We start from the raw sequence: 107,763 nt of genomic DNA, 5'->3' as shown, positions 1-107,763 counted from the left end.
TAGCCTTTGAATTAAAAATTTTAATCTCCTGGATGGAAATATTTTATGCTATATTTTAAAACAACTTTCTTTCCCGTATGTGTGTTGAATAGACTAAGTTATTCTGTAACATTTCTTTTATTTATTAAAGTAGGCGTGACTAACTGTTCGCCCCGCCCTCGGTCAAATCCTTGGTACAATCCAAATCAGTTCACACATCGGTTTTGGGTCCATAACGAATCGGGCTTAGAAAAAGAAGTTTCGTTTCTCAGTTCAGTGAGTCGATAACTGCTTGGCCCGATTCAACTGTAATGGAAAGTATTGTTCAACCGTTTCATTCAAGAGATCCAAATCACGTTTAACCGTTTGATATGATCCGACTCTTCTGAAGAATGATTCATTCACAAATCGGACACGGCAAGTTGTCAGACTTTTCATATCGATCAGTGCGCGTACTAGTGTCTGACCTTACAGTTCACATACTGAGCATTGGGACTCCAGTGTAAGCGCATTTACACCGCCTCTGTGCTTTAAAATGTCTTCTTTCCTCCCCACTTTAGCCCACCAAGCACAAAAGTGAAACTCCGCCTATGCCTATGAAGACCCAGTGGATGGTGTGTGTTTATGGTGTGTGTTTTTGGACGGGGATGTTTGGGACACAAGTAACCGTCAGCGGGACCGACGCCGACTCCCGTTTCCAACTGTAAACACGTGGATAGATCAGCTGTTTTACACTGGAGCTTCACAACCAGAGCTTGTCTGGGCGCGTGATACAGTTTGAGAGCGCGCCTGGTTGATTTCAAGGGGATTAAAGTTTTTTTTTACTACCTCAGAATGAGTGACCTAGAGGAAGACTTTGCCAAGATTTTAATGCTCAAGGAGGAGAGGATACGAGATTTGGAAAGGCGCTTGTTGGAGCGAGAAGAGGAAATCCACGAGCTGAAGAGAAAGCTGCACAAATGTCAGTCTGTTTTACCGAGCGCGCAGATCGGACCGCGAACGCACCGCGCGCAGGGAATATCAGCGGAACCGCAAACGCACCAGGATTTATCAAACCAAAGCTTTAGGAGAGTTGCCAAATCGGACAGGTGAGATGATTTCACACATGCAACTAATGCTTGATGGTTTTACACATGGTTTGGGTCATGACTTTTAATAGTTAACACTTTGTTGGCGTTATTTGATTTGATTCCATCAGTGCATCATTAAAGAGTATTTGAGGTTGAGGATTCAGGACATGAATGAAGAAAGTCATGATGACAGAGCATCTTTGTGAAGCTATAGAGAAGAGATAGAGAAGAGGTGGGGGAGATAGAGTGTATCATTGATCTAAACCATCATCATCATCATCAGATCCCAGAGGGCTCTGAGCACAGGAAGCTTCGTGCATTATCGGCTTTTAGGGTTTGAACGTGTAGCGCCCAAGAGCCTGTCTGAGGATATTTAATACGCCATTAGAAAGTGCTTTGTTTGACCATATGCTTCCCCTCCCATCAGCCCTATCCATCTGATTCTTTGAGCATCTTTGTGTAAGATTTAGCCGAACTTTCTAAGGATGGCGAGATATTATTCAGAAGTTTAGGACTTTGTGACTTAGTGCTTTTGGCTTTTCATGATTTGATTTTATAAATTGAAATTACAATATTTTAAATGATCTCAAATATGCTTACAACTATCTTTTTTTTTTTTTTGGCTTAATCTTGAATGCATAGTATTTGCATATAATTATCCAGCGAATTTGCATGAGTCAAATCCCACCATTTGGAAATCCGTAAGCTTTCCCATTACAAATACTTTGGGTTGAATCAGCTCAAAAGACCGTTTGGAAAACGGATCAGCATCACCTTACATTTGATTTGCATGCAGCGAAGCCCACAAGAGGGCAGAAGCTCTTCTGTTGTTGTTTTCCCCCTTCACTTTAAGGGCCATCACATCACTAATAACCTATAATAATAACAAACCTAATAGTTTTTATAATTGCATTTTTGGGATTTCACTGTATGTGCATTTATGTGTTTGTGACCGTGTGAAGTTACTATGAAAACAGATGCGCTGGCCTAATCACTTCTACCTTAATGATTTCATTATGGAAGAAGCAGAGGGATAAAAGCTGTTTGTAGCTTAATGAGCACTGAGACCATATGCTGATAAACAAACTTTGCCTTATGATGCATCATCTGACCCTCGATTTTTAATTAATGATGGCAATTACAATACTACTTTTAGCAACTTGTCAGTAATAGAGAAGTGCTCTAATGCAGTTCCTTATGGTCCACAATACTGTATGTTATCAATATAAGAAAAACAGCATAACAATTTATAGTTAACACAGACAATTAACAGTTACAGTTAATGACATTTCTCTGAATTGAAATTATGCTTAATGTGTATTTTCAGAGCAGAATTCAGTGTTATTTATAGTGTTAAAGGGCCCCTATTATGCTATTTTAAAGGGTGGGGTAGGCAATTTTTTTCATAATCACTTTTTCTGTTTTACTGGTTGAAACTCTTCCCATCCTGATAGCAATCAATAATAGAAGTGGTCTAAATATTTAAACATGTACATATTTCTTCTGTGGAAGACTCAGGACCAAAAACATTTTCGTCCAATCTTTGCATTCGGCCCGATGTCCTACCTGCCTTTCAACATATGTATTTCCATACCTCCGCGCACCTGCTCACACAGACATCACACATCATCAGTGCGCTCTGTAATGCTATGCAAAGTTGTAGACAGACAGTCACTGATCGCCGCAAACAAACAGCAGCCCCCTTTTACAGTTCATCCTGAACCAAAACAACGAGCTTATGCAGTGTTCACGCAATGTTGTAACTGTAATTACAAGATAGCAACCCGTGATGTTCTACCTGGAGCTGTTCACGTCCTCAGACTCAGATTTATGTTTCTATGTCAACTTAATCAACAGCGAAATGAAACTGCCGCAGTTAGGTGGTACAAGTTGTTTAGATTCATTATTATAGTAGTGTTATGTGCTTTAAAGGCACACTATGCAGGATTTGTACCTTAATATAACAGCTTTGAAATCATTTAGATGGTAAACAAAGTCGTATAGGGCGAATCATCCCGAAAGCGGAGCGGGGCGGGGCGGGGCGGAGAAACCAGCAATGCAAGTTTGAGAGGTGGCGTCCTGACAAACCTCGCAAGAATCACGACTTGCTTTACGGCACAACGTCACATACATCAACAACATATGAGCAGTCTCTATGGGAGACACTAGCACGCATTTCAGACGTGAATCATGGCAGTGTCGACGAAGAAAACGCGGTCGGAAGAGTCAAAGAAAAGAAAAACGACGGCTCTGCGTGAGTGCTATTTACGACAATAACGTTAAATACAAGTACTCCACAGCGACTCTAGGGGTCGCTGTTTGAGAAAAATGGAAACTGCATAGTGTGCCTTTAAAACATGAGGTAATTTCACGCCGTCCATGTGTTTTTAAGAAGGTTTGTCTTTGAAGAGCGCTCTGAAGGGAGGATGGGATCTCATGCTTTCAAAGCTAGCTCGTTATTGCTAGCCTACCTGAAATTGCCTACCCTACCTTTAAAAGTTCCTAATTTTGTTTTAAAGGTCTCCTACAATAGGTTTACATGCATCCAAGGTCAAAAACACTTTAATTTTCTCATAACCATCTCATTTCTCATATACACATCACCACATTTCTCAAAGAGTCTGAAAATGGTTAATTCAAAGATTCAGTCTCTCTAAACCCCTACTTTCCGCAAACCTTCTCTGCTCTGATTGGTCAGAAGTTTAATCCATTCTGTTGTGATTGGTCTACCGCTTAAAGCGCGTCGAAAAACAAAACGCCTATTACCATATCTGAATTTCAGCTCCGTGAGCTTCCTCAGCACTTGATACACAGTGATACAAACAGTAACAATGCCATCGGTTCTTCTGCAACAATTCCAGCACGAGTCCTCACCCTTTTGAAGTGCATGTAAAGTGGATTTGCAGCACTGAAACGTTTTCTTGACTAATGTCGACAACACAAACTCTTCCAGTCTAAGCTACAACTATAGTGTTTGAGGACGAGGCAAAGTAGAAGTTGTTTGCAAGTAGCCAATGAAAACCATAGGCTGGCATTATGCAAATCTGTTACATTGTTACTTAAGTTTGTAACAGGAAGTCAGACTGGAATTGCTGACAACTTGTTTCAGCAGTTCAGAATCGATTCTTTCTTTTAGGAGACAATAACTTTAGGCTATTTGTCGTGGACTTTTATCTTTAAAACGTTGCAGACCTTTTTCATTCACCAACAGCTATATTACAAGAAAGGTAATATTTTAAAGTAATTGTTTTGAAATTGGACATCATTTTACCATTTCACTTTAATATCTTGATATCTACTTAAAATTTTGACAAAACTTGGTTAGACATATTTTCTAGCAGTCCATATAAAGTATATATATATATATGAAGAGTTCAGATGCAAAAGCCTCTAAGTGCCATCTGAAATTTTCTTTTAGTATGATCATTTTTATCAAGCTCATATATTTAAGTTCAATAATTTCTCTAACCCTAACATTTTTAACGTTTCATAAAACAATGTTTAGTTGTCTCCTCAAGATTTGAGCTGGAATTATCGTTAATAGTGAGATCTCGGTGTCATCTAAAAAAACTAGCTGGTACACTTGTAAGGGTCCCAAAGAGACAAAATGGCGGCAGATGTGAGTCTGTGGCAGAAAAGAGCAGCCACACTAGTCATGTTACAACAGATCCTCTTTCCATCGATCCACAAAGGAAGAACCCTGCAGGAAGAGTTTATTAAGGTGAAATTTAAAGCCTGTTTTTCTGGGAGAGGTCCTTTCAAGGGCAGTGACAGTGAGAAAGAGATGAAGGGACAAAAATGAGTGGCAGAAAGAAGTATTCCTCATTTGTTATTTTTAGATATTCTTTAGATTTAATTGTTCTTTGTGTGCTATTTTTGACTACAATAACTATCCAAAGAATGGTAGACATCTGGGTGCTGTTGTGGGCCCTTGGGATCTTTTGTCAAGCGGTTTCAGTTTCAGATACCAAAGATGAGGGCTTGTTTAACTCATATTTGTCTGCTCACACTGCCTTTGGTGTCTCTTTAAAGGGATAGTTCACCCAAAAATTTAAATTCTGTCAACATTTACTCACTCTCAAGTTTTTTCAAACCTGTATGAATTTCTTTCTTCTGTTGAACACAAAAGAAGATATTTTGAAGAATAAGCAAACAGTTGATTGACTTCCATACTATTTTTTTACCCATACTATGGAAGTCAATGGGATCCTTCAACTGTTTGGTTACCCATATTATTCAAAATATATTATTTTGTGTTCAACACAAGAAAGAAATTAGCATACAGGTTTGGATACAACTTGAGAGTGAGTAAATCATTTTTGGGTGAACTAGCCTATCCCTTTAAGTTCTATCCGCAACATTTTTAATGTACTCTGCTGTTTTGTTCATTTGTGAATATAAAGCCTATGCAAACAGATAATTTTGCTTAGACTGGGCTCTGAAGTTTAACACCTCTCACAATAAGCATAATTTGCCATCACATCACTTCATTGTTCCTGTGTGTCTTTCATAGTCTGACACCAGAGGGCGCCCTATGTCCTTTATAAACTCAAACATTATGCATCTCTACTAGCTCTTCAAAGTTGAGGTGAGTCAAGCTATTTAAGCAATGCCAGTAACTATGAATAGAGGTGACTGGGGCTATGTCCCACATTTTATTCCAGTGAATATTTCTCAGGTTAAGTTTAAATGCGAAGGCACTGTCTGTTTAGACACATTCCACAAATCTTGGCAATTGATCATTTCCAGTGAGTGTTTTTCCAAGAATAAGACAGTTCATTTAACATGTAAATGTCCCAGTAGAGGAGAATGTAATCACATTAGCTGGGGTTGTCACAACAGAAACCTGCCCTAATTAAACACACCTGCTCCAGCTAATCAAGCCATATAGGCTTATATGCAAACTACAGGTGTGTGTTGGAACTAAATTATGCACTGTTTACAGGGCCCTCCAAGAGGACTTTTGTAACTAGGGCTCTTAAACAAGGTGTCTCTGGTGGTAACCATTCTTTGGCCAATATAAATTTGTATCAACTCATTATGTTAAATGAAAACATAAAACACGTGACAACTTGCCTGATCTTGTCCTGAGAATCAGATACGTTTTTTTTCTTTCTCTTCATAGCCTATATGCATTGATTTATAGCCTAAATGTGTTGATTTTTGCAATAATGTTTGCTAATATGTTTTTTATGTATTCACTTTTTCAACCAACAGTTATGGAATTTTAGCTTGGAATTTCTATGACTTCATTGAGCTCATATCTGCTGGTTTTCCAAGAGCATGATCCACGATTCGAAAATAATTCTAAAAAACATGTTGATTCTAAAAAAAAAAAAAAAGAAAGGCTAAAATAGTTTTTTTTATTTATTTTTTTTTTTTTTTACCAAAAGGCAAAACCGCTGCCAGGAAAAACAAAACAAAACAACCTTTAGCAGCTATTTAATTACAACTTCAGCTAACCCTGGTGTTCTCTGTGTTTGGGTCTCACAAATTTCTAAACTTATATCAGCTGTACAGAGCTGAACATCAATACTGACTGTCTAAGAATCCCGCGCTCCTCTGTGACGCGCGCGAGCGTTCTGTGCACTCTCGTGCTCAACTCATTTATCACGTCACTGCCCACGAGCGACGCGCGCTCCGCTCACACGGCTACGCTTCTTACAGTGCTGAGGATTTGTGCGGCTCTGTTGTATTGAGCGCTGATTATTTCCCTTTTCCTTTTTTTTTTTTTTTTTTTGTACACGGAAACACTGAGATACTTTCCCCCCACAGGTTCTTCTCGTTTTGTAGTTGTAGCCTAGTTCCTTTCAGAGTTGATTAGAAGCTGGTTTAGTGCTCAGTGTTTCTTTCCTCTCAGTAAAGTTACTAAAAGTGCTGTGCTGTTCGGTTTTATTCGGTTCTGTTCGGTTTTATTTGGTTCAGAAGGGATGATGATGGGGACTTTACGCGACCTCCAATACGCGCTTCAGGAGAAAATTGAAGAACTGAGACAGAGAGATGCTCTCATTGACGAACTGGAGCTCGAACTGGACCAGAAAGACGAACTGATTCAGAAACTGCAGAACGAACTGGATAAGTACCGCTCCGTAATTCGCCCGGCGACCCAACAGGTCCAGGGCCGCTCGGAGCTTCAGGAGCATCAGCGCACCAAACGACAGGCGATCAGCGCCGAACCAGCCAACGTCCAGCAGCTGAGTCACGTGACTCTGCCCAACGTCCCCAAGAGTGCCAAGTAGGTTAATTTGATCATTAAAAAAATCATTCAGTAAGATATAAAAGTATATACTACATTTACCGTCGAACGTCAATAGGCTAACAGCATCAAATACCAAATAAAACTTATATTGAAATCCAATTTTAACTGTAACACAACACTAGAGTCATAGCACGTTGCTATGGACCCTTTTCACAGACTGTGATGACGCCATCAGCATTGTAAATCCTGCAAAGGTTTTTTTTTTATATTTAATTTTATTGTAAATGTACTAGTTTTAACACTGCTGTGAGTGTGTTTCTAATAGGCTACAGCGGCTGCAGACAAATTGACATCTTTCTGTCTTCTGATCAACATGATCAATCTCTCTATTTTTTACTCTTTTTGAAAGTTGTGAAAAATATAGTTTTTCTTTTGTTATTTGAGCAAATGGGAGCACTAAAAATATATTTAGTCTCTCATTTACTTTACCACTATAGAAATGTACCCTATGATGACTTCCGCTTCTGAGAAACATGGAAATATGAAAAGGGTCAGTTTACTTTGTGTCATTTGATGACTTAAATGTTGAATTTAGAGTTTAAAGTCATTAAACACTGTTTAATGACTTTAAACATTACATCCAGCTCTACAAATACAACATTAATCTATAGGACCTATGAAGTAGCCTAAGAACAACCACAAAGAAAAAAAAGCTGCAGTGTAACAAGAACAACTTTCTTGGTTTCTTTACACTTTAATAAAAGCTGCCCAGCTCAAGGTTCTCTAGGTTTGTATGAATCTGATCAGATAAGGCTATATATAGCTAACGCTAGCTTTATATAGCTTAAACCTAACATGCAGGATCCCTACAAGGAAACAAGAAGCTTCAGTTTCCATAAACCAAATATTTGCCTAGTGTGTCATATTGTATATTCAGACACCATATACTGATTTGACTTACTGATTTTTGCATATCTACTACATGGGGAAGTATGCATATACTTTTCACTGAACTCACCTGTTGTTCTTTAGTGCATTACCTAAACATTATCATAGTCATTGCTAAAATAACATAGTAACAACAGTTATTTTTACACAATCTTTCATCCGTGCCATTTTTTTTTTTTTATGACAGTGGTAGCTATGTACCAAATTTCCATAGTTTTACTGAAGCAGCAATAAATGGTGTTGATTGTTTTTTTTTTTGGCTTTGGTTTCCATGGTAACTTGTTGAAATCATTCTGATGTCTGGTGTAAATCTGGAAAAAAAAAAAAACCTTATTATGTTCTGTTCAAAATGCCATTCATTGACATTTGCAGAAGCATCTTAATGATGACGCTCCAAGAAAGTTTGATTTTCCACAAGGAAAAATCTGAACCAGGAATATTGTTCCTGCACTGAGTAGTTATAAGAGCGGGGACGTGGGACATACCCAAAGTCTGCCATTTAATAACTGCTTTGTTTTACGGACTGATTTGCTTATCAAAGCAGCATGATATCGTGCAGCAGGTGGATCACGAACACTATTTACATGATCATCTGTTATTATGCACACAGTAGTGTGTCATGTTTCAATTGAAATAGACACTGCCACGACCCGAGGGCCTAACCAGACTAAACAGTTCGCCTGAACGTGAAGGATCTTTGTGTTTCAACTTGCTGTCATGAACACACATACCCTTAATTCATTTGCATCCAGTGGTTTGGCAGCAGAGAAACATCATTCTTCTGTTTCTGAGCATTGTGGCCTCCTTCATCTTCTCTGCAACTGACATTTGACAGCTCAACGCTACTAATTTACACTGTTACCTTGTTTTGTACAGAAAAACCCTTTGAACCCCACCACAGCGGAGCTTGTCCTGCCTTTTCTTCTTCTATTCTGCTTGTATATTGAGCTAATGAGCACCTCGAGGAATGATTATGAAGGTTTAAAAGAAAAAAATCTTCCATATCAGTTTGGGTTGGGCTGGCAGATGGGAACGAACTGGCATCAATATTTCTTTAGTCTTTTAAATGCTCATAATGTTTTTGAAGAGGATTCTATATCTTTGTGTGTGGTCAGGGAGAAGACTTCTTTTTATTTCGCTTGTCCTTTGCTAATGCATACATAATGCATCAAATGTCCTGCTGCTTTCTTTTAGAATTAAAGGCAAATTATTTCAAATGTCACGATACTGAGTGACATACCCCTTTCTTTCCTTCGGTAGTAGAATCAGTGTTTTTGCCATTTGAATGTCATTCGCAGTGTCTTTGTCTCATAATTGCATCTTCTTTCTTCCTGTTTCCGCTTCTTGTTTGCATTTTCCTCTGCAGTGGCACTTGATAGGCTGTGATGATGAAAGACCAGAAGTGTTTTTTGAAGTCTTGATTGAAATGTCTCTTCTGAACTGGTCTCTGACATTTGCACTGTCTGAGGTCTTTTGAAATATCAGAGATCTGAAGTCCTGTACCGATATAGGAATGTCTGAATTGGACTCTTTGACCTCTCTATATCCACCTTTTTCCTAACTAGCCTGCGTTTTAGATTATAGGAGGCACTTCCGGTTTGGGGAAGCTCTAGTCAAAAAAATTAAAACAAATAATTTAAAATCATAATGTTGTGCTACAAATAATTAGGGCTGTCAAACGATTAATCGCATCCAAAATAAAAGTTTGTGTTTACATAATATATGTGTGTGTATAGAGTATAATTATTTTCTATATATAAATACACACACACATGCATATATATTTAAGAAAAATGTGTTATTTATATATAAAATATTTATATATAATATAAATTATGTATAATATAAATATATATATACACAGTATAGCCTATACATGCAAATATTTCTTAAATATATACATGCATGTGTGTGTATTTATATATAGAAAATAATTATACACCGCACACACACATATATTATGTAAAAACAAACCTTTATTTTGGATGCGATTAATCGCGATTAATCGTTTGACAGCCCTAATTGAACAATTAAACAAATAATTTAAAATCATAATGTTGTGCTACAAATAATCCTTATCAGTTTGAATGAATGAGCTGTAAAATGTCCTTCATGTTTTATTTTCAGACGTCAGGAGAATAACGCAACACTTATTATTTTTAAAGGGTTAGTTCCCCCAAAAATGAAAATTGTGTCATTAATTACTCACCGTCATGTCGTTCCAAACCCGTAAGACTTTCGTTCGTCTTCGGAACACAAATGAAGATATTTTGATGAAATCTGAGAGCTTATTCTGTCCCTCCATTGACAGCTATGCAACTACCACTTTGATGCTTCAAAAAGTTCTTAAAGAGATCGTAAAACTAATCTATATTGTATGAATTGAGCGGTTTAGTTAAAGTTTTGACATAACACAGCACTAATGGGCATCAGTCACGCCGAGAAGAGGGAGAAAATGTCAGCCTGAGCGGCTTCAACCTGCTGTTTATCAGAGAAGATAACGTGCATAATAATACATAACGCACATGAATATAAATGTGTTCTTTACTTGCTGAAATTGAATGGGAATAATCAGGGAACTGAGTGAAATACTTCACTCTGCATGCTAAGATAATAAATCCCAGTCTAATTGAAAAACTTCTCCGGGTTAGTGCACATCGCACATCGGAACTATGCAATCTGACATTTACGATTGGAATATTTTCAATAATTTTCTATTCTTGACCAGTTGTTCTTTTTTTCATAATTTGGGCAATAGATTTAAATGAATGATCTTGAGATGAGTCCCTAGTCGTCCAATTTGACTCTCATATGCTGATAAACTTGACAGGTGATTTTTATAAAATGTAGTTTGATGACTTATCAGTTGTTTGAAAGATTAAGGCAATTATCAAAGGTTTCCAATAAAAGATGGTCAATTATTACGTGATTTGTTACATTTAATTACTCCTTAGCAGATTTTGGCTCCTTTGGATTGGATTTGGATTACGTTTTAAAAAAATTTTTTTTTTTTTATCTAATATTATATTTTATTTTATTCAATAACTGAAACAGATTTTTTTAAATAGTTTCTTTTAGTTTTAGTTAACAACACTGACCTGTACTTGTATACTACAGGAATAGAAAATGAAATGCCAGTATGGCTGGACTAATTTGGGACTTCTTAACCAGATGTATGCAGTTGGATTGTCCTTGTATTAAGTTCATGCCGCTGTTCTTTGGAAATTGCAGAAACTTTTTTTCCAGTTGTGCAGGTATAAAATTAAATTAAGATTCTATTCCACTGAGTCAGAATATGGCTAAAATCAATATAATGTACATCACAGCAATGCATTTGGCATTTATGGTCATAGGCATCAACAGTAGTTTTTATTCAAAATATAAAGGACAGATTATATTTGTCCCTTAATTCTGCAGCTTAAATCTAGAAATAAATCAACTTGACATTCATTTGTCTCAGGTTATTATGCAATGTCATGTGCAGCATGAGCTGTTATCTGCCATGAGACTTTGTTTCCTGTTTTAGCATTCTGTCTAGAAAATGGGCATAATGAACAGAGGAAGATATGACCATTAACTCATTAGCATACACATCTGATGACCACAGAACAAAGCCGTCATGCAGAGAGGGCAGAATATGTGAATCAATACAGACCCTCCGGACAGTCCTCTGCACCGGGAATAGAGAATTCATTCTTCAGTTTTTTGTCTTCCAGTATTTTTTAATACCATTCCCTTGACGAAAAATGTTGTAAGACAAACAAAATACCTACCAATGCACAACTTTCTTGTAGGAATTTTTATGTGCAAGATCTATTCAGTGTCTTTGTACAAGACGTTCAGTTCCACGTCCACAGCTTTCTCCAAATTTTCTTTGCTTGGCATACTTTGTCCTTTTAAGGGAGACAGTCTGTCGACCTGTGTGACGTGAATGATCCTCCTGAAAAAGGCAGTGAGTAAAAATTCAAGTCAAACAAACAGAGGCTATGGATGATCCAGAGGTTGTCTTAAATGAGGCCAGTGATCTCTGTGCTTTTACTGGATGTACAGTAAAACATCTCTTCTGACTGTTCCTCCAGAGAGCCAATGTCATCTAGAATACAGACCGCCATGCAAAAATACAGCAAAACTGAGCACAAACGGTAAAGCAGAGATATATTAAATGCATTTTATGGTCACTTTGTTTTTATGCGGAAAATGAAACCAGTTATATTTATAAGACTTTTGCTGAAATGTCCTGCTTCTCAGGATATTTCTCCTGAAGAACCTACTAATCTCAAAATGATTTCACATATCCTCCAACAACACATGAACTGAGCAATGGCATTCAAATTCATTTTATTGTCAGCAGTTGTCAAATTTGTTTCTACTTTTCTCCCAAGTTAAAGTCAATACAATTTTCCTCAGGGTGAGACTATCCATGTGTGAAAGTTGTACGTAAACTACTGCAGAGATCTTAAAAAAGTCCTATTTCTGCTCACAGCGGAGCGTGTCTGTTGAATGTAAACACAGTGTGGTTCATAGGTGAGCGTTTGTGGGTTTTAGTAACTAAATCAGACGCCTGGCGTAAGTCCAGGTCTACAGAAACAGAGAATTGTCCACAAGAAGTGCCCGGAAGTGGCGTATAAACAACGATAATGAGATTTGAAGAACACACTCCACCATATCAAACCAGGTTTTTCCATCCACCATCACATGAGCAAGCAAATGTCATTTTGCAGAATTAAATGGATTTGCATAAATAATGACTTGAGTTTCATTTCCAAACAGGTTTCCAGAACACTCAGCCCCGTCTGCCATTTTTCATTCAAACAGATCCCGCTTCAAAAGGGTCGTGCAAGAAGTTCTCTCTGGCTGCTCAAAAAAACAAGAGCAATGTTTTTATAGTGCAACAGAGCCACAGTGTTTACACTCTTCATAAGTCAGTTTCTGCATATTAGTGAAGTGTTTCATCATGGGAACAAACAGTTTTGCATCTGATATTTCATATCTTTGGAAATATTTTGCTCATTGTGTTCAGTCCTTGTGTGGGAGGTTAAGGTTACAATGACTTTTGGTTGAAATGAGTGTATTTGTGTGTGTCTGTGATGCAAACCTTTGAAATCCTCATTTTCTGCCAGTCTTCTGATATTTGTTTGCTGTGACGTCCAGCACTGACTAAGAGACTTTGTCTGTTTACTCTCATCTTCTGAAATATCCTCTTCATTCCATCTCTTTTTAAAACCCACATTCCCTGTTGATTAATTCCTGAAGCATCTCATTGGCAATGTTCAGATTACTATCATGCAGCTCTTACTATTTCTACAGTTTGCAAATTATAATACCTGTATTTTGCACTACATTTGCCAAAATCTATACAACATATTAGCACACGACATTGTATTCTATATTCAACAATGCAAAGTGTTCTGCATTACCTTGCAGTTCCATATGGTGAATGAAACTCACCCATGTATAGATAATATTGACAGTATCAGCTATTTTCTTTACTCATAGATTTATTTATTTAATTTTTTATTGCCAAAAGTTTAGAGTTAGTAGACATCACAAAGTAAATTTGCACATAATCATAATGAGGTCATATGACCATAATTTAGCATGGTACTGCTTGAAATGTTTATTGTTGCATAATGCATTGTTGTACAAACTATTTTTCTTAAATTGTAGGCAGTATTAGCAGTTTGTAGTAAGCAGTAAGTAAGTTAGTATTCTATTTAGTCATTGTCTTTGCTATGTTAAAGTATTGTTACAGCCCTACTGTACCTAACACTGTTTTTTCTGCACTGTACAGGTCAAAGGAACTGATTAAGTCAGCTATCCTGGACAATGACTTCATGAAGAATCTGGAGATGTCTCAGATCCAGGAGATAGTGGACTGTATGTATCCAGTGGACTATGACAAAAACAGCTGTATTATTAAAGAAGGGGACGTGGGCTCCCTCGTCTATGTCATGGAAGGTGAGAGACGGGAATGGAACAGTTCCTTAGAGAGAGAGAGAGAGAGAGAGATAGAATTTGTCCTTTAAATATGTCTAGCAAGGCATAGTTCACCTAAAATGAAAATTTTGTCATTATTTAGGCCTACTCACTGCCATGTCTTTGAACCTTGAATAGATTTATGAATAACAAAAGGAGAAATTTTGCACAATGTCTGAGTAATTCGGTTTAATTCAATTAACCTTGATGGCAAGTAACTCCCAGGCTGCCAAAAAAAAAACCCAAAAAAACAACAACTATAAAACAGTTTTCTGTACCACCTATGATCTGTCTTCCAAAGAATCTAAAGCCATATGAAATTTTTGTGTAAGGAAAAGACCAACCACACACAAGAAGTGTCTATAGTGCGTGAGGTCAAACTCAGTCTCATTTGGTGTTTCTGCTGTAGATCCTCTGAGTGGATCCAGAATATTGACCCTGTGATTAGAGATGATAGGTGCCTGTTAAATTGATCCAGTCAGAGCAACCAAACCCTCTGAGAGCTGTTAGACTTCTATTGATATGGGCTTTTACAGTTAAAAAAGTAAAAACTAATGCTGATATGTAGAGTAGATTGGCCAGACTCTTTGTGGCAGTTGTTTTCAAATTAGAAAAAAATAAAAATAAAAATTCTAACATGCATAGATAATTAATATATGCACGTTTAGTAATGATTAATGTTTCTTTGCACCACAATTATTAGTTAGTGCATTTAAGCAATGTTATGAATGAGAATTTGTCCTAGTCAAAATGCTGTATATTATTAAATGTATGAAAACACTTTTTGCAAGTACAACAACAGACTCTGACTGTGATACAGTACATTAGTGTAACACTTGAAGCAGGAGAATATAGGCCTACTTTCTGTCCATGTGATTTTCTTTGCGAACATGGGTGATCACTTATTTTTAGATTTTTTTTTTTTTTTTTAACATCAGTGTTATTTGATACTCATTTACAATTTTGATTAAATATTTGATCTTGTTTTGGTGACACCTGCAAAAGGCAGGTTAGGATTGTGTCAGCCACCTGTCTCTGATGTCATTACATCTTTCAGTTTCTGTGGTTTCATTAGATAAAAGAGCTTTTGTGTTTTCTTAGGATCACAGGATTTGCTCCGTATTTCCTCTTTGTGTTCCGGAGGGAAAGGAGGAACACTTGGTTTGAATTAAGAGATTTCGTTAGTCATGCTCCAGAGATTCAATGCTTTTGTGGTACAAATTGGGCACATGCCCAACACACCATATCCTGGCACAAGCCAATTAGTAAGTGACAGAGTGGATATTGGCTGCATAAACACCCAGAAAACATCACAATATGTTTTTTTTTTCTCTGTAATAATACAAAAAAATAGAATAAAACATAGGCAAGAACCTATTTTTAATCAATTAAATCTATTCTCTCAGCATTAGCTCTGCCACATTAAGTTACTGCCATAGAAAACTGCAACTAATCAGGAAGAGCAAAAGATTCAGAGAGAACTGAGATGGGAGAGAGGGAGAATGAGGACTATTCCTTTGAGAGTTTCTATTAGAAAGAGAAACAAACTTTTCATAGCAGGGGTTCTGTCTTCCAGATGTAATTATTTACATGTGAGACTGGCTGAAATGGACAATACAGACTGCAAAGGCAAAGCAGTAAAGCGCTTGTGAGACACAAAATTACTTCTATTCAGTGATCCTCCATTCAGGTCATCTATCCATTAAAACCGAGGTCTTCATTCCAGAGTAAAAGGTCAGTGATGGAGGTTAGAGGATCAATGATAGTGATCCGAGCTAAACTGACCAGCATTACCATTTGATGTCCAAAATCACATTAAGCGAGTCCTGTATTTTCTGGTCCAAATAAAGCTCATGTTGATGAGATATATCAGCGGGTGGATAGAGTATTTAAGTTCTCAGTCACACAAGAGGGACATTTCAGCTGTGATAATTAGTTTGGCCTTGCGATTTGAGAACCTAGACAGGAAATGATGCCCTGCATGCCATTATTGTGCATTGAATGTCATATTAGCCTGTGTGCTGAAGTTGCCTTGCTTAATTAGCCCCAATCTGAATAAATAAAGACATGCTTAAAGACTGTAGATAATGTCAGCTCTAATACAGTATTGCAGCTTGTATATATCTGATGCATGATTTCATACCACCCAAAAGTAATTTACCAGTAACCAAGAGAAGAAGCCAACCACAAAAATCCTGCAAAAGAGAATAAAGTGTTACTATTTAAACTTAAGACATGAAATCAAAATTGACCCCAAGAACGACTCGTCAGGGCATATAATCTTAAATAATTAGTTTTTCCATGTCTGAAATAGTGGTTGACCCATATGTTTTTAAAGGGTCATAAACCCCCTGTTTCAGCACCAGTTCGTTTTTATCACAGTTTTAAAAAATGCTACAAAAGTGGGCGTCGTGATTTTGTTGATCCTGGAACAACATTCCTGTCCGAAAATTTAGTCCTAACCATATCCCTACCCCTAAACCTAACCTTACCCATAACTTAACACTAAAATCACAGGGAAATGATAGGTGAATAGCCCTGATGTAGAAGAACCTAACCCATGGTTGTAAAGGCCTCATTATACTTCTGCGTCGGACCTACGCCGGAGCCTATACGCCGTAGGCAACGTGTTGGTTTTAATTTATACTTCTGTGTCGTTGTCCGCGTTGACGCGCACCTAGGGAGCATGTGAAACCCCGAGGGAGGGGTTCTGGCAGACCAATCACCGCGCTTGTGTCCGCGTAGAATTGACGCGTTGTTACATTTTTGGAGAGGTGCACGTCAGGGTACGCCGTAGGGTACGCGCGCTACACACAGCCTACGACGTAGCTACGGCGGCAGTTCGACGCAGAAGTATAAAACAGGCTTAAGCCTGAACTTGACATAAACTGTAAACTTGTCCCTCAAATCTGATTGATTGACTGGAATGTTGTACCAGGATCAACAACAATGGTGAAGGAACCTGTTGTACTTGGTAAAATCACGTTCACCATATCCTGTGACAGCTATAATTTAATGCACAAATAAATGCACAGCCATTCACACTTGTACTTTGCATTTAAAATATAAATGAATGCACTTTTGTATCTTTAATAAGTATATATAATACATAATGTATCGTCATTTTTTTTTATAAGCCGTTTGATCGGTTATTGGACCGCAAGGACTGGTAACTCACACTGTGGATGAATCGTGTTTGTGTCTAAGACTCTATTGAATGAACTTATGTGACACAGAAACTCTTACAAAGCAAAAACAAAATCATTTTTGATTCATTAATGCATCTCTCACTTACTCTGCGATCTTACAGTTTGAAGCATCTGTCATAGGAAATGAATGCGTGCTGTCGTGAATATTTAAGCAAAGCGTCTTCTCATAGGATAAGGACACGCAGTCTCATGAATAATTATGAGACACCGATGAGTCATCGATATACTATGGTGCAAGAAAACAACATCATATCCTGTGACGTCGACACAAAGACAAATTTAAACCCGGAATATGAAAATAGCACAAAAAAGCTTAACTAGTTTTCTCCTACAATTAAAACTAACTGATGGTAACATTTTCTTCTATGATGTTCACACACATAAATTTAGTTTATCCGTTGCGATATGTAGAAATCGCTGATGTATCCTTTATATTTTACTTTCTGTAGTCTGACATACATAATTTTTTAAATGTGATATTCAATGAGAAAAAAAATGTATGGTGGGATTTTGGAGTTTGAAAAATAGTGGGAATTACACAGCTGGTTGGTTTGTAGGAGCAAGGTAAGAGTAGGCTAATTCATGATTCAGCAGGAAAGAAAGGCCATTTCAGAGGCTGAGCAAGGTGGGTGGGTGGGTGTGTGTATATATATATATATAGAATAACATGCACTGATGAATTGAGCACAATATGACACTTTTGACTTCAGGCTGACATTAATGATGACAAATGTGCAAGCACAGATTGACTAGAGGGCCCATAGTCCTCTAAATTCAAGCTGGGGGCCTCAATCTGTAACCAGTTTTTCCAACAATGACTCATTCCAAACCACTTCATCGCTTCCTGCTGAATGGATTTATCCATGTTTTAAAAAAAAACAAAAAAACTTGAATAGAATTCACTGATTGAAAAATGTTCTGTTCTTCAATGTTGTTAGTTTGCAATTACTTTATGACCGTCAGAACCATGGTTAACCAGCATGAAAGGAGTTCAGAGGTGGTGCTACAAATAATCATTATCTGTCACTTTGACAGACTGGGTTGTAAATTCACCATCATTTTCTCTTTTATCTGTAAGTAAATATTGTAACACTTGGTATTTTTTTTTTATAAGACATTGATATCACAAGAACTTCTGTTGCTTTTACTCTTACCAGGTGCTATGTTGCCTGTTTAATGGTTTTCCATTTGCTTATTTTTCTTTAACTTTATTTTCTTTACTTTTAATCCATTTTAGCATCGTTTAGTGTGGGAATATGTCTGAAGTACAGACAGTCAACAGACCTTGTTTTTTTAATTCTATATTTTTTTTTTTAATTAAAAGTATTAAATACATATAAATGAATCAATAAATACAAAATATTTTCAATGTTTTAAGTGAATTTTTCAGTAAATTGTGTAAAATAAGTGTGCCAGTACAGTGTTTCTCTATTAATGTTTCTAATTTGTAAAAGTATTGATGCATTTATTTTATGCAATATTTACTCATGAATTTTCAGCAGCAATTGTCTTTACAGTCACGTTTGATCCCAATCCCCCCAAAAAATAATTCTTACCCCAAACTTTGAAACGGTAGTGTTTAAATATACAGTACAGTGACTGGTTGCATAAACTGCTAAGACTAGTCTTAAAAGTTAGTCATACATGTGTTTTTTTTTTTACTTTTAAATTGTTCATTACTGTTTTAAGTCAGTTACTTATAAATGTAGATTGGTCTAATTTGATACTAAAACGTAAGACTGATTGCCCCTTGACTAACCGCTAGTTTGTCATACTAGTACTTAAGACACAGTCTGAATATAATGGCTATGTTTATGCAACTATTAACACTAGCCAAGCGCCAAATGCGAGTTAAAAAATGTTGTTAGCAAGTATATGAAACAGTGCCAATCGGTAGTTGCCGGTAACATTTTTATGAATGCTAACAATGCAGTTGTGAGAACATGAACTTGAACAAACGTAAACAATGCTTATATATATATATATATATATATATATATATATATGGCTTTTAGTTTTCTGCTGATGTAACCAGAGCCACATGAGCAGGGAAACATATATAGCAATATAAAAATACACAAATATGTGTCACTTTTCCCAGTCCAATCAAATCCCAATGGATAAAATTAAGTCCCGCTCTGAATTTCCTGCTTAATGTTTTTGTTTTACTCAGATGTACAGCATGGAGAGTTCATTTCAGCCTGAAGAGTAAACACAAGACAATCTCCCATCATTTAATATCTGTCTTCAGCGGCCTTATCTACAGTCCGCTCTCTTTATTTCATTTCGTGCATTATTTCATTCCTGTCTGTTTGATCACTTAGCATCTGTCTCTGTGTTATTAATGTTTGTTTAGTAGAGCTCATGTCAGGGGAACATCTCTGTCTCTCTCTCTCTCTCTCTCTTCCTCTTCCTCTTATCTCTGTGAATCATAGGTAATAGATGTTTGGCTGTTGGGCATAAATAGTAGTTGAGCTGCTCTGAACAATAGTGCTTAATAACCATGGCAGAGTAAACATTAATTTGAGCAAGCCAGAAGGAGGCTTACCTGTCATCTTACAATGCCAGCCCTTAACATGTTGCTGTGTGGCATCACAAGAGATTTTCCTTTCTTTGCCAAAGAAGCACATTAGTGTGTGTTGGGAAATGTAATCAGTTGTTCTCAACAATGTCCTTGACCCCGAGGGTCATAGCTTCCTGTCTGTCAGAGGAGGAACTGGAGGTCATGCTATTGGACATTATTACTTCCTGTTGCGGTGGTGTGTGAATTAGCTTTGGGGAAAAACCATTTGAGACACTTAAAATGACTACAACTTTTCAGTGTGATTAAACCCTGGGCTAAACTTTACAACTTTGTCCGTGTATTTAATGGGCTACACAATCAAGAGAAGAAACACAACTACAAGCCAAGTATACTTACAGTAGAATACCTAATTATACTTTTAAGTATATCTCGATCAAAATATTGAGTACAAGTATAGACCAAAAATATTTAGACTTTTCTGTCAGTATAAGTCAAGTATACTGAAGTGCAATTTTAAGTATATTTCTGAGAAGTATAAAAAATAGACTAAAATAAGAAAGTAGCCTATACTTTTTTGTCTTGTTTAAAAGTAGCCTATAGTAATAGCACACTTGAATAAACTTCTTTTTTGTAAGGGATGCTGTAGATATTTAAGCTTAACTTTGATGATTTTATGAATGTCCTATTTGACTATGTCTTGCGGTGCTGATAAACTTTGTTCATATTTAATATTTAATTCCTTAATGGCTCACAGTATAATTTTATGTTGGACTTTTATGGCTTGTTGTCGGTCACTCTTTAATCAATTCTTAGCCTGTTTTGAATTTTATCTCACACTCTGACTTTACCTGAGAAGTTATTTGCATGTTCTAACCTCTCATTTTAATGTGATCTTAAAGCATATGGTGTAATGATTATTTTAGCTTACACTACCTTTCAAAGGTTTGGTGTCGGTACGTTTTTTGATCAACGTTTACTTGATCAAAAATACAGTAAAAACAGCAATACTGTGAAAAAATATTACAATTTTAAATTTGTTTTCTATTTTTAATATAATTTTAAATGTAACTTTATCAATGTTGAAAACTGGGTTTTGGTTGTGCTTCGGCTCTGCTTGACTATGTGGATGAATACGGTTATCCTACTGCTCATAAAATATTCACTAGCTTAATAGATATAACCAGTTTAAATGGAAAGGATCTCAAGCTGACTAGCTGAATACATTACTGTAGCTTTACCTTTTAATAGACATGGTACTTCCTTGAAAATAAATTCCAGTGATAGGCTAATGCTTTACTATGAACTCAGTTAGAAAACTATATATGACAATTGATCTGTTCAATAAAATACCTTACTCGCCTGTTAAAGGGTTAGTTCTCCCAAAAATGAAAATTCTGTCAATAATTACTCACCCTCATGTTGTTCCAACCCCGTAAGACCTTTGTTCATCTTCGGAACACAAATTAAGATATTTTTGATTAAATCTGAGAGCTGGATCACTCCTCCATAGGCTTCTAAGGCATTATAACTTGCTGGCCCAGAAAATGTATTAAAGACATCGTTAATATAGTCCAAGTGACTACAGTGGCTCAATCTTAAGTTTATAAAGCGACGAGAATACTTTTTGTGCGCAACCCCCCCCCCAAAAAAAACGACTTTATTCCACTATACATTTCCTATTCTCGTCGGTGCTGTTGATTCTTGTTTTATTACAAGCTCTGTCGCATTCTCTTTTTGACTCTCCTCTGTTTGACTTTTTTTTTTTTTTTAAACGGGCGATTCCCCGGAGTTTCGTGCTCCATGCATGTCAACCTTTCTCGCTTGTTGTGACAATTAACCTCTGCCACTCCCACACCATACAGTGTTTCCCCTACAATGTATTCAGCAGCGGCGCAGCTATAGAATATATATTCTATATATTGCATTGTGTTATTTATAGTTCTTAGTTGTGCTCAAAAAGATGTAAGTTTGCTCAGGGCTGAAAAAAATGAGGAAACATTTTGGTGACAAGGTGGTATTTGTTCTCATTTGATTAATCATCTGAGAAGTCATAATCAGAGGACAAAATTTAAACTCAGCCAAGCGCAGAATGCATAAATTAGTCAAATCTGTGAATTTGTGAAACATATGTGGAATATTTTTCGCATTAAACCACTGAAACAGAAATATCACAGACAGAAAGAGACTGGCTCATCTCATCGAGTCACACAATGATCTGTGCTGTTTGACGCAAGTATACAAAATGACTAAAACATCTAAATAATTCCATTGTCCACAGATGTTAAATCCATTTTTTATTGCCTGTGATTTTCTCAATTGATTCACCATTGGAGATTGTGGCAAAAAGTTAATTTTGAACTGAATGCAGATACCATTTTTAGGTTAAGGCCAGGTGAAAGTCATTCTTCCCTATAGTTCCGTTCAGCCAGAGCTGAATATTAAGAAGTTAAATAGTCCATCTGTCATCAGCTCTCTCTCTTTTCTCTTACTCTCTAAAATTCTCACATCTCACTGAGCATGTTTATATGCACACCAATATGCTGATAACTACCAAAAAATCAGTTTATTGAAATAACCCAATTTACCGGTTTACATGCAGAGTGATCACTTGGCAATGTAAGTAAACCGCATTTACAAGACTGTATTTACAAAAAAGGTTATTGGCGGTGATGTCAAAATGTAAGCATCCATGTACAGTGTTTCACTTAGAGAATTCGATTTATTATGTGAGTTGAGATGTTAAATAAAGCATTATAAACCTCAAAGTATTTCAAAATGTCAGTGGGAAAAAGAATAAAAACAGTTTAACGCGTTTACATGACCACACATGTTGTTGGCGCTTTTAATTGGTTTTAGAACGTGCATGTAACACACTCACGGTCTTTTCAGGGTCTTTCACCTGTTTAATCAACTGTGAAAAGTGAATATCAGCTGTTGAAAATTGAGAAAAGGTGCTTGACTTCCTGTTATTCTGCTCATAATGTATCATATCAGCCCATCTACAGTTGACACCTCAGAGAGAGAGAGAGAGAGAGAGAGAGAGAGAGACCACAAGAGGTGTATTTTACTGTGCAATCACAATAAAGGTGTGTTGAAGGCTGTGATGTGTGCTCTTTCATGTACTGTATCATGATACCGCACCAGTCGGTACAGCATATTTCATATCCAGCCAATCGTTTCTGTCTGTTCTTTTCCTTATTTATTTATTTGGGATTTTTGGGATTGAAATGACGGGGTCATGCTTTTCCCAGGGGTCTCTAATCTCTGCTCTGTTCACAAACTGTTATGGTCTGGTGGTTTTAAGACTGAACTCACGATTAAATGTCTTGAAAGTGTTTTTTGTAGTATTTACAGCTTGTGTATGTTTTATTTCAGAGGGAAAGGTTGAAGTGACAAAAGAAGGATTGAAGCTGTGCACTATGGGACCAGGAAAGGTGTTTGGAGAGCTCGCCATCCTTTATAACTGCACCAGGACGGCCACTGTGAGAAGTGAGTTCACACAGACCACAGTAATAAATAAAATGATCCTGATTTTGATTCTGATTAAGCAAAGGACATTTTGGATTTTTTCCCCCACTACATACATACATACATGAACACAGCTTGAGTTTATTCTAGGCCACATTTCCCAGTCTGCCAGCGTGAGATTATAATTCTCAGTATGACTGAATACAACCAATCACTCCATCTGTGATCATATGTTATTTCATCAATAGACAGGAGGCCAGATTGAGATAGATGTGAGGGATGAATTAATATTAGGAGGCAACAAATGAATTGTGCACAGATATTCTAGGATGTTATTGTTTATTTTGTGATTTGAACATACCCCAAACCCTGTATTAAAGGGGCTTTATGTAGAATTTAGAAACAGTTGTTATTAGTGACACCAGTGGCCATGTAGTGAACTGCAGTCAGGAACTTATTGCTTGTGCTCGCACTCGTGCAAATGTAGCAAACTATGGAGCTATTCTTGTGCCAATAAAAATGAACGTAGCTTTTCAAGAAACTAATGAAAATATAAATTGAAACTAAATAAATTATCTCTAAAACTGAAAAAGAATAAATCGCAGGCAAATTTTTTTACTTTCGTTTTTAATACACCATGTTTTGCTAACTGTTTCTCATATTTCAATCGCTGATCTGAACTTACAAATGCGCTTCCAGAGTTTTCATTTACGCTTCTGAAGTTTTCGTTTACGCTCCCAGAGTTTTCGTTCGCCGTTCTGACACATTTCTCTCGTGGGGGCGGGGCTAGTAGCAGTGTGTTCTCATTGGTTACTGAGCTTTTGATTGATCGCTTCGTGACCTGGAAGTGAAGACGTCAGTGTTTATGTGTGGATGTGAGCGTCTGTAATCGCAGCTTTCTATTTCATTTTAGTGATATTAAGTTATGTTTGTTTTTTAATTTTATCTGTATTTACCTGCTGCTACTACTTAGTTGGCAGAAGCTTTTTAGGAGCACAAGAGATCTATTCAGTCTATTCAGGTGTAATTGCACATTAAAGTACTGTATATAATACTTAAAATATTGTTTTCGGAGAATATTTGTTTATTCCTGATGATTATTTTGCATGTTAGGCTCTGATTAGGTTCAGCTGTTACAATTTAAAGAGAATACTAGCAAACGTGTGTGATATATTCAGCCGTCAAGAAAGTCAAACTTCAACCAAGTAATCAAGGTTGGCAGCCATGGCCATCACACTACTCATCGTTAGCATGATATAGCCTACGTTTACACCATCAAAATTAATGATCACTTAAATAAGAGGAATTTAAACAAAATGAAAATTACAGTCGTGGCCTGCTGTCAGATACAGACCTCAAAGGGCATTTCATTACATATGTCACAGAAAGAATGTTCTTGTTGCCATTTTTTTTTATTGATAATTGTATTTAGTTATTTCATTTAATTAACACTATCTGCTAACATTTAAAATTGTAAATATATTTTAACAATCATCAACCGTTTCAATCGTGACTTATACAACCAGTTAAATTAATGTAATTGAAAATATGAATTCAAATAAATGTACATTCTTTATTGTCACTAAAGCATATACACAAGTATCAGAGTGAAGGTCTTGGATGCAATTATGTTGTGACAGGAAAGACCAGAATTCACAAAACATTAACTGCATACTATACATGTAATGCACAGTATTCTCATGATATACATTACTATACAAAATGCACAATTACAAATACAGAATACATTTTAAAAATTCAAATGGGGGGGGGGGGGTTGTATTTAAATCTTTAAATCTATGCATTACAACCCCCCCAATATTTATACCATGATCACATGAAAAATATGCAGACCCAAACTTCAACCCCCCTCCCAATGTTCAAACCAAATCTACACCCTTGCAAGCAGTATGAGGATAGTCCACCCAAAACATGAGCATTCTCTCATCATTTACTCTCCTTCATGCCATCCCAGATGTATATGACTTTCTTCTTGACATAAACATAGACAAAGATATTTAAGGAAATAATCCATCTCTGTGAGTCCATAATACAAGTGGATTGTAACCCATGTACGTAAGATTTTTAATAGTTAAAACAGTTTACATTATTAGTATTTCTTTTATCTAGCCTATTGTTTTACTTCAGAAGGCATTGACTCATCCACTGAGGTTGCATGGATTACCGTCACGCTCACTGTGTGTGTTTTTTAAAGTGTCTTTAGGACTCGCAGAGATGGATTACTTTCCTTACAATCTTAATTCGTGTTTATCTGTAGAAAGAAAGTAAAATGCATCTGGGACAGCATGAGGGTGAGCAAAATAAGAGAGAATTGTATTTTTGGGTGAACTATCCCCTCAACATTCATATGCTATTGGTATGCTAATCCAAGATCAGCATAGACTAATAAGAATAAAGTGAAACCTCTTGTGTACTTGTGAACTGTGTTTGTTTTAATCTAGAGGAAATTGAAATATTTGCTAGTTTATATTAAAATAAATCAGGTGTCTGAAGATCAAGATCCCAGTCATTCAAAGGTGATGTGTCTGAACAGAGAAAGATTATTGTCTGAAAAGGACAGTGGATCTCTGGTACTATCACTAACTATCTGGTAACTCTGTGTCAGCATCAGAATTTTGTTTATGGAAATGTTGCTCCACTCCCTGGAAAATGAGAGAGGAAATGTATTATAATCTAACAATACAAACTGCTTTGAACTCCCCATACAGTAACACGTTGCAGACTTAAAATATTTATTATATTTATATTTAAGGGATTTTACAGTACTAAATATTTACCTCGGAGTCAAGCAGCATTTATCATCTGTAATACTGTTGTGTAACCAGTAGATGGCTGTATTGCCCTATATATAAACATATGGATGTGTATTCCCTAGTTGCTGGATGTTTTCAGTCATAATTACTTGCATGTATTAAGTTTTTAATGTGGACATATATTTATTATTAAAGACTATTAAAGATTTAACATTTGTCAAAGAAATGTTCATTTGAAGTGCACTTTTTTCATTATTATTAGTCAAATATGGACACAGAAAAAGCAATTTGTTACTCATACTAGATACATATAATGGCTTTATCAGTCATCTTCATCACACAAAAGTAATCAGAATAAATATTGCAACTAGGGCGATACTTCAAAATAATTGAGTGTTTACATATTACGAACAGAGACGTGGTCTGTGGTCAAGTCGTGTCTCTCCTCTTTCAAAAACTTTGCATCGCAAATTAATCAGCAATTGAGAAATTCAGGTTTAAATAGCTTTATTGGCATGGTAAAAAAGGCTTTACATTGCCAAAGTTGAATCAGGCAGTGATTGACAGCGCTCTGGTCCTATGGCATCGGTCATTGACTGATACAGTACAGATAGGCTACTGTACAGTACTCTAGCTCAATGTTGTTTGGGGTGGCTGTGGGGAAATATGATCTAATCGAAGCAAATATGATCTAATCGAAGACTGTAACCGAATGTAGACAAACAAGTCATGTAATGATTGGGCTAACAGTTAAATCAAGACAACACAGCTCAGCTGTATAATGTTATGGGCTCTCACTGAGCTCTAAAATGCCTCTCCACCTGAAAAAAGCCAGTACTCTATTATAAATAGTATTAGTATAGTATTAAAAACAAAACAAAAATCAGACTTACCACGAGTAGGCTAACGTTATCCAGTATCCTCCTGATATAGCGACGATGACTAATGATAAATATCATTCGTCTGTACTATTCCTTCTATAAGAGATCATCTCAACAATATAGTGTAGCAGCAATAGATATAAACTTAATATCACTAAAATGAAATAGAAAGCTGCGATTACAGACGCTCACATCCACACATAAACACTGACGTCTTCACTTCCAGGTCACGAAGCGATCAATCAAAAGCTCAGTAACCAATGAGAACACACTGCTACTAGCCCCGCCCCCACGAGAGAAATGTGTCAGAACGGCGAACGAAAACTTTGGGAACGTAAACGAAAACTTCAGAAGCGTAAATGAAAACTCTGGAAGCGCATTTGTAAGTTCAGATCAGCGATTGAAATAAGAGAAATAGTTAGCAAAACATGCAGTGTATTAAAAACGAAGTCAAAAAATTTGCCTGCGATTTATTCTTTTTCAGTTTTAGAGAATTTTAGTTTCAATTTATATTTTTATTAGTTTCTTGAAAAGCTACGTTCATTTTTATTGGCACAAGAATAGCTCCATAGCAAACAAGAGACTACATGCGATTCGATGCTCCGAAATACTCACGGCAAAGTTATTTTTCCTTCTTTGCTTAGAAGTAAAAAGAAGTTGAAAATACCTTTGCAGCGATATTCTGTTAACAAACATCCAGACGCCGTCCATGCTGTTGAAAGTGACGTTTAGATGAATATGCAAATATGCACAGCATGCTTTCCTCTCACAAAATAAACACAACAAAAATGGCATTGTTGAGACCCAAAAATCATTCAGTTGATCACTGATGTTCTCTCAACGAGGACGTCATTGCCTTTTCCATTACATGGATTTCTGATTCTGACTGATCTAACTCCCATTGCTCGTGTCTCCCTCTATCCTAATTAGTATTAGCAGTTCCATATTCGGGATATCTTTTGATCAGATACACCATCAGCTTTTCTCATGGATATGGAAAATGAAAATATGCTTGACTGTCTTTTTACCATTTTGGCAATATTTACTTATTTTTATTAGAATAATTCATCAGGTATATACACTCTCTCCAAACGTTACATTTTACTGCGTGTAAAACAATAAGCAGTAAACAACAAACAATGAGAGTGATCATGAACCTAAAAAAGCTGATCAGAAATATAGGCTATATGCTGAGGGCCAATAGTAAAACATAACCTCCAAATATATTTCTCATAAGCACGCACTGTCACCATGCAATGCACTTATTTATGCCCGATTGTTTAAAAACAAATGCCGGAATGCAAAAATCCAAAATCAGAAATTTCCCGGAACAGGATCCGGCTCAAATTAAGCACTGTTATAAAATATATTTGAGACTATAGAGACTATGTAGATCTGGCTATGTGAGACTATAGTTTAAATTAATCCCTTTTCTTTGCATGACACATTAACATTACAGTATAGAATGGCTCTTTCAGCATTATGTTGAATATTGTATAAGTATTCATTTCACATGTCATAGAACGGTAGAGTGACTCTCAGAAGTGCTTAAACACATCACACTTTTGATTTTCCCAGCAAAAATGTCCCCGATCCTTCACATAAAAATCAGTATACAGGCTTTCATAGATAACCTAGGATGTCAGGGAAGGTCTTTTTTTAAGTTTTAAGTAAACTTTGGCACACATAACTTGTCTCTCTTCAACTCACCATTTACATTTTCATTAGGCTTTTCCATATTTATAAAAAGCCCTGAGTTAATTTAAAATCTAGATTTTATTCTGTAATTAGCAGCCAGTTTACACAGCCGTAATTAATGTCCACATTTGTCCCATAATTGTTTTTTTTTCTCCCTTTAACCAGATCATCTCATATGCACAGCCTTGTGTGCTGTGGTTTTTTTTTTTTTTTGCAAGCCTTTTTCTCATTTATAATTCCATTCTTCTCTTCATTTTCTTTTTCCTCTAAACTATTGTTCTCCTTTATGCATATTTTCTTATTACCTCTCCTTGGCTCTGTTTCTCCATTCGCTTTCCCTCCACTCTATCTCTCCTCCCCCGGCTGTTTATAGTGTTCCTGCACTCCTCTGCTCTCTGTCTCTGGTTCTCTGGATAGCGTCTGGGACAGGAAGTGAGCTGAACTGGGATTAAGGGACATGCATGTGTCTGATCTCTCCATGCATGTCAAAATGCAACAGTTATTTTTACTTCTGTTCATGTAAATTTAAATTTTCCACATTTTAAGCGTCTGTTGCATGTTGTTGATTACCTAATTGTCCGTCAATTCCTGTAATGCAATTTTATGGTAGCCTATTGGGAAATTGTACAGCACTGCAGAGAAATATTTAAAATATGCAATTATGTTTTGAAATGATTGTGCATTTTTTGCATCCTTGTGCACCTTGAACATGTAAACCAGGTCATTTTTACACAATGCGCACAAGCATACCAAAAAGGGACGTGATTTAAAGCACTTTTTACATGGAGTTGTAACCATAACCAAAAGGTAATTCGCATAGATTAGTTTTTCCACCACAAAAGGATAATTTAGACAATGTTGCATCTCAAATATATTAACTTTAACAAAAAATAATAATTACTGCAATGAAACAAAAAGCTTTTCATTACTGTTTTTAAACCCTCATACCGTACATGCGTAAAAATCTGATGGACAAGTCATTGTTATTTTCTGTGATAATCAACATCATTGCATGATAGAGCTTAAATTTTGTTTATGCTTTAACAAAAGCATAGGCTTTTCATTTCTGTTTTTAAACCCTCAGACTGTACATGTACAATTGCATCCTTAGAGTTTGATTAAATGTCAGAATGTAACTTTCCCCACATTGTTTGTGCTACAGACATGAATGATACCTCACATTCTGTGGCTTTTGAGGAGAGCTGCACTATTTGTTTTCTTAGCGATCTGACAGTTTTAAAACCTTTTGCTACTACAAATCGTATCCTGGCAGACACCACTTTTCCTCAGAAGTAGTTGCCATCTTAGTGTTTGCATAGCTGTGTGTATGGTTATTCATCTCTCTCTCCCTGTCTCTTTCTTTCAAACACACACCTTTTGTTGTGGCTGGTTTCCAGTGGTGTCTGCATGTAAATGAGTCCTCAGGAGAAGTCATGGCTTAGAGCATTAGAATGCACAGGGGAAACAGCATAGATATGTCAGCGCTTAAAGTGGTTTTGACCTGGTGTGATCTTACCCATCCTACAGCTGCCCTGTCCTTTCACAGCTATAAACAACAGAGCAGAGCAAGAGCGAGCAGGCCCAGTGCTTCACAGGACACATAAGATGAAGGCTCTTTATCACAATACTCTGATGTAATTATTGAACCATAGTGGATGCTCTGTGAAAAGCATTGGCATAGCCAAGCAAGCCTGTAGGAAAGCCAACAACATTATTAAAGTAAGTGTTTAATATGACATCCCTGTTTGTTGGTTTATAGAATACAAGATTAAAGGGGCTATATGTAAGAATTTTCATGTATTAATCACATTTATTGCCTGTGTGAACAGTTTGTAACAAAACACCTTCCCCGACTTCCTAGGGTGTCTAAAGCCTGTATACTGATTTTTATGGGACGTTTCTGGGAAAATCAAAAGGATGTGAAGTTTACGTGCATTCCTAGCCTCTCTTCCGTTCTATGACACATGAAACAAATACTTAAACAATGTTTAACATAATGGCGAAAGAGCCATTATATACTGTAATGTCAATGTGCCAGGCAAAGAAAAGGGATTAATTAAAACTAGCCTCACAAGCAAGATCTATATGGTCTATAGTCTCAAATATAGGCTACTTTATAATATCATCATAATGTAATTTGAATACCTCATCTGTTGACATGATGCAGGTGAATTACAGAGCTTGTGCAAACATATCCACATTGCTATGATCAGATTCTTTCTTAACTGCTGTTTTCTCACCACTGTCATTTTTGTTGTGCGTTTATTTTGTTTTTTGAGAAGAATGCGCACCGCACATATTTACATATTCATCTAAACGTTGCTCTCAGCACTGTGGACTGTGACGGGATATTCGTTAACAGTATATCACTGCAAAGGTATTTCCAACTTCTTTTTACTTTTAAGCAAAGAACCAAAAAGAACTTCGCCGTGAGTATAATGGTTCCTGAAGGATCATTGAAGGCACTGAAGACGAGAGTACTGAAAGTACTTTTAAAATGTTAAAACATCTTGGTTACCGTGGTAACCCTCATTCCCTGATGGAAGGAACAGATGTTATTTCAATTGACAAAAGGGGTTTCAATCCCCCTATCACTGAGTTTTATAAAAACGGCTAATAGAAATGGCGAGTGAAATTTGCATGCCTAGCCACTTCCCTATACATATGGGTATATAAGATGATGGCATGCATCCACTCATTAGGTTTATGCTGAGGAGCCGAGACAGTGTCCCGGCCTTTCAGTGGAGTAGTTGAGGGTTGTGGCAGGAGGGACATAACATCTCTGTTCCCTCCATCAGGGATCAAGGTGCATCAGTGCATCAGGGATCAAGTGCCACAACCACTGGACTGTGTTATGAGTGTCGACAATGCAGATGCTGGCAAGCTATAACATGCTCTTTTGGCAACTGCTATTGCTAAGTCATAACCTACCCAGCGCCCCATCTATGCCCAAAATCACTGTGTTAATGCTGGGGAAGCATACGTAATCCAAGTGGAGAGGTACACTACAGAGGCCACATCCTACCAGTAGGAAGGAACATGTGGAATACACATATGGACTGACCCGTGGTGCAGTGCTACATATGTAATAATCTCTGCGATAGCCTCTAGCTAGAGAGGGATGGAACTACTACAGGCACAGAGACAGGGCAGAGTTGGATTCGGTAAATTTGATGGCACATCTCACGAATGAACATGCGCAGTCAGTTCTGAACTACATGAATACATTCAGGGGGAAGACAGCGGTTCCACTGAAACAATTTTAGAGGTTCCTGGGGCATATGGCATCCACATTCGCGGTAACGCCGCTCGGATTGATGAGATTGCTTCAGCACTGGCTACAAAGCCGAGTCATGAGATGGGCATGGTGCTGTGGCACACTTTGTGTGACCATCACACAGAACTGTCGCCAAACTTTAGCCCTTGGTCAGACATTGCTTTTCTATGAGCGGAAATGCCAGAGACTGAGGAAACTGATCTTTTATTGAAAGCTTGGGTACCAAAAAATACTTTTTTCAATGAAAAGAAAAGATTCACTGCCCTCCTTCAGGGGAAGGAGTGGTGCAATCACCACCTCCTGGTTCAGAGCAGCTCCCTCCATCTCTGGGTCACCCACCTCAGGGCGGTTTGATGAATGTTTGGAGAGGTTAGCGGCGGCCTGAGGGACGGGCTGCGTCGCCTTCCCTTGTGAGGTCTTGACATTGCGGTGGGGATGTTATCTCTGACCGTGCCAGGGCAGGTGTAGAAGCTGTAGGGGGACGCCCTCTGCGATGAGCAGACTGGTCCAGTCCTGGTAGCAGTGGTATCAAGCTGGGGCAAGATGTGCCTAATGGCCTCTGTCTGCTTTTGGACTGCAGAGAACTGCTGGGCAAAATCCTCGACAGTGTCGCCTAAGAGGACACACTGCGAGATGTGGGCGTTGAGAAAGCTCAATTTGTCAGCAATCTCAGCAAGGTTCAGCCAGAGATGGCGTTCCTGGACATCATCTGGTCGAGGGCCCACACCGTGACCTTGGCCACCCATAGGGCGAAGTCAGTCACTGTATGCAGTTACTGCATCAATCCCTCGTGCAGTTCTTTGAGTGCTTTGGCCTGATGTACTTGCAAGATGGCCATTGCATGCAGAGCGGAGGCGGCCTGTCCAGCGTCACTGTAAGGCTGTGTGTCCACCAAAGCATTTTTTCACGCGGCTGGCGTGTTTTTTCAATTGTTTTCAATGGGAGCGCCGCGTTTTTAAAACACCATGAGCGTAACGAGGCGCTGAGCGTTTTTTTCACGCTGAAGCGCTGAGCACTCTGCGTTTTTACAGGTCGCCGAGAGTTGAAGAATGTTCAACTTTAGGTAAAACGCAGCGCTCATCACTGTCACTTTTTACCCAGCCGTCCAATCACAGTGGAGGAGGGGCGGGACAAATACCACACCGACCAACTGTCACAACATTCTTTCTGTACAACAACATAAACCAGCAGAGCTAACTGAACAAAATGGATGAAAAATACATTTTGGGTATGAAACAAATTATCTGCGAACTCAGTTACAAGTAAACTGTGCTGCGGATATTCTGTATCATAGCAACGAAGCGTCTCAACTGAAAAAACGCTGTGCTGCCAAAACGCCCTCAAGTGCCCACAGCTTGGCGTTTTTAGGAGAGCATCTAGCAATTTCAGCTGGCTAAAAACGCTTTGGTGGACACACGGCCTAAGCCTTAGCAGCAAGGGCTGTCGTCAGCTTACAAGCCTTGGATGGGAGCGGCTGGTCCTCTAGGTGCTGGCACTTTGCGGGCACAAGTGCACCGCAATCGCATGCTCCACCTGTGGAATGGTGGCCCCACCATCGTTTTAGCATTTACCAGCACTTTTAAATTTGCTTTGATGTCAGACACTCTGGCTCCCGGCAAACATGTGACTATGGTGGCTGGTGTCTCTATTTTCACGTTCCGTGTAATAGAATTGCCATTAACTAAGGCACTTTCAACAGGATTCTTAGTGGGTGCGTCACTGAGTGGAGGAAACCTGTTTGATGTTCTAATTGGAACGGAACAGCAGTTTTTGTCCCTCAACTATGCCGTCTCACATTCACCCAGTTGCCCTGCTGCGGAGGCTCTACAACAACAATGTACAGGGCTAGCTAAGCTAGTCACATCCAAAGCAGTGTCTAAAGCACTTGCATTCTTTCTTTCCTCGATTAAAGTTTGGATGCGTGTCTCTAATTCTGAAATCCTCTCCATCAGCCTGTCTATCTCCCTGCATTTATGAAAAGTGAAACCCTCACCGCTGACTGAGAAGGTTATGCTATACATGTGGCAGGCAGTGCAAGTGAAGATAACAGGATATGACATAACTCACCTTGTTTGTTGACTGATCCGACTCACCACAGTTGTTTGATGGACTCGTAAAAGGCGTGAGAGAGAGAAAAAAGATGGTAAGCACGGGCTGGCAGGTTAACAGGCTAGAGAAATGTTAACGCGTTGTGCTAGTGATGTCAGATTAATGTGACAGACAAAATTACATACTATCAGATATATTGTGATGATTAAGTTATATTAAACAATATAAACTGCAAGGAAAGATAGAAAATACAGATTAAAAACAAAGCTATACAGAGCTACAAATGCAATCCACTCAGGCAGACAGGAAACCGCTGTGTAACATTGAAAACAGGCTGCCCGGCAAACGGGCCACCGAGGGTAGTAAAAGTGGAGGAAGCTGTGAAGCGGCTTCGGGCAGAAAAAGGTGCTGTCCATGACTTCTGGGTCTCCTCATGCACCCCCCCCCCCGGGAAGAAAGGCACTGTGGCAGGATGTGGCTGTGAACTGTGCGGTGCACCCAGGAACCAATCATCCTGATTGGGACAGAGATTGTGGCTGTCAGACAAAGCCAAGAAATGACCACATCCAGAAACAAATGGACGGAAAAGCATCTTTAAAAAGACGTTCACTGCCAGTGCTTGCTCTTTTAGGGAAATCTGCTTTTTTATGCCGAAGCGCCCTGGGTGGGAATTGCTGCACTTAACTGTGCAAACAGTGACTGGCGAAACACTGCTGAATGCGCCATTCAGTTCCAGCCAGAGGGAGCTCCTCAATGCATTGCTCTTTTTATCAGCTCTTTTAGAAGTGAATTTAAGAGTGATTTCTGTAGCACAGACAACCACTCGACTCTGAAGAAAAACCTAATGAGTGGATGCATGTCGCCATCTAATATACCCGTATGTGTAGGGGAATGGCCTGGCATGCAAATTCCACTCTGCAATTCCATTGGCCGTTTTTCAAAAAAACTGATTGGTGACAAGTGAGACTCCATTTGTCAGTCGACATAACATCATAGTGACTGACAGATAGGGAACCGTTATTTTAACAACTTGTAATATTTCATAATATTACTACAAATTGTTACTGTTTTTTGACCAAACAAATTCAAACTTGAACATAAGAGACTTAAAAAATGATAATCTTACAGACCCCAAGAATTTATATATATATATATATATATATATATATATATATATATATATATATATATATATATATATATATATATATATATATATATATATATATATATATAATATATATATATATATATATATATATATATATATATATACACATATATAGTGAGAGATATAGCAAGATTGTGATGATCAGGCTGCTTATCATCATAATTTAGAATGAAGGAATATTTTCAGTGGGTACAAGAGAGCAAGAGAATGGAGAAGATGGGCAAAAATGACCCCTTTAGAAGTATGAAACAAAAGCTGATATCTTTTTCTAGTCTTTCTGGATGGTAATATAGTAGTGTATATGTTTGTGTATGTAGCAGAATCATCTCTGTTCCTCATCAGGAGGAAGTCAGGCAGGCAGTTGAGAACCCCAATTGTTATTTAGCTAGACTATATTTGAAGTCTATTTACTTCCTTTCATGAAGCTTGAAAATCATGATGCAAATTTGAGGGATGAGTTTCTGCACAAAACCTTGATGTGTAGGCATTAGTTGTCAAACTGTGGCCCTCCAGCAGTCTGACGAAAACTCGATAAAACGGCAGGAATTTTTGCTCTGTTATGTGTTTTGATTGTGGAAAACATACCCAGTAGTGAGAAGTTTGCATTTCAGACACATCTTGCTTTGGCCCACACAAATTTAGCAGTGAGGAACAAAAATCAAATTTACTTTCTGAGGTATTTTCTGTGCAGCCATCCAACTGAGATAAAAACACTGTTTTGTTTGCTCATAAAACTTTTACCTAATAAGCCAACAGCCCTGTAGTGCCATCTCGATTCACCACCTAATGCAGCGGTTCCCAAACTTTTTTTCCGGCGCACCCCCTACTATGTCCCAACCGGGTTGGCGCACCCCCAATCCCCACTTCAAAAAAATAACGCAACAAAGCTTTGTTTTGTCGCCATATAAAGACTCATGTTTAATCATGCTCAAATAACCAGAACACGCATGACAATAACAACATCAACAAAGTTTCAATATAATGCAACAAAGCTACGAACAAGCTTCCACTTTAAAGAGGACGAGTGACAGACAGGCTCAGTAACAGAAAGCACGGTTATTTTCAGCTGCTAATTTAGTTTTATTAAAAAACGAAATATTTTGTAACATTACACATGTGACATGTTTTAAGGTCACTTTTGATCACTTTAATGCATCCTTACTGAAAAAAAAATCTGACTAACCAACACATTTTTGAACGGCAGTGTACATTCAGTTGGTCATTATTGCAATATAAACACTATCAGACTGATCAACAAGGTATCTTTTCATTTACCAGTCAAAGACGGAGCAACTTTCTGCTCTTATGTTTACTCCGTGCACTGTCAAGTTCTTCATCATATTTGTCGCGGTACCGGTCTTTGCAGCAATTATTTTACCACAAATACGGCATCGCGCGCTGTTGGCATCGAGCCTGGAGAAATGTAGCCACACTTTTGATCGACTTTTCCACATCTTTATGGTATTGTGTGTGTGCGCTCGCGTCTCATATGAGTATGTGCGCGGAGAGTTTGTGTGCTCGGGTCACATTGAGTATGTGTATGTGTGCGAGTTTGTGTGTGTGCTCGGGTCACATTGAGTATGTGTGTGTGCGCGAGTTTGTGTGTGTGTGTGTGCTCGCGTTTCATATAAGTATGTGCGTGGAGAGTTTGTGTGTGCGCGCGCGCGTCTCATATGAGTATGTGCGCATCTCGTGTGTGTAGAGTTTGCTTGTAGCCTATATGTGCGTGAGCGACTTTAGGTGTGTCGTTGTGCATTTCATATGTATTTGTTTTATCAAAAACTAATAAATTATAGTTTTTTATTTAAAATAAAAGGAAAAGGAATTTACAAAGGAAATGTTTACTGTTCATGTTTTTTTATTGTGTGGAAAAATCCCACTTAAAAAAACAGACCGCCATTACATTTTTCCTCTCGCGCACCCCTTGGTGGTGGTGCGCGTACCACACTTTGGGAATCCCTGACCTAATGCATACTGCACACAAATCACCAGTTCTATATGTGAGGTGTGTTTACAACGACTTAACTTGCTGCTTAACTACCATAGTACAATGCATCATTGAAGAAATCAACTAGGCAGCCACTCATGACTGTTTCTCAAAACTGTATTGTCGCTAATTTATTGTTCAACTAAGTTGGTAAATGATGTCATGCAGGTGCTGTGATTGGTTAGCTGGCCCAGTGTGTTGTGACTGGCAGTGCTTTAGCGCTTGTTCGGGAAATGTCATGCATCTTCATAATTGCGAGCTCTATTCAGATGTAAATATTAAAGATGGCGTCAATTTCAAACCATTTCGAGCCTGATTCAGACCCTGACAATGGTAACGAACAAGGGGATCGTGCAGAATGGATTTCAAGCACAGAATTTGCAAGCACAGATTTCACAGGACGTTTCAGAGTGGTACTGTATGTTTTTTTTTGTTGTTTCTGTAATTCTCTTATAGATACGATGTTATTCACATTTAATCATATTTGTTGGAAAACTATGGTAATACAAACAGTAATCAATCACAAAAGCATGGATAATTTTCCTAAGGGGCGGTGAACAGTCTTACAAAAGCAAGAGCGTACAAAAGCTCAGTACTGTAATGTTAGTTAGCAGGCTAGCTGAGGCAAAGCTTTGCCCTTCATTTTAGGGCTGCACGATTAACCTTTATTGCATCGATATTGAGGTTTTAACTCCCGCAATAACCTAACCTCAGGAGTCTGAGGTTTTTTCCCCCGCCTCTGACATTTGAGTGACAAACCTATTAGCCAATCAAAATGGTCGAATCTCGCGTTCCTGGCTTGCTGGCCAATTAGAAATGGCAATGGAAAGTTACAAGGTTGTATGCAGTGCACCGGCTTTCTGGCAGCAGCAAAGCAGCTAACACACAACGTGTACCTCGAAAAAGCTTGTAACTGCGCAGAAATGGCCGAAGGCACTTCTTCGGTGACGGGAGAGGAAGCGGGGGAGCACTTGTACTTCAGCTGTTTGGACTTATTTTGGATTCACGAAGAACGACGTGGAGCAAAAGAGTGCTAAAATATGTCGACGTGCCGTGGCCAGATCCAGAAGAAACACTACCAATCTATACCAGCATCTTAAAAATCACCACCGACACCAGGGTTCCAGACTGCGACCAAAATGGTCGCATATGCGACCATTTTTTGAGAATGTGCGAGTTAAAATTTTATGTGGTCGCATTTGTGCGAGTGCATGGTCATGTAGCCTACTAAGTTAAATTCACGCATTAATTTTCTGCATTGAACTTGTTTTAGCGCCCGCCAAAGTGAATTTTTGTCCCGCCAAAGTCTTATTTGATCGGTGAGTAATGTAGATGAACTGCTGCGCTTGTGAGTGACAGGGCGCATGTTTAACTGAAAGAACGAGCAGAGAGAGAGAGAGAGCCGGTCGCGCGTGCGCGCATTCTCTCTCTCTCTCTTCGGAGCCAGGCGAAAATGTAAACAAGACTTCACCGTCTCCAAACTAAGCGCTGTCTTGCTCTCTCTCCCTCGCACATATTAATCAAAATAAATCGACACGGTGGTAAAAGGTCGGAAGACCAAAGTTTCATGTGGATCATTCGGAGATTTTTTTTTTTTCCTGAATTATCGCTGGGTGTGAATTGTGCTAAATAAATTGAACTGAAAAGCGTTCCGGACATTTAACTGACAAAAACAAAACAAAAAAAAACTCTTTAATTGAACGAAAAAAATATCCAGTGATGAAATGTTTTCTGTGTTGACAGAAATCTTGGATGTCCATGTCCTAACTGCTGGGATAATCACACAACGCGCATGACACGTCCAATTCGCGAACTAATGACTCCTTTGAACCGATTCATTTTAATGAATGGTTAAAACAACTAATCTTTCCAACAGTGAACTCAGGAGACGTCTGAATCGGTGTATAACTAATCAGTAACACTTTACAATAAGGTTATATTTATTACATAAAAAGTACAGTTTGCTTACTCAAGCTTTAAAATAAATAAAACCAAAAAAATCGAAAATCGCACCGCAATCGCAATATTTGTCAGAAAAACCGCAATTAGGTTTTTTCTCAAAATCGTGCAGCCCTACTTCATTTACATCATAGCTATCATAGCAACTTCATGAATCTTATAATTGGAACTGTTAATAGAAAACACAACTACAAATAATAAGACATACTTACAAGTTGTGATCCATAAACAACAGATTGTCCTGACAAAATGGGAATGGTTACGTCTTTCAGGAGAAGCTTTTGTGCATATAGCCTGCATTGTACCCTGTCTGTCTGCTGTTCTCTGTTAAATGTTCAGCGCACACAAAAACGTTGGAGTTAGCAACAGTGTAAAAATACATTCAAACATTTCATCAAACTTTTTCCGTGGTGGAAAAAACAGCGACAACACTCTTCATCTATAGCGCAGCTCAACCAGGCCTCGCCAACTTTTTTGTGTATTCCGTGGGCGGGGATTATTTAAATGAGGAACATTATGACTTCATAAGATCCGGAAAAACCGCGTTGTAGTCCAAACGAGGACTTGAAAAGTGGATTCTGTTAAATAAATATCTCCCTTTGGAGTAATTACTCCCTTTAAACTTTGTAACCTTGCAGTTCCCTTTCAGTTGCTCACGTTCGACGAAGTCGACGTGTTGACTGATTGAGATCACGCTTAGGGAGCCTGTCATCTTAGAGTATTGATAAAACGAGCCAATGCACATTGGCATGCTAGATTTGCATCTCGCGCCCCGCAGCGCGGGTATAAACACGGAAGCGGATGCACACACCACTTGTCTTTCGCTTCGGAGCCGATCGGTTTTCATGTCGATGTTTCTGAAGAGTGTTGTTATATTACAACAAGCAAGTGTGCCGGTGCTTCTTCAGGAAGTCTCTCCTGATGGTGGTTCTAGAGCGCAAGTGTAGCGGTGGTCGCAAGCTTTCTGAGCTCTCAACTGCTGTTTTAACAGCATCACATTTCTGTTTGTGTTTGTTTGTCTGACGGCCAGTTGAGGGCGAAGAGAGTGAGTGCTTCACTGGTACAGGCTGCACCATCCCTGTCAGTGTTGCCGCGATCATTCCCCTGTGTGCTCCGGCACTGGTGAGAGTTTTTCATTTCCTGAAAGAGCAACATGGGTGCGTTTGCGTCTTTTTCAAGATGTCATTCCACCCATGCATTTCTGGATGCGGTCGTTCCCTGTCCCCCTCTGATGGTCACAATTGTTGCATCACATGTTTGGGCTTACAGCACGCTGAAGCAGCTTTTGTGGATGGTTCATGTTCCCATTGCGGGAATATGACTGTCTCGGTGTTGAGATCGAGACTCGCCTTCGTCCATGAGGGTGGAGTCCCCATTATCCCTCCAGTGGAGCGGTCTGTCGTGGCACACCTGTGTCCGGCGGCCGCTACATCTTGGACGGGGGATCCTCATCTCCCCTCTCAGGCCTGTGAGTTCTCGTCTGTTCTTACGCGCAGAGCTTACAAAGCCTGTGGGCAAGCCTCCACCTCTTTGCATTCCATGGTGTTGCTACAGGTCTATCAGGCCAAAGCACTCATGGACATGCACGAGGGTAGCCTAGACGTGCGCTAATGAGTGAGCTCTGCTCCGCAACCAACTCGGCTCTCTGGAGCATGAGCGCTGCGGCCTGCGCGATCGGTCTAGCTATGTCCACCCTAACACGTTCGCTAGATTCTATAACCTACGTGTCGAGCCGTTTGCTTCCCGTGTGATCTCTTCACATAGAAGCCAGTTAACACCGTAATTCCCGCTCGATGTGTCGGCTTGCTGCACCATTCCCCTCCTATGGACTGGATACGTGCGCCATTCTTGCTCCAGTTGTCAAACTTTAGTCGAACCCTGTTGAGCTCCTCTACACCCCTTCAGCATTGGACGTGGCAGAGTGTCCGATGCTAGGCCTAACACTCGAATGCTCTGTGGAACTTGTGCTAGGCTGGGTCCATATGTTGTGATCCCTACGGCGATCCCATATGTGTATTCTCCACGGTACGGCTCCCTGAGGCGAGCCCGTGTCTTTCCCTTGGCAGAGCTTGCTCTGCCGTCGCTGACGGTTGAGTCTCCCCCTATTTTAGGCTGGAATCACCTCAGTGACATTCCATATGTTGTACTGCCCGGTAATTCGCCCAGTCCATATGTGTATCCTTCACATGTTACCTCCCTGCGGGCTGGATCTGGTTTCCGTAGCGTCCCTCCTTCCATCGAAAGGGCACGCTTTCCCAGTCTATTATCCAAGTCTAACTGAGTGGGTCTTGTGGAACAGCAGTGACTTCCCTGGCCTAAGCCCTGTCCTGTCTCTGCCTCAATAATGCGGGGGGTCAGGAGGCTTTTGTCTAGGCACTGGAAGGTGGCAGCACTAGTGGCTTTTTAATAGGGATCCCAATCAGTCGGCAAGTCGACTATGTTGAACGTGAGCGACTGAAAGGGAACGTCTCTGTTACGTATGTAACCCTCGTTCCCTGAAGGAGGGAACGGAGACGTAGTCCCGTTGCCACTAGTGCTGGTCCACCGCTGACTCCGGGCTCTGCTTGGCTCCTCAGCGAAAAACAAGTGGTGCATGCATCCGCTTCCGTGTTTACACCTGCGCTGCGGGGAGGAGCGCGAGATGCAAATTTCGCACGCCAGTGTGCATTGGCTCGTTTTATCAATACTCGAAGATGACAGGCTCCCTAAGCGTGATCCCAATCAGTTGACACGTCGACTACGTCTCCGTTCCTTCCTTCAGGGAACGAGGGTTACATACGTAACTGAGACGATCTTTGTTATGGTCAAACAGCAACGTTACAGACTAACTAAAGCTGAAAAAGTGTAAAAGCATAATTTCAACCACATAATGTTTATTTTAGGTTTCAGACATTTAAATTCACATTAGTAATAACAAAACAATAGTACATTTAGAGTTTGTAAAATAGAATACACACTGATGTCAATGGAAGTGGCAATAATAATCCTTTTCATTATAATTAGATGGCATGTTTTATTCATATCAGATACACATTTTGTAAGTAACTTTAAAGTTTACTCTATTCTTCTCCCAGTTCACCGGCCACTTATTTTCATGTATTTCAGGAGAAGTGGATGAATTCACGTATCACCAACAGGTCTGATTCTCTGAACTGCGGCACAAACTAACATGGCAGTGCCCATCATGCATATAGCTCAAATAACGCAATCATTATAAAGGTGTTTAAACAACAAAACACATCCACTTGCACATATTTGACAATCAGAATATCAGATATTTCATGCTATAGTTAACAAATTTGTGAATATTTTGAAGAAAAAAGGAAATTAAACCATATCATCAGTCATTCAGCGCTTTTGTGGCTGCGGTGTGTCATGTGACAAGCAATGACGTGTCACCATGGAAACAATAAAGTGATATGCTCTAAATAATGGTCGCCTTGAAAAACTCAGGTTGGGGTGGGTCAGCCTGAATATTTTAAACTTGCGTTTCGAAAAGGGTTAATATGACATAATTTGATTTTAATGAGAAAACATTAACTAACGATTCAATGTTTTTAGTCTGAAGTCTCCCTGTACATTCTTACAACCCAAATGTCCTAAACATTTAAATTGTTATTTGTTTAAACAGTGTCATTTCTGCTACTGTTTTTATTCGTACAGTAACTGTAAATAATTAATATTGTTTTCGTGAACAGCATGTATTTTGAAGCAGTAAAGATAATGACTTAAACATTGTTAAATGAAGAATAACCAATTGTAACAATATATACAAATAATACTTAATTCAAATGCAAACTTTCATGCCAGTGAAAAGCCGTAGAATTTGAGCTGACCTGTGGCTTTTTAACAAATTCCAAAAATCCGAAGGGGATGTTGGTAGGGCTGTCGCGATAACCGCAAAATTGTAAAACCGCGCTACTGAGAAGTCAACCGCAGAGGAACCGTGTCCAAGGAAAGCGAAATATTTGTCGTGTCATCCTCTTAACGTTTAAGGGGATTTGCCATGAATGGCATCAGCGACAGCACTGGTCAGCATTCCACAGCGCGAGGAAGCCGCGGGAATCAAAAAGCAGCGAGTCACGCCATTTAATCAATGCCATTTAAGCGTCAGCTTCAGGGTTACCAATGCGACACATTGCTGGTCAGCTCAGCCTTGAAAACTGGAGCTTAACAACTTGTTTCATTACTATCTTTTAAAGAATCAGCGTTTTTGAACGTGTTCGTTGAATAAATGGTTTAATGATTCACTCAAAGACAGTCCATTGCCGTAACAATGTAATGTGCGCTGATTGACAGCCTTTCAATGCGCAGAGATGCTGTTTAGTTTCGGTTACATTGGTTACTGAAAATGTAGGCGACTCTCTTTTTCGTGCATGCTGACCACATGGTAAAACCCTATGGGTAAAACCTATTTATATAGCAACAAATAAATATAAATAGGCCTATATCTAAATAAATAAATAAATGGCGATAATACCGCATACCGCACTATTGAGCCACTCAAAATTACCGCAAGGGAAATTCCATCACCGCGACAGCCCTAGATGTTGGTTAACAAAAAAGACATCAGGATTTAAAATGCATGCTTCACAACTTATTTAGAGAAATGACGCTGACGGTGTATGGATTTTAAGACATGAAGCTTTTTCCAAGGATTTGTACTTGTCACTCTGAGCATGATGCATGGTAAACCTTTTTAATATAATCTAGTGCAATTTAGTAATAGGGGATTGTATGTATTGTAATATTTAATGTGTATTCAAATCAATTTCTGCTTATAATCCAAGATATGTTCATGCTTAATATTTTCTGCATAATTACGTACATAAAGAAATCTATTTCATGTTAGTTCAGTTACCTCTGTCGCTTATCCTGCCCGGAAAGACCATAAACATTTACAGATAACTTTTGAAGTATCAATTAATGTACACATGTGCGATTGATTGTTTTGGCTGTAGACAAAGCTCTGGGTAGAACGTTGCCATCTCGTAATTACGGTTATGACATGGCGTGAATGCAGCATAAGCTTGTTATTTGGTTCAGGAGGAACTGTATAAGGCGGATGCTGTTTGTTTGCGGTGCTCAGTGAGTCTCTGCCTAGCCTTACACAGTGTGCTGATGAAATCATGATCAAATTCCTCAGATACAAAGATAAAATGGCTGTTCTGGGTAAGACTAACGCCGGTTTCACACTGCACGCGTTAGCAGAGCGTAAGCAGGGCGTATTTTTTTCGGCGCCCATGTTAACAGATTAGAGCATTCACACCGCACGCAGAGGCGGCGCGGCAGCGCGTAGCAGGAGCAGAGCAGGAGCGGCAGTGCCGCGATAGTTTTGGCACCCAGTCTATTTTTGCTGCGCCGCTTACGCTGAATTGAAGTCACAATGCATTGATCATGGCCAAAATACACCGCAGTTTTACCCAAAAAGCGCAATGATGATATCTATTGTGTTTTAAACAGTCAATCAAATGGCCAACAGCAATTTAAAAAGAAAACAAATGTCCAAAAACAAACTTGTTGCCCGAACAATAAAAACAAAGATGAACCAAAAGTTATATAAATTAAATTATTAATAAAATAAGCTTCTTGACAAGTCTTTTCTCTTAAATGTATTTGAAAACGAAATAAAGCAATGCCAACTTAGCAATGCCAACTTAGAGTACAGTACTCTGTCTGTGCGTGACAAACGCTGCTAGTGTGAAAGCAAAACGTGCGTGTCCTTCTCCCGCTCACCATACGGAGACCAGCTCCATGGCTGAATGAGACTATAAAGAGCCTCATGAAGGAAAGAGATGAAGCCAAATCTACATTAGTAAAGTCTGGATTAGTGGAGGGCAGTTTCAAGTACTGTCAACTGAGAAATCAGGTTACAAAACTGAATATATTGATGAAAAAGAATATTACATGCAAAGAATAAATGATGTAAAGCAAGATGGCAAAGAGCTCTGGAAAACCCTTAATGAAATAATGGGGAGACGGACAACTGGAGGGGCTTCCTTTGTGGAATCAGAAGGCAAGTTTCTGACCAAAACATCTGATATAGCGAATTATTTTAATGATTTCTTCATAAATAAGGTCCATGCACTAAGGCAGAATATGGACAATACTGATTCTAATTACCTAAAGCTCATAAAAAATTATGTGATGTTAGATAAGAGTTGCACTTTCCAGTTTAATAGTGTGGAGGAGCGGGAAGTAAGGAAGTTGTTGAAGTCCCTGCCCGAACACAGCTCAGTGGGTACTGACATACTGGACAGTAAAGTACTTGGCCTGGCAGCTGACTATGTTTGTGGTCCGTTATGTCAAATATTAAATGCATGCTTAATGAAAGGTGTTTTTCCCACTATCTGGAAAGAAGGTAAAATTATTCCCTTACCTAAAATGGCAGACTAGCACTCACTGGGAAGAACAGTAGACCTATTAGGCTACTATTCTCCCAGTTCTTAGTAAACTGATGGAGAGAATAGTTCACTCACAAATACTGGAATACTTTGAATGTAACGGCTTGAACACAGATTTCCAACATGCTTATAGACATAACCATTCAACTTGTTCCACCATTACAGTAATGACAGATGACTGGCTCAAGGAAATGGATAATTTAAAGATGACTGGTGCAGTATTATTACTTGATTTTAGTGCGGCATTCGATGTCATAGATCACAATCTACTCATTGGTAAACTAGAATGCTATGGATTTAGTCCAACCGCCATCCAATTTATGAAGAGTTATCTCACAAGTAGGACGCAACGGGTTTATTACACTGGCAGCTGGTCTCACTCTAAGGTCTTGGACTGTGGGGTCCCGCAAGGGAGCTGCCTGGGACCACTCTTATACGCCATCTTCACAAACGTTTTACCATCAGTTTTGTGTAAAGCAACTGCACAAATGTATGCTGATGATTCCACATTGTATTATGCTGCAAAAACTGTCGGTGAACTGGACAATGTTTTATCAGCTGAGTTAAATATGATTTTTGATTGGATAAAACGAAATAAGTTGGTGCTGAACATCTCGAAAACCAAATCAATTATCTTGGGATCGAGTCATAAACTGTCATCTGCACCAAAGATGAGTTTGAACTTGTCTGGGGAACCTATAGAACAGGTAGATAAAGTAAAATTACTGGGCCCAATAATAGACAGTCAGCTGTCATGGGCAGAACATATTGATATCATAGTGAAGAAGATCGGTTGTGGTATCTCTATGGTGAGTAAATGTCTTTCTTATGTCCCTACACAGATCGTGGGACAGGTGGCTAAATCTTTAATTTTATGTCACCTGGATTATTGTGCCCCTGTATGGTCATCTACATCTAAAGGTCAACTAAAGAAATTACAAACTGCCCAAAACAGAGCTGCCAAGTTAGTATTACATTGTCCCATCAGAACAAACACTATCAGTATGCACCGTCGACTTTCATGGTTAACAGTGGAGAACAGGCTGGTTTTCAATACAGCTAAATTTTTCAGAAACACTGTCTTTTCTTCTCAACCTGCTATCTTATATAACCATATTGTTAGGTGTGATCAGGTTCATTCTCATTTGACTAGGTCAGCCGATGATGGCCAGATGATGTTACCACGCCCTTAGACATGTGCCGGTATTCGGTAATGCGATAAACCGCGGTAATGAATATGCACGATATTGTTATCGCGGGCACTTCAAAATACCGTGAAAAATAATAGATCAGAATTTAGATTTATAGAATGCGCATTAGCTTATTTTCCATCAACCGCTTAAACAAACACTGCGTGTATGCTGCGCGAAACACGTGCGCACTCTGATGTAAACAATCCCCACATGTAGAAGCACTGTGTGCATGCGCACTCTAGTCTAATGTAATGAATCCTCACATGGAGAAGAAGCATGGCGGAAGGAGGAACGCTGCCGATGATTTATCCCCCTTCTAAAAGCAGGGCTGTCAACTCTACGCATTCAGCGTGAGACTCGCGCAATTTACACTTTTCACACACTCTCGCGCCACACATCCATTTTCTCACGCAGAGAAAAATCACGGAGCAAAGAGGACACTGACACCCGACAGACTAGACAGAGCAGGTTACTTTTGATATGAAAAAAATTCTCAGCTCTCATGTTTTGTCCATTTTATTACGAAATTCAGACAATAAATACAGTTTTGGCGCTTGTAAATGTGACGTGACCGATCGCTGTAGCGCCTCAGTTCAAGTAAACCGATCATCTGTTACTTTTTATTTAAAGATACAGTACAACTTACTGAAAGGTATTTATGCCTCATATATAATATTGATCAGTCAGTGCTTTTCAACCATGGAAAGAGGTCAATAAAACTGCAGGTGAACAATTATGTCACAGAACGTTACATTTACCTCAGAAAAGCCATTTAATGACCAGCACGTTAGTTGACTAGAAAAAATAGCTATAGAGAGGAGTATTTTGCTAAATATGTGCACTATATTACATTTGTATTATATTTTTAACCTTTAATAATACCAGCTGACAGGGCTCTCTGTACTGTATGTTTACAGCATTATGTGAGATATATTTTTTCTAGAGAAAAATTAACATGTAGGCTATCTACTGTAGCCTACCTAATATTTATCCAAAGAGTCAATATTGAATCAAGATTGAAATCAAATCCCAAGAATTGAATTGAAATCGTGAAAATTGTGTAAAATTCTGTTTAGTTACCAAATGTTTTGACAATCACAATTAGCTACACCTATTGTGATGCAAGTTGTTTTTTTTCTAACATAACATTCTAAGCTTATATGCAAATCTAAAAAGTTGTTTTTTTTTCTACATGTAATACTGTAATTTATTCTGTATAATTTCTGATGATGTTTATAATGTCTACAATGTTTTACTGCTTTTAGATTATCATTGTTATGTGATTTTTTTTGTTGTTGTTGTTGTTGTTGTTGTTGTTGTTGTTGTTGTTGTGGACCAGGAAGACTAGCTCGTTTCACTTTGGTGACAGCTAATGGGGATCCTTTTAACAATAAACAATAAACCAGTATAACAAAAAGTGTTTATTAAAAAAAATGCCAACCCTACCTTTAAAATATGATGAATTCACTCATTTATTTTCATAAATTTGCCACTGGTGGTGTTGAACAAATCTAATGAAACTGCTCAGTCTTGCATTGTGCCATTGGGTTGACTGGCCCATAATTGCTGCTTGCAGCTATATTTGATCCTTTTTGTTTTTGAATAGAACATGTTTGAGATGATAATAATAGTACATAATGTTCTTTGTCAAGGAACTGAAATCTGAAGAGGCCACAAAATAGCAAAACAGCCTTTAGTGTGTGTTCACCTGCCACCTACTTATCTTTCTTAAAAAGTGACTGTTGTGACTTTTTATTTGTACTTTTTGTTCAATTCCCGCTGACGCCATTTCATTTTCATTTTCAGACTGCATATATTTGTTGTTCTTATCGTTGAAATAAATAGGAATTGTCCCTGAGAAAATGTTGTAAAATTTGAAATGAAATAAGATGGCACCGTTTCTCTAGAGAAATAGCAGAAATGGAAATCTCTGCTCTGTTTCCTGGATACTGCTGTTTATATTAGTTGCAGTGCATATATATACACAGCAGTCTTACCTCTGTTCCATGACAGTTTTCCAGCATCCCTCCACCACCCCATCTCATTTCTAATTAATTCTAAACCAACCTGGGATCGGGGGAGTACTCTGGGTTCGGGCCAAATTCTGAGCTCGGAGCCCTCTCTTTGGATAACGCCAAATATGCATAACCTTTACTCTATTTAGTTATATGTAAGTGTGAACTCGTGAAACAAAAACAAACAACAACAACAACAAAAAAACAATGGCACTGATCAGTTCTAACTAGGTTTAAAAAAAGTTGTTGTGGAAATCTGAAAATCTGAAAAGTGGATAGAGGCAAGAGGTGAGAGAACACAATATCAGTCTCAAAGTTTCTCACAATCAGTCATTTAATTTAACATTACATTTTAATGCTATTTTATTTGCTACCTTCCAAACGCTGGCATCTCCTTCAGGAATTGCAGGTGTAGTCAAATTACACTGATGAGCCAAAGGATTATAACCAGTCACAAGTGAAGTGAATATTATTCATCATCTCCTAGCAAGGCCACATATTAAGGTCTGAGTAGATTAGATGGTGAGTCAACAATCAGTTTTCATAATCAATCTGTTAGATGCAGAAGAAATGGGCAGGAATAAAGAGCTGAGTGACTTTGACAATGACCAAATTGTTATGGCAAGGCGACTGGGTCAGAGTATCTCTGAAACGGCAAGGCTTGTGTGTTGCTCCCGGTCAGCAGTGGTGAGAATTCACCAACAGTGGTCTGAGGAGGGAACCACAAACCGGGTGTTGGGCACCCAAGGCTCATCGATGCATGAGGGCAACGAAAGCTATCCTGTGTGGTCCAAGTCAACAGAAGGTCTACTGTGGCAAAGGTCATACACAATTTTAATGATGGTTATGGGAGGAATGTATCACAACACACAGTGCATCGCACTCTGCTGAATATGGGACTGTGTATAGCCGCAGACTAATCAGAGTGCATGTCCACCATTGAAAGCGCCTACAATGGGCATGCGAGCGTCAAAACTGGACCTTGGAGCAGTGGAAAAAGGTCACCTGGTCTGATGAGTCCTGTTATCTTTTACATCATGCGGACGGCTGTGTATTACCTTGGAAAGTGATGGCACCAGGATGCACTGTGGGACGACTACCAGCCGGTGGAGGGAGTGTGATGCTCTGAGCAATGTTCTGCTGGGAAACCCTGGATCTGGCCATTCATGGCCTCTTTCAGCAGGATAATGTCTACATTGTTCAGGAATGGTTTGAGGAACATAATGAAGAGTTAAAGGTGTTGCCATGGCCTCCAAATTCCCCAGATCTCAACCCAATTGAGCATCTGAGAGATGTGCCAGACCAACAAGTTGATCTCTTGCTAACGTCTTGGTGCCAGATACCTCAGAACACCTTCAGGGGTCTTGTAGCACACGGAGGACCAACAGCATATTAGGCAGGTGGTCATAATGTTTTGGCTCATCTGTGTATATTGTTTTTGCACTTTTGCATGTCTGATTGGTCTTGTTTTCTCTGTAAATGAAAAAGTGTTTGTGTATGGCATGTTTGTCACTTTTAAAATATGGCTGTAAATCATGACACTAAATCTGGTTTTATGGGGAGATTAATCTGTTAGTGTAGGGTTGAAAGAGAACGGGTCGTGTCAGGGCAAGTTTGGTAGTGATACGTTTCCTCTCCCTCATGAATAATATTAACTCATGTGCTATCAGAGAGCATGCTGGGACGTGCGTTGCCTCTGACCACACAGCTTCTATCTACATGTTAATTTAGAACATCATTTTTATCAGCGCTGCTGGGAAGAATCTCTGGGTGTTGATGGCCTGCAGGGAAACTGTTCTGCTCAAAACCTTCTCATATCAACCTGCTCATATCATTATTTATTTTTTTTATATCATTCAGGTAAAAAATATTATCATATGTGCATAAATGATGTATGCATGCACCCATTGGAGATTCTCAATAATAGCACCCAATAACGGCATGCACATTTATATAATGTTTATTTTTGGTACTTCACTTTTGGAATAACAGCCATTCATTCTCAATTCAGAAATGTGTAAATTAACCTGTTAGATAGGCTATAGCCCAAAACAAAGATGGAAATTTGCTTGAAAAACAACTTAAATAATAATGTAATTATAACAATAATAATAATACATACACTACTATTTATGAATATATTCCTAAAGCTTGTTTTTTTTTTTACATGTATGCATTTGGCAGATGCTTTTATCCAAAGCAACTTACATTGCATTTCAAGGTACACATGTAACGGGGCGAACAAGACGAGAGACGTGTGGATCTATATGCAAGGCTTTATTCCAAAACATGGTCATCATACAGGCAGGGTCAATAAACAGCAAACAGGTATGGCAGAGGCATGACACAGAGTAATCCTTAGGGCAAACGTGGGTAGATGATCGGCGAACAATATCCAACAGAGGCAAGGCAAAGAGAGATAATCCAGGTAAACAGCAATAATCCAAACGAGGTGCAAACTATGGCAAGCCGTTTTAGCTTAAATTGTACCTAGCGTTACTCGTCGTAATTGCATTTTTACTAGTAGAGAGCTCTACAATTCAATTCTTACTAGGAACAATTACAATTAGAGAGCTCTCTAATTCAATTATTAGTAAGAATTACATTTACAGAGGTCTCTAATTCAATTATTACTAGTAAGAATTACATTTACAGAGCTCTCTAATTCAATTCTTACTAGTAAGAATTACATTTACAGAGCTCTCTAATTCAATTCTTACTAGTAAGAATTACATTTACAGAGCTCTCTAATTCAATTCTTACGAGTAACAATTCCAATTAGAGAGCTCTACAAATTAATTTTTATTAGTTATATGTCTCCATTGACTTCCATTCATTTTTAATTACGGAGCTCTACAATTGAATTGTTACTAGTAAGAATTCCAATTATAGAGCTCTACAATCAGTGTTTGAATTGAGGGGGGGCTGGGGGGGTCCCCATAAGCAGCAAGGGACCCCCCCATAAGGCCCAAAAAAATTACCTCGGGGGGGGGTCCCCTGGTTTTTCATTAAAACTAAAGTAATAGAAACATAATTTATTAGGTAATATATATATTATATTATTATATAATAATATTATAATACCCCCCAAGAGCTTTGACACAAATCGAACACTGTCTACAATTGAATTGTTACTAGTAAGAATTACAATTAGAGAGCTCTCTTATTCAATTATTATTAGTAACAATTCCAATTAGAGAGCTCTACAATTCAATTATTACTAAGAATTCCAATTAGAGAGCTCTCTAATTAAAATCTTACTAGTAAGAATGCAATTACAGAGCTCTCTAATTTAATTAAACTAGTAAAAAACTAGTTTGAACTTTTTTACTAGTAAAAAAAAAGAAATAAAAATATGTATAATTGCAGAGCTCTGCAATTGTATTCTTACTAGTAACAACTGAATTAGAGAGCTCTCTAATTGGAATTGTTACTAGTAATAATTGGATTAGAGAGCTCTCTAATTGGAATTCTTACTAGTAAGAATTGAATTAAAGAGCTCTGCAATTGTATTCTTACTAGTAACAATTCAATTGTAGAGCTCCGTAATTAAAAATGAATGGAAGTCAATGGAGACATATGACTTGTAAAAATTCATTTGTAGAGCTCTCTAATTGGAATTGTTACTAGTAAGAATTGAATTAGAGAGCTTTGTAATTGTAATTCTTACTAGTAATAATTGAATTAGAGAGCTCTCTAATTGTATTTTTTACTAGTAATAATTGAATAAGAGAGCTCTCTAATTGTAATTGCTACTAGTAAGAATTGAATTGTAGAGCTCTCTAATTGAATTCTTACTAGTAAAAATGCAATTACGACGAGTAACGCTGGGTACAATTTAAGCTAAAACGGCTTGCCATAGCAAACGATTCGTGACAACACATTTACATTCTCATCAGTTATTGGTCTGTTATTGGTCTGATTGTTTTAATGTTTTATTTGTTGTAAATGTTTTATTGTTGTAATCTATTGCATGTTGTTTAATGGGTACATAAAGTTTCAGCTATTTTATTTAATAATAATATTTATATGACTACATATAATAGTAATAATAATTATAATAATATGCAAATACTTTCCAGCAATTTCTTCAGTTTATTGAGGTAAGCGCAGCTTACCTGTGCTCTTTTTAATTTTTAGTAATGTTCTGAAAGTTTCTGTTTAATTAGGTTTAATTCAGTCGCTATTTTTACCCCGTTTTACCAATGGGTTCCTACCGTAATAGGACATCATCCAAATAGAAGTTAGAATCCATCATGGCGCCGCTCATCATTTACTCAGGAAAAAGGTGGATATTGGGAATATTCCATATGTTGTGCAGACCCATACAGACATGATCAGAAATGAGATCTGCGTCCATGTGTAGCCATCACCATTTGTTCTGGTGTCTGAAATGTACGCATAAATCAGAGGATGGAAGCTGTCCTGGGTTTTGTTAAATATTTGATCTAGCTTAAAGGAGGCATTTAGATTCAGGTAAATATGGAGTAAATTTGAAATGCAGCACAAGTAATGTTTGTGTTCATGAACATATGTTGGCAGTTGTGTAGGTGGATGCTGTTAAATTGTTGTGTGTATCTGATGAATTCTGATCTGCCACAGGGCTGAATGTCATTATGGATCCAAACAGGAGCTGATTTTGCTCTCTCTCTTTAATACACAGCAGAGAGTGGGTGTTTAAAACAGTAAAGTCACTGCCTGCATAACGGCTGTTTTGCACTTCATAAATCTGCCAGGACTGTCTGTCTCTCTGTTGAGTAGCTCGTACCTCTCTTTTTGTTACTTGCTCTCACTCTTATTCTCTTTCTCTCCTTCCAGGCAGAAAAAAAAAGGTGTCAGATGAAAGTCTGAAGTATTTAGCTTAGACCCGATGAAGTCAGTCAGGCACAAAACTGAACTCAGTTTTAGCAGTGCCTCTTGTGATAGATGTATTAGACAGAATTCTGTTTATACTTCATCTGTCTGATGCACATAGATCTAACCCATCTGCAAAGCTGTAGTATATCTAGGAAAAGAAAAAATCACAAATGACAAATGTTTTTAGTAGACCCTAACATGATTCAATGGAAAGCAACTGAGATGTGTGTCTCTTGCTTCTCAAAATTTGTATTATTTATTTATTTATTTTTTTTCAGGGGAGTAAAAATACTTCTCTGGAGTTTCTTCTCTATGATAGTGTTATATTTTTAGTTTTGGCAACAAAACAAAGCTTGGAAATTTTTATTTGATTTTACCAAACAAATATATGTTTTAAGAACTTTTTGCTAACGTTAGGTTATGAGAAGTTCTCTGAACATTGCTTTAATGGTTTAATTTTTTTTTTTTTTTTTTTGAGTAATGCGCACGCATTTTTTGGGCATGCATTTACCCTTCTCACTTGCACAAAAACAGATCTCGTTCAAAATGAATAAAAACATTGAAATGCAAACTCAGAATATTATGCAAAACTGTAATAATTAAATGTTAATTAACACAAATATTCTTTATGTATTTAATCTCACTTACTTTATTAACCAATGGTCTTTGCTGCCGACCTTCGATGATCCAATTCAACCATACTAATAAGCAAAAATGACTTTAGATGAAGATCACATTTGTATTTATTTTTTGTTTTTGTTTTTATTGATTAAGTAGGAATGTTCCAAAGTAAAGATCCACACACCGGAGAGCTCCCATTTGTAAATTTATTGTGTGACGTTTCGGGGCTTTCACGGCCATTCCTCAGACTACTGTAAGTAGGAGTGTTCAACTTTCTTCTCCTGTGTCGTATTCTTCTGCAATCCAGAATGGCAGAACAGCTTTGTTTGAGCTGCGCCATCTACTGTACAGGCGTGGATTTGGCTTATTTATTTCACTTTTGATGAGCTTTACATTTGCTAAAAATAGAACTTTAGTATTTTTATTATTAAAAATGATCTGTTTATCTTTTATTGATATAGGACACTCTCAATCATCTTTTCAAATATCAGCAGTATCTATAGTTCTAAATGCTGTGTTGTAGTTAATTGCAGGGATGTCCAAAGAAACTCTGATTGCTCTGAATAGAGGAGGAAAGAGAAGCCGATCCAACAGAGCCAAAAAGATTGTTGTGTGTTCAAGTTTTTATAAATCATCACCAGCAGCAGCTGTCAAGATCTGTGTGAGATAGGATCCAGAAGCAGAAGTAGTGACAATTTATTGACAAGACAAGTAGGTGGGTGAGGCGTGAAAAACACAAGGAACAGGTGAACACAATCAGGCAAATGAGGACTATAGGTATGTTCGACTTGTAGCGGCGCTACACAGACTGATCGATGTATTACATCAAAGTACCGCGAGAACGATTCCAAAGCATATGGAGATGTTTGCTTTCTGATCGCTCTCACTATAATTTGATGTCATGTACTGATCGGAAGCAACATCTGTGGCATGTATATGCACTTACTCAGGCATCCTAATCATGGTATAATTCAAATGAACAGCCAACAGTCATGTGAACAGTGATTTCTAAGGTACTGAAGCACCATTTACATTTGTGTGTTTTGCAGACACTTTTATCTAAAGTGACTTGTGTTGGATTTATGGTACACATTTGATCAGTTCATGCATTTCTGTCATGACAACTCTTGGGAGATTGGTATGGTAATAGAGATTGGCATGGTAATGGATATGGCAATGTTTATGTATTTGGTCTTGGCAGAATAGAAATGCAACACTGCTGCTGCTGCAGAGCAAGTACCAAGACTTGCTACTTCCAATACATCCACAGACATTGCTGTGAGCATGTAAGACATTCTGCTGCTGCTGCTGCACATGTAACATACATGAATAAACCCCCTTAGCAGATCTATACAGGTGGAGCTGGGGAAGGTGGAGGGTTTCTGAAAGCGCGCTGCAGACTGCTAACAGCAACACTATAGCCCATTGGCTGCTGATGCAACAACAACCAATCAGCTGTGCTATGTAGATAATGATGTGATCGCTACCAAATGAGTCAGACCTATCAGCCCACACCATCTAGAGTTTCATGCCTGAACTAGGTATTCCCTGAGATTGGAACCTATGCATTGCTAGAGCCCTGCTCTTTTTTTTAGCTATATGAATGCATTGAATTTACATAAAGTCACACCAGAACTTTTAAATGCACAAAGCAGTTTAATGTTCACAAAATCAGATGGTTTTTTGGCTATTTATTTACTTTGCATTAGTTGTCTCCTTTCATATGTTTTTAAACCAATATTTTTCAACCGATGCTGGTCAATTGTGCAAAATAGTTTGCATGAGTGAACGCATGTATTCTAGCAAGCTCTTCAGAAATCTCATCCACTTAAACACCTTGATAACGGTAGGTGGGTCTGTAACATTCATTGTAAATGAAGGATGAATGATCAAAAAATGTAATGCCCGTGACATTTCTCACTGATTCCTGTCACATATCACAACGTATCAGGCAGCATATCAATGTGCAAATGTAATAAACACACTCACCCTGGACAACAGTTTAACCCTCTGATGGTCTTTTTTTATGTCTACACTTGAGTTCTTTGGGGTCTCTAGAGACCCCAGACAATAACATTTAATTTTGTAACAAGATAATAGTTTTTTTTTTTTTACAAATGTAATTTTATTCTGTTTGTTAATGTTTTTACTAGGGCTGCACGATTAACCTTTATCGCATCGATATTGAGGTTTTAACTCCCGCAATAACCTAACCTCAGGAGTCTGAGGTTTTTTCCCCCGCCTCTGACATTTGAGTGACAAACCTATTAGCCAATCAAAATGGTCGAATCTCGCGTTCCTGGCTTGCTGGCCAATTAGAAATGGCAATGGAAAGTTACAAGGTTGTATGCAGTGCACCGGCTTTCTTCGCGAAGAACGACGTGGAGCAAAAGAGTGCTAAAATATGTCGACGTGCCGTGGCCAGATCCAGAAGAAACACTACCAATCTATACCAGCATCTTAAAAATCACCACCGACACCAGGGTTCCAGACTGCGACCAAAATGGTCGCATATGCGACCATTTTTTGAGAATGTGCGAGTTAAAATTTTATGTGGTCGCATTTGTGCGAGTGCATGGTCATGTAGCCTACTAAGTTAAATTCACGCATGAATTTTCTGCATTGAACTTGTTTTAGCGCCCGCCAAAGTGAATTTTTGTCCCGCCAAAGTCTTATTTGATCGGTGAGTAATTAGATGAACTGCTGCGCTTGTGAGTGACAGGGCGCATGTTTAACTGAAAGAACGAGCAGAGAGAGAGAGAGAGCCGGTCGCGCGCGCATTCTCTCTCTCTCTTCGGAGCCAGGCGAAAATGTAAACAAGACTTCACCGTCTCCAAACTAAGCGCTGTCTTGCTCTCTCTCCCTCGCACATATTAATCAAAATAAATCGACACGGTGGTAAAAGGTCGGAAGACCAAAGTTTCATGTGGATCATTCGGAGATTTTTTTTTTTTCCTGAATTATCGCTGGGTGTGAATTGTGCTAAATAAATTTAACTGAAAAGCGTTCCGGACATTTAACTGACAAAAAAAAAAAAAAAACTCTTTAATTGAACGAAAAAAATATCCAGTGATGAAATGTTTTCTGTGTTGACAGAAATCTTGGATGTCCATGTCCTAACTGCTGGGATAATCACACAACGCGCATGACACGTCCAATTCGCGAACTAATGACTCCTTTGAACCGATTCATTTTAATGAATGGTTAAAACAACTGATCTTTCCAACAGTGAACTCAGGAGACGTCTGAATCGGTGTATAACTAATCAGTAACACTTTACAATAAGGTTATATTTATTACATAAAAAGTACAGTTTGCTTACTCAAGCTTTAAAATAAATAAAACCAAAAAAATCGAAAATCGCACCGCAATCGCAATATTTGTCAGAAAAACCGCAATTAGGTTTTTTCTCAAAATCGTGCAGCCCTAGTTTTTACTCAACATTTGTGCAGTTTTTGGAGAATTTATGATATTTTTTAAATTTCTATAAATAAATAAATAAATATTTAAATAGCCTTTTTACAAAAAAACAGCATTTGATGTAAAATTCACTTTATAAAAGACCCAGATTTCTAACTTTCATTCATGGGGATAACATGGATGATTTTAAATGGTTTAATGTAACATTTATGCCCATTTTTTGGAAAATGCAGTTTTAAAATAAAAAATAATAATTTTAACCACTAGATGGCTATAGAGCTCCAGTATATGCTATTTGCTATTAGACTACCTGAAAGATATCTTTTCACAAGTTGGATTCAGTTGGATTCATATCTAAATATTATAAAATCACAATTATAACAAAAATAAAATATTTTTGTCAAAGTTTAGCATTTTTTGTACCAAAAAACCCCCCAGTTTTTCAATAATGTTACATTATGATTAGAATCAAACCTGAACAAAATGTTATAAAGAGAAATGTTGGAGTCTTAAGATTTTATCATTTATTTCAATCATTTATTTTTAATCTAATTCTAGATTCTAGACACACTCTCAATTGTGTGTGTGTGTGTGTGTGTGTGTGTGTGTGTGTGTGTGTGTCTGAGAGATAAAGAGAGAGAGAGTGTGTGAGTACACATTGTCGATGAGCCAGTGTCACCACACCACTTTATATTTGTAGTGGTTCCGCATTTTGGATGATTTTATTTGACACATTATAGCCTTACAAATGTTCCTGTGTGTGTATGCGTGTGTGTGTGTGTGTGTGTGTGTGTGTGTGTGTGTGTGTGTGTGTTTACATTTTCAATGTGTCAGTATCACCAATTTATTTTTGTGGTGGTACTGCATTTTGGATGATTTTATTTGACAAATTATAGCCTTACAAATGTTCCTGTGTGTGTGTGTGTGTGTGTGTGTGTGTGTGTGTGTGTGTGTGTGTGTGTGTGTGTGTGTGTGTGCACATTTTTCAATGTGTCAGTGTCACCAATTTAGTTTTGTGGTGGTACTGCATTTTGGATGATTTTATTTGACACACTATAGCCTTACAAATGTTCCTGTGTGTGTATGCGTGTGTGTGTGTGTGCGTGTGTGTGTGTGTGTGTGTGTGTGTGTGTGTGTGTGTGTGCACATTTTTCAATGTGTCAGTGTCACCAATTTATTTTTGTGGTGGTACTGCATTTTGGATGATTTTATTTGACACATTATAGCCTTACAAATGTTCCTGTGTGTGTATGCGTATGTGTGTGTGTGTGTGTGTGTGTGTGTGTGTGTGTGTGTGTGTTTACATTTTCAATGTGTCAGTATCACCAATTTATTTTTGTGGTGGTACTGCATTTTGGATGATTTTATTTGACAAATTATAGCCTTACAAATGTTCCTGTGTGTGTGTGTGTGTGTGTGTGTGTGTGTGTGTGTGTGTGTGTGTGTGCACATTTTTCAATGTGTCAGTGTCACCAATTTATTTTTGTGGTGGTACTGCATTTTGGATGATTTTATTTGACACATTATAGCCTTACAAATGTTCCTGTGTGTGTATGCGTATGTGTGTGTGTGTGTGTGTGTGTGTGTGTGTGTGTGTGTGTGTGTGTGTGTGTGTGTGTGTGTGTGTGTGCACATTTTTCAATGTGTCAGTGTCACCAATTTATTTTTGTGGTGGTACTGCATTTTGGATGATTTTATTTGACACATTATAGCCTTACAAATGTTCCTGTGTGTGTATGCGTATGTGTGTGTGTGTGTGTGTGTGTGTGTGTGTGTTTACATTTTCAATGTGTCAGTATCACCAATTTATTTTTGTGGTGGTACTGCATTTTGGATGATTTTATTTGACAAATTATAGCCTTACAAATGTTCCTGTGTGTGTGTGTGTGTGTGTGTGTGTGTGTGTGTGTGTGTGTGTGTGTGTGTGTGCACATTTTTCAATGTGTCAGTGTCACCAATTTATTTTTGTGGTGGTACTGCATTTTGGATGATTTTATTTGACACATTATAGCCTTACAAATGTTCCTGTGTGTGTATGCGTGTGTGTGTGTGTGTGTGTGTGTGTGTGTGTATGTGTGTGTATGTGTGTGTGTGTGTGTGTTTACATTTTCAATGTGTCAGTATCACCAATTTATTTTTGTGGTGGTACTGCATTTTGGATGATTTTATTTGACAAATTATAGCCTTACAAATGTTCCTGTGTGTGTGTGTGTGTGTGTGTGTGTCTGTGTGTGTGTGTGTGTGTGTGTGTGTGTGTGTGTGTGTGTGTGCACATTTTTCAATGTGTCAGTGTCACCAATTTAGTTTTGTGGTGGTACTGCATTTTGGATGATTTTATTTGACAAATTATAGCCTTACAAATGTTCCTGTGTGTGTGTGTGTGTGTGTGTGTGTGTGTGTGTGTACATTTTTCAATGTGTCAGTGTCACCAATTTATTTTTGTGGTGGTACTGCATTTTGGATGATTTTATTTTACAAATGATAAGAGAACAGTTTTTATAGTCTCAAAAATGTATTCCTCTATGTGTGTGTGTGTGTGTGTGTGTGTGTGTGTGCGCTTGTTGTGAGCAAAATAATTCAGCATTGTGGATGCTTTTTGAATTGGTGGAAGTGTGCCACTTTATTTCTGTCATTTCTGTCGATGTGTTCTGCGTTGTTTCTGATTTTGATGATGAATTTTGTCTATTTTGATTGCGGGGTCTCCAGAGACCCCGAGGACCTCGAGTGTCACAAATTTTGTCACGCTAACATAAAAACAGATATCATTCCACTTTATTTTTTTTTTTGTAGATCTAGAAAGTGCTAAGAGCCGTAGAAGGTTTCATACCATTTGGACAAAGGGAACATTTTTTTTAATTTGAGCAAAAGTCATTTGCGGGTCAAAAAGACCCCGCGGACCATCAGAGGGTTAATACAATTGTAGCATTTCCAAAATCCGTTGTGCTTGTTCAGGTTACTGTACTTTAAGTTTAGTTTTTTTCTTACTTTTTTTTATGAACAGAGAACTTGGTACAATATAAATTATTGATTTGCAGTCACTGATTCTTATCATACAGTATATATATTTTTTGCATTTACTTTTTTATTTAAAAGTATTCAGATAGGCCTATATTAAATTGCAAATATATACATGATTTGTAATACTTAGGAAGTAGTAGGTTGTTGCTGAGCTCATTTGGTGTAGTTTTTGTTTTTATGGTAACAGCAACAACTCATCTAATTAATCCTCTGAAGTACTATGGGTAAAGTAGTTCTTCATTGGAAATTTGACTATTTGTATTTAACATTTAACAATTATTATATTATTTATTTTTTCAAAGCTGAAAATTGTAGCTTTTAAGCTGTAGAATTAATCTATAACTTAATCTCAGAACTTCATGTTCTGTCTGCCATTGCATTTACAAATTAGATGGTGAATTTTAATTTCATGGCAACTTTAAAATAATATGATTTTCACATCTGGAATCTACATTCATGCTCTATATCTAATAACAAACTGTTCCTCTAGATGCTGTTGTTCTTATACTTGGATGTGTGTCTTGGTGTGATAAATAATAAATGCTCTTAAAAAAACAAAAACATGAGCCTTTATATTTCGAAAGGTTGTTTATTTCCTGTTGTTATCAGAGACTATTAAAAGATTTGAGCCCATCATAAATTCAGATGAATTCCTCTGCGTGAGTCAGTGGCTGTATTCAGATGCGACAGCTCACTGTTTATTTATGCTTCAGTGTTTTCTGATTATTCTTCATCACCGCTGGAAATTTTTACTGTCAGTGCAGTTTGAAGCACTTCAGTATGTTATTGTGTGAAAATCAATAATAAACACATTCTAACAAAAGGCATAATTTTCCAAAAAAAGTCACTTTCACATACAGTACATCAATGTCACCTTGTTTTTATTGCTTTAGCAATGTCTATAATATGCACAAAACCTGTTTGTTACTTTGACAGCAGTCTGGCCCTCTCAGAAAAACAACATGGGTTCAATATATCATTGAAGTTTTCTAAAATCATACAGCAGTTTCTGTTTCACTGACAGCTGTTGATCCATCATATCTCACCTGACTGTCTTAAAAAAGTGCACATTCCTGCAGGAGTCAGAGTTCAGTAGACCAAGAGGCAATAATCAATCCCTTCAGCCCCAGCATTCCTCCTTTGAGGCCACACTTTGATGACGAAATATCCAACAGTCTATGCTGCACTATTTCTAAATATTTAGTCATTTAATGCTGTTTATCATTATGGTTTGGATTCAGCAGTTATATAATGTTTGTTGTATTTAGTGTAATTTATGTGTTGAAGTTTGAGGTCGTCACTGATTTTGAGCCAAATAAATACTGCACAGTTTACTTACCCATGCATTCTGAATAAGTTTAACTTTATTTATTTACTTAGCCTATATTATTCATTTTTGTAGAATATAATAATAATAATAATAATACAACATATTGCATAATGATTTTAAAATGGACAATTTAAAAAAAAAAAATTGATAAATATTTTAGTGCTTAAATATTAGTATTCATGTAATTCTCATTGTGCCTTAACTTATACTGTGTATGAAAGTTAAATATGGTAATACTACCGTTTTTTTTCTAATAATTCAATGGCAGACAATTAAATCGATAATCAGAATTACTTGTATGACAATTAAACGTCTAAATTTCATGTTCATATTGTAAGAAAAGATTTGGGTGCTGATTATGATTACGTTCACAAACTGATGCCGTGTTTTCTGATGTTTGTTTCAGCTGTGACCAGTGTGAAGTTATGGGCCATCGACAGACAGTGCTTCCAGACCATCATGATGAGGACAGGACTCATCAAACATGCAGAGTACATGGAGTTATTGAAAAGGTGAGCAGCTGTCTTGTCATGGAAGTGCATCTCTTTCTTTATCATCTGACATCTTAATTTGCATAATGGCACCCAGAGAAGAGAGCATGGGGCATATTTTACATATTAAAGACAGAATTCTCAATTCTGCATTGTTGGGCTCCTGAGCCAAACTGGATGAAAGAAGTCTTCATCAAAGACTTTAAAGACACTGAGGCAGAACAGAGAAGTTTCTTGGAAGCCACAGAATTCATTGCCACAGAAACTCTCTATAGCTCCCAATCTCCCGGTCTCTCCATCTTATGTATTAACATGTGAAAAACGAATAGTAATGCAATTGTTTTTAATGAATCATCTAATGTGGTTTCATCTAATGTTAATGATATTACCCCATCCCTCCAGCTGTATTTATTATTTGAATAATTAGACCTAATTTTGTCAATTATGCTTTGAACCCACAGCCATTAACACACAAAAGCAGAGTACATGTGAATGCATTAGAAGCTGAGCAGAACTTTTATGCATTTTATGGTTCTGGTTTATAGGCCAATATGAAATTCAGGTTTCATATTTAGTTCTGAGCTAATCCAGGCTCATGTTTACTAAGAAACATTGTGTGTGAGATCCCATGATTTACTACTTGGCTATTACTATTGGCTACTTAACCTGATACTAAATATTTGGATTGTTTGATAGATTTATCTCTGTTTAGTTCGGAATGCAAAATGTAGCCTATATATATATATATATATATATATATATATATATATATATATATATATATATATATATATATATATATTGTTTTTCAACTGAATGCCAGCTAATTTGCATATCCTGAATTATCACCATTGACGTCAGGAACCAGGAATGATTGACATTTCCTAAGATCTGAAATGAATTTTTTAACTGCGACCTTGGCCATTAACACTACCTCTGGGGGAGACCTTGAGAATCAACCTTGATTCTCATACAAAAGGCTGTAGTATAAGAATGGCACATATTCTTAGATGCAACAGATTCTTGCAATAAACTCAACCCCTCTGGAATTTGGAGGGGAGCTGCAGCTCTACTAAAAGTGGGCGTACACTGTGCGAGTTTGGACACTCGGGAGGTTGTGCTCTTTTGCACACGTACATTCATTTAACCTGATAATCATGTCAAAGCAGCTGGTAATACTCAAGGTAGTGGGGAGGGAGTAAAACACCTCACTCAAATCTACGGCTCAAAGGGCAACTTACAAAAGATGTTAAAAAAACCTCAACGGCTACCATTTCTGATGTTGCTGCCTCGCCAAGGAGCAGCCACAGCCTAGCCTTACTTAAAGACCCCTGAAGTCTGGGGGAGGAACCCTGCTTTTCGAGGGGAGCAAGGGACGCTACCTTACCCTTATAGGTAGAACTTTTCTCTAGGTCTAGGACCTGCTTTAGCCAGCGCCTAGTTATTTATTTATTTAGTACTTTTTTTGTTTTCTAGGTGAACTTCCTCAATTCGTTAGCATTGCCATTTTGGAAAAATAAGGTCAGCTAGATGTGTCTAAAGACCCACTCCTCTAATGGAATGACCGCCCCTGCTTATAGACCCAACAGTAGTTGGGAAGGGGAAGCAAACAAAATAGATGGGATGTAATGCCCTACCGTTCTTAGTTCGTTTTGTATTAACCCCAAAGAGGGTACCGGAGTAATGGCCGTCGTGATGACCATCGTGAGAGACAGATAACAAGGAGGGACAGCCCCCAGGCGAACTTCCTCTACTTATTAGCATTGTCAAACCAGGGCCATTTTAAGGGGAGTGCTATCCCTACTTAAAGACCCAACCATCTAGTTCATTCACCTAGTATCCACCGTTGGGGCCATCAAAAGGGGATATATGCCAGTCTGCTATTGGTCTATTGGTGTGTTTACATGTGCTTCAGACACCAGTCATGCTGATGGCGTTCCCCATAGCTTCAATCCAAGATGCAGTGTTGAGTTCACAATATTCATAAAAGAGTATTCAAAATGTCCTACTTTTCTGGTAGAGATTCTGAAGTGTGAATACAATGGATACTTCTCCCATGAGGCCAAAGGAGGTCGCAAAGGAAGTACTTGTTCAAAATAAGTTAAGAGAGTATGTGATTCTGGACGCAGCCCTGGTTTTTCTCATCATAGTCGTGATATTGCCCATTGCAGTTCAGTACAGAGATTGGAACCATGTCGTCTTGCACCAGATCTTCGTTTGTGTGCAACAGAGGAATTTCTGCTGCGGTTTTGACTCCTTCACACATTTTATAAACTCTTTGTGAGTTCTCAGCTGGTAAAAATACCATCATATGTACGGACATACAACGAGCGCATTTATCCCAACACACAACATTGTTTGGTATGTTCGGTAAGTTCAGTCGCAAAATTCGCCATAAAAGCTGTTTTGTTTGTTTTGTATATTTAGGTTTGGTGTAAAAAATGACAGTGTGAATGCTAACGAGCCAGGAACTAAATGCATCACTTTCTATTTTGGTCCAGAACAAAAGAACCAAGAGAAGTGAATTACAAGTGTGAACACACCCTCAAACAGTTATTTAAGTAATATTTAAGTGAATGACCCCATTTTTGCTACCACATGGTTCAAATAGCAAAAAGTTTCTCTTCTATTTATATATTTTTTTGTTGTTGATTTTTTACAAAGTGAATACTGTCAGAATCTATTCATATTACAGTATTTAAATAACATATATAAAGTAAAAATATTAGTACAATTTAATAACTGTTGGTATTTTGCAAGGCTTATTCACATTTGTTGAATATTAGGCAGATACGTCCCCCTATGCTGCTTCCCAAATGTCTTATGATGGTTACAGCCATGATACTTTAAATCTCAGATGGGAAAATAGGATTTCTTGAAAGTTCATTAGCAACCTTTTTAAATGAAATGACAAAGAATATAAAATCCTGTAATTTTCAGACACAAATGTTTGCTCAGAATGGCCTGTCCATAAAACCTTTAGATTTCTCTGCTGCAGTCTTATGCTAAACTGTAATAGGAGACTTTAATGGCCCGTTGAATTTTTTATGGCATGTGAAATATTTATGCAGGAGCTGTTATTGATGTATGATCATCTCATGACACACAGCAGTGAAACATGGAGCCCGTCCCTGTAAAGTGTGTGCGTTTGCTAATGCAACAAGACAAAGATGCGCAGATCTCATCAGGGACAATCTACGATCAGACGGCCTCTCCTGCCATCTCATGCTAAACATGATTCATTTAGGTTTAGATAAATTACAGCTTTTATTACATAATCTAGATAATGCCTTGGCTTTTTGGCTAATGAGCTCAGCGTATACAAATTAGCCAGACACAAACCTTTTCCTCCATTACGCAACACATGACCAGATATGTTTAGAAATGTTGTATTATAGTGATTGAGGGATATTATTGTTGTTTCCGTGGCAGAGAGCAACTCTGGGTTTATGTCAATGTGTGATTGTGACCACCTGTTTGAACCATCTCAGGGCAGATAAGAAATGTACCCGGTGTACAGTGATATTCAGTATATGAAATATTTGTTATTTTGAGGAAATAAACACTGAAGTTACATAACATTAACAAAGGCCAAAAGACCCTTCAGCCTTAGATAAGGATCTCTTCCATCACACATTTACAGATGATTGTTTCTTTTTTTACAACATAATGACGTAAGTTGTCTCTCACTGACAGTGTTCTGACGTTCCGGGGTCTTTCAGAAGAAATATTGAGCAAGCTGGCTGATGTCCTCGAGGAGGTAAGAGATCTTTAAGAAACACACACACACACGGGCATTTGAGATAGACTTTAAATCACAAACCTTGCATTTAAATCACCTTGCATTTTCCTGCAGTATGATCTTTTGGACACCTTGTTCTTATTAGCAACCGTTGATTTCATGTCTGTGTTAGCAAAGTCACTGTCTCCACACAGTGTTCTGTCTTTGCAAGTTGCCTTAAAAAGTGTGTAATTTCCTTCCCAGAAATGATCCAATGATGCAACATCTACCATAATTATGTTGATTCCCAGTGTCATTTTAGTATTATAGTATTACATTTGTTAGTATTAGATATACTATTATAGTTTTATTTAATTAACTTTTATTTTTAGGGTTCCAAGCACCATCAGACGAACCACATCCCCCAATGCAGCAGAACATTAGTTTAGAACAGTGATTAACTTACGTGTACAATAAGCTATTTAAAGCATGCATTCATCCGATAAATTTTGAGCATTGAGATGGTAAAAAAAAATGTTTAAGACACAACCAAATGCGTTCAAGTGAACACTTGGCAAGGTAGACATTTTTGATTAAAATAAAAAGTCTATGACCATTCAAACGCCATATGACACTAAAAAGAGCTCAATTCAGTGCTGTGCATCTACAAGGCATTGACCAAGTACCTATGTGTTTTCTTTAGAGTCTTATCGTGCTCTAATTTGATCAAACACACACCGCTCTTATTTTCACATTGATTCATGTTTGTTTTTTACTGTAACTTATCAGCACTGATGGGCTGTAATCCGATTACTTTTTTCAAGTAACGAGTAAAGTAAGGGATTACAATTGCAAAAACAGTAATTAGATTACTGTTACTTCCCCGTAAGCAGGCTGCGTTACTGCGTTATACTGCGAGACTGTCTCGCGACGTGAGCCGTGACTCGTGAGTGACAATGACATGAGCGCCGCGAAGTCAGTGGTAAACACTATGGCAAAGCGATCGCGTTCAAAAGTCTTTAAACGAAACGCGTGAATTTTGACGCGTCAACACGCACCGTTTGTCCGTGTTCAGACGTCATGTTTATTCATGAACGATGTCGTAATGGTAAACTGGTATGCACACATGCAAACATCAGACGTGTTCATGAGGGATAATGCATTGGTACGTTGTGAGTGATGTCAGTCTTATGTCATGATTTGTTATGCCTTTTTAAGTTGTTCGTTTAACGTTCTTTCTCAAGGTAGAAAAGTCAACAGCTCTTAGAATGGCTCTTTTATTTTAGCAAACTGCCAAAAAACCTTTTCAGACTGTGTGCAGCTGAACCAAGAAAAGCTTAAGATTGCATGGAGCTGATAAGTATGAATGGCAGAAGAAAAAGACTGCAATTAAAAAACAAAACAAGAGAAAATTATTTTAATGCAAGCAATAAAAAACTGCACACATCAACTGTGGAATAAAATAAAAGAAATGCATGATTAACTAGATTAAGTCATACCCCTGTCTTAATGTAAACCCTGTCCACCACCCCCAAAGGTTTCACAAAGTAATTCTTGCCACTGTAACTTATGGCTTCCTAAAGACAGGTTTATGGGTAAATAAATGAATAATAATAAAAAATATATACCAGGGCTCAACATTTAAGCCTTTTCATTTGTCCTTCGGTCAGTCATTCACTTGTCTGAGTAAAAACATTTGTTTGAACAGGAAAAAAAATTGATTTTTTGTGTGTGTGTGTTGTAAATATAATTTATTCTGAATCAGTATTCTCATCAGTTCAGTCAGCTTTAACATATATAAATCGGCATATTTATGATATTTTAACCTTTTATAAAGGGCATTTTTCCCTAATCGTTTGCTTCATCTTTCATTTAAAATTAAATTTGATCAATAAATTAAAATAGAATAATAAGATGCTAAAGGGCTGTTACCATGCAATCAAATAAACTGCATTAAATAATGTAATGAGATTATTTAAAATATTTTTTGAATATACAATTAAGAAATATTATTTGTGCATAGAAATATTTATAAACCGCCAGTAGGAGGCGGCAGGCAACCATCTTAATGAGTGAGTCATTGATGCAATGTGCATAAAGTTAAAATACTGAAACTAATAAAACAAGTTTTAAAAAAGAATGTTTCATATGATTCAATTTTAGATGATGAAATATGCAGAAAGAATAGAATTAGGCTGAAAGGTCTTTTGCTTTATAGTGTAATCATTTCGTGCATCATGTTTTTGAAAAGTAACTAGTAAAGTAACTAATTACTTTTGAAAATAAGTAATCAGTAAAGTAACTGGATTACTTTCTTGGAGAAGTAATCAGTAATCAGTAACTAATTACTTTTTCCAAGTAACTTGACCAACACTGCTTATCAGTAACTTTAAATATCCCGCACACTGAAAGCTGTTCGGATATATTTTTATGCCGCGGTATAAGCAATATAACATGATCTATTATATCAAAACAGTATATAGTCACAAAGATTTAATTCAACTTTGAACTTTTAAATACTACAAATGTATAACGTGTCAATTAATTACTTTATCCATCATTTATTGATAAAGTGTAACTTCTCCGATGTCCACTTTGAAAAATACAATTATTTGATAAAACGCTTGCATTAATCTGTTAACTGTGATTTATAAATGTACGGTAGTAACAAACTCAACATAATTTGTAAGATTACTCACCATATGTATTTTGTGTCCACCACGAGGTTATCCTGCAGCAAAAGAAGATGGTGGTCGATAAGAATTTTCACAAGCCAAACCGATGTCGTCAGTGGTCACGTGGCTTAAACGGAACAAACTTTTGTCATTTGATTTGAACTTGAAGCATAATAACTTTGGTTACATCACACCAACTAAACTGTTACTTGACTAATTTTAAAGTATAAACCACTCTTCCTACTTCATTTTTCTCATTCACCAATTTTTCTTCATCAATCAAATGTCAGAAACTTTATGCAATCCACTCAATGAACGCAATGCAGATATACACGCAATGTATTATATACAATCTCTACCGATAGTAACAATTATATACTATTTTAGGGTTTTTCCTGGCTCAAAATGAGGTGGAGGTAGTAAAATCCTGCTTGGAAAATGGATATCTGAGCTAGGGCTGTCACGATCATTAAACATGGTAGACGAGGAGTTTTAACGTACTGACCTGGTACTGACGCGCTGTTTGAATGCTGAATGGAGAATGATTGACAGCTGGAGCTGAGGGAAGACGAGTTTCCGTGAACTTTAATTTAGCGATGTAAAATTTCTTCTGTCCCTCACAACAAGATATGAAATACCTTTAGACCACTTAAATCATTATATTAGAATTTCTGAAGGATTGTGTAGCACAGATAGATATATACAGTGAGGAAAATAAGTATTTGAACACCCTGCTATTTTGCAAGTTCTCCCACTTAGAAATCATGGAGGGGTCTGAAATTGTCATCGTAGGTGCATGTCCACTGTGAGAGACATAATCTAAAAAAAAAAATCCAGAAATCACAATGTATGATTTTTTAACTATTTATTTGTATGATACAGCTGCAAATAAGTATTTGAACACCTGAGAAAATCAATGTTAATATTTGGTACAGAAGCCTTTGTTTGCAATTACAGAGGTCAAACGTTTCCTGTAGTTTTTCACCAGGTTTGCACACACTGCAGGAGGGATTTTGGCCCACTCCTCCACACAGATCTTCTCTAGATCATTCAGGTTTCTGGGCTGTCGCTGAGAAACATGGAGTTTGAGCTCCTTCCAAAGATTCTCTATTGGGTTTAGGTCTGGAGACTGGCTAGGCCACGCCAGAACCTTGATATGCTTCTTACAGAGCCACTCCTTGGTTATCCTGGCTGTGTGCTTCGGGTCATTGTCATGTTGGAAGACCCAGCCTCGACCCATCTTCAATGCTCTAACTGAGGGAAGGAGGTTGTTCCCCAAAATCTCGCAATACATGGCCCCGGTCATCCTCTCCTTAATACAGTGCAGTCGCCCTGTCCCATGTGCAGAAAAACACCCCCAAAGCATGATGCTACCACCCCCATGCTTCACAGTAGGGATGGTGTTCTTGGGATGGTACTCATCATTCTTCTTCCTCCAAACACGTTTAGTGGAATTATGACCAAAAAGTTTTATTTTGGTCTCATCTGACCACATGACTTTCTCCCATGACTCCTCTGGATCATCCAAATGGTCAATGGCAAACTTAAGACGGGCCTTGACATGTGCTGGTTTAAGCAGGGGAACCTTCCGTGCCATGCATGATTTCAAACCATGACGTCTTAGTGTATTACCAACAGTAACCTTGGAAACGGTGGTCCCAGCTCTTTTCAGGTCATTGACCAGGTTCTCCCGTGTAGTTCTGGGCTGATTTCTCACCTTTCTTAGGATCATTGAGACCCCACGAGGTGAGATCTTGCATGGAGCCCCAGTCCGAGGGAGATTGACAGTCATGTTTAGCTTCTTCCATTTTCTAATGATTGCTCCAACAGTGGACCTTTTTTCACCAAGCTGCTTGGCAATTTCCCCGTAGCCCTTTCCAGCCTTGTGGAGGTGTACAATTTTGTCTCTAGTATCTTTGGACAGCTCTTTGGTCTTGGCCATGTTAGTAGTTGGATTCTTACTGATTGTATGGGGTGGAAAGGTGTCTTTATGCAGCTAACGACCTCAAACAGGTGCATCTAATTTAGGATAATAAATGGAGTGGAGGTGGACATTTTAAAGGCAGACTAACAGGTCTTTGAGGGTCAGAATTCTAGCTGATAGACAGGTGTTCAAATACTTATTTGCAGCTGTATCATACAAATAAATAGTTAAAAAATCATATATTGTGATTTCTGGATTTTTTTTTTTTAGATTATGTCTCTCACAGTGGACATGCACCTACGATGACAATTTCAGACCCCTCCATGATTTCCAAGTGGGAGAACTTGCAAAATAGCAGGGTGTTCAAATACTTATTTTCCTCACTGTATATATATTTCTGATTATTTAATTATCGCGACAGGCCTAATCTGAGCATGTGAGTCGTGGCTGCCTGTCTGAGTTTTGTGGACAGCCGGATGGGGCACGACATTTGACGGAGGCGGCCGCCTCGTAATTCTCGATGCAGGAAAAACCCAAATAAATCATGTAATTAAAAGTCCACAAATGATCTATTACTAAAATATTTATTAATGGCTCTCCATCGTTTACTTAGGCCTATAACTACACTTGAAATATCTCATGACTCTGACCAGCCTTTAAAATAAAACAAATATATAAATAAACACATGCATTCATTTCATTGAATTCTACTTTAATATCATACACGGCACACTGAAAAAAGTGCATATGGCTTGTCATTATGTTAAAGAACCTTTTATACTTCACTCAATAAATTCAGTTTTCTGCATTGTCATTGGTCTTACGTAATTGAGTTTAGTTGCCTTGAAGTAAAACTAAGTTTTTTGGGTGTAATTTAAACTAATTGCTTTAAATCAAATTACAATTTTAAGTCCACGTTCAAACCACGTGACTACTGACGTCATCGAGTTTGGGTCGAAAATTTTCTGTTCGGCCGCCATCTTGTTTTGCTGTATGAATACCACGTTGCGGATACGAAATTTTCACAATATTGGTGAGTAATCCTGCAAATACGTTTTCATTAAGTTTTATCTCTGTTGATATGGAGAATAACCAATTCTCTGAGGTCATATTCAATGACTTTGCACTAAGCACCAAAAGAGAATAATCTATGTTTTTATCCAATAATAGTCTGAGAAGATGAGCCGTAAACATTGTGAATGTCTTAGTCATCAGTCAGTCTGTCATTCACAGACATAAAGGTCCACATCACCTCTTCAGCATACAACATTTATCACTGGAGAGTGAGTGATGGAGACCCACAGTTCCCTTTGTTTAGGGGTGAAAGGTTGTCGTTTTCCATTCTGTGTGGATTTGTTGATAATCTTGCAGTCGCTGTGGTCTGCCTTTGTGATAACACATGGTTACACAAAGCACAACAATAACACAACAACACATATAAATTGGTTTGGCTCATATAATGAATTACATATATGTGTAATAGGTCTAATATTTAGACAGCAACCATGATACATCTGCAGCAGGATAAACAAAGGAGTGGACAAAACTTATTTTCAGACTTACACATTATAATGTCACTGGTGAAACATCTAATAAAAGGGAATATTCACTGTTTTTATGTTGCTTGCCTATTGATTATACCATTATATTATTAATTATACTACAATATTATACTATGGAATATTCATTGTTACTTGCCAATTTTAGTATTACTTTACTATTACTATTATAGTAGGCCTATTAATTAGTATGTTTAATTAGATTGTATTTATATATTTCTAGTCATCATTTTACTTTTGTTTACGTGTTAGTAATTCTGTGATTTTGTCATTTTTATTATTGTTTTATATTTTTATTTAGCGTTTATTTATTTTTATTTCAGTTTTAGTAATGTTAGTACTTCAAATTAAACATTTATTTCAGTTAGTTTGTCAAGGCAACACTTTTTCATTGAAGTTTAAGTTTTTCAATTTATATTTATATTTGATTTATTTCAGCTTTATTTCAGTTACCTAAAACAATAATTAACAGTTATAGTTAACGATAACAACACTCCTTGCTAATGTTTTTATTTATATCAAAACACAGCTATTTATGGAAGCTTATTTCCACCACGGCATACTTTTTCTTTTTTCTTTTAAGATAATTGCGACTTTTTCTTACAATTGCGAGTTTATATCTTACAATTCTAACTTTATAACTTGCAATTGTTATTTTGCGCAATTCTGACTTGCATTGTGACTCGCAATTGCAAGTTTATATCTTGCAATTCTGAATTGTGAAATGTAAACTTGCAATTGCGAGAAAAAAAGTCAGAATTCAGAGATAAAAATTTGCAATTACATTTTTCAATTTTGTATTCAGTGACAAAGGAAATGTGTATTTACAGCATCTACCAGCGGGGGCAAACTTCAGGCAAACCTCAACCCATTTGTTTTTAGACTAATGTTCATAATGTTAATCTGTTATGTTCATTAACAAAACAACAACAGAAGAGCAAATGTGTGGAAGTAGCATCAAACAATGAAAGTATCTATTGGCACTGTGAGCTCTGCGTCATTAAAATGACTCACCGCAGGTTAAACTCACAGCAGGTTAAGCTCTCATTCCAGTCCTTCCTTGAAAAATTGTGTGATGTGATTTGTTAAATAAATGTCAGCAAGAGTGGAGGGAGTCTCTTTATCTAATGATTGACCTTAAATGAGAAACTGAAATTTGTTGAAGGTTTTTAACTTAATGCTCTGGGGAATGAAAGTCTGGCCACATGAATGGAATCTGTCCTCATTCCTTGGTATTAGTGTCACTTATATTTGATGCAATTCCTACTTTAATTGCACATATACAGTGCTATGCATAAGTTTAGACACCCATACTAAAGTTGACTAAAAAGAGGAATAAAAAATCATCTTTTGGAAATTGAACTTAATGCCTTAATTTAAAGAATTAGGAAAAATCCAACCTTTAAGGACACCAATTTTCTTTGTGAATGAATAATGTATCGTAAATAAATAAATGTTCTTCCTTAAAATACAGGGTGCATAAGTTTGGACACCCCTATGTTAAATTCCCATAGAGGCAGGCAGATTTTTATTTTTAAAGGCCAGTTACTTCATGGATCCACTATGCATCCTGATAAAGTTCCCTTGGCCTTTGGAATTAAAATAGCCCCACATCATCACACAGCCTTCACCATACCTAGAGATTGGCATGGTTTTATTTCAGTTAGCCTAATAGCTAGTTTGATTTGCATTGAGAGATGATCTTATGGAAAGTACTCCATGCCAATCTCTAGGTATGGTGAAGACTATGTGATGATGTGGGGCTATTTTAATTCCAAAGGCCAAGGGAACTTTATCAGGATGCATAGTATCCTAAAAAAAAAAAAAAAAAAATCTGCCTGCCTCTATGGGAATTTAACATAGGGGTGTCCAAACTTATGCACCCTGTATTTTAAGGAAGAACATTTATTTATTTACGATACATTATTCATTCACAAAGAAAATTGGTGTCCTTAAAGGTTGGATTTTTCCTAATTTTTTTAATTAAGGCATTAAGTTCAATTTCCAAAAGATGATTTTTTATTCCTCTTTTTAGTCAACTTTAGCATGGGTGTCTAAACTTATGCATAGCACTGTAGTGTAGCTGCCTCAATTTAGAGTCCAGCCATATCTGCATCTTACTGAATATTCACAGACTTGAGTGAATACTTCTCAATGGAAAGCACTCATCTCAAACGGTCTAGCTACAGTGGCACTTAAGCTACACTCAAAATGTATGAACATCAAACCTAGTTAAGGCACACTCAAGCAAAAAGTTATTAAATGATATTTAAATGATATATTTGAAGACAAAAATTATTTCTTTCTGGTTCTCTAATGCTAGTGGAATGTTATGTTATGCACTACTTTTAGGACCACTGTAATTTAAAACATGGAGAAAAAGAGCCAGAACTGCATTAGTGCAGCAAAATCTGCTAGTTTTTTTTAAAGTCACAAGCCTGTCTCTTATCACTGCCAGTGTATATGTGGGTGTTTTGTTGGAGGTCAGACTCTAGGTAATACTGGAACAAAGTGTTTGCTTGTGTCAGTCATTCTGGGCTTCGGTTTCCTTTCTGCTGGTCATATCTGATTTCAGACTGATGTGTCTGGAGGTCAAGGTCTTAGAGAGCACACTGAGGGTCAGAGAGATGTTCTGTTGCCTCTTTTCTGTTTAGAAATCTTTTGGGTCTTATGTCTGCACATCCTTTATTCTTACCCTCTTCATAGAAAATAGCTGAGTTTTTTTTCCCCATCATCTTTTCCCACATCCTCAAACCAATTTTCTTTGTCTTATAGACGCACTATGGGGATGGCGACTACATCATTCGCCAGGGGGCAAGAGGAGACACATTCTTCATTATCAGTAAAGGAAAGGCAAGTCTATTTCCGTGCAAAGTGCAAGCAGTGATGCTGTGAAGATGAACCCATGTTAATCTCTTCCTCTTCTTTTCACTCCTGTCCAGGTGACGATGACTCGAGAGGAATGTCCGGGTCAGGAGCCCGTCTACTTGCGCTCAATGGGGAAAGGAGACTCATTTGGGGAAAAAGCCCTACAAGGGTGAGATTGTACTGTATAGCCTACTACTGTCGGATTTAATACAAAGCTTAAACTCAAAACATGTTCAGTGTTCACCCAAAATCATGAGAAATATATATTGCTTAAATTAACATTTATACCCTTCAAATTCTCATCACTGTAATGCGGAAAATCTCATTCTCTTTATTAAAACAAGATATGAGTTTCTATTCTATTTATAGATTATAATAAATAATTACAGTGCATTACAGTGGTGAGAAAAAATCACTATTGAAAATAAGGGTAATTATTACAAAAATCTTAATGGTTTTATTTATTTATTTTGATCATTCAGTGAAATGTGACCTGGACAGGTTCTTGTGAGATTCATTCACCCCATTAGTTTTTAAAGGATGTGGTGACATCTTGTGGCGGCTGACAAGAAGCATTAATGGAATGGAAAAAAATCTTTGATTCATATACTGTTTAGAGTTGCTGCACTTGCAAACATGACATTACACTTACATATTATTTAAAAGCATTGTTTTCTCACACTCTTACGACTGAGTAAGAACAGGCTAATTCAGGAATTATGTTACGCAGAATCTAGTGTTTTCTGCCAGGGATTTTTCTAGTTCCTGTACTATGTTCCTAATTGAACTGCTTAATGTGTAAAAATGACCTTCTCCAGATTTCGATTTCCTGTTATGGTGGGCTTGGCAATATGAGCAACCGTCAATGTATTTGAATCTAAACATTATATAAATCTTTTTGATCTTACTTGTCAGTTTTTTAAAGGTTATGACCAATTATGCATTAGAGCATCCCACAGCAGGAAATCCTACTAGCTGCCAACAATAGTGGAACACGGGTTAGAACAGGGAATAAGGGTCAAAAGCACACAAGGAAATAATATAGGAGGTATGCGACTATAGACCAGTGAGATATCATCAGTTGTTCTCATGCATTCTTGGAGTTTCAATTCTATTTTATTCTATTCTATTCTGGTTTAACATGCTTATTATCTCTATTATTTTCCATTCTATTCTATTCATGCTGTTTTTTGTTCTATTCTGTTCCTGCTAATCATTCTGAGATCAGTTTTATTCTGTTATGCTCCAGTTTATTCAATTCTGTTCTATTCTGGTTTAACATGCTTATTATCGATAATATTTTCCATTCTATTCTATTCATGCTGTTTTTTGTTCTATTCTGTTCCTGCTAATCATTCTGAGATCAGTTTTATTCTGTTATGCTCCAGTTTATTCAATTATGTTCTATTCTGGTTTAACATGCTTATTATCTCTATTATTTTCCATTCTATTCTATTCATGCTGTTTTTTGTTCTATTCTGTCCCTGCTAATCATTCTGAGATCAGTTTTATTCTGTTATGTTCCAGTTTATTCAATTCTGTTCTATTCTGGTTTAACATGCTTATTATCTCTATTATTTTCCATTCTATTCATGCTGTTTATTCTATTTATGCTAATCATACAAAATCCTGTTCTATTCTATTGTGCTCTATTCTATTCTGGTGTCTATTTTAAGGGGAATGTTTACTCCTGATTATAATCCTGCGTTTGGTTGTGTTACTAGGAAACAGTGATCCTGAGAGTGTGTTGATATTGCTCCGCTGTGTATCAGGTGTCCTGCTGCAAGTGTGTGAACGGAGGTGAAATTTAGGCCACGGTTTTGGAAATCAGAACATTGCACGCGGTCACTATGATCCCTTCGAGATCAATTAAATGCTCTTCTCTCAGAGCTCACAGCGCCCTTGTATACAGCATGTGGGTGGGTAACTTTACAGGGCTACTTAACAGCGTCCAGAATTTGATAAAGGAATCTCTTGGAGCCGGGATTAAATTCATGCGTGTGTGTATGTGCATTCTGAAGCATTTGACACCTGATGGGTTCACAAACACATCTGGCAGCTATGATTTGTCTGTTTTTCATACTGTGTTTCCTTAAGCAGGCGGATGCGTCCCACTTAAGGCAAAATGCCTTACAATTATAGGAATGGAAATTCTGTCATTATTTATACTCTCAAGTCATTCCAAACCAGTATGATTTTTCATAAAACACAAAAAGACAAGTTTAGCAATTTCCAAACTTCTCTTTTCCATACAGCAAACATAAATAGGGATCTGGACAGTCTGACTCCTTGACAAAAAAATCATTCCGTAAGTCTCATTGTTCTTCTGAATGGTACTTTGTCCAGTCGTGTAGTAGTTTTAAGAAAAAAATGCAATTTCAGCATTTTTTTTAATGTGTGTGTTCCACGGAAGAACAAAATTCATAAGGGTTCAGAACGTCATTTAGGGTGAGTAAATGATGACAGATTTCCCTCTGTGTTCAGTAATATCGTGCAGCAGCTGTGACCTTTGCAGTAGCGTTATTGTGTATTTGTGCTGTGACAGCTTTAGAGCCGATATGTTGTAAAGAATTCTCACCCTCCGCAAGCGTGCTTCACTGGAAATGGATCCGGCAGCGTGTGTGTGCGGTGTCCGGCAATTTTTGCAGTTGGGTCCAGGAGCAGACGTATGTGTGTTTAGCGTTTAGTGTCCAGCCCTTCTTGCTTTCAGAGTCGTGTGTGAGAGCTCTTCTTCGGCTCAGAACTGCCAATGATGGGACAGATGTCACACAGTGATTGTTTTTGTCTCAATAGAAGTGTGCTGTACTGTAGTGGTATATGTGCACCTATAGCTGTGCTCAGATCAGACAGTAAGTGAATAATGCAAAGCATCATGAGGTCAGAGTGGGATTCAGACTCTGATGACTGCGACTGGAGCGACAGTGAGGAAGAGGACAATCAGCAAACTCTGAGGCACGCTGGCTTAATTCTTTAACATAGTTGAAATAGCAAGTAATTCTAGTAATCTACTGGTTTATGCTTTTGAGATATACACACGATGATTATTATTATTATTAATTGATGTTATTATTATTATTATTATTATTATTATTATTTATAAATTGATTATTTTTACCAGATTGTCCAGCATACATATGAATTTCGTTGTTAATTTAGTCGCTGCATAATTCACCACATAAATACTTTCATTTGGGTTATTATTTGTGCAGTTTTATTACAATAAATAGTTTATTTTAATATTTATATATTATTTTATTTAATAATACATTTTTCATTATTTTGTTGGCTTGACAAAGCTTTTTCTTCCTCTTCTTCTTCTGAGAATAATTTTAAACAGTATCTCCTCCTAGAGCTTTAAAGCTGCAACCACCAAACTCGTGTCAGACCTACATGCTGTTCTGTCTCAGGTTGCTATCTCTTTTCTAACTGATCAGACTCGCGATTAAATTAAACGTCGTGATTATGTCATTAAACGGACAATCAAAACTACAAAAAGTTCCATAGACTTTGATTGAGGGGGTCAAAACATTTAATACAGTAACTTCAATAGAGTATTTAAGCTTCGTCCACCAAGTATCTATCACTAGCCAAGCCTAGCAACTAGCTTAGGAGATGCTAGCAACATGCTGATTCATGTTATCAATGTACTAATTCATGCTAGCAATGTGATAATTCATGTTAACAACATGTTAAATCATGCTAACAATGTATTAAAACATGGCAACCTGCTAAATCACGTTAGCAATGTGTTAATTCATGTTAGCAACATGCTAATTAATGCTAGCAACATCCTAAAATATGTTAGCAGAATGCTAATTCATGCTAGCAATGTTTAAAATGGGATTATGATTCCGTTTTCAGTTCATTCCTATGGAAGCTCAACTCCCATATGAATTAATTGAAAATGCTCGCTCTGCTCCACACCGTTCTGAATGCCAGTGCGGACGTGCGCATTTTACTTTCGTTTTCAAATTAGCGATTTAAAAGCCCCCGCCGGTGATACCGGGATTACCGGTGTTGTCACATGCTGCTTAACCGGTGGGAAAATATTCTCACCGTCACATCCCTACTATCAATGTGTTAGATCATGCTAGCAATGTCCTAATTCTGCTAACAACATGCTAATTCATTTTAAAACGTTAATAACTTTTTATTGACTTCAAGTAAAAATTTTCAAACCAAGCTTTTCAAAGTTATTTCAAACTTTGTCAAGCCAACATCAAAGTTTGTTTCCTTTACTCATCTAGTTTACATTTATAATACTTATACTGATTTTAAACGTATCGGAGCATTATAAAATGACGTTTCTCTGTATTGCATGTGTGTCTTTTGAACAGGGAGGACATCAGAACAGCTAATGTCATCGCAGCAGAGACAGTCACCTGCCTTGTGATTGACAGAGAGTGAGTATATGCAACGTTTATCCTGTGGAAAAATTGTTTCTTTATATGCTTAAACCTTCACACGTGTCATTCCAGCAGTCAGCAGTAATTCACTCCAAGTTTTCCAGTTCATTGAACATCTGTGGATTTTACACTGATTGTTCTATTTGTGTGCGTGAGGGACACAGAGTCTATGGGTTTGAAGTGCTTATCTACTGCCTTAGAGTCAATAAATTAAGCTCAGCCTAAATAGCTGAAGTGTCACGTGTGTCAATAAGCTGGAAAGAGTGAGACAGACAGTCAGAGAGAGAGAGAGAGAGAGAGAGAGAGAGTATATAGTACATGCAGTATGTGCCCTCCGGCAGGGAAAACTCTCATTCCTGTCTGATTGAGACTCAAATCATCAGCCATCTGTATGACAGTTGACTGTTACATTTTAATGAGCAGTATTTTATTTAAATATACATTTTTCACTATAATTTAGGATTGACTTTCTAAATAATGAAAGAGACATGAAATTATTCAGAGTCATTAGAGTCATTCTTCAACTTAAAATGTGTTAATTTTTGAAAGATTTATTGTGGTGATATGTAGACATGTCTTTAATAAAAGTGTTGTCAGTTGTAAGACAGCCCAATAAGGACATCATGCAACTGTCGCACTGCTTTTTGACTGGAGAAAAATATTTAGATGAACTTATTCTCATACAGACCGCTGTAAACCTCACAGGGAACAGCCTTTGATACATCTACTCTACCGTTCATAAATTTGGGGTCATTTCTTCTTTTAAAAAGAAATTAATACTTTTATTCAGCACTGACACATTAAATTGGCAGTAAAGACATTTATGATGTTAGGGAAAGATTTCTATTTTAAATAAATGCTGTTCTTTTGAACTTTGATCAAAGAATCCTGAAAATCACGGTTCCCACAAAAGTGATTAAGCAGCACAACTGTTTTCAACATTGATCATATTTAGAAATGTTTCTTGAGCACCAAATTAGCATATTAAAATTATTTCTGACGTATCGTGACACTGAAGACTGGAGTAATGATGTTGAAAATTCAGCTTTACATATAAAATAATTACATATAAGAATAAATTACATTTTAATTTTAAATTGAAATAATATTTCTCAATATTACTGTTTATTCTGTATTTTTAATCAAATAAACACAGCCTTGGTGAGCATAACCACTTCTTTCAGAAACATTAAAAAAATCATACCAACCTCAAACATTTGAACAGTATTACCGGTACATTTGTCATAAAGATGAAATCTTTCAAAGTATGTTGTTGTTACCAATCTTTCCAGCTCGTACAAACACCTGATTGGAGGTCTGGAAGACGTATCCAACAAAGGCTGTGAAGATGCAGAGGCAAAAGCAAAGTAGGTGAAATCATCTCTGAAGTGTGGACCTTTTTATATTTTTTCTTTTCTGAGGTCAGTTTATAATATTAATTAAGGTTTCTTGCATGTAAAACATTAGCAATATTGTTTTTGATCACCACTATGGTTTAGAATATTATGTCTACAAAGTGTTTTCGATGACCAACCAATTTTGATTTTGATGGCTGCAAAACTCTCCAGAAATGTTGCGAGAGATGTTAAATAAAAGTGAAAAGATTACAGAATATCTAAATTAAACTGTTTTGAAACAGTCCACAATAAGTAGGTGAATTGGTAATAGGCGAAGGTATCATGATTGGGTATAGAAGGAGCAACTCAGTCTTTAGCAAAGATGGGCCATGGCTCACCATTTAGTGCCAAATATCATGAAAGAAGTGTCAAACAATTCAAAAATCACAGTTCTCAATGCAAGATTGCTAAGAAATTAGGTTTTTCATCATCTAACATACATAATATTGTGGAAAGATTCAGGGATTCCAGAGGGCAAGGCTGGAAACCTCTGATGAATGTGCTTGACCTTTGAGCCCTCAGATGGCACTGCATGAGTAACCATAATGCTACTGTGTTAAATATTGCTACATAGGCTGAGGAGAACTTAGGAAAATTGCTATCACTTAACACAGTCTGACGCTGCATCAAGAATTGAAACACAAATCTCTGCTATGCAAGGAGAAATCTATACATCAGTTCTATGCACAGATGCCACAGAGTTCTCTGGGCCCGAGCTCATCTCAGATGATCCAAAAAACAGTGTAAATGTGTGCTGTGTTCAAATGAGCTTATGAGTTCTCAGTCCAAAAGGACGAAAGGGATCCAGACTTTCATCAGTGACAGGTACAAAAGCAAACGTCTGTAATGGTGTGAGAGTGCATCAGTGCAAACGGCATGGGAGACTTGCATACGTGTGAAGGTACCATTGAAGTGGAGGCAAATATTGGGATTGTATAGACTTATTATAAGATTACATCTTGCCTAGGAAGCAAGACAATGAATGCTAAGCCTCATTATGCATGTGCTACAACAGAGTGGTTTCGAAGACACTCTACACCTGCAGTCCAGATATGTCTCTTATTCAGAATACATGGCCCTTCATGAAAAGGAGAATCAGACAACAATGACCACAGACCGCTGAGCAGCTGAAGTCTTGTGTCAGGCGAGATTGGGCAAAACTCCCAACTGATTAAAAGGTTTAATTAAAAGGAAAGGTGATGTGACACAGTGGTAAACATGCCTCTGTATCAAGTTTCTTTTGGAGTGTGTTGCAGCCATCAAAATAATAATGTATCTATATTTACTTAAAGGTTCAAGTGAATGAACAAATAGCAAATTGTTGATTGTATTGCATTTTACAAAATAATTCTGGAAAAAGGAATGTACAAAGTAAAATATCTTCCTTCCTAATCTTTGATGAATAGGAAGTTCAAAAAAGCAGCATTAATTTCAAACAACATTGAACAGTGAAAAGTGGTTGGTCACTTCACATCACATGTGAGTCACCCTTCTCTAAGTGAGTGAAGTATGGCAACCATTACAATGCAATTGTCAAAGGGCAGCTCAAGGATATTTACTGTAACTCTAGAACTGTAAATAAGAAGTCTGTTGAAGTGATGTACTTGTCTGGCTGTTGTCCTAGCATCTTTATCTGATGGCGTTGGACAGTTTGTTTGTGTTAGTCCACCAAGAAACATTCAAAATGTAGCAAACCTGTGTCCACTGTTACGGACAGAGAGGGTCTCGGCTGTAAACTGGGCCCTGAAATGTGCTGTTCACTACACTGTGCTAGAAGACAACCAGCAACTGTTCATAAACAGAAGAAACATGGTGAGAAAGTGATGCAATCATTGTGTGGCGATGAGAAAATAATCTGCTCAGAAAAATGTGAAACCTTATCACATTTCAGAGAGAGAAAGAGGGATTCTGGGATAGCTCAGAAACTAATTTCTCACTTGAAAAATTCATTCAGTGTCATCTGAACCGAAATAGAAACTTTTCTTCCTCTTATCTGCTCATCTGCAATGGAAATGATTGCTGATGAATAATGAAGAGGTGCCTGTAGTCTGTGTGACTGTCATAGATTAAAGTTTATTAAGACACATCTACAACTGTCACCTCCTTCACTGTGTCCCCAATGACCTAAACTACAAACCTGTAAATAAATCTCCAGCTGCCACACTGACAGATAGAGAACACTCTAATGAGACGAGTGCGTTCAACTCTCTTATACATGTGTCATTTCTGCATCACTAGTGGCACCAAACAGAATTGCGAAAATGATGACTGTTAACAATCAAGTAACAGTCAAGACACTCCCTGTCCTTCATTTTTCAGCTAAACAGGTACAGGTGCCTGAGCTAATGTTATGTTTGACCCTTTTGGACCACTAAAACAAAACAGATTGTGTTTTTATTTGGTGCTGCCAATGGCATAAAATGACAAACTCCACTTCTCCATGCACCCTAAAATCCATATTTATAGTATAAAATTAGTGTACCCGTTTTCGTGTGTGTATGTGTGTATATGCCAATGAAACTGAAACAGCTGGTTTTAGACCATAATAATTTATTAGTATGGTGTAGGGCCTCCTTTTGGTGCCAATACAGCATCAATTTGTCTTGGGAATGACAGATACAAGTCCTGCACAGTGACCAAAGGGATTCTTCTTCCAGAACAGTGGCTATGTGATGCTGGTGGAGGAAAGCATTTTCTGACTTGCTCCTTCAAAACACCCCAAAGTGGCTCAAAAATATTTAGATCTGGTGACTGTGCAGGCCATGGGAGATGTTCAACTTCACTTTCATGTTCATCAAACCATTCTGTCAAAAGTCTTGTTCTGTGTATTGGTGCATTATCACGCTGATACACGGCACCCCCTTCAGGGTACAATATTTGAACCATTAGGTGCAAATGGTCCTCCAGAATGGCTCGGTAGTCCTTGGCAGTGACATGCACATCAAGCACAGTAGGGAATGCTATGATATTGCAGCCCAAACCATCACTGATAAACCCCAGTGCTTTACTCTGGGCACACAACAATCCGGGTGTTAAGCCTTTTTGGGGCTTTACCACACTGTATCTCCCACAGATTTGCACCGTTGGTAGCAATAAAACCGACATTTGGCATTGGCACGAGCGACCAAAGGTTTGGCTATAGCAGCCTGACCATAAATATTGCTCCCGACGAGCAGTTTTGGTGAAAACCAGAGTCGAGGTGCACATTTAGTTCTGCTGTGAGTTGGGCAGCTGTGGTTTTAGGTTTTTTAGGGTTAATACCTGGACATCCTTTTCAGAAAGCTTCCTCTTGCATCGACAGTTACTCCTGTTGGATATGGTTAGTCCGATACCATAGCTCTCGATACACCACAGAGGTTTGCTGTCCTGGTCACAGATGAGCCAGTGAGACGCACACCAACAAATTGTCCCCTTTTGAACTCTGATATGTCTCCCATTATGTTGTGTGGATTGCAACATTGTATGCACAACTGTGCTATTGCTCAGCTAATTCAACCTTCACTCTTACTGATGAAATGTAAAATCAGTGAGGATTGGCCACCAGGCTGTGCATATATAGGTGTGAAACCTTAAAACTATACTGGCCAGTGTTTCAGTTTAATTGTCCAACCCTTGTATATACAGTTGTAATCAAAATGATTAAAACCCCATTTCAAATCAGGTTTGTTGGCAACATTTACAGACTTTCAGCTGATTGCAATGAACAAATCAAACAAAGGTAATTGAAATAACTCAACACAACAAATGTCTCAAGTTCAAGTTCAAATTCAACTGAAAATGGCACTTTTAACGACTTCTGCAGTCTCAAAATTGTTCAACCCCCTGAATAGAATCCCTCACACCCGCACAAATCTGCAAAACAGGTTTCGTCTCAAGCACACCTGATGCAACTAATCAAGGGCTTCATTAGTCAAAAGAATGGTCCAAAAAGTTAAGAGCAGATATCATCGCCCTTCACAAACAAGGAGCAGGATACAAAAAGATAGCGAAGGCACTAAATGTTCCTAGAGACCGTTGGAAGCATAGTTCGCAAGTTCAAAGTTAGAGGAACAGTGGTTACACTACCTGGACAGGGCAGAAAAAGGAAGCTATCAAACAAGATTTCTGAGAAGGCAGGTTCAGAAAAACCTTGGTGGCAACAGGCACTGAGGTTTCAGCTTGCACAGTAAGGCGCGTACTAAACGCATGCCAGTACACCACTGCTGACCCAAAAGCTCAAGAAAAGTCCACTCCAATTTGCTAAAAATATTCAACCATAAAGGGGTTGAATAATTTTGAGAATGCAGAAGTTATTAAAAGTTCTATTTTCAGTTGAATTTGCGGAAACCACTTGAAACATTTGTTGTGTTGAGCTATTTCAATTACTTTTGTTTGATTTGTTCATTGCAAAGAGCTGAAAGTCTGTAAATTTAGCCAGTAAACCTGATTTGCAATGGGGTTGAATCATTTTGATTACAACTGTAACCATGTGATATCGCTCTATATCAGCACGGCTGTGATTCGGCCATAGGCACAAGTGTTTGCTCATCCGCCATGACACTCGCTGTGAGAGAAATGCTGCAATCGGATTGATACCAATGGTGAAACGGTTCCTGTAGTGATACTGGTAGAATATCGTATGGCTGGAAAAGGCTCTCAGCCAATCAGAATCAACAACTAGAATTAACTTTTGTATACATAAATACATGAACACACACAGGAACATTATTGTTATTAACCATAATACAAATAATTTGTACTTATCCCTCAGTTAAAAAAATACATTTTCATTTAAATGTTTCAGTAATGCATGTTCACTGGAAATCAAGGCATTGCAAAATAGATGCTGACCATACAGAACCCATACAGCTCCATAATGCCACCTTGTTGTCAATCAACAATCCACTCTGTAGTTGACCTGTAATGAATTCCAGAAACCAGGAGCCAGGATCAGCATCACACGTGCTTAATCAGCAGTGCCTCCAAGGTTTATATTTTAATCAAATACATTTTAAAATTGATCTAGTTGATTCCTGGGGCATAAAATATCAGTATATTGTCCAGCAGAAATGTGAAATCCATGACAATGTTGCTTTTATCAGTGTGCATGAGCAAAAAGATGACGGGAAACTAGCACCAATGTCACAAACGTCACTTTCAGAGGGCAAGCTTTTGTATATGACGAGATGATTTTTCTATAGTAGACTTCAAATCATATTTAAATGAATCTGATTCTCTATCTTTAGAGCAAAACCTGTTTAATCAATTAACTTGTTTAGAAACTTCTTTCCATCCCATCCCTTTCCATTTGTTTTACAAATTATCACAAGTTAATAAAATGTTATCTAATAATCTTTAATATTATTTAAAAAAAAATCTTTATTTTATATTTTACAGGCCATGTCTTTGATTCTCCTGCTGTTTTCTCTATTAAAGTGGTGTGAGACATTTAACATCTCTAGCTTTCAGCTTAGGAATGCATTTCTTGTTTACAGTTTTAGCAAGGATTTTTGGCTTGTATCCATGCCTCTTTCCCAAACTGCACTCTTACAAGTTGTTACTCTTGTTTGTGCATTGATCCATGCCAGTGTTCTGCAGCCTGTATGCACATCTCTGACCCTGCCAGCCTAATAACTGATCATGTGAAAGGGATTGAATAATAACTGAAGCACACTTCGTTTGCACGGGCTGGTTTTTAGGACCCCTGGCAGTCTGCATGGAAAGTCTTAACCTCTCTGTGACATTACAAAGCAGTTTTTGCCGAGCCAAATAGCAGCTCAATCGTGTCAATGGCCAAGACTCAAGCAAAGGGATTTGATTGGCCAGTTCTGTATCCTAAGCACTGATCGTAAGGAGGGAAATATTACCGTATCACAGTTTTATTTGCAATGTTACAGTATCCGTATGCAATTTGGACATCTAAGGAATTAGACTGCAAATATCAGTGGTGCACAAAAACATTTTTATGAAAGTGAACTGATACAAACTCATCCTTGATCTCTTACCAGTTAAAACCCTGTTGGTTGCATTTGCACTGGAAAGTCACAATTAATTTTCAGCCTCCCCTTATACATGTTATTGAAACATTGATCATGATCTAGCTGTTTCCAGACAGAGGATGACGACTTTGAAGATGAAAATGACATGGGATTTGCAGGTTGTCCTGCTAGACTGACAGAGGGAATAACTGTACATATATCCTCCTTTTTCTGATTTTGAAATGCAGATATGAGGTAGAGAACGCTTTCTTCTCCAACCTCAACCTGTCTGACTTCAACATCATCGACACTCTTGGAGTTGGAGGATTTGGGCGTGTTGAACTGGTAACAGAACATCATGTTTTCAATGCAATATTTATATTTATTATGTAAAAGTGTGCACTTTTTTTCTCCAAATGTTTTTTGATCATATAGAGTATTTCATTATAATAGTTCATCATAGTCATTCATTCAGATTAGATTTGTGTGTGTGTGTGTGACAAAACACTATCTCCGCTTGTTTTATTCTTAGGTGCAGCTCAAGAGTGATGAGGTGAAGACATTTGCAATGAAGATCCTAAAGAAGCGCCACATCGTGGACACGAGACAGCAGGAGCACATCCGATCAGAGAAACTAATTATGCAGGAGGCGCATTCAGATTTTATAGTCAGGTACCTCCAGTGGCCAGGCACATATATACTACATTAAACTGCAGTTTCTAATGACTAAAGTGGTTTATATGCAGTGCTATATTTTAGTATCATTGATATACTATTATAGTTTTTGTTAATATTTTGAAAATAATTAATTTTCTGTTTTAATTTGAAAGTTTTTGTCATTTTTGTTGTGCGTTTTTTCATTTTATTAGTTTTAATTTTTTTGTGAATATGTCAATATATAGTTTTAATTAAGTTTTATTTTATTTTACTACCTCAACTTTAAGCAAAAATTAGAAATGTTGCATTGGCTTGTTTATTTCAAGTAATGAAAATGTTTTTTATGGTTTTAGTTATAATTAACAATAATAACGCTGTACATCTCAAATATAATGTTGGTAGTTTTTGCTTTGACATCAGACATGTGACAACAATGTAGATGTATTTCAACACTTGCATTTGTAAAATCACATTTTGACACTGTTCGTCTTGTTTTCGTAGACTCTATAGGACATTTAAGGACAGTAAATACCTCTATATGTTAATGGAGGCGTGTTTAGGTGGAGAACTGTGGACTATCCTCCGAGACAGGTGACACTTATCTATTCACTTTTTGTTTTTTTTTGTATGGTTGCTGTCTGGATTTCAACAACAAAACAGTCCTGTTTCTTTCCTAATCACAGAGGAAACTTTGATGATTCAACCACACGGTTTTACACGGCATGTGTGGTGGAGGCGTTCGCTTACCTGCATTCCAAAGGCATCATATACAGAGACCTCAAACCAGAGAACCTGATACTAGACCACAGAGGCTACGCCAAACTGGTGAATATAGGATGCCATAAAGACACCCAGTATTCACCTTCTAATAGTTTCATGAGGATGAAAGGACAATAATAACCATCTAGAACATTTGCGCTTCTTTAAAGTACAGTAATTAAAAAAAATATTTTGTAAACTGAAGCTACACTTAAGAGTGTTTTAATGTCATTGCATTAGAAAACACAATATCAAACCAATTGGTATTTAGAAAAAAAAAAAAGATAAAACACATTTTCCGAGAGGCTGCTTACTGCAGAGCCAATGGTCCACCTATAACCCTATCGCTTAACATAACTCCACCAATTAGGTCTGGACGTCATTTGGCTCTGCAGTGAGCACCACTTGCATTTTAAGCAAAATTTCAGACAAATAAGTTTAAGGAGAACAGATACACTGTTTAAAATTAAGACAAAAAGTCATTTGAAAGTTTAGAAATTTGCATTTTGAACACAAAATGCTCCATGTTCACTTTGTAATCTTTGAATAAAAGACATGACAGAATCAGAGGCATAGTAAAAAAAATTGTCAACTGCACACACTCAAAAGTGGACCAAAGGGACTTGCAAGGCCAGGGACAGGGTGAATACAAAGTCTACTGGATGCTTTTTCTCAGTTCACTTTTTGGTCCACTTAAAGGTATAGTTCAACCAAACATTTTAATTATGTCATCATTTACTCTCCCTCATGTCGTCCCAAACTGCTTTCTTCTGCGGAATATAAAATATATTTTGAGAAATGTCAGCATTCTTCAAAATATTTTCTTTTATGTTCTGCAAAAGAAAGGAAAGCATACAGTTTTGAGGGTGAGTAAATTACGAGAGGACTTTAATTTTTGGATGAAGTATCCCTTTAAAGAGTTCAGACGTTGCTTCTGTTAAAGCAATGAAGCAATGAAGCATTTCACAAGCATGAAACCTAAAATCTTGTGTAAATCCTTTAAAGGTGGATTTTGGCTTTGCTAAGAAGATTGGCTTTGGGAAGAAGACATGGACATTCTGTGGTACTCCAGAGTATGTGGCACCAGAGATCATCTTGAATAAAGGACATGACATCTCGGCAGATTACTGGTCCCTCGGCATCCTCATGTACGAGCTACTGACCGGCAGGTGAGAGACAGAGCTCCACGTGTTTGAAAACACTGGTTCATTTAAAAAAACTTTTTTTTTTAAATATTATGATTTTTAATTCATACTACACATGCAAAAGTAATGTTTTCTTTAAATCTTTTAATTTCCTCTATTTTTCAGTCCTCCTTTTTCAGGACCAGATCCAATGAAAACATACAACATCATTCTAAGAGGCATTGACATGATAGAATTCCCCAAAAAAATAACCAAAAATGCTGCCAATCTAATCAAAAAGCTATGCAGGTATGTATCTATCACACTATAAAAACACATTCGCTGTCAATCAGCTATGCTTTCCAATGCAGATCTTTTTCTTCTTCTCAGAGACACACCTTCTGAAAGACTAGGGAACTTGAAAAACGGTGTTAAAGACATCCAGAAGCACAAGTACGTTTGACATTCGCTTTAAAACATGAACTTGAAGAATGAGCTGATACAGTTTTATGAATAATCTCATGTAATGAATGTGTCCACAGATGGTTTGAAGGGTTTAACTGGGACGGATTGAGGAAGGGGACACTGACGCCCCCTATCATCCCTAATGTAAGTGCTTACGCTCATGCAAGATAGATTTTACACTAATGTAAGGCCAGAAACATATTCTATGCAAGTACACTCTTAGAAAAAAGGTTGTATATAGAACCTTAAAGGGTTCTGTCAGGTGCTTCATATCATTTGTTAAATTTTATGAATTAAGCAGCTTGTAAACATACTTTATCACTATAAAACACATGAAAGTATTAAGCAATCATCTAAACAATTTCTCCTTATATAGAACCTGGCATTTTCACATGATTCTTTAAAATTGAGTCAAGAGCCAAAGGTTTCTATATAAAACCATATTGAACCTTTTCTTTTTTTTTTTTTTTTAAAGAGTGTACTGTATGCTTAAGTGCATTCTTACTGTGCTGCTTACAAATCTTAAAATGTCTCTGACATTTAACTGAAAATGTTATTCAGATAGCTAGCTATAAACATGTCTAACTTTAGCAAACTTGCTTTGCTCTCTTCGAACATTGCTTTGTCATGACAATAGTTGCTCTGAAAGAGAAAATAGGCAGCTCAAAATAGCATTGAAAAATGACATTTGAATTGTTCGGACTCATTTTGAAAAGCTTCAGTGTGTGAAAACAAGCTAGCGTTTGGTTACACATACTGCTCAGAAAATTTGCACTGATAAACATGGTTGAATATGCTATTATGCTATCTGTTTAAAATAGCTTTTTTTAAAGAAATGAATGCTTTTATTCAGCATGGATGCATTAAATTGACAAAGGAATATAAAGGAATCCTTTAAAAAATATATCACGGTTTTTACTGAAATATTAAGCAATTTAAAAATTGAAAATAATAAGAAATGTGTCTTGAGCAGTATATTAGACTGATTTCTGAAGGATCATGTGACATTGAAGACTGGAGTAATGATGCTGAAAATTCAGCTTTGACATTACAGGAATAAATTACATAGCTAGCATGGTAACACTTTATACAAACTTAAGTATACAGTAATATAATACTTTACAAATCATTTGCAAACAATAGTTAATTTATAGTTTATATTGTAGTTTCTACATTGTTAATAAATTAATAGGCTATATACAAACAGTGAGTTCTTCATTCATTGTCACTGTAATTAACAAAATATTTAAAGTTAGGTGTTTTTTTTATTTTTTTTATGCTTTACCAACTTAACCGTAAATAGTTCTCACTTTAGATCAGGTCTCGGAAAATGTGCTTTACATCAACCTTTATTGGTCATTAATTGCATTAGTATGAGGTGTTCATTCAAATGTTTACAAAATACATTAAGCATATATGTCATGTGTAGACAAATCAAGACTGAACAAAGAAACTGAGAGGATCTAAGGGCTTGAATACAGCTCTTAAATACAGTGAGGTCATTAACTGGAAAAGAAACAGGTGCGTGATAGATTAGAAACTAATAACGACCAGGACACAGGCAAAATGGGAACAGGGAAAAAAAAAGAAAGAAAAAAAAACAATGAAACTAAACATACTCCTGACATTATATACAAAGTTCTGTCATGAACCACTAGATGGTGCAGGCTGATAGGTCCTTAATTCAATCTGCTTGCAATCACATCATTCTCTATAGGGCACAGCTGATTGGTTCTTGCTGTATCAGTAGCCAATGAGTTTGCTGCTCAACCCTCAAATACTTGGTCAGTATTTGCTGTAGCAGTTGCAGTGCACTTTCAGAATTCCTCTGAAATTCAACATCTAAGATAAGTGAACGGTCTTTCTTATGCTATATCACTATGCATTGCGAGGTCTGCCTTATTAATTCCCTATGAAGTAACCAAACAAGGCTTAAAATCATGTGTCATGTTAACAGTCCTGTTTTAATGCTTAGAGTGAATTAATACACACATTATCAGCTAGTGTATATGTTATATTGCTTTTATACAGCAGCAGCAAGGAGACAGTGTAGTTGCTACCAGGATACAGTGACAGAGCTTTGCTGGCACGTGAATTCGTTGAAGTGAAATAGGCATTCTGCTTCGTATCGCATCAATGGAGCTTACAGCAGCTCTTAGTACTTTGGACATGCTGAACAATGTTAGTAAATGTATTATCAGCAACAGGGCGCTAGCAGATGTTGCGGTGAAGTATAAAAAAAGCTTGAATTGAGTGAGAGGAGTCATCAGCTGGCTAACGTTGATCATGCAATGTGAGCATTATCATTTAATATGCAAACAAATGTATTCACTTTAATTACAATAGAATGCAAGCAGCTGCATGTCTGGCAGTATTAGATTGAGCATATACACTATCTCACAACTACAGGACGAATAACGATTTATGCTAATGTCGGATGCTTTCATCATCAGCATATCAGTAGACTAAAGATAAGTAGATCATCCACGGTGTCACGTATAGAATGATAATTAATCACTTTGAGCCTGGTTTCTCCCAAGGTACAGTATTTTCCGCCATTCTGTCACCTGATGGAGTTTGCGTTTCTTGCCACTGTTGCCTCTGGCTTGCTTTGTTTATTGATCTATCTGTACTGACGCTGCTGACTGTACAATAGCTGAAATGCAGAATGTTCCTGTTATCACTGTAAAGCTGCTTTGAAACAATCTATATTGTATAAAGCGCTAGCCTATATAAATAATGGTGACTTAACATTCCACTTACCTAGAGCATGTCAAGGCAGTTTTCCAGGCATCCTCAAACGAAAGCAAGAGCAGTCTCAGTTGATACTGTAATATCCTATTGGCGAAACAGATTTGGCAAATGCTCCAGTGCATATTTTTGTTTGCGCTCTGGTATTATCGCGATTTTTTTTAACTGCAAAGGCTGCGATTACACTGGTCACGTGACACGTGAGTAAAGCAGTCTGCAATTTGGCACGCTACGCATATAGGCCTGGCATACAGGGAAGAACAGTTTATGTTTACTTTATGTAATATTTGTTTCGATCATACTATAACAATAGTAAAAGATTCTCTCTCCAACTATTCTGCTTCAACGAAAACACAGATGAGTGATGACGATTGTTTCCAATTCTTCACAAACACACCACTTGAACCTTTCATAAAGTTAGGAAAGGTTGAAGCGAATTACAAGGACATTCGCAGGCTTCATTGCACAGGATATGCGCTGTGAGAAACGCGCGCTTTGCTTGATGTTACCCTTGTAGTGCGCAGTCTCGCCCGCCAGTCTTTTCCTTACAAATTCTCTACGAAGGCATTATTTATGTTGTTTAGAATGCAGTGGGCCTATATATAAAAAATATGAAACTCGCAGACAGAAGGATGCTTTCAATAGCATATATTACGGCTGTGTGTGCAACAGCGACTTCGTGGATAAATGCACTTTCAGATTCATCTCAAAATGGTATTCTAATGCGAAATTAATGTGTAAAGTCAGTTTTGTCTTAAGGGATTAAACAGACAGAACAAACCACGTCCGTGCATTGGTGTGAATGCAGCTTATTAGATCTCCCGCCGTCTATGATGTCATCATTGTTCTCCTTTGCCTCCTGCATGATGGGGGATTTTCTGACATACACTTGGCTTGTATTGTTCAAATCTCATTGTCACCTGCTTCTGTGCCAGGGACCACCATTCTGACTAACAAGTAATCGGCGGCCCACTATTGTGTGTGTGTGTAGTGTGTGGATTCCTTTGTCAGATAGCACAGTCGGACGTCGAATTGAGGAAATGGCATTTAAAAAACAAAACAAATTAGTTTGTCATGTCATTTTGCTGTGTACTGAACCTATTCACTGCTCCATCAACGTTTCATGCCAAATCGCTATATTTCCTTGTTTAAAATGTACTGCAAGATGCAGTTTTTTTCCAAACCGCGATAAGCGCCGAAACGCGATATATCCTCTGGACTAATCAGAATTCTCTCTCTCGCTCTCTCACCCTCAAATCACTCGCGCGTATCGTGCCAGACGCTCAATTCGCCTCATTCACGCGTCCGCGCCGCAGGACCTCCAGATGCGCGTAAACGCGTCTTTACATTGACTTGACATGAAAATCACTTGCGCCAGACGCTCTATTCGCGTTTGGTGTGAACGCCACTCACTCACACAAGGTCATGTCGTGATTTGTTTTATGTAAAGCGGACAATGGTTCTACTTTTTAAGGGTTCGACACTTTACTGAATGCCAATGTATTTATTACTGACTTGCCTTTTTTTTAAGACAAACTTTTTTTTTTTATGGAAAAAAAGTGATTTTAATAGTGAAATTACGTAGGCTGGAATGCATGTCACGGACCACATGCAATGCCGCCGCGGACCACCGGTTGAAAACCCCTGCTATATAGTACAGCAGCAGCAGCATGTCTTGCTTGCTCACAGCAGCGTGTTGTGTATGTATTGGCAGTAGCAAGTTCTGTAAGCAGCAATAACCAACAGCAGCGTAGCAGATCTATTCCGTCAAGACAAACATATTAACATAGTCATTAACATACACACACACACAGTATATATGATCCCATAACCTTACCCCCAAAGCTAAACATAACCACTGTTAAAAATAATAAGTAAAAAATGCTGTCAATTTGTCAATACTGTATTTTTTTGAGTTTATGCAAATATAAGTAAACATTTGTGAGGTAGAAACATACAAAAAGTGAGTGTGCGCTTAATCTATTTGTAAACATTAAAAGGAACACTTGATATGAATGCAATTAATGTCCAATAAAGGTTGGTTTAAAGCACTTAATGACATTTTCCATGACATGACAGTAGCCCAATATTCCTGCTGTCTGTGTTTTTAATGTTAATAAAACAACAAAGGACAAAGAAAGAAACTCACTGCTCTTGTACTAATAACGTTTATACAACCTTTGTATATTTATACAGTGAAGATTATATACAGTGTTATTTTACATTTAGATACAATTTAAAACTACTGTTAGATCTACCTAAAAGCACTGTTTATTTCATGTGTGTCTTTGTTCTACTGTATTCATTTGTGCAATTACTTGTAATTTGATTATTTGTTATGTTTACTTGTCTTAATGTTTTACATTTATATTAGGATCTAGTTTTAGCTGTGGTATCGAAATTGGAATAGAGAATTGTGAATTTTCACTTGTATCTAACATTTTGTGCGAAAATTTTTTTTTAATCGCTGGTAAATTTTCATAAGTCACCGGTCACTGGCAGATGTGGCATAAAGTTAGTTTTAGGCCCTGCTTATAATAGGCTTACCATGGTGAATCAGGGTAAAGATTAAAATCATTAATCCTTCACATTCTGGAAGGATTAATGATGCTTTGACTCATCATTTGAATTCTGTAAAAAAATATATATTAAATTAATATATTTTAACATCAAACAGTCTGTTATTAATGTTTCACAATATTGCTGTTTTAATGTAGATTTGATCAAATAAATGCAGCCTTGGTGAGCGTGAGACTTTTCAAAAACAATCTAAAGGCAATTGTACTCTATTGTTTTGACTATTATGTTCTGCATAACTCACAAGCTAACCTGTTCTCCCATTTTTTGTGCACATGCAGCTAACATCATCCACGGACACCAGTAACTTTGACAGCTTCCCAGAGGACAATGAAGACCCACCGCCTGATGATAATTCAGGCTGGGATATAGACTTCTAAACGGGCCCAAACACACGTGCACACATACACAGACACACAACGTAAGCCTGGGACACACATGCCGGCCTACCAAATGGACTGAGGGAGAAGAGGAAGATGGATTTTATTCCATCATGAAATGAAGTGACTGTCAAGACCCGGAGACAAAAAGTGAATGTCTTGCGCGAGCGTGTCTGTGTGCGTGTTCACCTTTGACCCTTAATAACCACCTTTACTGTGAGATAACTGAGGAGACAGTCCATTTAGGGAAAAGGCTGTGACCTCAGTGATTTGTTCTTCTCCCTGATTGGCTGTAAACTCTTCATCAATCCGTGTGCAGACTACTCTAAAGAGGACCACACTGTATGTCGCAGGAGTCCCGTCAGACCTGAATGTTGCTCTTAAAGTAATACTCATTCCTTTTAGCACATGTACATAACAGCATAATATCACTACCCCGAAAAACTCACACGTACGCTGGCGTTCCTCACATTTATCGCTAATGTGTATCATAATACGTCAATCATAAGACTCCGTTTCACCCTCTTCAAACACACAGACATTATAGACGCACCTTCTCGCCTCTCTTTGCTGTTAATTTATTGTTGTGCCAGTCGGCCATTACAGGTTATGATAGTCTGAGCCCAGCGCCGGTTTTCTCAAACTGTATCCCATGAAATGATGTGCCTCAAATTCATAGCTCCATTGATGGTGTACTGTATTTATTGTCTCTGATGAGGTAAGTACTGACCACTGTGAACGGCCAGATTTTAAACAGGAACGGACCTGGGATTGGTTTTCCTTTTATGGCCATTTCTTCTTAACCCTGACTAATTCGACTGCAGGTACAACATAATCCTGAATTGTCCAGAGATTCAGCCTAATCCTGAATTGTCCAGAGATTCAGCCTAATCCTGATTTGTCCAGAGATTCAGCCGTGTCAGATCATGAACAGTATTAGTGCCTTAAATCAATGGCATTCTGCTACGCTCCTCATGCTGCATGTCAGAATACGATCCCCTCAGCCCGCTGCTGTCCATCTGTCTAGTTCTTTTTTTTACACAATAAAGCGACTGTTTTAGACACTCCCTGTATCCTCACATGATCTTCAGCTGTCTTTTATACATCTGAAATGTTTGTTCTGTTCAATTTATTATTTTGATCCAAATATAGAATTTCTGTCCTATTTATTCACCCTTGTTCACCTAAATCACCTTTTCATAGATGAGTTGAAGTGACGTGAGGGTGAGTAAATGATATTTGAACTTTTGGGTGAACTGTTCTGTAAAGCGGTGTGCTATGATGCCCTCAGTGGCAGAGCAATTCAACTCGGTCAGATTCATTCTCAACGACACCACACTACTTCAGGCTGTTCATTTGTTCTTAAAAACACGCAGTGTGCTGTGCTTCATTCTGTCTGCACTTTTAGAGGTGCATGATTGTAGTGACTAAAGTTCAGCGACCTCGTCTATAAAACGTACGTACACAGATTTCATTTTAGAGTGTGCGTATGCTAAAATCCACATCAACGTTCAAATTTATAAAATAAAACAGTCTTTGGCGTGGAAAAGTGCTTAGCACCACGTCAGGTTCTAAGCAGGTGTACACACTTTTCTCTGGCTCAAATGTAGGACCGTTTCTACTCAACATTTTATAAATGAGGCCCCAGGCCTGGAAATCTAAAAGATTCTGTGAAGATATACTGCAAGTCACTCTGGATATATAGGTCTTCTAAATTAGTAGACTAGTTAGGTGAATCTCACAAAAACATGAGCAGGTTATATTTCACCCCTTAATATAAGAAATTAAAGCCTCCTTTTAGGACCATTAAGATTTTTCATAACCAAGCATGGATATGCATTATAATTCTAATTATTCTCCATTAACTTAGATTCTGTTGTATTACAGATACAACATTACAGAAATACTGATAATAAAGGAAGAACAACACATTCTATGATCTACAAATGATTGACATGTTTCATTATTTTTTTTACATTATATTAATGAGAATTTGGGAGGGAAAAAAAAAACAATTTTAAATGTCTTAAATGCTTTATAATATTATTTATTTTCTTTTGGAATGAAATATGATCAAAACATGTTGTCATGTTTCATGAGATTCACTTATTTCCCTTTGCTTGTCCTCTCTAAACACATCCGTGTTGAAATAAAACCTCAAAGCTGATACATTTACCTTGATTAAATTACAGTGTGTGTGGCATGACCAAAGGATGTGGTGATCTGCTGTTTTCTCACAGAAAAGGCCATGAGAGATGCACAGGTCGACCGGCCATAAATCGTAACCGATTAGTTTTATTTTTGCTGATCTCTATTCTGGACTTGCACACAAAATGCATAATAATATTTCCACACAAATGAAATTTTTGGAAATTATTGCAAAGTCTAGAAACAGAACATAACAGGGATAGTTCACCCAAAAAATGTTGTTCTAAACCTATATGTTATGAATTTCTTTTTTCTGCTGAACACAGAATTTTGAAGAATGTCGGTAACCAAACAGTTTATGGATCCCATTGACTTCCATAATATTTTATGTCAATTGGGCCTAATAACTGTTTGGTTACCTATATTATTCAAATTCTTTTATGTTCAGCAGAAGAAAGAAATTCATACAGGTTTGGAACAACTTGAGAGTGATAAAATAAATGATGACAGAATTGACATTTTTAGGTGAACTATCACTTTAACACAAGCCAGAGATGGGACACGCTAAAAGACGGACGCAAAGAAGAGCACACAAACCAGCAGAGCAAATACTGTACCAGCACAGCAAGCTCAAGCTCACACTCAATCACACAGACTCTATTTGGCTCAAGTACACCTGGCTGCAGCCTGCAGAATGGGGCGGGGTTACACATGTCAGACTATACAACATTAGCCTACATCCCACACTGACAAGATAAATTAATTATGAAATATTTATCCATGGTGGACAGTGTACACAAACCCTGTACTTAAGTTAAAGTAGAGAAACACTAATAAAAGAGAGGTTTCTAATGCAACAAATAAAATAGACCGTAGACTTTAGAAGCACATGTGATCTGAGAATATCATATTACTCTCGGATCTTGGCTCATTTGAGCGGGACAAGACTAATCAAATGTGTGTCGGCTCAAAAGATTTGCTCACAAAACGGGCATCACTATTGTGTCTGAGAAAAACAGGATTTATTCACTTTAAAATAATGAGGAGCATTTTTCCTGAAATGAAGTGGAGGTAAAAAGTCTGGTATTATGCTTTGCAATGTAGTGGAGAAAAAGAAAGAAAGTTTCATAAAAATTAAAAATAACATGTCAAAAATACTTTTTTTGCTGTTTTATTTATTTATATTTTTCCCCCCTATGGTGATACACTTGCCTTGTTCATTTATGTGCCATGTATATTCCTATATTCCATGTGTAAGGTCACATGCAGAGTGCCTGTACTAAACATATTCTGCTGAAATACAGAGAAGCCTCTTTAAAAACTCTGAACCTCATTTCTATATTAATAAATATATATATTTTTAAATCCCCTACAAGATTTTTAATGATTTCTTTAATGGCGTCTTGTGATCTGTAGGGGGCACCAGTTCACCATTTCATTTCAGAAAAAAACGGCAGCAATACTAAACATTCATTTGAAGACCACTATCAGTCTGTTATAATCGTACACTGACTCACAGTCAATGTCATTTCTATGAAACTATGAAAAATATGTAACTGAACAGAGTGACACTTTTATGTTCCTGTTTATGCTCTCTGTAATATCTAATTACTAAATTACAGAAAAAAGAAGCGTTACAATCAACATACTGCTGAAAAAAAAAAAAAAAATAGAATGACGATTTGTATCTTTAATATTAATAAATAGATCAGAAAAGTATTTGTATGTGTTTTCTACAATGTATTTGACACCAAAATCTGATTGCTTGGCAAATATAGTCTTTATTAATGCTATATTCAATTATTCCACTAATTTATTTCAATGAAAAGTTTTCCTCTTGATTTCTTCTCCACTTGCAATTCAAACTGGTATAGGCCTATTTTAAATGCACATTATTTAACATAATTGTTATGATATATATAGTTGAACTGTGATATGTCCTGAACTAATGTCAGACAATAAGCACTGCATGTAAGTTTAGTGAATCCTGAACGCGGTTAAACCCTGTATGATGTACCCACAGAAGATGCACTTAGTTTCAATGAAGAGGAAGATCTGTTTTTATTGCCGTGAGTTAGATAAACGTGCGAAACATTAACGTGCATATTTTTATGTGCTGACAGAAAAATGATAAGGTTAAGGCTCTAGCCCTAGTTAACAGAGGTCTGCTGACAGGTACTGTCTGTATAATGATATCCCTCAAATTCCACTTTAAGCACTTTAAGTTGTCAGTCTGTTTCTGAGGGGGCGCGACGGTAATTACGCACAACTATTGCGAAAGACGTAGCAACATTTTTTCACCAATCCCTATTACGACAAGGGCGTGGCTTTTGAATATTCATTAGGTTACGCAATCGGTCGGTACTAAGCAGCGTCTGCAAGGGTCATTAATATTCATGAGCCGGGGATGCTGCGCGCCTCTCGGCAGAAGTACTCCGTCCGATCGCCTGCGCAGACATGAGTTCACACAGCGCGTCTGCGCAGACGATGAGAGGGGAGGTGGAGAGCGTGTTTGATGCACTTATAGTACAGTAATTTAAAAGGGGCGGGAATATACAAACAGTCCCGCATGTATAAAACTCTTGGAGACACATGAAGGGCTGTGGAGTTTGGACATTATGCGTGACATACTGGCAGAGAAGAACACGAGGAACATGCTCTCACTACTCACCGTTGTGACTGTTTATCTCGCGGTTTGGGGAGGAATCACTGCAGATGCTCAAGTCGGACCTGTGTTACGGAACTCCATCAGGCATCTTCCCGCAGCATCCAGTCCGAGTGACGCGGTGAGCGCGAGCCCGCGCGTGACCGGCTCCGCAGCCAGCGATACTCCGGCGGTACGTGTTCACAGGATCCTGAAACGCACAGAGGATTTAACAGGACTCAGTTTACATTTAGACTTTGAGATTATTTTTTTTAAATTATTTTGGAATTGTATGGCATAGGCTGTGTGTGCTTTTAAAGGAGCGCTTTAAATAAAGTTTATCATATGATTTGCTCTTCCACAGTCGCCGAACTGCGCCGCTGATGCCGAGTGCGGGCCCGGTGAGTTTTGTAACGGCTCTCGGGGAGTTTGTCTCTCGTGCCGCAGGCGGAGGAAGCGCTGCGCTCGTGACGGGATGTGCTGCGCTGGAAACCGATGCATCAACGGTACAAACACACCAGAGAGCCCGTCTTATGGGTTCATCATGGTTTGTATGAAGACTCATTTTCCCATATCGTGTTTCTCTCTCAGGTGTGTGTCAACCTGCGGATGCAGAAGCTGTCGTCACGGTAGAAGCCGATCAACCGGTTGGCAAAACGGAGGTGCAAAGTGTAACTGTAACACGTGGGCAGAACTCCACACATCCCAAGAGAACCAACGTCCTACCAAAACAACAGCAGCCACTGAAAGGTATCACATCCGTCTCCTCTCCCGTTTCTTCTCCTCTCATTTCATCTGTTCTCATCTTCTCTTTTAGTTTCTTTTCCTCTTCCCTCTTCTCATGAAATTCTCCTTTATTGGTCTGACTTTCTAATCTTGTTGGATATTTGTCTCTGTGTTCTCTTTTCACCTTGCCTCTCCTCATCTTTTATCCTTGTCTCTGAAATAAATTCCCATTCAAAGGCCTTTTTTTCATGTCTCTTGTCTCCAGAAAAGAACAGGTGAGATGAGAAAACTGGAGACAAGACGAGATAAAAAGGCAAGGCAGATCAATTAGGGATTTTATTTCAGAAAAGAGACGATGAGAAGAGACCAGAAAAGAATGGATGAGATGAGAAAACTGGTCTCTTATCGTCTCTTTTTTTAATCTCATCTAGTCTCTTCATATCAAAACTCGCTTTTCGTCTCGTCTCTGCAACTAGATCTGATTTTAAAACCTCCACCTCTTCTACATGCTGCTATCACATGACTCTGGAGGAGTGAACGCTGATGTGATGTATAATCTTGTCAGGTGGCGAGGGCGAGACGTGTCTGAGGACTTCGGACTGTTTGGAAGGGCTGTGCTGCGCCCGACACTTCTGGTCCCGGATCTGTAAGCCCGTGCTGACGGAGGGCCAGGTGTGCACGCGCCACCGGAGGAAAGGGGCTCACGGCCTGGAGATCTTCCAGCGCTGCGACTGCGGCTCCGGCCTGTCCTGCCGAGGCCAGAGAGAGAAACCCGGAGCAGAAAGCCGAAACCTCCACACCTGCCAACCGCGCTGACCCCGCAGAACCGCTCTCGGCTCCACACACACACACACACACACACACAGCACGAGCACGCATGCAGACACACATGCAGCGGCGGCAAAGGAAAACTGATTGCACGGAAGGATGCGCCATTAAAAGGACTGATCGTATTTCCTGGACGGATGCAGAGAAACTGCACCGCACAGATGTTTCTGTTGTACACTCTGCTATTTAAGACTTTTTCCCCTGGGTCATCACAAAAGGCAGATTGCTTTTGTTTCCCTTTATAAGGAACTTCTTATTCTTCTTGCAGTAAATTACTGTATTGTAAATACGTAGTCAGAAATTGCACTTAACACTGAGCATATGGATCCTGTAAAAGTAGCATTTTATGATTCACACGATATTGTAAATGTGCCAGTCATATGATTTAGATGGTTAACGGTACTATTTTAAGCAAAGCGTATAGATGTTTGTCTGATTAAAATCTATAAATGGAACAATAATGGGCTTTTTACAATTCATACTGCCACCTAAAGAAACCACTTAGGGATGTTTTCATAATGGCACACACTGCTTGCTTTATTCAGCAGGTTACGCTTCCAGCAGCATCCAAAAACTTTGATTTAGTCAAAAAATGCTTTATATTGTGTGTAGCAAAGTTGCTTGGGATAAAACACGTTTTCTAAATTAATAAATGTAAACGTAAATGTGAGAGTGTCCTAATTTCATGCATATAGCTTAGGTAAAAACAAAAGCTGTCCATGTCTGCTTGATCATTGATCACCGCAGAATATCATTTCAACTTGTATTACAAAAAACAAGTGCACTTCTGCATATTGTAATTTTTTAACAATTGTAAGGTCAGGTGGACAGAATATGAAGAATACTCTTAAAGGCCCACTGAAGTGCCTTGAAGCGCGCAGCTTTGTATGATGCGTTGACGTAATTTCCACTGAAACGGGAAGCTAAGGCGGGACATGTTGAATGGCTCCTCCCCCTTTTCAAATAGCCAATAGCGTTTAGTTTTCCTCACAGACTGCAAGTCGTACTTGACAGCATCCGCATGGAAGCGCATCCGAGCGCTGACGTTGGATTCAATAGTAGAGGTGTGAATAAATTCTAGCCATTTCATTCTTAACCAACGCACAGTTGGAAAAACGGAATAAATCTAGAGCGTTTGAGCAACCGAACACACATCTCCAACCCATATTGCTCCGTGACGTGTCAACGATCGCTTTGGTCAGGTGGTATTTATAGCATAGAGGGCGGAGCTTTAGATTCTAGAGAGCATTTGATTGGACAGAAGATGTGATGAGAAGCTGAAGTCCACGGTGATGTCAGTGAGAGACCAGGTTTTGAAAGCTTATATCTCCTAAATGTGAATTTTGTCATTGCTTTGGAACACACCAGCTTATTCATAACCTTAAGGGCAAGGCTAACGTATTCATCCTAAAAGCTAAAAAAAAAAGAAAACTAAATAAAACTTACATTTTGATTTCAGGGGCCTTTAACATAAAATATACTCTACCACATGTTCCTGATGCACTTGCCTGCTTTGTGACCTCATAGCTGAAGTTATCATGGCGAATAAACAAGCTCGGAGCTCTGCTGAAGAGCCGTAATCCTTTTTGTAGCCATATCCCTGTCTGTAGAAAAACACCTGACCACATGAAAGCCTGAATGGGCCCAAACAGCAGGGAAGTACAAAGCCGACAGGAGGATATCAAACGTGAAGAATCCCGAGGAAGTACAAGAGGATCAGCAGCAACAAACCTTTGGTGTGTCTGGCTAACTTCTAATTAGTCCTGCAGTCAGGCCTGAATTGCAGGTTAATCATAGAGATATCTGACCCTTTAATTACTTTATTATGCAGCCTATTTGGCACGCACACAGCATATAGTGCAGTTTAGAGAGAGTTCTGAGTTCACATAGATAAGAAAGTTTAATTGTGCAGTCTGTAGTTGATTTCATTAATGGTTTGCATATGATCAATATATTTGCTTGATCTGAAGCTATTTAGGAAGGTATAGTCATGACAAGACCTTCGCCTACTTTTAGGGCATAGTATAAGTATGTACTGTTTTTGTGAAGAAAAAGTACACCGCTTTGGGACATACTTTGTCATAATTGTGTCTACAGTTACGTCAAAGATTATAGAATAACAAGATGTGTCACTCGCTCAATATAGAGGAATAAGTCCCGCCTTCTAAATAAGAGCCAACTGGCGATTGGTAAAGCTGCCGTTAGAAGCTCAGGTTCCCATAGTAACAGTCAGACGCTCGCTTCCACTGCGCTTTAGCTTGATCCATCCTGAAAAGCGAGCGTTTAGAAACACCATTTATAAGCCAGTTGTTGTCAGATTTTATTGGTGATTTCAAATATGAATTTTAATCATAACAGTTTTGGAGATTTTGATGTTTCCCCATTCAAAGAGATAGGAGCTGCACTTGCTTGCCCGTGAGGCATTTCAAAGATGGCCGGCGAGTGAAACGACTTGTCTTAACCCTCTGGGGTCTAAGGTGTTTTTGGGGTCCTTGAGATGTTCTGACATGCCCTGACATTTTTGCTTTTTTCAGTTGCTTATAAACATATTAATGGCAAAGGTGTAAATTCACTCTATATAGCACAAACAGGGCTACCATCATATGTGAGCACCATGCATGTACATGTTTTCATTTTTGAGAGAATAATGTTTATGCATGGTTATTGAAAAAACTAAAAACTAAAGTTTCTGAAATAAGGCCATAAAACACATTCTAAATATATGTCAATAAGACTTGTGACTAATGGATGTCATCGCCTAGTGTTTTTTCTTCAAAATGATGTGAAAATTATCCTGCCTAATCATTCACATAACACAATGCATTGATTTAAATTTTGCAAAACACTTTCTGTCTGGAAAGGCAATATGCGGAGTGGGCGTCAACGATCATGCATATTTAGTGGTTCGCACCTGGAGACAATGGGGCCCGCATACTTAATGAGCCATTCATTCAGGTGTGTCACAAGAAAGAATGCAAGAGCAACAGTTGGAAGCATCTCAATATATATTTTTTTTTTCACAAATTGTGCTTGCAAATTGGCCTATAATATCAAAAGGAAAACATGTCTAGTAATTGTGCAGTTAATTCTCATACTGTATTTTCAGTTTTGGAATATTTATCCTCTCCCCAAATTTGTCACTAATAAAACACAATAAAAAATTATTTTAAAGAAAAGGCTTATATTTGCCTTTTATTAGTTTGTTTACATCTACCTTGTATTTTTTATTTTTTATTAAAAAGGTTACAATTACAACAACAATTCAAGTGTAATCTTTCTTTGTAAAAACTAAAGTATACATTTTATCATACATATTTCAAAGTTAAGGATTCATTACTTGAATATAGCCTAGGCTACATTGGAATAAACACTATAACTTATTATTTGATTATTTTTGACAAAACATACTATATTTAACATATGAGCAAAAATTGGCAAACAAAAGCTTATTTGAGGTGGCAAATATTTTACAGTAAAAATGTATAATCTATCCAAAACTAATCAATGGAATGTTGTCTTTCATATGTCTGTAACATAGTAAATTTCGTTTTTATTATAAGAAATATAAATGTTAATTTGCAGTTTAATACGTTGCTTATACAAATACATTTTATTTCAACATATTTCACTCGATTTTTACTCAGTAGCCTATAGCAATACAGTTTGCTAAAAGCGAAACATTCACAGACAGAAACGATTCAAATTTAAACCGTCTTTTGCCAGTTGTGGTAAACAGCGGCATCTCTGCCGTTCATTCATTCATTCATGCACAGAAACGCGCCGCACTTGAGAATGAAAAAAAAAAACTTACTACATTTTTCCATAGCCTCGGATCTGTTGCTCCTCGTACTTCTGAGGTAAATTTTCCATTATAGTATTATTCCTCACAGCGCTGCGAGACTGTGTAAACAAGTACAATGATCTGATGTGTTTTCTCGAGCTGATATGGGGGCGTTCACAGTTTGCGTGGATTGCCTCAGGCCCCGTCCACACTACTGCGTTTTCGTTTAAAAACGGAGACCTTTTGCTACGTTTGCACCTCCCGTCCACACAAAAATGGCAAAAACGGAGACCCAAAACGGAGAAGTTTAGAAACGCTCCCGACCCGTTTTTCGTTTTGAATCTCCGGAGGGCGTTTTAGTGTGGACGGGTCAAAACGGAGGACTTCAGAAACGATGACGTAGTAGAGGCTCACGCTCGGCTCTATGATTGGGTGTCATCAGTCATGGCGTATATCTTTACTAGCAGCTGTTGTCCAAGTAAATTCGGCATTTTACAATGCTATAACTGCCTAACGTTACATGCGCCGGAGGCAAGCTATTATTCGAGCGATCTGTGACAATTCCCGTGTGCAGCGGTGGTATCGACCGTACATGGAGCGTCGGTTTTGGGTTAACCCGGGAAGAACCAGCGCATGGTGGGATAATTTTATCAATGAAGTTGTGTTTACATCGGCACGCGCATGCCCAGTGTTGGTGAATGGTCACGTGATCCGCGTTTTCAGTCGTTTTAATGTGGACAGAGATCAATTCTAATACGCAGCTAAAACGCTGGTGTGGACGGAGATCGTATTCGTTTTAATTCTCCGTTTCTAAACGAAAACGCAGTAGTGTGGACGGGGCCTCAGACATTTGCGTTTGAATAGCGCGCGCTCTCCGTGGGCGGGGTCACATTACATCTGAATGAGCTCTAATTAGCTCGACTGGAATCACTCTCTTTTAATACAGATTTCACAAGCTGAGAATATTTGTTTTTTATATAAATTACTTCATTTAAAAGAGGAGAATTCAAGCTTCATGCCTGTGTGCCTGTATGCCTGTTTGACTGAGTATTCGCTGAGTTATGGTTCATTTTCGGACGCGTTTCAGAATTGACTACACTGACAGAGAGAAAGCAGAACTCGCATCATGTTTATTTTTCTTTATTTGGCGAAAAGCACAACACTTTGTTTTTATTGTGAGTATACACAAAAATAATACACACTTAACAGGATCGAGTGATGTACAACACAAGCATATAAGATAAAAGTAATATTTTATTTTATTTATTTTTTTTCACTGATAAGGAAAAAAACGAGCCTATCGCGCCGGCGCGATAGCCGACCTCAGGGGGTTAAAGGGACTTTGGTTACGTGCATCCTGTCACCGTTTAAACTGCCCTGTCAAACATCTTGTCACGGTTAAAATCCTCCAACATTTCTCTCTGAAAAGTTAGGAAATGAAATTCAATTGAATGTGAAGCACGTTGATCTGCCAGTTGTGGATGTTTCATGCAGAGACTATGCGTTTGCATAATGATGCATTTATAAGTTAATGGCCAAACCTATTACAAAAGTTCAGAATGCTGTTGCAGATTAAAAATAATGTGGATAACATTGAATAAACATTTTTGTCAGGTTGGATACTGATGATTAATCATTCAAACCCCTTTATCCAAACGTTTCTACATAGGCCTAACCGTCTGACTCACATCCGCCATGTTTGTAGTTTAACACTTTATTTGTGTTTGTAGTTCTAATCGAATCCTCGTCCAACACCTTAGAGTGTGCACGGATCTGCACTTCAGATTCTGACCAGAAAAAGGAGACCATCTGGGTCTGGGGTTGGATTTGGGACACACTAATTCTAATTTCGAATACTATTTAGGATGGATAGTATGCAAATTGGGACGCAGCAATGA

The 107,763-nt window shown here is 37.8% G+C and overlaps 2 protein-coding genes across 4 annotated transcripts; both read left to right on the top strand.

The window, feature by feature from the left end:
- Nucleotides 1–293: 293 nt before the first annotated feature.
- On the top strand, nucleotides 294–97,505 carry prkg1a (protein kinase cGMP-dependent 1a). 3 transcript variants are annotated; one of them, XR_013819478.1, is made up of 19 exons: nucleotides 6,737–7,284; nucleotides 13,988–14,154; nucleotides 23,281–23,394; nucleotides 62,434–62,539; nucleotides 66,215–66,278; nucleotides 75,173–75,250; nucleotides 75,340–75,434; nucleotides 79,603–79,668; nucleotides 80,964–81,038; nucleotides 87,274–87,370; nucleotides 87,558–87,697; nucleotides 88,184–88,273; nucleotides 88,366–88,507; nucleotides 89,447–89,610; nucleotides 89,752–89,874; nucleotides 89,956–90,018; nucleotides 90,108–90,174; nucleotides 95,640–96,562; nucleotides 96,619–97,500. XR_013819478.1 is itself a non-coding variant. In XM_079854419.1 (18 exons), exons 1-18 carry the CDS (start codon nucleotides 814–816, stop codon nucleotides 95,736–95,738), a joined length of 2,004 nt encoding a protein of 667 aa, XP_079710545.1. In that variant the 5' UTR covers nucleotides 294–813; the 3' UTR covers nucleotides 95,739–97,505. The 3 variants fall into 3 exon arrangements, 2 of the variants coding, with proteins under 2 accessions (XP_079710545.1, XP_079710544.1); XM_079854419.1 differs by lacking the exon at nucleotides 6,737–7,284 and adding an exon at nucleotides 294–1,067 and having other exon boundaries at nucleotides 95,640–97,505; XM_079854418.1 differs by having other exon boundaries at nucleotides 6,608–7,284; nucleotides 95,640–97,505.
- A 2,786-nt stretch (nucleotides 97,506–100,291) lies between these two features.
- dkk1a (dickkopf WNT signaling pathway inhibitor 1a) lies at nucleotides 100,292–102,119 on the top strand. Its single transcript, XM_079854423.1, has 4 exons — nucleotides 100,292–100,723; nucleotides 100,895–101,036; nucleotides 101,122–101,280; nucleotides 101,822–102,119. The coding sequence occupies exons 1-4, from the start codon at nucleotides 100,505–100,507 to the stop codon at nucleotides 102,070–102,072; spliced, it is 771 nt and encodes a 256-aa protein (XP_079710549.1). The 5' UTR covers nucleotides 100,292–100,504; the 3' UTR covers nucleotides 102,073–102,119.
- The last annotated feature ends 5,644 nt before the right edge of the window (nucleotides 102,120–107,763 follow it).

Source organism: Squalius cephalus (assembly GCF_949319135.1).
Source record: "Squalius cephalus genome assembly, chromosome: 21".
In the NCBI taxonomy this organism is placed as follows: domain Eukaryota; kingdom Metazoa; phylum Chordata; class Actinopteri; order Cypriniformes; family Leuciscidae; genus Squalius; species Squalius cephalus.
The sequence above is the reverse complement of the archived record's forward strand: the minus strand, read 5'-3'. Positions and strand labels throughout refer to the sequence as shown.

Coding starts and splice junctions, on each gene's coding strand:
- prkg1a (XM_079854418.1), top strand. CDS start 6,980: ATGATGATGGGGACTTTACGCGACCTCCAATACGCGCTTCAGGAGAAA. Junction 88,508..89,446: donor ACAGAGGCTACGCCAAACTG/GTGAATATAGGA, acceptor AATCCTTTAAAG/GTGGATTTTGGCTTTGCTAA. Junction 89,611..89,751: donor TACGAGCTACTGACCGGCAG/GTGAGAGACAGA, acceptor TCTATTTTTCAG/TCCTCCTTTTTCAGGACCAG.
- dkk1a (XM_079854423.1), top strand. CDS start 100,505: ATGCGTGACATACTGGCAGAGAAGAACACGAGGAACATGCTCTCACTA. Junction 101,037..101,121: donor TGGAAACCGATGCATCAACG/GTACAAACACAC, acceptor TTTCTCTCTCAG/GTGTGTGTCAACCTGCGGAT. Junction 101,281..101,821: donor ACAACAGCAGCCACTGAAAG/GTATCACATCCG, acceptor TAATCTTGTCAG/GTGGCGAGGGCGAGACGTGT.